The sequence below is a fragment of the Brachyistius frenatus genome, unplaced genomic scaffold (genome assembly GCF_029030835.1).
Source record: "Brachyistius frenatus isolate BFR_SWC_R1_liver_20210118 unplaced genomic scaffold, ASM2903083v1 Contig_313, whole genome shotgun sequence".
Lineage (NCBI taxonomy): Eukaryota > Metazoa > Chordata > Actinopteri > Embiotocidae > Brachyistius > Brachyistius frenatus.
The window spans coordinates 209,718-346,376 of record NW_027210912.1 but is presented as its reverse complement, the minus strand read 5'-3'; the positions used below and the strand labels follow the sequence as shown (position 1 = coordinate 346,376).

The window sequence follows — 136,659 nt, the reverse complement described above, 5'->3', positions numbered from 1 at the left end:
TGACCTTAATTTATTGTCGAAACTATTTGTCTTGTAAAAGATTAATAAAACGTGCAGCCACGTCAGCAGTAAGATAACGTTTCCTGACAGTTTGCTCTGGAATATCCTCCTGAATAAATCCATGGTCCGTCTGTACTGAGCCATGTCTCAGTTAATCAATCAAAATTATTATCTGTAATCAGGTCATTAATGAGAAATGTCTTGTTGAAAAGAGATATGACGTTCAATGGTGGCGTGTTCAGAGTCGGTGGGTAGTTGGTGGTTTATGAGAACATGTGGACCTGAGATTGTTAAAATTAATCCGCCTCGCAGCTTATGAGAAAAACGTCTGTAGGACTTGTTATTATAAATCCTAGAAACAGTTGAGGTGTTTGAAGACCAGTAAGGTGAGATAAGGTGTGATAATAGCAAGCAAGCAGCAGCTGAAGCAGCTCAGTGGAACCCCAACAAAACAAAAACGATTAAAACATTTTTAGTTTGAAAAAACACAATTAAAGTTCAAACGCCAAACAGTCTTAAAATCCTTTAAAAGTTAGTTATTAGTCAAATATTACAGAGCTACACAGGTAAATACAGGTAGATACAGATATACGTAGGTATACACAGGTAGATACAGGTAGACACAAGTTGACTCAGGTAAATACAGGGAGACATGTACATACAGGTAGATACATGTACATACATGTACATACAGGTAGATACATGTAGATACATGTAGATACAGGTAGACACAGGGAGATACAGGTAGACACAAGTTGACTCAGGTAAATACAGGTAGACAGGGAGACATGTACATACAGGTAGATACATGTACATACAGGTAGACACAGGTAGACACAGGTAGACACAGGGAGATACATGTAGATACATGTAGATACAGGTAGACACAGGGAGATACAGGTAGACACAGGTAGACACAAGTCGACTCAGGTAAATACAGGTAGACAGGGAGACATGTACATACAGGTAGACACATGTACATACAGGTAGATACAGGTAGACACAGGTAGACACAGGGAGATACAGGTAGATACATGTACATACATGTAGATACAGGTAGACACAGGGAGATACAGGTAGATACATGTACATACAGGTAGACACAAGTCGACTAAGGTAAATGCAGGGAGACATGTACATACAGGTAGATACATGTAGATACTTGTAGATACATGTAGATACAGGTAGACACAGGTACAGTAGGGCGGCACGGTGGTGCAGTGGTTAGCACTGTCGCCTCACAGCAAAAAGGTTCTGGGTTCGAATCCGGTCCTGGGCCTTTCTGTGCGGAGTTTGCATGTTCTCCCTGTGCTTGCGTGGGTTCTCTCCGGGTTCTCCGGCTTCCTCCCATCATCCAAAAAACATGCACTTCAGGTCAGGTAATCCCCTCGGGGGATTAATAAAGTGTATAAAATCAAATAAAAATCCAAAAAAAAAAATAAAAATGACAGGTCATCATTGTAAATGAGAATTGGTTCTCAATTGATTCTACCTGGTTAAATAAAGGTCATATATACAGGTAAATAAAGGTAGACACAGGTACATACAGGTAGATAAAGGTACATACAGGTAGACACAGGTACATACAGGTAAATAAAGGTAGACACAGGTACATACAGGTAGACACAGGTACATACAGGTAAATAAAGGTAGACACAGGTACATACAGGTAGACACAGGTACATACAGGTAAATAAAGGTAGACACAGGTACATACAGGTAAATAAAGGTAGACACAGGTAGATAAAGGTAGACACAGGTACATACAGGTAGATAAAGGTAGACACAGGTACATACAGGTGGACACAGTTAGACACAGGTAGATACAGGTGGACACAGGTACATACAGGTAAATAAAGGTAGACACAGGTACATACAGGTAGATAAAGGTAGACACAGGTACATACAGGTGGACACAGGTGGACACAGTTAGACACAGGTAGATACAGGTGGACACAGGTACATACAGGTAGACACAGGTAGATTCAGGTACGTACAGGTAGATACAGGTCGTGTAATGTTCAGCTGTCAGTCTGTGTGAACCATCAACCATCAGTGATGTCATCAACCATCAGTGATGTCATCATTGGTTTGTGAACGTTATGAATCCTCCAGTTCAGATTCTGTCCGTCACCATCTTTGCTAGTTCGGAGCGGTTTGGAGCAGGAAGTGACCATATTTGGACAAGCTGGGGGAGGAGCCAGCGGTGGATCCGACCGATCTGATCGGAAACCTGACGATACTACGTCCCGCCCACCGATAGCTGTAACCTGACTGCACCACAGGCCTGTCAATCAAACAGACACGCCCCCAGAAACAGGTCTTCTTGAATCTTCTTTTCTAATGAATGAGGGATTATTTTCAGATGGACCTCCAGAAAACTAAGAAGAAGGAGTGACTTTAGCTAACAACACCGAGAGAACTGATGGACACATTTTATTCACTTTGGATTTGATGAGAGAAGTTGAATGGGAGTCTATGGAGCCGGAGGCTTTTTGGAGCCGACCTCTAGTGGCACTCGCTGGTATTGCAGCTGAAGACACTTCTGGATCAGAACCATTTTACAGACCTGAAGCTACGAACTCTTTTATATCCAGTCTGTAGTTTTATATCCAGTCTGTAGTTTTATGTCCAGTCTGTAGTTTTATGTCCAGTCTGTAGTTTTATATTCAGTCTGTGGTTTTATATCCAGTCTGTAGTTTTATGTCCAGTCTGTAGTTTTATATCCAATCTGTAGTTTTATATCCAGTCTGTGGTTTTATATCCAGTCTGTGGTTTTATATCCAGTCTGTAGTTTTATATCCAGCCTGTAGTTTTATATCCAGTCTGTGGTTTTATATCCAGTCTGTAGTTTTATATCCAGCCTGTAGTTTTATATCCAGTCTGTGGTTTTATATCCAGTCTGTGGTTTTATATCCAGTCTGTAGTTTTATATCCAATCTGTAGTTTTATATCCAGTCTGTGGTTTTATATCCAGTCTGTAGTTTTATATCCAGTCTGTGGTTTTATATCCAGTCTGTGGTTTTATGTCCAGTCTGTAGTTTTATATCCAGTCTGTGGTTTTATGTCCAGTCTGTAGTTTTATATCCAGTCTGTGGTTTTATATCCAGTCTGTGGTTTTATATCCAGTCTGTAGTTTTATATCCAATCTGTAGTTTTATATCCAGTCTGTGGTTTTATATCCAGTCTGTAGTTTTATATCCAGTCTGTGGTTTTATATCCAGTCTGTGGTTTTATGTCCAGTCTGTAGTTTTATATCCAGTCTGTGGTTTTATGTCCAGTCTGTAGTTTTATATCCAGTCTGTGGTTTTATATCCAGTCTGTGGTTTTATATCCAGTCTGTAGTTTTATATCCAATCTGTGGTTTTATATCCAGTCTGTAGTTTTATATCCAGTCTGTAGTTTTATATCCAGCCTGTAGTTTTATATCCAGTCTGTAGTTTTATATCCAGTCTGTAGTTTTATATTCAGTCTGTAGTTTTATATTCAGTCTGTATATAATTTGTGAAGATATCTCTATCTGACGCTCTCTGACAAAATTGAAAGCAGTAATACTTGGAGCACTCTCCTTCTCCTTCTCCTTCTCCTTCTCCTTCTCCTTCTCCTCCTTCTCCTTCTCCTTCTCCTTCTCCTTCTCCTTCTCCTTCTCCTTCTCCTTCTCCTTCTCCTTCTCCTTCTCCTTCTCCTTCTCCTTCTAATCCTGGCATCGGGTTGCTCTGCATTCCTCGTCCGAGCCTTGCTCAGATATCTCCGTCAGCTTATTTACAGAACGAGCCTCCACACCTGCCAGCGGATCCTACAGGCGTGTTGTTGTGGGCGTGATGATAAATCTGCTCATTGTTGTTGCTGTGAAGAAGCCCCCCTTCCCCCTCCCCTCCCCCTCCCCCCTCCCCGCTCCGCCTGACACCAGTCACATTGTTACTCAGAGGAGAAAGAAGAAGAAGAAGAAGAAGGCCATTGTGAAGATGGCTCTCTCGTTGTGATGCAGCAGGGAGCAGCTGTTTATTGATGACTTATTGTCCTTGTTCTGGTTTTATGAGTGTTCAGGGAGCTGAACCTGTTTGAAATAGAAAACTGTAACTCAACATCACTGACTGCAACCTGATGCTCTTTGTTTCACGAAACTGCAGTAACCTTAAGTGACCGTCCACAAACCTCTTCACTGAACATTTGATGAATGGTTCTTGAAATATAGAAACATGGAGGCAGATTCAGTGGGTTCGTGTCATCGACAGGTTAAACTTTAGAGAGTGTTTGTCAGACATTAGTCAGACATCAGGAATCTGAGATAAGTGAAGAAATACATAAATGTGACATCAATACTGTGTTTTGTGGAAATTTAAACAGCTATACAATCTTAGTGTTTTTCTAGCAAAGTACGGTTGACTTGTTTCTACCTACCTCTGATTCATAGTGGCAAATTTACATTTTTTGATTTAAATTTTCAAAATGAAATGAGATAGAAATCAGAACTTCAACAGGTCGGCTCCAGTGAAATGTGAGGAACTACAGGATGTGTCTCCTTTTAACCCAGAAACCCCTGCATTTGTTTTCACCTGATCCAATAAAATAAAATAAACCAGTGAACTCCAGAGTTTCCCTGAATTCTCCAGATGTGCTCAATGTGAACGCACCGAGGTTTATGGAGACGGTCCTGACTCAGTGTCTTATTAATGTCTCACAGCAGTCTGTGAGGAAATTATTGAAACTCCTTATGACCTTTATTTTGGAGGGATGGGAAGTCAAACTGCAAACTGTCAGAGGAAAACAGTCGAAAGACGTTTTGACTTGAGTTACAGTGCTGCTGCACATTCTTGCCTTATCTTAATGGTGTCTGATAGGATAGAGCCGAGTTTGGGGTGTGTGTGGTGTGTGTGTGTGTGTGTGTGTGTGTGTGTGTGTGTGTGTGTGTGTGTGTGTGTGTGTGTGTGTGTGTGTGTGTGTGTGTGTGTGTGTGTGTGTGTGTGTGTGTGTGTGTGTGTGTGTGTGTGTGTGTGTGTGTGTGTGTGTGTGTGTGTGTGTGTGTGTGTGTGTGTGTGTGTGTGTGTGTGTGTGTGTGTGTGTGTGTGTGTGTGTGTGTGTGTGTGTGTGTGTGTGTGTGTGTGTGTGTGTGTGTGTGTGTGTGTGTGTGTGTGTGTGTGTCTGATAAAGAGAGGTAGTCTGGGTATCATCCTGAGTGTTGATGACGTCAGGCTAAAGAAAGAGGTGGAAAACAGGCGGGATGTTGAGGGATGAGATGAGGATGGTGCAGGAGGTGGGGAGGGGGGGCTGAGGTGCTTCCTCAGTAGTTTGATTTATTCATTTATATTTCAGTGTGTTGATTTATTTCATTCTCTGCTTGTGTGTGTAGATCCAGATTTGCTCTAGGCACCGTGAACAGACCCGAACATGCCTACAGAAAATGTTTCAGCTTGAGTCAAACTTTGTTTGCAAAGCACATGAAGTTATTAAAGTGAGAGACTGAAGAGTTCAGAGTTCTATTTCAAACATTGGTCAAACACACAGCAGTCAAATGTGTGTGAATGAGGTGAAAATATGCAGAACACAACATGAATATGGATGTTCATTCTTTAATGAAACCACACTTTTGTTTTTCACCGTGTTTCGATCTGTTTGAACGAAGTCATGAAAATAATGGATCATAATTATTATGAATTAATGTGAAGATGTTTAGTTGCTGGAAAACAGTTTGTATCATTTTGATCAGTCTCATGGCCTGAACACAATCATATATGACCTTTATTTAACCAGGTAAAATCAATTGAGAACCAATTCTCATTTACAATGATGACCTGTCAACACAGTCCCCACAGTGACTTCCTAAATAATTTGAATTCTCATGAATAATAAAATATAAAAATTCTCTAGCTCCATTTACAGAGTTTAACAACAGTTTTAAAGGTTGAGGTTTGATGATAATCAGGTTGTAAACTTTCATTACAATAATTAACTACAGAAATATTTTAATCTTAAATAACTGAAATACTGAACATGTCAGCCCCCCAAAAGCCAAACATACTTCCTCCACTCCACCGACCACCCAGAATGCTAACAGGGCACTCGCATACCCACAACCCACCTGGGCTGTAAAAGCCTGTCACAGCCTGTTTATGACCTCCTGCTGCAGATCTGACGAACCAACAGAGTTTAGCCTGAAGGCAAACGCATGCCTGTGTGAGCTACCTCCTAAATCCCAGACATGTCTTCTGCTTCCAGAGGACACACACCTGCTGCACAGGGAGAAACCTGTAAATATCGGAAACCAGCCATCACACACAAAGTCCACATTTATAACACTGTGGACCAGTGGAAAGTTAAACTGGCTCTTCAGAACCACAGATATTGTTATTTTTATTTCGCACATTATTCTTCCACAACACAGCTGACAGATTGGACGGAGGTTTGGTGCATTTGGTTTAAAAGTAGCTTTACAATAAGTTGTTCTGACCCAGCTGTCTGATTGGTCAAATCATGATGACATCACATCCTGCTCATCATTAGAAATATCCCTCCACCTCCTCAAAGGGAAAATAGAATTAGAACTGAGTTTCATATAATATGTAATATAATGTAGTTTCTACTTGTTATAGATCTATTAAATGACCCATTTGGTGAAGTCGGGTCTCTTTTGGTCCTTTTTGGTCGCTCCGAGCACCCGTACCGTAACACCACGGATAGTCACGCACTTACAGTCCTAGCGGAGGCTAGCTGGACCGGTTTGGTTTGAACACATGACACGGAGCTAAAATGTTAAAAACACATGAGAACATGGATATCTTTGTTCATCAGATATCTTTGTTCATCAGATATCTTTGTTCCTCAGATATCTTTGTTCATCAGATATCTTTGTTCATCAGATATCTTTGTTCTTCAGATATCTTTGTTCATCAGATATCTTTGTTCATCAGATATCTTTGTTCATCAGATATCTTTGTTCATCAGATATCTTTGTTCATCAGATATCTTTGTCCATCAGATATCTTTGTTCATCAGATATCTTTGTTCATCAGATATCTTTGTTCATCGGATATCTTTGTTCATCAGATGTCTTTGTTCATCTGATATCTTTGTTCATCAGATATCTTTGTTCATCAGATATCTTTGTTCATCAGATGTCTTTGTTCATCTGATATCTTTGTTCATCGGATATATTTGTTCGTCAGATATCTTTGTTCATCAGATATCTTTGTTCATCAGATATCTTTGTCCATATTATCTTTGTTCCTCAGATATCTTTGTTCATCAGATATCTTTGTCCATCAGATATCTTTGTTCATCAGATATCTTTGTTCATCGGATATCTTTGTTCATCAGATATCTTTGTTCATCAGATGTCTTTGTTCATCTGATATCTTTGTTCATCAGATATCTTTGTTCATCAGATATCTTTGTTCATCAGATGTCTTTGTTCATCTGATATCTTTGTTCATCGGATATATTTGTTCGTCAGATATCTTTGTTCATCAGATATCTTTGTTCATCAGATATCTTTGTTCCTCAGATATCTTTGTTCATCAGATATCTTTGTTCATCAGATGTCTTTGTTCATCTGATATCTTTGTTCATCGGATATCTTTGTTCCTCAGATATCTTTGTTCATCAGATATCTTTGTTCATCAGATGTCTTTGTTCATCTGATATCTTTGTTCATCGGATATATTTGTTCATCAGATGTCTTTGTTCATCAGATGTCTTTGTTCACCGGATATCTTTGTTCATCAGATGTCTTTGTTCATCAGATGTCTTTGTTCATCAGATATCTTTGTTCACCGGATATCTTTGTTCATCAGATGTCTTTGTTCATCAGATGTCTTTGTTCATCAGATATCTTTGTTCACCGGATATCTTTGTTCATCAGATGTCTTTGTTCATCTGATATCTTTGTTCATCGGATGTCTTTGTTCATCAGATGTCTTTGTTCATCAGATATCTTTGTTCACCGGATATCTTTTTTCATCAGATGTCTTTGTTCATCAGATGTCTTTGTTCATCAGATATCTTTGTTCACCGGATATCTTTGTTCATCAGATATCTTTGTTTATCAGATATCTTTGTTTATCTGATATCTTTGTTTATCAGATATCTTTGTTCATCAGATATCTTTGTTCATCAGATATCTTAGTTCATCTGATATCTTTGTTCACCAGATATCTTTGTTCGTCAGATATCTTTGTTCATCAGATATCTTTGTTCACCAGATATCTTTGTTCATTGGATATCTTTGTTCACCAGATATCTTTGTTCATCAGATATCTTTGTTCACCAGATATCTTTGTTCATCGGGTATCTTTGTTCATCAGATATCTTTGTTCATCAGATATCTTTGTTCATCGGATATCTTTGTTCATCAGATATCTTTGTTCATCAGATATCTTTGTTCATCGGATATCTTTGTTCATCGGGTATCTTTGTTCATCAGATATCTTTGTTCATCAGATGTCTCTGTTCATCAGATATCTTTGTTCACCAGATATCTTTGTTCATTGGATATCTTTGTTCATCAGATGTCTCTGTTCATCAGATATCTTTGTTCACCAGATATCTTTGTCCATCAGATATCTTTGTTCCAACCAGACTGAACTAGCTGATCAGTTTAGTGTTTCTTTGTTCTGTATTTATTCAGTTGGAGACGAGAAATCCTCTCTGTTGCTAGGTGGTTGCTAGGTGGTTGCTCAGGGTCCGACTACTACGAGTCTAATGATTGGTTTCCAGTTCTTAGTCATAGCCCATGTGTTGCCATGGAAACGGAGATCACACCAACAAAAAGTTTTATATTTTGAGAGTGAATTGCTCCACAATATGAACACATGTAGATTACATGTTTTATTTAGATGGTAACTGGTTGTATGATCACAAAAGTGGAGCTCTCCAGCGTAACTACGTGTTTCACACATGTGTAAATATGATTGACTGTCTGAATGAATTCATGAGTGTTATTTATTATACAAACACCCTCCATTAGCCTCTGAATGAAGGCTGTGTCTTCAGCTGCTTTGAGCTTAATTTCATGGCGCCTGAGTCATCCGGAGAGGCAGCAGGGTGAACGACTCACCCACCTGAACACCTTCGGTCCTGAACACCTTCACCTTGTAACTGCCTGGAATGTGAAATTAATATGATGGGAAACAGCTGGAGGAGATTTTTAGACAGAAAAGAGGCTTTAGGATGAGTCGGGGTGGGGGTGGGGGAGGGGACAAGAGGGAGGGGGTGGGCTCTAATTATATGTTGTGGGGTTTAGTCAAGAGCACAGACTGGAAGTAGGTTGAGTCAGCCTGTACAGACAATTACAGGATAGAGTCTGTGTTTGTTTGGGCGGGACGAGGACAGCTGGACCGGGACAACACCAGCCCGGGTGGAGGGGGCTGGAGGGAGGAATGGAGGGATGGAGGGAGGATTGGAGGGATGGAGGGATGGAGGGAGGAATGGAGGGATGGAGGGAGGAATGGAGGGATGGAGGGATGGAGGGAGGATTGGAGGGATGGAGGGATGGAGGGATGGAGGGAGGAATGGAGGGATGGAGGGATGGAGGGAGGATTGGAGGGATGGAGGGAGGAATGGAGGGATGGAGGGACGGAGGGAGGATTGGAGGGAGGAGTGGAGGGATGGAGGGAAGAATGGAGGGATGGAGGGAGGATTGGAGGGAGGAGTGGAGGGATGGAGGGAGGATTGGAGGGATGGAGGAAGGAGTGGAGGGATGGAGGGAAGAATGGAGGGAAGAATGGAGGGAAGAATGGAGGGATGGAGGGAGGATTGGAGGGATGGAGGGAGGGATGGAGGGAGGGATGGAGGGAGGAATGGAGGGATGGAGGGAAGAATGGAGGGATGGAGGGAGGAATGGAGGGATGGAGGGACGAATGGAGGGATGGAGGGAGGGAGGGAGGGAGGGAGGAATGGAGGGATGGAGGGAGGAATGGGGGATGGAGGGAAGAGTGGAGGGATGGAGGGAGGAATGGAGGGATGGAGGGAAGAATGGAGGGATGGAGGGAGGAATGGAGGGATGGAGGGAAGAGTGGAGGGATGGAGGGAAGAGTGGAGGGATGGAGGGAAGAATGGAGGGATGGAGGGAGGAATGGAGGGATGGAGGGAAGAGTGGAGGGATGGAGGGAAGAATGGAGGGATGGAGGGAGGAATGGAGGGATGGAGGGAAGAGTGGAGGGATGGAGGGAAGAGTGGAGGGATGGAGGGAAGAGTGGAGGGATGGAGGGAAGAATGGAGGGATGGAGGGAAGAATGGAGGGATGGAGGGAGGATTGGAGGAATGGAGGGAGGAGTGGAGGGAGGAATGGAGGGATGGAGGGAAGAGTGGAGGGATGGAGGGAGGAGTGGAGGGATGGAGGGAGGAATGGAGGGAGGGATGGAGGGATGGAGGGAGGAATGGAGGGATGGAGGGAAGAATGGAGGGATGGAGGGAAGAATGGAGGGATGGAGGGAGGAATGGAGGGATGGAGGGAAGAGTGGAGGGATGGAGGGAAGAATGGAGGGATGGAGGGAGGAATGGAGGGATGGAGGGAGGAATGGAGGGATGGAGGGAAGAGTGGAGGGATGGAGGGAAGAACGGAGGGATGGACAGTGATCTTGTCACAATGGCAAGAAGTCAGATTACACAGCTGAATTGTCCGGCGTTTAATTAAATTCAACCTGCTCTGCTTCTTATTGTCTGCTGGTGATTCAGAGGAACCGACATGTGAGAACAACAAGAGAACGTAGAGGGAGAATCAGAAAAAGTGACGTCTGATGTTTTGTTTCCAAAGAAACAATCTGCTGTTCTGCTGCTTGAAACAACTCATCATGTAGTTCATTTTAAGGGCTTCCACATTCACATTCCTGGTTTATTGAAGTAAATACTTCTGTCACTGTCACTGAAAACAGATTCTGAATTCAGGTGAGAAAAGGTCATTTACAATGAACTATTCTATATATAAACTCATAATCAGTATGAGACCATCCAGGAACTTACTAGTATATTGAATGTTTCCATACTTCAATACTGTTGACAATAAACCTGATTATTTGTCAGATGTTCCACCAGGTGTTTTTAATTTTTTTTTATCTTTATACAACTTTTTGAGTCCTTTGTTGACTTAGTACCAACTTTTTTGAGAAGTGTTGCTGCCATTAAATTCAAAAAGAGCAGATATTTTTCATAAAACAATAATAATTCTCCATTTCAACATATGATATGTTGTCTTTAGTCTATGCAGTAAAATATGGCTTTACACATCGTTCTACTTTTTTGCAAATGGGGTTGTAAGTGTAAGTATACAATCTTTCTATAAAGTCACCATGCTGTTGATACACTGCATAAACATTTGTGCAGAATTAAAGAATTTCATATTTTTGCATAGAAGATTACAAAATGTAGTCACAGAAAGTAAACTTGGTATTTAACAGATTTTTCTGTTTCATATGTTGCTGAGAGCAGAAAGAATTACTGACCTATATTCTCTATTTGCTGTTGGGCTTAAGCACAAGCTTAGTTACATTCAGATTTCTGAAACCGTATTACGATGTATGCATTACTGAGATTCCTGGCTGAGTCACAGTTTGATCAGAATACCTTCTATTCTTTAATAATGAGAAACAAAAAGCATCAAAATTTCCTACTGGATAAATGTGTCAGTGAAGGGCACTTGAACAGACAACAACAACAGAAGCAACCATAAATGCTGTGGCCGCGTCATTTGATTGTGTAAATAAATGTTCACCTTTCTCCAACAGCTCTCGGACAGATAGTCCAACATGTCCAACTCATACTTTCCTTGTCTTTCACTCATGTTTTAGTCAGATGATCTGTTGATGTCAGGTTTTCTGCTGGCTGTGTTTCATGGTGGAAGCAGAGATGGATCACTGCCCAGGGGCCTCCAGCCAGGGGGGCCTCCTTCCTGACTAACCCGAGACCCCCCAGTCAAAAACAAAAATGTTTGCTCGGCTTCTTTGAGACAGGTTTGTTAAATACAAAAAAAGACAACTCCTGTTATATTGTTTCACTCGTGACATTTTAAATATTTAACGATACCAAAAATAACAAGAAGCATCATTTCCACCTGGGATATGAAATCTTTTCAATTTTATAAAAATATAAATAATTGTGTGAAACTTTCCCCACTATTTTGTCCAGGCGTTTGCCTCTAATTGCGAAAGCAACTGCTCAGAGCTGATAATCAAACTAAAAGTTAAAGTTTAGGTTAAGAAAACCCTCTAATCTTTAATTTAATAAACGTAACTAAGCCTCACTATATATGCGTTTATTTGAAAACATATCTATGGGCTTTCCTTAGCCATGCATGAAACAGTGAAAAAAAACAACTATTTCTGACACTTTACAAATGAAATTAAAGATCACTGCAGTGAGATATTACAGCATAACTATTTGACAACATTCGGGCTAATTTGTTGGCTTGTAAGACATTAAGCTCAATTACAACCTTGTTTCCAAAAAAGGTTGGACGCTGTGTAAAATGTAAATAAAACAGATTGTAATGATTTGGCTGCAACATGTTTCAAAAAAAGTTGTTCCAGGATCATGTTCACCACTGAGCTGCATCATCTCTTCTTTTAACAACACTCTGGAAACGTTGGGGAACTGAGGAGACCAGTTTCTAGAGTTTTGAAAGTGAAATGTGGTCCCATTCTTGCCTGATATGGGAGGATTTCAACTATTTAAGAGTTCAGGGTCTCCTTTGTTCTATTTTTCATGTCATGATGCTCCAGATGTTTTCAATGATTGACAGGTCTGGACTGCAGGAGGCCAGTTTATCAGCGGACTCTTCTACTAGAGAACCATGCTGTTGGAATACATGCAGAATATTGTTTTGTTTGCCCAGAAGAGGCGGCAGTGTTTCTGGATCATGTTTCTATCTGGTTTCTTCTTTGGAGAGTTTTAACCTGCATTTGTGGACGCAGCGATGAACTGTGTTCACAGACGATGGTTTTCACGAGTGTTCCTGAGCCCATGCAGTGATTTCCACTCCAGAATAGTGTGTTTTTAATGCAGTGCTGCCTGAGGGCCCGAAGATCACCACCATCCAATATTGGTTTCCAGCCTTGTCCCTTGTGTTCAGAGATTTCTCCAGATTCTCTGAATCTTTTAATGATATTATGAACCGTAGACGATGAAATCCAATAATTCTTTGTAGTTTTACGTTGAGGAACATTATTCTTAGATTGTTGAACTATTTTCCAACACAGTCTTTCAGAGTGGTGAACCTCTCCCCATCTTCACTGCTGAGAGACTCTGTCGCTCTGAAATCATCTTTTATACCCAACCATGCTACTGATCTGTTGCCATGGTAACCTCATTAGATGTGAGATGTTCCACCAGGTGTTTCTTTTAGTGTTACACAACTTTTTAAGTCTTTTTTAAAATGTGTTGCTGTTTTTGGTCTATTTTTAGTTCATTATCGGTTTACATGGTTTGCAAATCATTAAATTTGGTTTTTATTTACATTTCACACAGCCCCTCCAACTTTTTTGAAAACGGGGCTCTAGATTGCTTTGAAAATACCAAATATATGTGGGTAAAGCTGTTTACTCTCTATGCCTTCGTACTTGGTAGTTACTGTGCTGCAAGTTATCAGTGTTGCTCTCGAACCCTCTTAAGTCATCTACCTCTAGGCTGTGTGTGAACCACAGCAGCTCTTCTGACGCTATCACTGATTACGCAACTAACTGGCTTGAAACAGCCACTTATGAGATTATGAGGAGCTGCTGCTGGAGACAATGGACATGGATGTTAAGCTGTTCTAGCTCCCCTCAGGGTTTACGGTCCTGTAAAGGCCGTCTGCTACGAGATTTTTAAATAAAGTCTTACCTTCGATCATTTAATAAAACCACCTTCAGTTAATTTTACTCTGCAGCCAATGGTACATTGATAATATATTTTTCCAAAACGTATTTATTATTTATTTAGCATTTATTTAGATATTTTAAAAAAAAAGGGATTTTGTGGCCATATGTGCTGCAAAGACCTCTTTTTAACTCATGAAGATGAATGCTTACCTGCTCTTTTAAAGTTACTGATAATTTGCATAGCATTTTTTTTAAATTTATTCATATATATGTATAGCTAAAGCATACACAGTCAACCAATACATATGTAATAAACAAGGTTGTCTTCTTCAGTATCAAATCTCAGAACTTTTCAGTTTCCCTTTGGTCATGGTAAGACTTCGTATATTAAGCTGAACTCTCTGTGAGCTAAACCTTTAAGCATAGCAGTTCCTTTTAATTCAATTGATGTTACTCTGAAATTTTGCTTCTGTAAATGTGTTCATGCCCTGATCCACAAAGACTGCAGCTCTGAAAAACATTCGTACAAATAAGTTCCAAAGCAGCAGAACTCTGTAGAAAACAGCACAAATCCAACATAAAGCTTGTAATGCCACAGGTTATTTATGCCTATAATCACATGCAAGACATTTGTATTTCATAACTATTGTTTGCATGGCTGGTGACTCTAAATATGTGACTAGGAGGGATTTTCTCAATAGACAGTAAACACTAATTTATGTTAGCATAGACACAAAAACACAATGAGTGTGTCAGTGAGGTCAATGGGAAAAAGGACCATCGTATCATATCATCTTTATACCACAATATCCACTTCCTTGAGGAGGCTGCATTGTGATTCAGTTACAGCTTTAAGAGAATGAACAGTGGGAATTTAATTTCCTCTAAAAGGCCATGTTCATTTATTTTTAAGATCTGATGAGAATTTAGGACAGCCACTTTCTTTGTTGGGTGAATGTATTTTTGTGATACATTATTTTATGATTATAGTTATTTGCTGTTTTGAAACAGGGAAAGTCCTCTTTGGTTTTAAAATGGCTGAGCTCTTCCTTCTTGTGTTGAACCAAAGTGGGAAAACAGAGACCTTGTTTAACAAGGGAAGCAACCTGTTTCAGAGCCTCAGGCTGATACGGGGCATCCAAAACACGGTACTATCAGTGTTTCGGCAGGCCTGCTCCAATTCAACAACAGTGTGTAAAAAACAGCGGCCAATTATTAGGAACCACTGGTGTGTTATTGTTTTGGGGAGGGATTGATTTTGAAATCGAACTGAGATACTTTCTGAGGAAAATATTCTGGGAATGAACTTTTTCACTGATTCAAAACACTTACAATCAGCAAGTATGGTGTTGTTTGATGTTAATAAATGTATTTCACATTTTGGATAATTTTCTACTTTGATGTAACTTGGTACAACTGAAAATCTCAACCAGTTCCAGTGATTGTTACTATAATTACTTATGAGCCTTCCTACTGCCTCATCTCAGCCACACAGAGAAGTGGTCGTCCACAAACATGCACAATGCACTTCTGTTTTGCTTTTTCTTTGCTGTGCGTGTGATCAATAAGCCAAAGACTTTCATTTAAATTCTCTCTACATACTTTGGAGAAAATTCCCCTGCCAGGACTCCATCCTCCAGAGTTCCCTTCGGAGAGGATAAAAGCTCTGGATTTACCACTTCAAAGAACTTTTAATCTTATATTTGCCTTGGCAAGATCTCCAAACCACCCTGCAGGAAGTCTTCCAACCTCCACTATTGTTAAGGTGTGATTTTGCTCTCTGGAATTATATTCATCCAAAATGGTACTTGGCTGCATTTTTATTTGGAACATTAATTAATCAGGGGCCCTGCATTCCCCTGAGGAGGAAGGGAATGTTTTTCTCTTAAAATTCAAAGGTTGGAAGGGAGGAAAAATGTAATTTGATTGGCAGCAAGACATATCCGATTTCTCACAGTGAGAAAGAGGAGAGGACACATATGACTGCTTCCCTTAATGGTCTTAAGTGTAGCGTCAGATCAAAGCGGGACAGTCAGGTAGGGGACACTGACAGATTGTAGGAGTTATCTGGTATTTGAGTCAAAAAAGGCAAAACTATGTGAACACCAGTTCTTGGATTTTACTGAAGCAGCCAGTCATATCAATATAAATGCAGTTTTTGCTGGTGCATGTCTGCAAACTGGATCCATCCCAGCATTAGCCATTAAAAGTTCATAGAATTGTTCAAATAGTTGTGACTGTACAGTCTTTGACTTAGTCCCTAAAATGAATCATCGTTGAACAACAACCAGGCCTTATATTATCGGCTTATTGGCAAGCAAACCCACACTCTTGTATTTGAAGGTTCCTCTTGGTGGGGCAGACTGGTTAAACACATCAGCGTCAGTCCAAATCAAGACAAAGGTTTATGTGCAGGTTACGACGACCATGGGAAGCATGTTTCCTGTCTGTTGGGACTCACAAAATAAAAGCAGAAGGTAGGTGTCATCGCTGTAGAGTCATTAAGTCTGCAGAAAGAGTTTTAGGTCAACAAAACTTCGGTTGAGTCACAAGAGAAGGCTGATGCTTTAGAGAAACCGTCAACAAGGGTTTCTTTCCACTGAAATAAATATATATTTTCTTCCCTGTTTAACAGGAAAAGGAGACAAAGATGCGGTCCTGGACAGTGAGGTTGTCCTGACCAAAATGAAGCTCTTCAGCAACTTCAACGAAAGGTTCCTGATGGCCGACGACTCGGTGTCCACCATCTCCACGGTGTCGGTCTCTGACCGGGACATCTCGGACCCCACCAAAGACTCTGACGTGAGTTCCCACCTCGATGACAAATCTGGACCGCCTCGGATGGAGTCTGGCTCCGACTATCTGTCTGCTATTTTCTCAGAGCCTCAGCTCACGAGGTTGTACAAGTTTGAGTCGGAGGACTCTGGAGTGGAGCTGCCCAGTGGAGCCAACTCTCCGTCCACGCCGACGAGCTCCGAGCAGAGCTTTGTGGTCCACAGCAGAGAGTCCTCTTGTGACTCCTGCAACTCAAACTCAGTACCTACCGCTCTCGCTGACGGACTAGCTACTGGTGCACAGAGCTCTGACATCGAGCAGCAAAAGGACTCGGAGGAAAACGGTATGAAGACAACAGAGGATACTCAGGACAATGTGTTCATACGCAAACTCAGTTCCTCCGCTGCGACAGTAGAAGCACACGTGGGTGAGGACGTGGACCAGTGCAGAGCGTCAGAGACCAGGCCTACAGGAGACGAGGAGACATGTCAGCAGCTGGAGGAGACCAGTACTGTAACGGAAAGGACCTGTTCAGAGGGTATGAGGCCGAGGACACAGTTCTCCAGAGGAACCTGTGATGACATGACATGCAACGACTTTGAACCTGAGCCAATCAGGCGAAGTGTCACCAGTGACAGCCTGGAGGAGTACATGGACCAATGCTGCAGACTCAGTGAGGTAAGACAAACATCACGTCTCAACATCCATTGACCCATCGGTGCATTTTCAACACTGTATCAGGGTGCAGTTGTGCTGACTAAGCCAGCTAAGCCAGGTAGCCCAGGTAGCCCAGGTGTCCTTTTCTGTTGACCAATCCTCCTGGAGGTTCAGCAGTGTGTCCAGGCTGATGGGATGGAGCTCTTGAACACCCTGTGGCTCGTTCATTGGTCCACCCGAGGCGTTCCTTCTGGTCTAAATATGTTCACCCTAAAATTTAAACTAAAACATTTATGCATCCAATGTCACATGACTTTTTTGTGGCAGAGATGTGTTCAGATTGAATCTAAAGCATTAAAGCATTGCTTTAGATTCCGTGCACGGAGCAGCAGGAAGATAAAACCCTGATGAGTAACTGGTCCAAATCTCATCACTTGATCTTCATCAGTTCCTGAGTTCCAGGTGTGTGAGATGTTTCACACCTGAAACTTTATCAGAGAGCGAACATCAAAGTTTGTGAAGTTTCTGGGGAACAGAGAGAAGTTTCAGAGACCAATCAGGTGAGGAGCTACGGTTGTGTGTGCGTGCGCGTGCGTGTGCGTGTGCATGTGTGCGTGTGTGCAAACACGGCGCTGCAGCATGGACCTGCTCCATATGGAGATATGAAGCATTCATTCTCAGGTCATGTTTTAGGTGATCTGTGTATTTGGACATATCAAGTATATTTTAACATAAATGCATAAAATCAACAAAAATGTTCAGAAGGACTTAATTTTTGTTATTAAAGATCAGTGGCCAAGACAGTCAAAGGGATATCTTACAGTTAAAGGGACCACTCTGCTCCTCAGTGAACAAACTATGATGAAGAAACGGTTTCTTAATGATCTTCAACATATCCATAATCCTCTACAGTATGTTCTCTTCAACAAGAGAACATACTGTCTGGTCTTATCCCAAATATTAATAACAATGAGTAGCAGTAAGACTTTCTGACCAAACAACAACATGTCACTTATACAAATGAAGCTTCTTACATGTTTAAGTTACATGTTATTATAAGTGTATTTGTTTTTCCATGTAACAGTTCAGACGCTGATGGCAGTGCTGTGCTCATGTTGAGAACTGTGTTTGTGTCGTGTTGTGTTGGTCAGGACGGACGTGGATCCTCCACACTTCAGGGAAATCCCTTTTCTGTGAGCAACAAAGATATTTCACATCCTCTGTTATTATCTCTAATTTTAAACTCGTCCCAGCTTCTGTGTCATCAGGTAGTTGCATCACTGCAGCTGAAGATATCTGCAGTGTATTTATCGGTGTGATTACAACATCAGGTCGTGTTTTTACTGATCAAAATAATGTAAACAGCTCTAAAGGTGTACCTGTGCTTCGACCTCATGCCTCATTCATAAAGATCTGAAGAGCCGTGTTTCATTCATGTTACGGGAACTGTAATTTTCTTGTTCACATCCAGAATGTGAGAACACAGAGGGCTCCACAGGGAGAGCACCTGACAGCTGCAAAGTCATAATCAACTGTGATGTTCCTGAACACATCACAGACTGTCTTTCATTACCAGCAGCTATTAGAGGATCAGAGACAGTCTGAAGTTTAACATGTAAATGCCTTCTGTTGTTTCAACACACTGTGGAAATAATACTCAGAAAAGGATAAAGACATCTAAAAATAATCTTTATATCCTTATGAGTTAGCAGAAGTTTTTATTGACATTTTCCATCTTCTCATACAAAAGCTGATCTGCTACAGATACCAGTATAAATATTGTAGACTGTTAGCCATCCAAAAACAGCACACTGCTATATAATAGACATCATACAAGTAGCTCCGCCTCAGAGATCTGATTGGTCAACTGAACATCTGGAATAAATCATGATGACATCACACCCTGCTCATCACTAGAAATATCCCTCCACCTCCTCAATGGGAAAATAGAATTAGAATAGAATTCCATATAATATGTAATATAATGTAGTTTCTACTTGTTATAATTCTATTAAATGACCCATTTGGTGAAGTCGGGTCTCTTTTGGTCCTTTTTGGTCGCTCCAAGCACCCGTACCGTAACACCACGGATAGTCACGCACGTACAGTCCTAGAGGAGGCTAGCTGGACCGGTTTGGTTTGAACACATGACACGGAGCTAAAATGTTAAAAACACATGAGAACATGGATATCTTTGTTCTTCAGATATCTTTGTTCACCAGATATCTTTGTTCATCAGATATCTTTGTTCATCAGATATCTTTGTTCATCACATATCTTTGTTCATCAGATATCTTTGTTCATCACATATCTTTGTTCATCAGATATCTTTGTTTATCTGATATCTTTGTTTATCAGATATCTTTGTTCCTCAGATATCTTTGTTTATCTGATATCTTTGTTTATCTGATATCTTTGTTTATCTGATATCTTTGTTTATCAGATATCTTTGTTCATCAGATATCTTTGTTCATCAGATATCTTAGTTCATCAGATATATTTGTTCATCAGATATCTTTGTTCATCAGATATCTTTGTTCATCTGATATCTTTGTTCATCAGATATCTTTGTTTATCTGATATCTTTGTTCCTCAGATATCTTTGTTCATCTGATATCTTTGTTCATCTGATATCTTTGTTCATCAGATATCTTTGTTCATCTGATATCTTTGTTTATCTGATATCTTTGTTTATCAGATATCTTTGTTCCTCAGATATCTTTGTTCATCTGATATCTTTGTTTATCTGATATCTTAGTTCATCAGATATCTTTGTTCATCAGATATCTTTGTTCATCTGATATCTTTGTTCATCTGATATCTTTGTTCATCAGATATCTTTGTTCATCTGATATCTTTGTTTATCTGATATCTTTGTTTATCAGATATCTTTGTTCCTCAGATATCTTTGTTCATCTGATATCTTTGTTTATCTGATATCTTTGTTCCTCAGATATCTTTGTTCCTCAGATATCTTTGTTCATCAGATATCTTTGTTCCTCAGATATCTTTGTTCCTCAGATATCTTTGTTCATCTGATATCTTTGTTCATCTGATATCTTTGTTTATCAGATATCTTTGTTCCTCAGATATCTTTGTTCATCTGATATCTTTGTTCATCTGATATCTTTGTTTATCTGATATCTTTGTTCATCTGATATCTTTGTTCCTCAGATATCTTTGTTTATCTGATATCTTTGTTTATCAGATATCTTTGTTCATCAGATATCTTAGTTCATCAGATATCTTTGTTCATCAGATATCTTTGTTCATCAGATATCTTAGTTCATCAGATATCTTTGTTCATTAGATATCTTTGTTCATTAGATATCTTAGTTCATCAGATATCTTAGTTCATCAGATATCTTTGTTCATCAGATATCTTTGTTCATTAGATATCTTAGTTCATCAGATATCTTTGTTCATCAGATATCTTTGTTCCTCAGATATCTTTATTCATCAGATATCTTTGTTCATCAGATATCTTAGTTCATCAGATATCTTTGTTCCAACCAGACTAAGCTAGCTGATCAGTTTAGTGTTTCTATGTTCTGTATTTATTCAGTTAGAGACTAGAAATCCTCTCTGTTGCTAGGTGGTTGCTAGGGGTCCGACTACTTCCTGGAGTAGGAAACATTACACACATTACATGAGAGTCTACTGATGCCATTAATTGTTTTCCAGTTGTTGGTCATACCCCATGTGTTGCCATGGAAACGGAGATCACGCTAACAAAAAGTTATATATATAAGTATATTTTGAGAGTGTATTGCTCCACAATATGAACACATTTACATTACATATTTTATTTAGTTGGTAACTGTTTGTATAATCACAGTATTACACTCAACTTGACCTGCTAACAGACTTATTTTTACCAGGTATCATGTTTACAATGATTAACTATAATGTTTTCTATGATGAACTATTAACTAAATACAAAGTACAGTGGAGGCTGATGGGAAAATCACTTATTTTGCAGGTATTTGGTCATAAATTAAATTACTGGATTAAAGAAATTCTGACTTCCTAAAAAGTCAGAAACTACAATTAATCTACAAACTTTATAGCCTGTTCATCCATGTTCAGAAATCACTGACGTCAACAGGGTCCACCTCTGAGGAACAGAAACCTCACTGCTGATTGCTGAGATAAATGAGCGGAGACTAAAATGGAGCACCGACCAATTACATTGCTCATAAATGAAATGATTCATACACATGTCAAATGTTCATGTCTAGTGAATTTGACAAAAATGTTACTTCTGGTTATAAATGGCAGAACCAAGTGAAACAGGGTGTGAAGACATCGTGCTGAGATATGAATGAAAACATGAATTACTTTTGTGTTTTTTATTTTTACATTTGTATTTGTAGTTTGGGCTGAGCTGTATGTTTCCGTATTCAGACTCTTCAGGCTTCTGTTACAGCGACACGTATTCTCCCATCTCTTCTTATTTAAAATACTGTGCAGCTCAAAGGCCCTTTTGAAGACAAGGCATTATTATTTCTGGCACATCAATCAAACCCCACCATGAGAGCCTAATCTCACTGAGACGGAGGCAGTAAGGTGGGGGTGGAGGGCATGCGTTACAGTTAGCGGCAGCATTTTCATCAACCTGCATGTCATGCAACACTTGTTCATCTGTGCTGAGGGAGCTGAGATTTTCTCGGTGATACTGTCTTTGAGCAGCAGTCCCTCTCAGCCGGCCCCCCCCTGATCTCCAGCCCAGCGCCCGCCGGCCGACCTGGACGTATCAAATAGGTGTCAAATATCTCCACTGACTCACATCTTTACCCACATAAAGGCTCTTTGATCGGCACCAGGGCCCCTGTGAGGGGATGGCATGTGCCAGTGGATTTTAGGGGCCCAGCATGATGGACTCTGGCGATACAGTGGTGACATGCTGTACGTGTGTGTGGCCCCCACCACCACCATTATCATCATCATCATCACTTGTCACCACAGCTCATAATGTAATTATTTTCCTGCTAAATGGGACTCTCATCCGCAGCAGAGAGATAATTGACTTTTCTTGCCTCAGATATGTGTTTTCTCGCCGGCCTGTTCTCACCTCATCGGTTCCTGTCTGTCAATAAATAGAACAACAAATCTCAGCAAGTCTCCAGCTCTACAAGTTAGAGGCACTATTGAGTGCATAGCTGTCATACCTCCACCATCAGGCAGGAACAGGGATCATATGGATCTGTTTATCTGCCGGTCTGAGCTCATACTCGGTGTACAGTTTCAAAGCATACTGACCTCATCAGTGCGAGTGTGAAATGTAATTAAAAAAGAAGCCTGGATGCTTCTGGTTAACTTGGATTCCTCATCTGCACAACAGAAGGTAGAACAGCACACATGTTCTCCCGCCAGCTGTTTTCACTGATGATATGAAGGGCTTCATGTCGTAGTAGAGACCGTGTTTACCAGGTTATTAAACTGAAACCTAAACGGAACTACAATTTCAGAAATGGTGAATCAAAAAGAATTTGATAAATACTTTTGATAGTTTTGATGCGAAGACTTGGCCAACCTGTTGTACCAATAGGGTATCGTTTAATTAAGTAATGTTATGTTTTTGCCAGTTGTGTCCCACTATTTCAGGGCATTTTTATGTGTTCAAATTCAAAAAGGCAAGAAACCAATCATCAACCATCATCCATCAGTGATGTCACCATCCATCAGTGATGTCATCATCCATCAGTGATGTCATCAACCATCAGTGATGTCATCGTTGGTTTGTGAACGTTATGAATCCTTCAGTTCAGATTCTGTCCGTCACCATCTTGTTAGTTCGGAGCGGTTTGGAGCAGGAAGTGACCATATTTGGACGAGCTGGGGGAGGAGCCAGCGGTGGATCTGACCGATCTGATCGGAAACCTGACGATACTACGTCCCGCCCACCGATAGCTGTAACCTGACTGCACCACAGGCCTGTCAATCAAACAGACACGCCCCCAAAAACAGGTCTTCTTGAATCTTCTTTTCTAATGAATGAGGGATTATTTTCAGATGGACCTCCAGAAAACTAATAAGAAGGAGTGACTTTAGCTAACAACACCGAGATAACTGATGGACACATTTTATTCACTTTGGATTTGATGAGAGAAGTTGAATGGGAGTCTATGGAGCCGGAGGCTTTTTGGAGCCGACCTCTAGTGGCACTCGCTGGTATTGAAGCTTAAAGCACTTCTGGATCAGAACCATTTTACAGACCTGAAGCTACGAACTCTTTTATATCAAGTCTGCAGTTTTATATCCAGTCTGTAGTTTTATATCCAGTCTGTAGTTTTATATCCAGTCTGTGGTTTAATATCCAGTATGTAGTTTAATATCCAGTATGTAGTTTTATATCCAGTCTGTGGTTTTATATCCAGTCTGTGGTTTTATATCCAGTCTGTAGTTTTATATCCAGTCTGTGGTTTTATATCCAGTCTGTAGTTTTATATCCAGTCTGTGGTTTTATAACCAGTCTGTAGTTTTATATCCAGTGTGTAGTTTTATATCCAGTCTGTGGTTTTATATCCAGTCTGTGGTTTTATAACCAGTCTGTAGTTTTATATCCAGTGTGTAGTTTTATATCCAGTCTGTGGTTTTATATCCAGTCTGTGGTTTTATATCCAGTCTGCGGTTTAATATCCAGTATGTAGTTTAATATCCAGTATGTAGTTTAATATCCAGTCTGTGGTTTTATATCCAGTCTGTGGTTTTACATCCAGTCTGTGGTTTTACATCCAGTCTGTAGTTTTACATCCAGTATGTAGTTTAATATCCAGTATGTAGTTTTATATCGAGTCTGTAGTTTTATAACCAGTCTGTGGTTTTATATCCAGTCTGTAGTTTTATAACCAGTCTGTAGTTTAATATCCAGTCTGTAGTTTTATATCGAGTCTGTAGTTTTATAACCAGTCTGTGGTTTTATATCCAGTCTGTAGTTTTATATCCAGTCTGTGGTTTTATATCCAGTCTGTAGTTTTATAACCAGTCTGTAGTTTTATATCCAGTCTGTGGTTTATATCCAGTCTGTAGTTTTATATCCAGTCTGTAGTTTATATCCAGTTTGTAGTTTAATATCCAGTCTGTAGTTTTATATCCAGTATGTAGTTTATATCCAGTCTGTGGTTTTATATCCAGTCTGTGGTTTTATATCCAGTCTGTAGTTTTATATCCAGTCTGTGGTTTTATAACCAGTCTGTAGTTTTATATCCAGTCTGTAGTTTTATATCCAGTCTGTGGTTTTATATCCAGTCTGTAGTTTTATAACCAGTCTGTAGTTTTATATCCAGTCTGTGGTTTATATCCAGTCTGTAGTTTTATATCCAGTATGTAGTTTAATATCCAGTATGTAGTTTAATATCCAGTATGTAGTTTTATATCCAGTCTGTGGTTTTATATCCAGTCTGTGGTTTTATATCCAGTCTGTGGTTTTATATCCAGTCTGTGGTTTTATAACCAGTCTGTAGTTTTATATCCAGTGTGTAGTTTTATATCCAGTCTGTGGTTTTATATCCAGTCTGTAGTTTTATAACCAGTCTGTAGTTTTATATCCAGTATGTAGTTTTATATCCAGTCTGTGGTTTTATATCCAGTCTGTGGTTTTATATCCAGTCTGTGGTTTTATATCCAGTCTGTAGTTTAATATCCAGTCTGTAGTTTTATATCCAGTCTGTGGTTTTATATCCAGTCTGTGGTTTTATATCCAGTCTGTAGTTTTATATCCAGTCTGTAGTTTTATATCCAGTCTGTAGTTTAATATCCAGTCTGTAGTTTTATATCCAGTCTGTAGTTTTATAACCAGTTTGTGGTTTTATATCCAGTCTGTAGTTTTATAACCAGTCTGTAGTTTAATATCCAGTCTGTAGTTTTATATCCAGTCTGTAGTTTTATATCCAGTCTGTGGTTTTATATCCAGTCTGTAGTTTTATATCCAGTCTGTGGTTTTATATCCAGTCTGTAGTTTTATAACCAGTCTGTAGTTTTATATCCAGTCTGTGGTTTATATCCAGTCTGTAGTTTTATAACCAGTCTGTAGTTGTATAACCAGTCTGTGGTTTTATATCCAGTCTGTAGTTTTATATCCAGTCTGCAGTTTAAAAAAAATGTACCTCACAGTAACAAACAACAACTGTTACCATGGTAACTGTACTGTAGCCTCAGAACGTTAGAAATCAAAAACTTGACTAAAATACTTTGTTTTCATCAAAAGAATAAGATTAAAAATAAATCTGGTCCGTAAACGAGGACCAGCACGTCTTCAGCTCCTGTAAACTGCAGGGAAGTGAAGCAGAAACTGTGTGTGTGTGTTGAAAAGAAGAAAGCAGCATACGTGATCCGCTCGTACCTTCCTCCTGAAAGCCAAAAAGATATTCACACACATCTGGTGTTTCATTCCTTTCCAACACGGTCATTTTTAGGAAAGTATTTGGGATGCCGTGCAGATCATGGAAACATCTTCAAGTGTGTGTGTGAGGAGATTTTAGTTTCTACAGTGATCCTGGATGTTGTTTTCTTATTGTATTATTTTGAATGTGAAAAAAGACAAAAAAAGAAATCATGATATTATGGCAACAGCAAAAGAACTCTCCACAGAGATTTCTCAGTTTGACAGTAATATGTAAAGATGAAGGAGATGCTATAAAAGAAGCTATAATGAAGGACTGTGGTTCCATCCCACTTCTGTACGTTGTGGTGTTAAGAGGCTGTAATATTGCGGACTGTTTAACGGACTGCTTGGTCACAGCAGTATGTTTCTTGTACGTGTAAATGTGATAATAAGACTGTGGTTCTTCAGGGACCTTTTATGAGCTTTTTATTCACAGTAAATCTTTAAAGGGCTTTAAGGAGGCCACAGTCACTCACTTAGTCTAGATTTATCAGCCATTGTTTGCTCCAACCCTCAATTATAGTCCAGACATCTGGGTAGTGAGCGCAATTATGACTTTGCAGATCCAAGTGGCCCAATTGAGTTCAGACAGTCGACATGGAGCTGAGTTGGTTTGGGCTTTTACCTTCAGGACTCCTGGATGTCTCCTTGTGAAGTTATTTCCAGGAATTTCCAACAGGAAAAATATCCTGAAGCTGACTCAGAACTCAGAACTCGGAACTCACACAAGAAGCTTGTCAGACTGGTTCTGAGACCACCAGTGACCACTCACATGGTCGCCTCTTCTTTGGCTCAGAGTCCAAGAAGGGCTGGACCAGATTAACTGGTAGGGATGTGACCAAATAATATAATGACCTTTGCTGTGTTGGGGACGTGTTAGTATTACCATAGGAGCAGGTTAGATCAAATGTTTATATCAATGCCTTCGTTGAGACTTTGAGTATTCATTGTAAGTATGTTGTCTCCAAGGTGGAGGTATGGGGTCAGGGTCAGGTAACCCAATACCTCAAACACCTTTAGGGAATTTATTCAAATTTGGTGCAAACGTTCATTTGGATTCAAGGATGAAGTGATGAAACGCCTTGAAGGAACCACAATGGAAATGAATAAAAGTGAACAATTTCTGAACAATTGTACATAGATCCTATACACTGTATTTATTTTTTCTTCTTATTGTTGAATAAATAACCAGTTTTTTCATTTTGAAATCATGATCATTAGGCTTCTGTCTCAGATGTCAGCATATAAATGATCTTCAGATGATAATTTAACAGATAAAACCTTTTCCGCCTCTTTTCCACTTGCAAGGCTTCATTTTCTTTCTCCTCAGACGAGTGGGACAAACAGAATTCCTGATCTGACTCACGGGATGAGAGGGAACTCAGAGGAAGTGCAGCAGGGCGTGTGTGTGTGTGTGTGTGTGTGTGTGTGTGTGTGTGTGTGTGTGTGTGTGTGTGTGTGTGTGTGTGTGTGTGTGTTTGTACTTTCTAAATGGGCCTGTGCACGTAAAAAGAGGCTTCCTCCATCCCACTCCCTCTGCTGGGCTGTGGATTGGTCGTTCGTCTCGGAGAGATCATGGATAAAATCAGTGCCGACCCTGATAATGTGACTGCACCCCCCCCCCCCCCCCCGCCCTTATCATGGACCACTCCTGAGGAAGTGAGGGTCATATCCTGGAAGGAATACCCTTCCTTATCTCAATCAGGGACCGCTAAACTACGTAGAAGAAGTCTCGTTTGAGTCAGAAAAGATGTTCTGGGGTGTCGACAGATGAGGAAACCTGTTAAATGTGACATTCATCAGTACTTTGTACACACACACACACACACACACACACACACACACACACACACACACACACACACACACACACACACACACACACACACACACACACACACACACACACACACACACACAATACAAACACAAACATACACACGGCTTTCTCTGATGTTCGTTATGTCTGATCGTAACTTGTTTAGACATCATTTTCAATAAAACTATCTCGGGGATCTCCATGATTATGATATAAACAGGTTCTGATTGGGTTCCTCTAATAAAGAAATAAATTAACATGGCTGACCTACGTGACCGTTGGCTCTCATGCTGTTGGTTGTTCAGGAGGACCGGCTGTCAATCTCTCCTAAAAACTAATGAAATGTTACTTTTTACAATTAAAGAGCTGCAATCATTTGGGGCAGAAGGACGAGGGATGCGCATTTCAAGCAAAACTACTATTTGAAATTCGCTTATAATTATTTGATTTTGAATCGAATATTGGCCCTCGTCCCAATCCACACACATGAATATAAAGAGATAGGCCGGTTTCTCTGTGCTTCACTCTATGAAGTGTGTTTAGCGGTGGAAGGCTTGTTCGCCAGCTTTACCTGCATGGTTTGCACCGCACCTCCTCTTTATGTATGTTTTGTAGGAGAACTTTCTGATGGCTTTAGTTGTCCATGTTCATACCAGGACATCTAACACCAGGATAGTTTTACCTGCAAAGCTCCGATCCCTGAAAACAGCGTGTTCTTCTTCTCCTTATATTACTTAACTGCAGCTGGCAGGCTTTTTGGCGCACTACCGCCACCTTCTGACGGGAGTAACGCATTACAACCAGGCACCTGCAAAAACAGGAAATAAGAAAGAACGAAAGTCATATGTACTAATTGATTTTAGCAGGAACCACTACATCTGACAGATCACCAATGTATGAAACTGGCTAACCAGCCAGCAGACACTAAACTTTAATGCATTCATCTTTGGTCATTTATTTCCATCTGGTGAATCTAAGTCCAACATTTACTCTCTTCTAGCTCTGATTTTGGTCTCCACCGACTCTTTAGCTGCTAAATCCTCCACTATTTTCATCAGCTACTCTCTGTGTCTTACGGAGTTGAAGAGGACCGCAGAATAGATTAACACCAGTGAGTTTAATACTATATGACCTATTTCACATTGTAGTCAGTCGTTTGACTTATTCATAGAAATATTAATGATGTCACCTTCAATATGTAGCTCAAAATTTCAAGACCTTTGAAAGCAAAAATGAACCATTTAGCTGTAATTCAAACTATACCTAGAAACATTGGCATTCCTTCCAGTACCATGTGGGAACTGGTTCATGGTCAAGACCCTGAGTGATTGTCCATCAGAGGAAATGAGTGATGTCAGTGCTGCAGGCTGTGAGGCCATTGTTTAACCAGCGTTTCCATCACAGCTCCCATTTGTGTGACCGGAGATTCAGTGTCAGCTGCATGGGAAAGGTGGAGGAGGGGGAGAAGGGGGAGGGGGGGGAGACCCCCGCCTCACCGCACATCCTGCTTTTGTTGCAACATTTTAGGAAAGTGGATGATTGAATAAATATTTGCTCAAAATGTCCTTTTTCTCATTTTGCTGAAAAAACGTGGTTGTCAGTACGTCCACATCCACTTGAGGAGAGACATAAACACGACAACGCTTTGAGCCTTTTCATCATTAGTGATGCTGTAAAGCACATTTAAACTAAAGTGAATATAGATCTGCAATGTCCATCTCAAAGCTCAAATCGAATTTGTAATTATTGATAAAAGTTACAAATTTGTCTCTGAAATGAACTTAAATTTAAAATATCTTTTAGAAACTGTAAAATAGGAAGTTACTTTTAAACATTTAAACTGTACAAACATTAAACTATGTGGACCACTTTATCTACTCTACATCTTTAAAGTTTAGCTTCTTCAACCTTTGTTTGTTTAAGGCTGGTCAAACAATAATATTTTTCAGCAACACTCCTCATATCTACGTACGTATTTCTGTCGCTGACCTCAGACCAGCTGCCTGCAAGAGATGTAACATCTAGTTTAAAGTCATTTTAATGGAGTAAAGATGCAACTGGTCTAATTTACAGTGCTGGTTTACAAGTACTTTCAGAATTTATGCTGAAGTTTGCACACTGTAAAAACTTCACAGAAATTATAGTCAGTGCAAACTTTGAGAAATAACTGAGACTCCTGAAGATGCTCTATGATATCTGCCACCAAGGCATAAAATAAATTAAAACTAAAACTGATAAATAATGTTTCAAAGCACTGCAGAGGAAGCATAAACTTGTCCGACTTGTTTATGAAGTTCTGTAGTGCTATATCCTTGTAACGAGCTGGTTGACGTTTGCAGTGGATGTTTAGTTCCCCGATTGCCACGAGGCCCAGAGAGTCTTGAAAAGAACAAAATCTGATAAGCGTCACAAGACTAAGTCACTGGTTTGCCAAATGCACATCTGGTTAACTTTTTCACCTCCAACAGTGAGCAGATAAAGATCAGCACACAGCATGGGAAGCATCTCCGACTGTCTGCAGGGGATCACACCCAAACATCGTTTCCCCCTCGTTTTCAGACCCCTAAACCTTTACATTTTAGCATTTGCTCATTCACTTTCATACAGGAATTAAAAATAAATATTTTAACACGTGGAAGTTTATATTTTGTAGGTGTATTAATGAAATGTTGGGTCAGTGCCTGCCTGCTCGGCTCTGTGCTCTTTCTCAGCCACCCGAAGGCAGCTTCATAGCTCTGTATTACATACGTTTCTCCTGCCTTTGAGTTGCCACTCATTCTTCCTGCCCGACTGGACCTCCTTTATTTTAGTCTCATGGAGATTTTGTTTCTTGGTGATCTGAGAAGCTTTTCCATACTGACGATACAGTGATGTAGAGGGTGAATGAGTCTCAATGTCTGGCAGCTCCGTGCACAAGCAAATACATTGATATGAAGCTCATTTAAAACACTGGATTATACTGCAAATATAATGATGAAATGTGTTTCATTTTTGTATTTGGTCATTTATAGACGAAGTAAGTTAATACTGAACATATCAGTTAAATATTAACTGACAACTGACGTTTTTTCATCAAAATGTCTAATGTCAGTGGGCATTATGAACTTGCAGTCACTACAGCATCATTATACTTGTTATGGTTATGTTTAGACTACATTAGGGAGGAATTTCAGTCTGTTTTAATCCAAAAAGTCCTCACTGATTTGAAACACTGTTGTCCTTCTATAACCATAAGAAAAGTGCTTTGCTGTCTCTACTGCAGACAGGAAACCGGACCTGAACCATAAAGGTTCTGGTGAACCTGGCAACTGTGGTGTAGGTCATAAATATAGCCTCATTAATTCAAAGCCAGTGATTGGGTTTGTTCCCACAATGTCGGGAAAACATTTAGAAATGTACTGAACGTCAGTAATGCCAAAATAACACTTTGCCTCCAAATCCCATTTAATTAATAGAATTCAAAGAGCAACAACACAACTTATTTTGAGTTTCTTGATAAATCTGCACACCTTCTGTTACAGGCGCAGCAACTGAACTCCAACCCTCTGGGTTCAGGCCTGGGCTACCTGGAGCACATTTGCCAGCTCATCGAGAAGATAGGCCAGCTGCAGGAGACCAACCTCCGGCTTCAGAAACAGATCTGCAGTCTGCAGAAGGACGGCAGGATGACAAACACCAAAGAGGTGTGTGGATATTCTTTATTGTTCTCTCAGGCTGTAGCTCTGATGGAGGCAAGTAGTAGTACTGCCAACCATGAACCACACCGGATTATTTCTGCTCATCTCAGTTTGGTCGAGAGACTTTAGTGAGGCCTGTGTGAACAATGCTGTAGCCTCCATTCTCTGCTAGAGACCACCCCAGAAACTAAAGAGATTCTAACTACTCTGTTTTTAATCTCCTGTCTTTTGTGAGTTAAAGGGCTGACTTTAAATTTCTGTAGAGGACCTTTAAACCACAATTATTTCAATGAAGAGAGACTCAATCTGAGACGATGAATACAAAAGAAATGGCAACAAAGTACTGGCAACAAAGTAACGGCAAGAAACTAACGGCAACAAAGTAACGGCAACAAAGTAACGGCAAGAAACTAACGGCAACAAAGTAACGGCAACAAAGTAAGGGCAACAAAGTAACTGCAACAAAGTAATGGCAACAAAGTAACGGCAACAAAGTAACGGCAACAAAGTAACGGCAACAAAGTAAGGGCAACAAAGTAATGGCAACAAAGTAACGGCAAGAAACTAACGGCAACAAAGGAAGGGCAACAAAGTAACGGCAACAAAGTAACGGCAACAAAGTAATGGCAACAAAATAAGGGCAACAAAGTAACGGCACCAAAGTAACGACAAGAAACTAATGGCAACGACAAGAAACTAATGGCAACAAAGTAACAGCAACAAAGTAACGGCCGTGTGGGAGGGCTGTTGCAGATTGTCGTTGTCTGTCAGTGTAGTAATTGGTATCGTTGAACTGTACGTTGAACACTCTGCTCTAACTAGTACGACCTAAAGGAACTATAAAATGACTTATTATAGCGCTGATCAGGTGTATTTCGACCTTTCACCACAAACGTTTCCACGTCGAGTAACGTTTTCTCGTAGCTCTCAGACTTTCTGAGTGGGAAATTCCCAGTTCGACAGGCGTTCAGGTGATTTCTACCACTCCGAGGTGGGAATCTTCCCTATGTCCCAGTTGCTTATGAACACACCTTAAACCATCCCCACCTGAGCAACAGCTGGAAGAAAAAACATCCTTTTAACAGAAAGAAACCTTCGACAGGAGCAGACTCAGAGGTTGAGAACATCTTCCTCGACCGGTTGGAAGGACTGGAGAGCAGAGAGAGAAAAGAACAGCGTAGAGAAACACTGTTAAGACTGTTAACTTTGGGTGTGTTGGTGATGCCGGTAACAGACATGGATGTGGTGGGAATGCATAGAAAGACTGGAGGCGAACGGGGTGTAAGAGGGTCACAGTGGATCGTCCTGATGTGACAGCAAGAGAAGGGAACACATTTCAATTTTCACAGCAACGCTGTGATTGGCTGATTGAGATTGTGATGAAATTTGGTTGGTTTACTGATATTGCCCATAGTCAGGTGATGAGAGGGAGCAGGAGAGAGAGTGAGAGGGAATTTTGGAAGATAGTTTCCCTAATTAAACTTATCCTGAGTTTAATGAAAAAGTCTTTGATAGAGAATAAGATGGACTTATTGAAAATGCTGCGGCTCCATCAAAGTTCTGCATGAAAGTACAAATGAAACGGTACATTTTGATCTGAAGGGTTGACCCTGATTTTATTGTAAAGGGACAGACGGTGTGAATCAAAAATGGTTGATAGCTAACAGAAAATGTCCAGTGTCAACCTTCACCATCTTATTCTGGTTATTCTCCTTCAGTAGGTAGCAGGTCAAATATAAAACTTACCACTTTCATGTAAGAAGTGATCTATATTAACTGGACCAATGCCTCACAGCTGCACTAATATTTATAATGAAAGGGCAATGACTTTCTACAGCAGTAGATGTTCATGACATTTATGACATGCCGTGCGAATGCTAAAGAAAATATTGTAATATGAAGGTGTTTGTGTCATTTTCCTGCCTTCTTTCTTTTTTAGGACTTCTTCCAGCAGCACTGCAGCTGTGGTGCAGCCAGCTTAGCCTTCCAGGACATTCAGAAACGATATGCCAGAAGTGAGTTTCTGTCATCAAGTGGAACCCTCTCTGATCTGTCCACCATTCAGGAGGTCACCCGGCATCCGCTTATATCAACCAGAAGAGGTAATACAGGTGCATTTTCATCATGTTTATAATGACACAAATGTTCAGTCTTTCATTGAAGGCAATCATAGTGTTGGATTCATGCTGAGTGGAAAAGATGGATGGAGTATTGTGTATCTGAGGGAGTAGAGACCAACCAACAACAGCAATGTAGATCGAGCTGTGTGACTACACGCTTGTCCAGATGCAGCTTCGGGCAGGACGGTGAAGTGTTTGGGAGTCTAGACCTTCATAAATCTGGAAGATAGGATATTCATTCTTCAGTGGATGTTGGCTGTGAGAATATGATATGCAGCGAGAGCCCTGGAGGTTAATGAAACCACCCCTAATGAACTTTAAACATTTAATTACCAGAAGGGTCAGCCCTTAATAAGCTGCTCCAAAGGGATATGTCAACAAACATGCACAACCACGTATTCATGTTTTAATTTCAGTGTTTATCTGACACGTTCCTGGACTGGGATGTGTCAGACGAAACACATCCATATTATTAAAACGCTTAAGCAGGATTTAGGATTCCCAACTTGACCCAGGAGCAACCCCGCATGTTTTCCAGCCTGGTTGTTTACCTTGTCATCGGATCCAAGCTCCAGGTGATGTTAGTCATTCGGGAACGCCGTCATCTCCCCAAATGTTATCATTACTGTTGTGTTTTTGGAGCGGCTCACGTTGCTGGAGGAGCTGGTGGTCCTGTGGGGAAGATGAAATTATAACTGGAGCAGGACACGGCCGGAATTCCTGGCATCCTGCTCATGATGGGAATACATAATGTCCCGTGGACTCTGGAATGCTTCGCTCGTTCCTGTGATGAAGAGGAAACTGGATCTGGAGAAGAGGTTGAGAAGTCAGGAGAAATGGGAGGCCCGGATTAGGTGCGGTAAATAGGTGTGGATAAATGTTGTTCTACGGACTTACTATGGAATTTGAGGGTAAGAGTGGGGAGGGGGGGGAGGGGGGGAGGGGGTACTGTTGGATGTTGGATTGTTGATTTTACTGGGGAAACACAATGCAAAAGCCTAAACAGAATTCTTCCAAAATTGTGTTCATTGACTTTCATGTACTTCAACACAAAACCATGAGAAACAGCTGCATCCCCACTTTGATGGTTTCCTCCTCCAGCAGAGTGCAACGGTCAGTAGAGCCCCTGTGAAGAGGGGAGGTGTGTTTACTTTGTGGGGTGTTCGGGAAAAACAGGAGAAAAAACAGGCCTGAGCTGACTTCCATCACCATTTGTCATAACAGTCATCACTCCCCTTCCAACGTGCAAGCAAAGGCTTCCAACGCATGAACAAACACTTCCCCCCCACAAAGAAACAGCATTATTTAAGACATGTAAGCTGTTGTAAGTGCTGGACTAAAACTTGTTTTTAGTGATACTCATACTTCCCCTGTGGTAGAGTTAAAAGAGAGGCTTATGATTCCAAAGTCTCCCTAAAGACATTACTGGTAGATGTAGATTAGTTTTAAAGACCTGTGCGACTTTGACAAATAGCGAGTTAACATTCAATTCAATTCAATTCAACTTTATTTATATAGCGCCAAATCACAGCACAGGTTATTTCATGGCACTTAACACATTAAAGTCTTTACAGCAAGACTTTACAATATTATACAGAGAAACCAACAATTCAACAATTCAACAATTCAATAATTCAACAATTCCCACATAAACTAGGAGGGAAAAAACTCCTCTTTAAGGGAGAAAAACCTCCAACAGAGGGAAGAAAAACTCCCTTTAACAGGAAGAAACCTCCAACAGAACCAGGATCAGAGGTGGGCGGAGCTTCTGTTAACAGAACCAAGGTCAGAGGTGGGCGGAGCATCTGTTAACAGAACCAGGATCAGAGGTGGGCGGAGCTTCTGTTAACAGAACCAAGGTCAGAGGTGGGCGGAGCATCTGTTAACAGAACCAGGCTCAGAGGTGGGCGGAGCATCTGTTAACAGAACCAAGCTCAGAGGTGGGCGGAGCATCTGCGTCGACCGGTTGGGGTGAGAGGAGAGCAGAGAGAGAAAAGGACAGCGTGGAGATACAAGAGAAGATGAACAAGATATCTTGGTGAATAGGGATAGTTTTGCGTTTCATCCACAGACTGGATATAAAACTACAGACTGGATATAAAACCACAGACTGGATATAAAACTACAGACTGGATATAAAACCACAGACTGGATATAAAAGTGTTTGTAGCTTCAGGTCTGTAAAATGGTTCTGATCCAGAAGTGTCTTCAGCTGCAATACCAGCGAGTGCCACTAGAGGTCGGCTCCAAAAAGCCTCCGGCTCCATAGACTCCCATTCAACTTCTCTCATCAAATCCAAAGTGAATAAAATGTGTCCATCAGTTATCTCGGTGTTGTTAGCTAAAGTCACTCCTTCTTATTAGTTTTCTGGAGGTCCATCTGAAAATAATCCCTCATTCATTAGAAAAGAAGATTCAAGAAGACCTGTTTTGGGGGCGTGTCTGTTTGATTGACAGGCCTGTGGTGCAGTCAGGTTACAGCTATCGGTGGGCGGGACGTAGTATCGTCAGGTTTCCAATCAGATCGGTCAGATCCACCGCTGGCTCCTCCCCCAGCTCGTCCAAATATGGTCACTTCCTGCTCCAAACCGCTCCGAACTATCAAGATGATGACGGACAGAATCTGAACTGGAGGATTCATAACGTTCACAAACCAATGATGACATCACTGATGGTTGATGACATCACTGATGGTTGATGGTTGGTTTCACCACTAAAGCTGAGGCCAATCTGACGCATCCTTGTACCTCCTCTACCTGCCGTCCACACCCTCTTTGTGAGGTGGTCAAGTTTTCTACCCTTTCTATTATGGGAATTATCGCAGGTTTTAACACAACACAAGCGTAACATTTCACCAATAAAAGGACGTGAACACAAACAAAGAGTTGACTACAGAACAGTCTTGAGAAAGTAATAGACCTCCCATGCACACTGTAACTGCTCCTGGTTTGTGATTTATGTTTCAGGCGTGAGCAGTGAGGGTTTGACACCCATCCCTGTGTGGAGGAGAAGCCTGAACCGAAGGAGTTACACTGAGGGGGAGGTCTGCTTCCTGGGGGACAGCACTGAAGGGCTGTCCATCCCACAGCGCCGGGTGAGTTGTGCACAAGTATGACTGCAAGAATCAATCAACATGGTTGCATTCACTTTGGAAATTATGACCTACGAGTAAGGAGCGATAAGCATGTCTGCAGGGGGACCCTTGCCCCCTCCCCCTCCCCCATCACCATGGCCAACACACTCTGGATCACTTAAGATGTCAACCTCCTCTGTTTTCTATCTTTATGGCAAACAGGCACAGCAGATCTGTCACTGATGACATGATGAATACGATGCTTTCTTCAGGCCTGGAGGAGTGATTCTCCTTCTGCAAGGGCCCCATCTGTTGGGAGCGGACAGTAATTAAAGCAACATGGAGGATACAAACACAATACGCCTTGTTTTAGTTTAGTCACCCGGCTGCTGCTTTCCAGACGGAAAAATTCATCTTAAGTCAAGATCCACTCCACTTTCCCATAAGTTTGACGTCCATCTGACCTCAGTCACATCATAACAAGACCAAGGAGACAGGGTTATGGATCCCCTTTATCTATAATTATTTTGTTAATGTACAATTATAAAGTAAAAACTCAACTTTTCCTCTGAAGTCTTTCTGAAGGATTTTGAAGAACCCAACATTTATACAATTTGCAGTCTGTTAATCTATTTGAAGTAAAACATGGAAATGTGACTTCAAGAAAACCCAACAAGAAATCTATAAGATAATAATTGTAATATTGTGATACTTTTGTCCACACTAAGGGTTTTCAGACACTGACTCACCAACATGAAGGTCTTTAGGTGCTGTTGGACTGTGATTTATGCTTTCTGTAGTATCTGCAACCTTTGGCTCTAGAAAGTTGTCTTCAGCCTTGAGAAGAGATTTATGATTCACGTTTTTACCACTCATCCCTCTTCTCATCATTTACAAGCAGAAGACCAGAAGACCTCATGAACTAACAGAACTCTAGTTTCTACAGTCAGAAGCTGAACTGACTCCCAAACACACACAGATAAAATACACAAACTGAATACACTGGACCACAGATCCCACACAAATATGTGTAACTGTCCAAATACCGTACATTTGATAGATTGGGAATCCGACTGCACAAACAGTCCAATGGTCTAATTAGAGGAAAAGGAAAATGTGTTTTATTATCTGTCTCTGCAGAACTGTATAAGCTACTGGCAGAGCTTCACATTGTTGCTCTTTTGGCGGTTTGTTGCAGCTAAGTGATTTTGTATTAAACTTTCTTGGTTTTTATGTGCGTTGTTTTTTTATGTGTGTCTTTCAGTTCAGTGAAAACTACACCTGGAGCCGCATCAAAGATCTGGTGAAGAAGACTAAGATGAGGAATCCGACCAGGCTGGGGATGACCTCCATGTCGCTGAAGATGTCCTGTCCACAGCTCTACAGGTGAGGAGGACACTTTGAGCTGTGTATTCTCTACACACTGCACACTGACCACAGCGTTGCCTGTTTGGCTCAATCATTTGGCAGGTGAAGAGGGAGCCTGTTGCATTAGCTCCGCCCACCATCTCTGGTGCAACAACCACTGCTGGCTGATGGGAAACATGTCACGAACGGTGCTCCACTTGGGATTTTTCTCAGGAATGTGGCCACACACACACACATTGTTAAATTCATAATGCTGAAAATGTGAAGGATTACATCAGTGGGCCAAAGATTAATCACCGTTCAGGTACCTTATTGAGACCGAATTCCTGTTAGATTACTGTTAGACCAGTTTGGCCCTCATTATTTCCAAATTCATTGTTATTTTAATGAAACCTTTATAGCATCAACTGGGATTCTGACTGGAAGTCCTGGAAATTCACGACATACTGTACGCTCACATCAGTTCTGCCTTACATGACAGCATTTTCACTTTGTCCTGCAAAATACATGATAATAATATATTATGATGTATAATTTGTGTATCGCCAAGCACACAGTCTGGTGTCATTTCTGCATGATGTCATTTTGCAGCACTGGCATTATTTTATCATATCACCTGAGAGGTTTATTGCAGCTCCTTCACTCCTCGTTTGTCAAAGTTCACAGGATGCACGACACACGAGGAACGGAAACAAGGTTTTCCAGCACGACTGACATGTGAGGGTTAGACCTCAGTGTTGACTTACAACTCAGCAAAGACTGGTGACTCACTGGGAGAATAGATACTCAGTTCCTGTTGACTGAGTGAGTGCAGGTGGGGCAGACAAGGAAACAAGGAGCCGGTAAGGAGGCGGAGCTCAAAGAGAAACAGAGTGTAGCGACCTCTAGTGGCTGGACAAGGAAAGACATGACGAGAAATGCCGCGTTCAAATGGAACTCGTCAGCTCGTGATTACAACATGGGAAGTCATGTGCAACATGTGCTTGCCATTCAAACACGTGGTTCAAAAACACTGTTGCTGGGCAACAGCAATATAGACACCATCTCGAAGCCACTGAGGCTAACAGTTTATCGAGCTAACAGGAAAGACAAAGACACGGATGGAAAAGATGAAGCCGTTGGGAAGATCAATGTTTCCCTCAGATGTAGGCTGTTTTCTAAGTTATGAAGACAAACTCTACATGACTAAAATTACAATATATCACCTGAACATCCAAACAAATATGAACTTCCACGACCTCTGACCTTTCTGGAAACATCAGCAAACACGTCACAACTTGTGAACTCGAGGCTTGCAGAAAATTCAGAGTTCTGACATGGTGAATACCACAAGAGGGCGCCGTTCATATGGACTCTTCTCATGAACACAGTAAACAGTAGAGATTGATGTTTCTGGAAACCTTTTAGAAGTTTAAAATAATTATATTTTTGTAGATAAAATTGCATTAATCAAATGTGTTCTGCAGTTTCCTTTAGCTTTTTTGGAGTATTTTAGCCTCTCAGCACATTAAAATATCCTTCATGGTTTTAGTACTTTATCAAACCACAGTGTTTATTCAGCCTCCGTGAAGACTTTATAAAACAACGCAAGAGAAAAGTAGTCGAAAAACACATTTTCTCATGTTTTAACAAATTTGTATTAAGAGACGTCGAGATTCATCCTAAAATCTGTTTTCGAACGGTCTGATGAAGCCCTTGGTTTAGTGTATTTTGGTTGTGGTTTTGTACTTTTGGATTGAAATGGTACCAGCTCAACACCAGTGAAAAGGATCTGTTCTCGTTTCCCTCGTTTGCTGAAGAAAACCTTATAAGAATCGAAGGAATGCAAGTTATCTGACAGCATTGAATAAAAGCCAGCATGAGGGGAGGAAAGGCATTTTTGGAGTGGAAAAGTGGTGACAGCTTCAGTGACTTTTGGGCAAGAAGCAGAGAGTGGCAGGTTCCTGGCAGGGGGAGATGAAAGGAGCTATTAGCTTCATTTTTTTCTCTGAGAGAGGGGGGGGTCTGAGTGTGGATGAACAGTGGCTTGTCTTTATCTGAGAGCTTGTACAGTGTAGGAATCTGGTGGGAGCTGGAGCGCTGCCGGCTCTTCAGCTTCTCCCTCTGTCCCGACTGGAGCTTGGCACCAACCCAGACGGACAGAGGAGGGGTTGGGGAGTCAGACCTGAAGTATGCCTGATGCAGTGGGAGAATTCCCTCCATGGATTTAAGCTGAGGTCTGGTGAGATATGGCTGCTGTCCAGGATTAATTCAAAAGAACACTGTCCTCCTGCTGATTTCAGCACACCAGCCCAGCTGTCCACCGTAAACACTGTAAACTTCTCAGGACTAACTTCCTGTTCTTCTTTACAGGCCTGATCTGGGACCAGTAGAACCTGCTGGCAGGAACAGGAACTCCATGATTGCCTTGGATTGCCAGAGCAAGTTGGACTTCAGTTGGCTTCAATAAACATCCAGGTAGCACTCACCATGTTTTATCCTTCCTCACCAATACCACTAAAGATCAATACACCAATGAGCCAAGACATGTTGACCACTCAGAGATGAAGTTATAGTTATAGAGTCAAAAGGCGCTTTTAGTAGTTAATGTGTGGGATGTGGTGAAATGATCAGATGTAAAGACCGGAGTGACTTTGACAAGTTTCAGACTAATAGAGCCAAACGACTGGGTTGGAACATCTCCAAAATAAGCTTGTGGGGTTCTCCTGGTCCGTAGTGATGTGATCCCCAAAACAGAAGCTCTAGTAAGAACCACAGACTGGATATAAAAGTTTTCATAGCTTCAAGTCTATAAAATGGTTCTGATCCAGAAGAGTCTTCAGCTGCAATACCAGCGAGTGCCACTAGAGGTCGGCTCCAAAAAGCCTCCGGCTCCATAGACTCCCATTCAACTTCTCTCATCAAATCCAAAGTGAATAAAATGGTCTGACCTGTTTGGGCTCAAACACCCAACTTAGGGTCTGATTTACTAAAAGGTCTACACGTGTAAAATCACGTACAAACTCCACATCACACGCAAATGAATGTCCAGCTGATCTACTGATGACGTGCAGCGAGGATTGACTCTTTCAAATGTGCAGTTTAACTCACGTCTATTTTGCATGTTTGTCTGCATGCATATGTAATATTGGGTGTTTCTACTTGAACGTGCAAAATACTGAGAGGGGAAATACAAATAGATAAATTAATCAGCTGTGATGATATTTACTAAACCTGAAGGTAGAAACAGGAGAAGTGATTGTTGTGTATTTTAGTCCGACTGAAGACAACTTATGAATCAGATGAACATCAGGAGAGACGGCTGCTCTTATTGTGGTGAGAAGGAGACGCAGGAAACCAGAGAACATGTAGAGAACCAGGTTAAACATTTCTGATGTCAGAGGCAGAAATTATTCAGACATATTGTTTGTCTAGCGATGATATTTCTGAGTTATTGAATGAACTAAATGATGATTGACAGCCATTCTTCCGACTCAGCATTTTGCTGCCTCTGGGTGGTTCCAGCGTATCTCTGCTTGGATCTCCCTCCAGTCCTGTTATTCAGGTGTCACATCCTGAATGAGTCCTGCAGAATTCACAGGTAGCTTCATCAGGTTCACGAGACCTCCAGGAACTCAATGAAACATCAGCTGCTCATCACAGAAAGATCTGGACCTGCCTATTGCTGTCTGTTAGAGGATCTCATCCACCTTCCTCCTCTTTTATTTGATCACATTTTATTATAAGCCGTTTATTTTGTTTTTTTGCCTAATATCTTGCCATCTTCTCATGATTTCATCTATTTGTCTTTTTGTTTTTCCCACGGCATTGACTTCCTCGCTGATAATCTCCCATGTAGAGTTTTGTTCTTGTTATATTTATATTGTGCAAAATAAATGTGCAAACCTTAGTGAGCTCTTAGTAAATCACCTGCAAAATGGGTGCAAAATATGTGCAAACCTTTGAAATAAAGACGCAATTCAGTACCTTTATTAGAGCTCTTAGTAAATCAGGCCCTTACAGGTCTTTCAGGATCTTCTGTGAATGTCTCGGTGCCAGATACCACAGGGCACCTTCAGAGGTCTTCCAGAGGTGATGCCTCAGCAGTTTGGAGCTGTTTTGGCCCCATGAAGGGAAAACAACATATTAGGCAGTGGTAGACATAATGTTTGAGCTTGTCTGTGCATATGAACCCACGCTGCTAGATCACATGTATCTGATACAGGACTTTAAACTCTGTTACATCTTTGTTTCTGGTCAGATCAGACCTGGATGGTGTGATACAGGGAAGAGGAAACCATGAAGTTACACAGAGATGATTGAAGATTTGAACGGAAACGGGGAAGAAGAGGAATAATGGAAAAAACAATAATAAAGTGACCGCATCAAAGGAGTGAAGGGGAGAGTGAGGGATGCTGACAGGACAATGAGATACTTGTTAACTGGATACTGCAGAGTACAAGAAAAATACAAGTGATGTTGATGAGGCTCCTACAACACTGACATAATTGCTTTCTACATTCTCTGTTGATACTATTTACAGTAAATATACTGTAGTTTTTAGGATGCTGCAAAATCTCAAGTGAAATATACAAATATTTCATAACTTTTTATTTTATTTTGCATGATGTTGTAAATATGTTGTAGACAAGTGTTGGGCTGCTTTTTACAGTGTGTGTGTGTGTGTGTGTGTGTGTGTGTGTGTGTGTGTGTGTGTGTGTGTGTGTGTGTGTGTGTGTGTGTGTGTGTGTGTGTGTGTGTGTGTGTGTGTGTGATGTAGTATAACCAGAGAGAGTGGGAGAGTCATACATCATGGTAACATATGAGCCACATGTAACACATCAGCCTCACCTCATTTTATGTAATTTCAAATACCATAACTCCACAGATTAAAGTCTGTTCCATCAAACATCACTCTCTGGATATGATACTGTATAAATGGTATGTTTAATGACATGCAGCGCTTGTGTTAAGCGCTGTGGATTACGTTCTGTGCTGGTTTTATGTCATGAAAATGAAAAAGTGTTAATTTGTTGTTGACTTCACATTTGATATGGTTCAAATAATGTGCTTAAATTGTTTAAAACCCATTTTGTAAGGTAGAATCAAGATTTTGACCACTTTACTAGGAATATTTGCCACTTTTTTTTTTTATATAAATGACGTCAACTGAAGTTACAAATTCCTTAATAAATTCTTTGTATCTGTAGCTGTAGCTGTAAACTTGTTGTTCTTCAAGCACCTGCTCCACCATTCATCTTGTAAACTGACACAGTTGGTGGCTGAAAGAACTTCCGGCTAACTGAGCTGTCTGGGTCACCAGGGGGCGCTCTAGATCCTGCACCAAAACCCCCCTTCTGCCAGGTGTCTGTGTGTGTAAACCAGGAGGCGGGGCTTTGTGTGTGTCAACCAGGAGGGGGGCTCTGTGTGTAGCTGCCTGATGTGTGCAAACAGCTAGTGTCTGTTAGAAGCCTTCATCAACACGGAAAATGACACATTTACTCGGATGATACTCATCTAAAGTAGATTATCTACAGTTTCAGCCGAGTACTCGTCTGAGTTTTCCTCAGTTCCACTCTAAGTTTCTGTTCCACTGCTGGTCAGACAGAAAGAAGCAGGAGTCACCGTGTGATGACGTCATGATGGTGAGGTGAACCTGAAAGACGCTGTCGACAGTTGTCCAATCACATTAGTCACAAGTTGAAGGACTTCATTGACTCTCATTGGTTGTAGAAGTCGATTATTTACACAGAAATGAACTGAATACATCTGTAAATAGTTTTTATTGAATGATTACAGACTGGCAGACAACCAGGTGGCTTTTACCAGCAAACGATTATTACATCATTCATTTATGTTTTACATGTTAAAGGAGTATTTTTCTCTCTCAACGTATTAACAAACCGCCACTGGTCAGGATACTGAAGATAAACTGGAAAATACTAAATCAGCTGCAGAGAGGAACAATTGTTTTCATCCAGTCATAATTAGAATTCATGTCGATAAATAATTTACGTAAATAATATGGATAATAAATATGAAGACAGGAGGGTGAACTTGAGCTCTAAGAATAAACAGCTTCATGTTACAGAGGATAATTTTCTGACCACAGGATGAAAATCAGAATTTTCACACATTTCAGCACCATCAGGTTGGTTCATAAAGATTTATATGACATTTGTGCTGTTTAATTTTAATGAAGATATATTGTTTAAGAGAAGCAGAGTGGGAGAGCATGGAACAGTTACTTCGATTACATCGGATAGATTAACACAAACCACCCCCCAGAAAAGCTTCATATCCTTCATATCCAGTCCCAATACATATGCTTGTATCAAATAAATCAAATATCTCATCAAATAAAGTATGAAAAGACTAGTTTAATATCAAAGGAAGAGCTCAAAAAGAAAGTAAAGAGAGTCCGGAGGTGCTTGAACTGCTTCTGCTCTTATGCTTTTCGAAATCGTCTTGCTCTTTTTTTTAGCGCCTCCTCCTCATTTACTTCCTTTTCAAGCTCTTCCACCTTTTTCTTTCCTATTGAGCTCTTATAAGGTAAAATAACTGCTGGAGGCAAAAGAAGAACAGAAGGAGGCAAAGGAGGGCCGGGAGGAGAAGAATAAAGACCTCGAGGAAGCACATCAAAAACTTGAGAAGTATAGACACCTGGAGGAACTAAAGAGAGAAACTAAGTAGACTGTCTTTTGTTTTATCTCCTCACGTTGATGTTGACAGCTTGTCAACTCTTTCAACACATTGTTTGGCCATTTTGGATAAAATGGCTCCGAGGAAAATGAGACTGGTTCCCTCCATGAATTCATCTCCATGGATCAATGACACCATCCGTTCTCTTAGCTGTAATTCCCGTAGAGTAGAGCAACGTTGGAAATCCACGTAGTTTCATATCCATTGTCAATAGTACAAAGACCTCATAGCCAATTATAACCACGTAGTTAAAGGTACAATAAAGGTACACACGATGGATCTGACTGATCTGATTGGAAACCTGACGATACTACGTCCCGCCCACCGATAGCTGTAACCTGACTGCACCACAGGCCTGTCAATCAAACAGACACGCCCCCCAAAACAGGTCTTCTTGAATCTTCTTTTCTAATGAATGAGGGATTATTTTCAGATGGACCTCCAGAAAACTAATAAGAAGGAGTGACTTTAGCTAACAACACCGAGAGAACTGATGGACACATTTTATTCACTTTGGATTTGATGAGAGAAGTTGAATGGGAGTCTATGGAGCCGGAGGCTTTTTGGAGCTGACCTCTAGTGGCACTCGCTGGTATTGCAGCTGAAGACACTTCTGGATCAGAACCATTTTACAGACCTGAAGCTACGAACACTTTTATGTCCAGTCTGTAGTTTTATATCCAGTTTGTAGTTTTATATCCAGTCTGTAATTTTATACCCAGTCTGTAGTTTTATATCTAGTCTGTAGTTTTATATCCAGTCTGTGGTTTTATATCCAGTCTGTAGTTTTATATCCAGTCTGTAGTTTTATATCCAGTCTGTAATTTTATATCCAGTCTGTGGTTTTATATCCAGTCTGTAATGTTATATCCAGTCTGTAGTTTTATATCCAGTCTGTAGTTTTATAACCAGTCTGTAGTTTTACATCCAGTCTGTGGTTTTATATCCAGTTTGTAGTTTTATATCCAGTCTGTAGTTTTATATCCAGTCTGTGGTTTTATAACCAGTCTGTAGTTTTATATCCAGTTTGTAGTTTTATATCCAGTCTGTAGTTTTATATCCAGTCTGTAGTTAAATATCCAGTCTGTGGTCTGTGCCCACTGCAGCCTGTATTTCTGCTCCTTGCCGACAGGAGTTCAACCCAAAGTTTACTTCGGTTGTTTGCAGCTCATCCGACTCATGAATGAACGTGTTTTACTTTCTGAGAATCTTTTCTTCAAAGCACGTTTTCCTGACATCTCTGATCACGAAACACTTTTCTGACTGCAGAACTGCACATTACTGGAAATATTGTTTGATTTTGGAACCATTCACAGTAAACTGTAAAGACTTAACAAATGTAGGATATTGACAGTTTAAAGCAGGAAGAGAAGAAACGGTGTATTTTAAACTATGTAATAACTGTTTACATGCAGCTGATGATTGTGCTGTAGGTGAACAGATACAGAGGTGATTAAAACTCATCTGGGGATGTTGAAAGTCTTTCTGTGTTCTCACCAACAGACTCTGCAATTAATCAACTGAATTTAAGCCATCACACTTTATTGAGATATCACTGATTTCATCTGTTTAATTAAAATACATGAGAAACACCATCAGACCACGCTCTATTATATTCATTTTCACTGATTAAACAGCATCAATATAAATCAATCATTTGTATTAATTATGATGTACTGTATAGACTGTGTACAGTACATGAAATTTAATTAGGCATCCCCCTTGGGTCATATTATACTATGATGAAAGAAAGAAACAATTCCAGGCAGATAGATGGAAAAACAAAAGAAAAAGTTCATTTTAGTCAAAATGATGTGACTCATTTGCATTTTGTTTTCACATTGTACTTTGATATGGTTGACAGTGTGGCTCATACAATGTGATTCACTTGTTGCATTGATATTATTTGATATGTCAAAGTAAGAAACATCTTTTATAAAATCAATCAAATTAATGACAAATTTAATAACAGCATTGATTAGCACTTCCACTGATTTTAGAGATGCAAACCATAACGTTGGCTCCAAAGGACCAAATGTTCACTCAAAAACTGAGAAGGAGCGGTATTTCTTCTAGCTCTTCACATGGACGTCTTCCTCAGCAGGCCCTTGTGGAGGACTTTGTAGATGCTCTCCTTGTTGTTTAAAATATTGTACGTGGTCAAATCCACCAGCGCGTCGTAGTCCTCTTCAGAGTAGGTGAGGTTGCTGGTGGTGTACGGAGAGTCGCTGCTGCTCACGTCCACCTTCCCGGCTTTTATTTCCTCCTCAGTTTCACGTTTCACACCTGTAAATTCATATGATAATAATAATACGATTAGATGAAACAAAACACTTTTCAGCAGAAACATGAAAACAATAGGTGAGGCCATGTGAAAAGAAAAGAAGCATCAGAGAGACGGCTTTAGTCACAGCTGTTGTATCACCCTGCTGAGGACATCACACCTTTCCAAACAAAACTTCCTCCACCAACAAGACATAACTGCAGCGTCTGTGTTTTCAGCTTGAATGAGGAGTTCTTTTTTGTTGGTGGAGTGAATTTGTTTGGAGAGGTTTACTTTGCAGCAATGCGTGAAAACCACACATGAGAAGAACGAAACGAAGGATGAGTTGGAAATTGTTTTTTTTTAAAAGCTTTTGTAGCTCATGCAGCTCGGGATCTTTCTTGACCTCTACAACTCGTCCCTCCTCATCCACAGAGACTGTAACAGAAGATGAAAAAAACTCTTCTCTGGTGGAAATAAAAGTATAAAGTGTCCCACGTCCAGGTGCGCCAGCACGCCTCGCCGCCGCAGGTGTTGAGGTGTTGGAGTTGTACAACGAAAACAAGTAGCGCTCTTATTCAACTGACAAAACACTGCAACACATGATTAAAGTCGGCTGATCTGTGTCCACCAAAATACCAAACCCGTTGGATCACCGGCACCCGCCGGGTGGATGAAAATTGGGCCCTGACTTGTAGAAACTTGAAGCTTTTCCTGTTTTGTACTTTGTCCCGAGCAGGTTGTTTCCTCACTCGGCCAAGAGATGGACCTCCAGTCGCTGCTTCGTTCACGTCTGAAACAGGCCAACTGTCGGGATGTCGTGTCTGAAGGCTGCATCCTCACCTTGCTGTTAACCCACTGCCTTTGGTCAGGAAAGGTTTCTGTATTTTGTGTTATCTATACCGAAAATGTTTTTCAGAACCTTGTCAGAAACCTACGGAACATTCTTAAATTGTTTTCAGTAGCCGGATTTTCTTTTAATGCTCTCAGAATTTTCGGGTTTGATAACATACATTGTACAAATGTTTTGTGCCAACATTTTATACATGTTTAGAATGTTTTTAGACTGTTATCATAACTTTAAGAAGGTAAAACATTACTAGAGCATCATTTCTAACTACTGCAACAGACTCTTCACCTGCTTCAATCAAAAATCCATCAGTCGACTTCAAACTGTCCACAACTCAGCTGCCAGACTTTGAACTAAAACCAGGAAAAGGGACCACATTGCCCCGTTTCAGCCTCCTGAAGCTCCCAGTAGGTTTTAGAATTGAGTTTAAGATTTTACTGTTGACTTTAAAGACACTTTATGGCCTCTCCTTCCTATTCAGCTGACCTGATTGTCCCATACAAGTCTGCCCGTTAGTCTGAGATCCTCAGACAAAAAACCTTTATCTGTTCCGGAGACACGCCTTAAAACTAAAGTTGACGAAGCGTTTTCAGTCAGAGCCTCCAAGTTCTGGAACGAGCTGCCTGAGGAAATGAGAGTCAGTGACATCTTTTAAGTCTCTTCTTAAAACAGACTTTTATTGGACAACCTTTAGTTGACTTTAGTGGTCAATTCTTATTTCTTTTATACCCTGAATTTGTTTTTATGATTGTTTTACATGATCATTGTGTGGTTAAGACTTCTTAGAATTCACTTGTTGTTTTGTTTTAATGGCTTATTTTATGTGAAGCACTTTGTAACTGAAGTTTAGAAAAGTGCTATACAAATAAAGTTTATTGTTATTATTATTTTTTTCTAGCTGGCACAACATAGAAACCATTCATAAAGTACTATACCACAGCCAACCATAAATCCTCCTTTCATCAGGATTATAAAGTTCAGTTGTTGTTCACTCTTGACAGAAGTATTGATATATTTAATTTGTAATATTTGAGACTGTATTCTGTGCTGGTTATACTCACAGGTGTTCCTAATATTCTGTCAACCCAATGCGGGACAAAATATTAAGAACACCACTCAGTAAAACCCATCAGTGTTCAACAGCACCAAAGGCTCCAAAAGGGCTCAAATAAATCAGCTCCTCAAGACTGAACTTTACAACCCGGATGGAGTGAAGCTTTATCACCGGATGCATCACCTGTCGGTGGTTTTAATGACGTGATCAGTGCAGCATCTCTAATCTGAACTACTCGTCCACCAGTCGGCCTCATGCAGCCTTCGTTCTGGGCTCGTTTTCTCAAACACCCCAGTGCAAGCAGGTGAACTTTCTATACGGCAACTATAGAGGGATAAAATATGGTAACATATGATGACAAAAGGCAAAATTCAACCAGGGTAAGGATTAGTTTGAACGGTCACTGCATTATGAAATCAATCATTTGTTAAGAGGAGTGTCAAACAGGCAGATAAAGAAGGAAAAGGAGGAATCTTTAACTGGGGATTTCACCGTTGGATTGTTCTGTCTTTTTATTTTACTTTACTAACCAACAAAAGTCCACAGAGAATACAAACTGACCACAGTTTAAACAGGTTTTGACTGCGTAATGAGGTTAAAAACCCAGCGCAAACCTTTTGAAGGGGCTTACCGGGACGTTTGAAGTCTTTGTATGTGTCGTTCACAAGTGGGAAATGAATCACAATGGGGGCCTTGGGATTCTCCTCATCCTCTAAGATGTACATCTCTTTCTGAGGCTCCAGACTGGCAAAATTAGTGCTGGGGAAGGGGATGTCATGGTCTTTACAGTATGCAACGGTTTTCTCTAGGACCTGAAAGATGAAACAGAGAAATGTTAACGCCTCCACACACTTAAACAAGTGTTTTACAGAATCATATGGAATCGTGAAAAAATAAGTATATTCCATGAAAATTGTTGAATTTTGTTGACTTAATTGGACGAGCACACATTGGATCCTCTTGAATACAGTGTCTATAAATAAAGGTAATATATGGTATTATACAAGTAGCTCCGCCCCAAATCTGATTGGTCAACTGAACATCTGGAACAAATCATGATGACATCACATCCTGCTCATCATTAGAAATATCACTCCACCTCCTCAATGGGAAAATAGAATTAGAATAGAATTTCATATAATATGTAATATAATGTAGTTTCTACTTGTTATAGTTCTATTAAATGACCCATTTAGTGAAGTCGGGTCTCTTTTGGTCCTTTTTGATATCTGATGAACAAAGATATCTGATGAACAAAGATATCTGATGAACAAAGATATCCATGTTCTCATGTGTTTTTAACATTTTAGCTCCGTGTCATGTGTTCAAACCAAACCGGTCCAGTTAGCCTCCTCTAGGATTGTAAGTGCGTGACTATCCGTGGTGTTACGGTACGGGTGCTCGGAGCGATCTTTGTTCATCAGATATCTTTGTTCGTCAGATATCTTTGTTCGTCAGATATCTTTGTTCATCAGATATCTTTGTTCCATTCAGACTGAACTAGCTGATCAGTTTAGTGTTTCTATGGTCTGTATTTATTCAGTTGGTGACTAGAAATCCTCTCTGTTGCTAGGTGGTTGCTAGGGGTCCGACTACTTCCTGGAGTAGGAAACATTGCATGCGAGTCTACTGATTGTTTTCCAGTTGTTAGTCATACCCGTGTGTTGCCATGGAAACGGAGATCACACTAACAAAAAGTTGTTATTCAAATCAGAGCATTTTCATGTTATTAAATATGCCCGAAGATATCTTTAAAAATAATGAAACACATTCAGAATACTGTTTACTCTGCAAGAGCTGCTTATTTTATTCACCTTGAAGAAGTTCTGTGGGTTCCATGAGTAACTCAGAGATATGATCACATCCACGTCTCTCTCGGGACGCAGCACTGGTGGACAGCCCATGTTGATGTCCAGGCCGGAGTCCATCAGGCGCAGAGTGGCGTCGCTGGGTGTCAGTTTGTTTGGGAAGCCGTCTTGGTGTGTTTCTGAGGAGAAGATCACCAACACATGATGGGATGGATGGTGAGGATGCAACAATCATATTCTTCACATGTGTACTTTTTATCATTTTGATGCATTTTATGCATCTATATTTTAATATATATATATATATATATACATTAGTGTTGCATCTATTGGCTGTACTGCCCGATGAGGGATTCCTCCTCACTTGTTTGTTTTTCTGCATTTTTTTCCTTTTTCAGATTGACGGTGTGAAAAAGGACACAGAATGCTGCATTTTGGACACATCGTAAAGCAATTTTGTGATTTTCGATATTGTACCATGTAAACTAAATTTAATTGAGCTGATTTTTATTCGAATGCAGAAATAAAAAGTGACGCACAAATATTCAAACAGCTGCTCTTCCAGTGAAAACATCCGTACAGACTACAGAGGAGCAGAAACACTTCAGTGACACCAGCACTGCTGGTAAAATAACAGATCCTGTGTTATTTTATGGTTTCATGTAATAAATAGAAGTTATTAAATGTCTGCGGTGGAGTTACTCCTTCTCTTTGTTTTTCAGGAAAAGAAAAGTGTCCGTGTCAGCATGGGTTTCTGATCCTACCTTTCCAGCCATTGAAGTTGCTGTTTTCACTGTAGTTCCAGCGCAAGAAGAGACCGTGTATGAAATTGTAGATCTCAGCAATGACAGGACGATCCGTGAAGAAGTCAGTCAACAAAGCGTCACTTTTGGGCAGTGGGGTCAGGATCTGCATGTCCGCAGGCGAAGGTCCACAATCGACTTCTGCAGAGAAAGACGACATCTCAATGACACGTACTGAATTCACTAAATTCAGATTTTGTATGTCATTTGTTGGACTATAATAATTCTTTATTGCAAGAAAGCTTTTTTTATTTCTTGCCACTTTTTGTGTGAGAAAAAAATGAAACCATAATGGTTCAGAAGTTGTGTTTATGTATCTATTTTTTAAAATTGGATAAGCGGATGATTATGTTGTTTGTTATATTTGTTATATTTGTGGAATAAATGCCTTTTAACCCCATTAGTTGTAAAATGTTGCACCAGGTGTTTGTTTTTTTAGCGTTCCACAACTTTTCCAGTCTTTTGTTGACCCTGCACCAACCTTTTGGAGACATGTTGCTCGCACCAAATTCAAAAAGAGGAGATATTTTTAATAAAAAAAAGTTTCAACACTTATTTTGTTGTCTTTGGTCTGTTTTCAATTAAATATGTTTTTATGTGACTTGCAAATCATTGCATTTTGTTTTATTCACATTACACAGCGTCCCAACTTTTTCATGATATTTATGGGTACATGGCGAGCTTCTTTGAGCTCCGACATTATTCAACTCGTTCCTTTCATCTCGCTGTAGTACAGAAGTCTCATCGCTCTCATATCCATATACAGTCTAACTAGAGGCACCATCTTGTCACTACCAGCTTTACAACCACATCCAGGCAGAAGCTCACACAGGTCAATAAACTACTTATGAAGCGCTTCTGATGCCTGTTTCAAACAAATATTGCACCAATCACATCTCTGATGTCGTGCTGCCTGTAAGTACCAAACTTACAAATCACACGATCGGTGACAAAAATAAATATTCCTAAACAATTTTCTTGTAAGTAAATGATTGTTTTGACTTGAAACATGATGTATTGTTTAAATCTTAATGTGCATGGTCTAAATAAAGTATATGTACCGATCTCGCTGACATCCGGCTTCCAGGGAGCATGAAGACCTGTAACATGCTTCCACAGCTGGGCCACAGTCATCGAGAAGATGCTGCTCCAGATCCCTGACAAGGTTTACAGGACAATAACAAGATTTTAGGATCATACACTGGTTTTGTCCAACAGGATGTAAACATTTTCCAGAGAGAGAGTGGTCATGTTCTCACCGATCAGAAAAGGGATGCGGACTTCTGGGAGCTTCTTGATGATATGACCGAGGAAGAACTTATTTCCAAAGTCCTCGGTCCGGACATATGCCCCGTATTTTTGAAGGCCCACCTCATAGGGGGTAAACTCACACCACTCTGTCAGCAGAAGGAGAACACAGTCAATCATTCCATCACAGCTTTCATTTTTCAGGGATCGTTTATTGGGGGCGTGGCTTCTTGTGGCCATTTGGCATCAATAAGGATGTTTAATGATATTGTAGTTACATTTAAATAGATTCCACTTCACTTAACTTCTGGTTACTGTCGTACTATCAACAAACTATTTTACATTAATGCAAACTAATCTCAAAGATTTTCCTTGAAATAAATTAAATTAGTGACGTGTTTTCCATCACTCAGTAGACGGGAGGCGGAGCTAACGAAGCAGGAGCTCTTCAGCAGGCTTTTAAACTGCCAACTGACCGACATCACACGTTGCAACACGGTTTGGATCTGGAGGAAGTAAGGTCCAAAATCACAGCTCCAATTATTGCTTATTAGAACAGATCTTCCATGTTGTAACTTTAGAAAGAAAATGTTCAGAATATGATTGTAACACGATTCAAGCTGCACCGGAGTCAAGCTTAACGATTTCATTTAGAAGTCCAACTTTTTGGAGTGTAAATACCCTTTAAATTTAATCCTTAACTCATCATTTAACACGACAGTGTTGCAGTTTCTTACATCTTTGAAGAATCGCATAGTTGTAAACATCTGTACATTCATTCCTGTTGCAAAATATTGAATAGCTTTCAACTTACTGACATATTGGTTTAAAATAGTTCAGCTATCGATCTATATGATCTGTTTTTTATCCCCTCAGCACACAAAATATCACCACAAAGTAAAATTAATTCATGTGAAGTTTCAGCTATTAAAATGATGAAAACATAAAACTAATGAAACGTTCCCAGGATATTTACCAGCTTCAGTCTGACAGCCGTTTATCTCCTCCTTCACATTCACGGCCGTGTATATGGGGAACGGGTTCTGACCCTCACTCACTGCCATCTGCTGCTCAGACAGGGTACTGGTGACTTTCTGCAATTTGAAACACATAATGAATATTATTATCTGAAGGATTTCAGTTATTTTCTCCTGAATTTTCAGCTTTAAAGAAATTCTGTGAAAATCGGTGTTGAGCTGCTGACCTTCCCGAAGGCGAGCTGCTCAAAGATCAGGCCGAACATATCGACGAGAGACACCAAGTGACCCTCGTCCTCTTTCTGTGACATTTCTTGCTTGTAATAGAGCAGTTTGTCAGGGGACAGGAGGCTGAGCATGCTCTTGGTGAGCTGCTCCCTCGCTGCCGAGATGAAGGTGTTTATGTCCTGTTGTGACCAGCGGGCCTCCTGATACAGAGCCGTCATCGTCCTGTTCACAGCAGCAAGCAACACATTCATCTTCATTCATTTTGCAACGCAGAGAAGTGCTCCTCAAATGAAGGTGGAGGTGATTCAGACATGTGGAGCGTGATGTTGTTCTCACCAGGTGGATCCAGAGACACCGGTGATGTAAGTGGTAGCATCGAGGACCCCGATGTCCTTCAGGGCCCTCAGACTGCCCAGCAGGCCCGTCATGGCCCTGGATCCTCCTCCTGAAACCACCACGGCTATGTTTGGCACCTGGACACAGAAACCAGCGGGGGGGCACAAACCTTTTTAAACCTGTGGATGTGTTTGTTGGTGTATTCACACGCTGGTAACACATTGAGGACTTTCTTTCCTTGTTTATTAGGGCCCGAGCACCGAAGGTGCGAAAGTCCTATTGTTATTCATAAAATTATTATTCTTTTTATCCTGAAAGTTTAAATGCATTTTTGGAGGCTTTATCATGTTCAAAATCTCATGAAAGTTGATCCAAAAATCTCTCCTGGCGAATTTTTTTTTATTTTAGTGGAGTTGCGAGTGGGTGTGGCCAAATGGCTCGCTAGCGCCCCCTACACGGCGGCTACATTTACCTACAAGCACGAGGTTCGGTGAACGCGTGTATCACACAGAGATGAACAAAAAAGTTCCAATCCACCATTACGTCAACTCAACAAGAAGTCCTCCATTTTGAATTTAGTCGCCACTTTTGGCGATTCACACATGTTGGACCGACTTGAAATTGAGTCTGTGCACTCTTAACATGTTTGGAATTGAAAATTATCAAAATAATATGTTTTCGTCGATTGGTGTGCCCGTGGCGGCCAAAAAGTGACCCATAAGTCATAGCATGTCGTTCAAAAAATGACGAGTTTTGTTTTTAAGTCTTTTTTTAAATCTTTGGCTCACTGCAACCTATAACTCCACCGTCCATAAATATTCATTTAAATGGACCAAAATTGCCGTAGACATTCTTTGGATAGTAGATATATGTGTTTTCAAGGGGGTCTGCAGTGATATTAAATATCTTCCTGTAATGTGTTGTGAATGCAAAACTTTTTCAATTTCTCCAAACGTTTCAATTTCTTCAAAAGTTGAATCAGCATCAACAGGTGGAATCTGAACCTTTAATATCAACCTTGGTGAAGTAGAATCTTTTACCTGTTGAGTTAACCAGACTGTCGGCTGAGTCTCTGGAAGCTCTGAGTGAACTCTGTGAAACTCTTTCTCCTGCCGCAACACCTCTACCAGTGCTGAAGACAGTCCAGCAGTCTACGACGCTGGAAACCACCTCATGAAGACACGGGTTCGACCCCAGCTGCAAGCAGGAATATGTGGATCCTCGCATGCTGCACGTCTGCGACCCCGACCGCAACGTGCATGTCACTGCTTGCAGTTTTAATTACATCTATAATTTTTTTGTTTCAGTGTACTTCTCTTTCCTACCTGTATTCTTCAACTACAGTTCCCCACTGCTAGATTAATGAAGTCTTATCACATTTCTTTATCTTATAGTGACAATGGCCGTGGTTCGCACCAGGCTACCTACTTTGGGCTCTGAAGAAAATATTAGTGCCACAAAATTTAGGTGGCTCTTCTACTTAAAGCAATTTTTGGTTCACTCTAAAACAATTCTCAGTTTGGTAGTTTGAGCACCACAGAATTTCTGAAGTCTCACAGATTGCTTAACAAAACTAAAACATATTGGAGTGAAAGAAAGAAAAAAAAAACATGTTGTATCCTTAATTTATAGTTTCAAATAGTAACAATGTACCTTCCCAGATTCAAGTGGACAGCTGAGGCCTAAAATCTTCTCCAGAGCCGGTGCAACAATGACCGACCTCTTCTTCAGGTACTCTTTCTCTTGTGGAGGGATGTCACAGCCAAGGCGAACTGAAAGATCTTCCTCCTTGCTATATATTTACAAAGCAAAGGTATCATGGTAAAAAAATGTACACACATATACAGTACAGCTGCTCATAGTTCCTCAAACTTGTTAAGTAAGAATCAACTTACCTTTCACGTGTTTCCAGGTCTAAAGCCAGTTTCTCCTGTAATGGCAAAATGCCACATTATTATGCACTAATAGAAAACCTTCTAAAAATCATCCCTGCTTTCGTTGATGCGTCTCTGCAAGACACCTGTTCAGCAAGTAGATATTATTCTTTTTAAATTCCTATCATTATAATTCCACGTTCAGATGGAGATGTTGGCTCAGAGTGAATTCATGGAGGTTTAAAGAAGAACTGGATCCAGTCGCAAAGATGGAACTCGCTCACTTCAATAAAAAATGCTGACCTGGCGTTAGAGTCAAAAGGTTTCTATCTTTCGGGTGCATTAGTGATTCTCTCGGTGTCCTGCTCAGTCCGTAGACTTTACATTGTGATGATGTAATGAGCATATAGACAGAGCTGCCATGCAAGTTGTGACATCGGGAAAAACTTCACACTTTAGCATGTGGACGGGAGGAACCTGGTTTTGAACCACCGCATGTAGCAGCAGTCATACGAGGAAGACTTCTCAAAGTTAAAAGAGTAACATGCACAGAGACAGAAATGGTCAAAACCTCCAAATATTATAGAGAAACCAAACTTGACAAAAAATATGAAATTGAAATTGAAAGGTCAAATTTCACTCTTTGTATATTAAATTTTTAACCTGATTAAAAACAGAAAATGTGTTTTTACTTGCATGACATCATCTCAATGTAAAGTTTATGGGCTGAGTGGGAACGTGCAGACGGGCTCCAGTGGGAGAAAACACTAAAGCTTTTCCATCGAGTAAAAAAAAAAGTTATTTGAGTGATTAAAGCGTCATCTCGAGTGTTTGTAATATAGTACAGTAATTATTGTATATATGTCAGCTGGACAGTGACATATGCAATTTGTCAGGTTTTTCTAACAGTTAAATATAAACATGTCCACCTTGGGAGATACATGCATCATAAGACTGATGTCAGCCAGTATGTTTCTGGCTTTGAAAAATGATCCATAACTGAATCTTTTCCTGTCTTCAATCGTCACGAGTCCATCAGATTTACAATCTATTCCATTGTGACATTTTGATAAAGTTCACAGAAACATATAGACAACTGTAGCCTAATCTTTATACCTGCGATGAGTTCTTACCTCATCAACACCGAGGAAGACTGTGTGTGTGTTAATGGCTGATAGTGGCGGGAGCGAGATGGACGTTTCCATAGGAACAGCAGAGGAAGGTTCATCATCATGAGGCTAGCAGACACAAGAGAGAAATAACATGTCACGTTGGACTGGACTTTTAATGTGGTGGTAAAAATACGTTAAAATAGCTTCTATAAAGTGACTTAAAGTTGCTCTTCTCATCAGTTACCACTAAAACAGACCGACTGCTATTCCTGCAATTCATTCTTTTCTTCTTTGCATTTCCAAATAAATGAAGGGCCAAATACAGGCAGGCTCCAGAAATGTTCTGTGATTCTGCAGAAGGTCAAACTCACTGCCAGTCCGAGTTCTGTCTCCAAGTCTCTGTTGATGTAGAAACTCAGTTTCTGACTTTCCTGTGAATTTATCGTTTGGTTTTCCTGAAAGGCACCTCTCACTTTCAGCACCTTTCCCTCAATACCTGGTGGAAAAATAGAGATAATGTCACATGGCATTTATTGTTTAACAGAAAATATCTATTATTATAATGTGAATGTGTTTAAAAAGTAGACATTTCATATGACAGCTAAATAGAAGCTGTCGAGCACAGAGAGCTAACAACGTACAACCACTGCTCAGCTGCTCGTCAACGCTGATGTCCAAAACAGCTAACGGGGCGGCCTGGAGGACACCGAGAGAAAAAGACTTTCATTATGCTCAACCCACTGACATTAGAAAGGATTTCTCAAAATATGTCTGTCGTCCAGAAACCTTCAGCAGCAGAGCGCGGAAAGTAAAGCTGGGACTTTAATCGTGCTTTTTCATTTCTAAAGCAAATAATGTAAAGAGCGGGAACTTTCTGCCTCCTCCACTCCACAACTTCATCCACATCACTGGAGGTGTCATGGCGGCTGAGACTTACAGATTCCTGGAGGAAACTGGAACCAACCAAGGAACACACGATATGTTTTATTCTCTCTATGTGGATCAAAGGCCTGTTTCTCTCTGCTGCCCATTCTGTCTGATCACAGGGATGATGACTGACTTTCCCTCTCTGTCTGTCTGTCTGTCTGTCTGTCTGTCTGTCTGTCTGTCTGTGTGTGTGTGTGTGTGTGTGTGTGTGTGTGTGTGTGTGTGTGTGTGTGTGTGTGTGTGTGTGTGTGTGTGTGTGTGTGTGTGTGTGTGTGTGTACACTCTGGTGGTGATTGGCTTCATCAGCATAGTGTGACCTCAGAGAGCATGAACATAACGGACGTTCATGAAGTCCCTCCAGCAAATCGCTATCTTGATTTCAATAATTAACACAGATTCAAGCAGACTTCAAGCAATATTTGCAGGAGTTTGCATTTTTTTGTAATTCCCACAAAAAACTTCTTTAACAGAATCTGTGCTGAAAGTATTCACGACATAAAGTAAATCTTTTCAAACAAAACTGGCTTCATTAACAACAATAACTCCTCATTTCCAACCAGAAAATCAGAAAGAAACTGGAACCAGAGGAGAAACAGGAAGTGACGGGGTTTGTGGGAAATGTGTTCTTCACATTAAAATGATGTGATTAAATGTTTGTGATCAAAGGAAGTGATTCCATATTACTGGATGTTAAATGAGTTTTCTCCACACGTCCAGTTGTCAGAGACGTCTCTTTGTTTGTTTCATCCAGCAGGTCTATGTGTTGAATGAACATGAATTAAACAGCATCTAAAGCTCTTATTTTGACAGCTGATGTAGTCCTTGTTTCTATATTCCAGTCACAGACGCTCTGTTCTGGAAACATACGCAGCTTTTAGGACCTTTTAGGGTAGGTAGGTAGGTAGGTAGGTATTTTAGGAACTTTTAGGAACTTTTAGGAGCTTTTAAGAGCTTTGATCTCCACTGTTCTCTAAGTTCAATAAGTAAATAATAAAACATTAGAAATAAAATATTTCAGGGAAGTTATTACATTTCATTGTTCATCAGGTAGTGCTTAAAAAAACAATTTTTTTTCTTCCTCCACCTGCAATTCTTCATCAACAGTGTCTAAAGTGAGTAAAACATACGGTTTATAGCTGCTCATATCGATGCTGTGGATAAAACCTTACCATGAGGATGCCATTAGTCACATATTCATTGGGGGTTTCCTGGCTGCAAAAAGGGGAGAAAACATGCCATTCAAGCAGTATCGGTGGACAAGTTATGTGTCAATGGTAGATCCATCAGTACGGTGTGGTACTGTATGGTACATAAGTAATAGCAATAGACTCATACCTCTCGAGGAGCTCAAAGTCTACCTGAAGTTCATCCTTTCTCTGTAATACATTCAGCAAAAGAATATGAATATGTCAGGTACTTTAAATATGACACAACAAAGAGCAGGGACTTCTCATGCCCACGATATCCGATTCATTTCCTTCATGGTGTTTCACTCTCGCACCTTCAAACTGAAAGACAGATGGAGTTGTGAGATAACTAAACCCCAATAAAGAAAAACAGTTCATATGCGTTTCTGTCCAAACTCATAGAAGTCGCTGCAAAGAAGCTATAAATTCATGAATGCTTCACACAACTTGAATCCTGACATCACAGAAGATCAACACAAACCAGTAATTGTTGGCCTTATTGAGGTTTCACAATACTTTACCTCACAGTTTAAGGTGAAGACCTTCATCAGCTTCTCCCCCACAGTGAGGCTGCGGATGTCAAACAGAACTGTGGAAATCAGGTCATCTGAATTCAGACGGTCCTGATCCCACAGCTTGATCTCCAGAATATTCTAGGTAAACAAGAGAGGGACTCGTTGGCTGTTGGAAACTTTGTTGAGCCTACTGGTGATACCATTTCTAAAGAAAGAGTTAACATGCTCTCTAAGTTTCTCTTGCTGGTCTTTGCTTCTTTCCTCCCACCTCTGCAATTCAATTCATCTTCATGTATATAGCGCCAAACCACCAAATAAGTGATCACAGGGAACTTTTCTTACAACAGAAATATTAATAATTGTAATATCATAAAGAGGAACCCAACCCGCACGCACATGAGCGACGGTGGGAAGGAAACACAGGAGAAGAGTTAAACGCTTTTCCTCCCACTCAACCTTTGGAACCACAAGTCACCCTGCACTCTTATTTTGAAAGGCTGTGTTGAGAAATTATTTTATTATGAGCTCTAAAAATATGATGGACCTTTATAGTTCAGAAGAAGGAATTCACATTTTTAGTGTTGGATTTACAGGAAGCCAATGAAGAGGAACCAACGTGGGATGATAAATCCCATCAGTACTCTTGTTTTTCAGAGTTATTGTGACATTTTGATAATAATTAATGACAACAGTCCAGCGAGGTAACGAATGAATGAACTATCGTTTTTCAGCACCGCTCTAAAACAGGAATTTCCAAATTTTGACAATCTTGTGGAGGTGAAAGATGAATATTATGTGAGTTAAAGGACGTATTCTGATTAAAAATAACTCCCAGGTTCCTCACAGTCGTGCATCCGGTCTCTTTGGGTTAATATTGATAGTATTGGTCGAAGCTAACGACCATTAAGATCCTGTCTAGCCTGCTCTATCTAAATGTCAACGTGGTTTACAGACCTCAAAGTTTAGTTCGGACTGTAGTACCGAGCTCCCAGTGCCGGTCGCTGCTGCAGATTAGCTTCATCTTGCTTTTTTTGTGGATGTTTATCATAAAGTCGTGATGAGGAAGGATTTCATGAGGCACAGTTCTGCAATAGAAAATAGTCTGGCCTCGTGCACAATGGTTCACACGTTACTCCTGAACCCTTGTGACAAGTTGAAAAAAATGTACGTTGTTAAGAAGGAAGTAATGGACTCACTTTTAATTGGACGGGTACCCTGATGGTAAATGTTTCATTCCACTCTGGGTTCTTACTGTTGGACACAGTTTTTGTGCTGCAAATCTTCGCCGTCGCCGTGGGGAGCGACAACATGACAAAGCAGTCATTTTCAGAAACTGGAAAATGGGAAAAAAAATCAGCTTAGCATGCATTCATTATTATAGAGCCAATTTCCCTGTGTGTTGGGTAGAAACATTAAAATGGGAGATGGTATGATGCAGGCAAAAAAATATGAAACTGAAAACAGCAGAGGAACGAAGGAGAATCAGCGCGACCGTCAATCAAAGTCTCACTGAGGTGAAAACCTGAAGAATACAGCGGCGGTCGGCCATGTTTGTTGCTGGATAAGCTGCAACAGTTACACAGCGTATCAGGATGACGTCAAGTCAGATTATTGCCATTATCATATTATGATTTTTTTTTTCTATGTTATTAAAAATTAGACCAGTAAAATCTTGAATGATGAGAGGCTCGGTCATCACAAATTGCCTGAAGAACATTTAATGTTTTCGCCAACATTTCCTTGAAGATGAGGAAACATTGCAGAGCTTGGGCTCCGGTTGATGTTGGGTCGACGGGAAACTCATTTTAATTTCAGTTGAGGATTACAGGGAATCACAATTTAACGGACTGCTTCTCCCAAAACCAACAGCTGTGCCACTACAATAATAAATACAACAATACAAATAATAAAACAGGTTAATGTTTTTAAAACATGATTAGATATGATTCTAAAAAAGGTTTCCTTAATATCCTTCAAAGGCAGCGCTGCACTTACAGTAGTCCTCAGAGTGATGTAATAGTGCCTTCAGTATGGTGACATTCAGCGTCCAATAGGAGACAGCTTCTTTCTTCTGCAGAGACAAAACAGGAAACCCATGATGTTACTTATCTATTTTAACATAATGTTTCTTATACTTTACCATCCACACAGAGGGGCCATTATTACACTATTATCTCTATATATAGTCTCAAAAACAATCTGTTGACTTATAAATGTTTACCTGGATACTAGACACACGTGAAACATGCGACAACCAAACTGAAGTCAACATTGTATCATTGCATGTCTCAGTTGAAAGTTTCCTCACTATCCATGACATCAGTGACAGGACTCAACATGAGTTGGACTCTGTGTTGAAAGTGAGCTCAGAGGAAGTAGTTTATCCAGTTTTCCGTTTGTTCAGATTTAATCTGTGTATGTTCTTTGCTTGTGTCACTTTAATGTATATGTTTAAATAATGACTTTTTAAGCTCTTCACAAGTTATTGTTAGAGGTGAAACGGGTTATTAAATCCTTTACTTCTTTTACTAGTGTAAAAACACTATGTAAAAATAGCTGTATGGAAGGACAGTGAGAACAATGTATTCAAGAGTACAGAAAGAAAAGATGTCATTACACTAGTTAGTGTATTAATATGTAAACACCATGTTATTATTGAGTAGTTTAATCTAGAAAAAAAAAGTCATATTTTTAAGGCCATCGTTTTATAAGAAATTGGTCATGTAATTTATAGTTAATTGCATTGAAAGTACTCGTACAAGTATAAATACTTAAAAATTCCATTAGTTGTGTTTCATTTCTAATCTAAATGATTGTTTGTTATGAAGGTATTTTTGGGTCTTTTTTATGCAAGCAAAAACATTTTTTAAAAGCAAAAAAGTTTGTAAGTAAAAATATATAAACTAAGAATAAAATTATTGCATTGCAAACAAATTTGCTCCCAGTTTTGTTAGCTTTGGTAACAGAATTAAGAATTTTGCTCAAGTTCAAGTTTCAAGTTAAAAATCTACGAGTTGAGTTTGGATGTAGTGGGCGGGGCATACGGTACCGGGTGGAAGTACCGGCAGCCGACCAACGTATACTGCTAACGGGACCGGCAGTGACAACGTGAAATAAAACCCAAGTGAAAGCCGTGCTGTCATGTTTTAAAGCATTTAAAGACAGAAAAGAGTGATGTAACGTTGGCAGACCTCTAATGGAGCTCAACACAGTCCTCTGCTGTCGCAGGCAGCGAGTTGTGCGTCTGCAGTGATGCTGTGTGGATCTGAGTCAATCCACCAATAGAAACTAGGTCTCCAGCGTAAGCCCCGCCCACTACATCCAACTCACCTTGTAGGTATTTAACTTGAGAGCAAAGGTTTTCAATTTGCAGCCAAAAGGTATAGTTTCATAAGCAAAATTCTTAATTCTGTTACCAAAAGTAACAAAACTGAGAGCAAATTTGTTTGCAATGCAATAATTTTATCCTCAGTTTATATATATTTTACTTACAAACTCGATATTTTTTTTTTTATTGCATTGCAAGAAATTTGCTTATAAAACAATTTTCTTTGCTTGCATAATAAAGACCCCAAAATACCTTCATATTTGTCACGTCACAGTCTGCCGTGAAATGTTACCTGCTGTGGGACAGCTTTTAAAGGATCCTCCCTAAAAGGAAAATAAATAGAAATTATTTCAAAGGTAATAAAATGCATTTTAGCCTTAAAGAAATAAATAGAAGAAAACGTATAAAGCGAAACGTGAATCACTTACATTCCAAACAGCTCCTGAACTTTTTGTTTGACTGTAAAAGAAGAGGGCAGAAAATGTAATTTTTTTTTATTAGTACAATTTTAGATAAGTATTTTTTATTGCTGCACTTTTCTTTTAAGTGAAAAAACACAGTCAACTCAGCTTCTGTTTCTACGTTCAGTTTTTCACATTTAACGTACTGAATAATCCCGTGCTGCTTTTAACTTCTTAATAACATTTCAGTAAAAGAACCTCAGACTTTAGTTGTAGTTCTGCCCACATGAAGCATCACGAATGGATGACAAGTAATGAACATGGATTCATGTGATATTTCACCAGCTCCCATCACACATTAAGTAAACTGTTGTACATATAGTACAACCCCCTATCATCAGGTTTGGAGGCTGTCGGAGGCCAGAGAAGAGGAAGGGAAAAGGTTGGGAGGCTGTCGGAGGCCGAATGGGAGGTGTTCAAGATTGAGATCCAAGTCTGGCAGCGCCTAGCCGCCCTTTGAAGTCACATGATGTCACTACACCTCTGTAGACAGCAGCTTGAACAGTCTGGCTCCTGAAAGGATCGGAAGAGCTCCTTAGTTGGGTGAGGATAGAAATCAACCCGACCACATCTCAGAGTGTATTCATCCAGACAGGTGGAAAGAATGATACCATCTCCTTCTTTTGATGGGGAGCAGTCATTGCGAAGCCTCAGGAAGCTTTATGTCACTGTTCTCTTAAACAAACACCTGCTTTTTCTTTCTTGATTCATATCATTGAAGATCTGCATTGTAAACCCTGACAAGTTAACATAACTAAAAAATGAAGACAACTGATTTCCTCAACACTTTCAAGTTGTTGTCAACTTTTTTCAGAACTTAAATATTTTGATTGGAAGTTTTCAATCATATCTTCCATTGGATTAAGTTGAAAGAACTTAAAAAAAAAAATAAGTACACAAACACATTCTTATTTGTTAACTCAACTCATCATTCATTACGGTTTGTAGTCATTATTTAATGACACATAAGTTACACACTTTCATTTAATTTGACTCAAAATCATGCAACTCAAAACTTAAAGACTTTGCAGCAAACTCATTGCCTCCATTACATTAAGTACAGCTCACTTTAAAGCTGGAGTAAATGCTTTCTATTGTGCAGTATTTCCTTCTCTCCAAATTTAACAGTTTGCACTGTTAATGAGGAAAAACCCAGAAAAATAAACCGTTTTTGTGAGTACAAGTGAGATGATCCAAACATAGCATGCTCACAACGGAGCAAAGTACAGAGATTTATTGAAAACTGAAAGATGATGGGCAGGTGCTCGATGAGGGAGGAGAGGAGGTAGTTGGTGATTGAAGATGGACTGGAGCGGATGGTGGGGGAGTGAGTAGGCAGGCTGAAGCTCAGTTGAACTAGGACTGGAAACTGGCACTCACTGACTGGCTCACAAAGGAAGAAGAAACAAGGGCCTGACCAGGGGCGATGGTGGAGAACAGCTAACAGGATATAATCCAAAACCACGAGGAAGACGTTTAAGTAGTCGGTGGTCTCGAAGTGACCAGAATCGAGAACGACACATACAACATAAGAACTGTGAGCCGACAACAACAGGGGAGGTGGACAAACTGGGAAGCCCCAACAGGGCCATGATGTGTACCAACGTGTGGAAGATCCCACAAGCAAGAAGTCCCAGAAATGTCATGTGCTTGAAGGAGAACTGACACCACACAACTGATGCCCAGAACCCTGACTTGGAAAATATTCGGGCTGCAACTCAGCTTTGATCCATTGGCCAGAATAGATGGCGGCGCGATCGGGTCGTGCTGGCAGAGGTTTTGGACTTAGGTAAATGTGAGGTAGAAAGAACCAGCCTGCCAACATCCCAACGGCGGATACACTTCATCAGGCAGGAAGATGGAGCAGATATCATCAGGAAAGGAGTGAGCTGTCGTTACAGTGGAACTTGAGAGTCAACCTGGACCAACAGACGAAATTCCCATCTGACATGACTACAACCTCTCTGCAGTCAGACATTGTTCTGAGGTACACCTCCGGGAGGGCAGTGATGATGGTCAAGCTCACTGTTCTGTGGGAGGAAGGTCAGAACGCATCCTTCCAGCAGAAGAAGGACAAGTACAATCAGTTGTCTGTGGCCGGCACAAAAGCAGGCTGGAAGGCTTCTACTTGCCCAGAAGATGTCGGTTACAAAAACTTCATTGGAAAAGCCATTCATCGATCCTGATGGAACTTATCTGGACCAGGTAAAGTAGGCACTCAAAGATCTCGCCAAGGAGACAGAGCAAGGAAGCTGATGGATCTGACCCACAAGCAAAAACAATGCCAAGGAAGAAAGGTTCTTCAGGTCAGCTGTAGGGGGATGTCCCAACACCTCGAGATGTTCTGATCCGTGAAGTCTGGACTCCGCCTGGGGCGTCGTGTGCTGGCAAAAAAGTTCAACTGCAAGTGTTTCGTAAACTTTGTACAACTGTTTGGCCTGTAGTCTCTTGTACTGCTATCTGTTGCTTGGTTGCCTATCTGGTACTGGACACGGTTAATTGTTTTTTAAGCTGTGGGAACGTTGGTGCCAACTGCTCAGGTTGCTTTTGGTTTGGGTTCTTCTGAAATTGTGTGCTCTACCTCAGCGGTTTGACAGCTTTCTCTTTTTCTTTAGTATTCCAACCAGACGAACAAGACGACGTGTTGTAGACACACCTTTTCCTTTCTCTGCATGTGGTGGCATGATGTGGTAACTATGTGCTCTTTAAACTGGCGTGCTACTGTGTGATTTAAAAAAAATATATATTTAGGTGATGGCGCATGAGTGTGAGTGTATTTGATGGCAACTGCACACTCTGATGACAGGTGGGTATTGAGGTAGTCTGTTGAGTTTAACCTCGTTGCTGGTGATCTCGGCAAGTTGGCATTACCCAATTATTATTGTCTGTGCTTTCATGTTGTAAAAAATGGCTGGAACATATATTTATGTAGTGTCAATAAATAAATTGTCCATTGAGTCAAAATCCACATCTCCCCAATATCCTGTATTCTGTTACCACAACTTGTGGGGTGCCCAAAACCAGGTTCAAGTTTCCTGGCTTCGTTGTCCAACCTTGCTAAGCCTCATCACGTTGCTTTGGTTACACTTATATGTATATCCTTTTATCTCCTTTACACTGTTTCCCATTCATTCATTGACACACACATTCACATCGGCGGCTGAACCTGCCGGACACGGTGCTCGTCCGCCATCAGGAGCAACTCTGGGTTCAGTGCACGGCGAAACACTTCGACATGTGACAGGAGGAAGTGAGGATCGAACTATGTATGAACCTGCTTTATCTACCTGGATGAGCCACAGCTGCCCTCATAAAACCTCCTGTCATAACTGAACTCCCTGCAATTCTATGCATTCCACAAACCGTCTAATAGTTTAGAGTCAACAAAAACAGACAACCTTTTTTTTATTACATTAGATGAAAGTAAAATTGTCTGCTTCTACAAAGAGATTTAAAGAAGCCTACAAAAAGTCTGTGTATGATGTGATATGGCACCCTTCCAGCCAGTAAGGTTAATATAGTTTCATCAAATTGTTATTATCACTTTTAAAATGAGAAAATATGATTTTTACTTTTAAAATTTTAGACCTTTTAATGTTTCTTCAAATTAAACTTTACAGTATGAAAATTAACTAAACTTTTTACTGTATTTGCACTATTCAATGTTTGTTATAATATTATGTTATAGTTATAGTATAATGTTTGCTCATGAACACATCTTTAAGCATTAAGAAGAAAAGTAGAACATGACAACTAAATGTAATAATCAAAGATTGTGCATTATGCATCTCTATAAGATTTAAATGTCGTTTTTTTTCTGTTTGGTGATAAAAGTCAAGTTGTCAAGTTGAGTTGTTGGGTGAAGTTTGTTTGCTCTCTTTAATCAGTTGTTGAGTAAATATTACGACATGTTTTAGTTCTACAGGAATTCACGTTTAGTGCACCAATACTAAACAACAGTAGCAGTTTGTGTGTGAGTAAAAGCTGTGTGGCTGGAGCCCCATCAGCCATCACTTTGACCTACAGGTTTGGCCTGAAAGCCTCCGGTAGAGACGCATCATGCAGGCTTGTGATCTGTTCTACAGTCACACGGTGGCTGAACAGGTGGAACAGCTTACACTGAGCGCAGATCATCCCTCTGACAGTTTCATCACACAAACTGTCAGCATTCAAACACCGGAGTGCTCAAGTTTACTCTAGTCTGATGTCATTGAACATTAGAGTTGTGGTCTCCAGCGTGTGGTCTCACCTGTCCCTTACCTGTCCCTGTTAGTCTCCAAACCCGGCTGCTGCCGCTGGCTCCCATCTGCTTTCCAGGCGAAGCACAGTTCATATCAAACGAGCATACAGTTACCAAACCGGGTTGAGCGGGTGTTGTTAGATTAAGGCGGGTGTAACCAATCCGGATTGATGTGCATTCACAGCTGTTTTCAAAAGACCGCAAGGTCGATCTCAGAGTCACTGATGGTTAAATGGAGAAGACACGCACAGAATTCTTTCCTCTGAGTGAGCAGCAGCTTTTAATGGGGACATATAGAGATAAAATATGTCAAAAAAGGAAAAACTAATGTGATCATTAAAGAGTGTGAAAAGGGATGGCAGATATTAGCAGACCAACTGAATGCTTATCCTAAAAATAAATATTTTAATTGAAACTGTCATAATAATATCCTTGGAGTTATTTATTTACTCAAATTATTATTTGTTTGAATTACAAATCCCTCTCTTTTATATATTTTACATATCTATAACTAGTCTATCTGTGTAAATATATTTGTATGTTGAGAAAGATGGATGGAGTGAGGGAGGGAGGAGGGAGGGATGACTGATGGAGGGAAGGAGGGATGGAGAGAGGGAGGGAAGGAGGGATGGTTATTACGTGGTGCTGAAAGAAAATATATCTGAAACAGGACCTTGAAGCTGGACAGGCTGAGTCCCCGTCTGCCAACGTGTGATTTTCACCGGCATCATTCTCTGCTGCACTATGTCTTCTTTTTTTTGTTTTACCCTTTTTAAAACAGAATGCCCAAACTTTGAAAATCAACTGGAGCTGGTATGGAAAAACTCATTATCTGAACAATGACACTGCAGGATGTGGACTCCATCGCATTGGCAAGCCCCTACGATGGTCTTTCCCAGACCCCAATGTTTGTCCACAGGGTGGCAGCTCCATGTTGTTTCTTCGGGCCCCACGGGACGCTGGCGAGCTCCCCTCCCGGGTCTGGCTCCATGAGGGGCCCCCGGTGTCCCTGTTCTGGACGAGGTAGCTGAAGTCCGTGGGCTGCTGTTCATCGGAGGTAAGTTGACTGACTGTGGTCTGGTCTCTCCTCTGGGACCAATATGTCTAGGAGACTCCACCGGGGGCTGATACCCCGGAAAACATTGCTCCCAGGTCTGACAAAGCTCAGTTCATGTGATGGTGGTGAGTGTTTCCATGGTTACATCTGTTACAAGACTTTTGGAGTTCTTCTGTGTTAACATCAGCAGCAACACCGGCTCTGATTGAAGTGGCTTTGTCTCTGGAGAACAGTACCAGTTCTTCACATCGTGATGCTGAGACCTGCAGGGGGGCGGGGCTAGTGTTGAGTAGCTGCTCAATAGTGGACAACAATATTCTGGAGTTTCCAACATTCGGTGTAATAATCTTAGAACAGTAATCCTTTCTTTCCAGACGTGTTGCTCTGTTATAGGAAGTCATGGCCTCCTTGTAAATATCAGTGAACTGAGTCCAGTTTTCTTTCACTTTCTTCTCTCGATCTCTTTCACTCTGTTATTGTTGAACAACGGGGAGATTCGACTAGTCGACTTCTTTCTGACCTGAAAGGGAGAAACGGTATTTAGAACAGACGACAGAGTTATTGAAGTGTTCAAACATGTAATTTAAAGAGCACTCATGATTATATGGTTCAAGTGATCTCATCATCTCAGAGAATTTAGCTTCAGCACTTTCATCAAGGAGTGTCTTTTGAACCAGAATTTCCCTTTTAGTCGTTGGCATGGTTACAATCACATCATAAAGTCTACAGTGATGGTCAGATATACTGAAACCTGATCCATGTGTAACCCTCTTGTTATCACCAAGTCCAGGTTGTTACCCTGCTGGTGGGCGGCTTCCTTTACATGTTGGGTCACTTCAAAGCTGTCCAGTAAATTCATCAGCTCTCTAGCTTTGTATTCGTTCTCGTTATTAACATGAATATTCAAGTCTCCGTTCAGAATGAACCTGTCATATCTGGTGATTCCTGGTGAGATAACGAGTACTGAGTACGTTGGTGGCCGATAAACTGTGATGATCAGTACTGTTGATTTACCTTTCAGCTCAAGAGCAACATATTCAAATGATGTAAAATCACGATGTCACTGCACACAAACGGTGTGGAGAAGATCACTGCGATCCTCCTCCTCTCTTGTTTTGTCTAACTGACTGATAAAATGTATGGTTAGGAGGGCAAGCCTCTATCAGAGTTGCTTCACCAATAGTGTTGTTGGGCCACGTTTCGACTAGGAACAGAAAGTGCAAACTCTTATCAATTATGAGATCATTAATCAGAAAATATTTATTGGTCAAGGATCTGACATTAAAAAGAGCCCATTTCAACTGCAGGGAATCTATGACTGGAGAGGAGGCTGCTTGTGGCTGAACATTGACAATTTAGAGATGACTGAACCTTTCTCGACCTCACCTCCAGTTGGAGCCAGTCGTTCTGCTGAACCCTGTAATCTCCCTGCCAAGTCTGCCTGTTAGCCGTTAGCTGCCTGTCACCTCCGGCCTCCTTAGTTCGGCTCACTCACCCGTGATCCAACTGACTTCCGGTCCGAGACCCCTCTGTACGCCTCCAGAGACTCTTTCGAGGGCTCTTCTACCCTCTCTGGGTTCAGTCCGGCATCTCCACCTCAACTGTTCCATCATTTAAAACTGTACAATAAACCTTGTTCTTCTACCGCAGCCTGAGTTCTGCTCCTGGGTTCAGATCAAGCCAAAAACCTTGACATGCACAAACTGTAAAAAGTCTTGAATGCAAAAAAACAACAACTGCAGAATGAATCACATTTGCAGTATAAACTGAGAGCTGCATATTTGTTAACATTGTGTTAAACCAGGGGTGTCAAACTCAATTGCACAGAGGGCCAAAACTCAAAGCAAACTTCAGGTCGCGGGCCGAACAGGATAAACATTTATTGAACACACTGAAACTACATGTTTGAACATAAATATGAATAAAACACACAGGAATATTATTTCAGAATAAATAAACTTAAACTTTAAATAAAATGAAGTACTGTATTTTGCTCTCCATAAAATATATCCTGTCAAAATTATACAAGTTAGAAATATGAACATGCTGCAAAAAACCTGAAAAAATAAAAATAAAAATAGTGCTTTTAAGTAAAATAAATCAAAAGATTTGTCTTTGCTCTTATGCCATTTTGTCAGAGCAGGATGTTTGGCATCTTTTTTTGGCAATAAGATGGTTTCGGTTTGGTGTGAGTTCCTGTTGTGGAGATCCTCAGGATGGACTGCAGATGTTCGTTGGTGAGACGACTCCTGTGTGCTGTTTTGTTCATCTTCATCACTGAGAACAGCTTCTCACACAGATATGTGCTCCCAAACATGCACAAGGTTTGAGCAGCATGCAGACGGAGCTGGGGCTTTGTTTCAGGAATGGAGCGAGTAAACTGTGCGCGTCCTGCGGTGTCCTACTTTGTCTTTAGTGTCTCATTACACTGCAGCTCAATCAGCTCCATCTGAATCTGTACAGGAGCAGTTTCCACGTCGACGGCAAACGGGTTGCGAAGCAGCTCCAACTTCTTTTTTCGTGCTTCAAAGTCACCGTTGCGTCGTGCGGATTCAACGCGTAGTGGCTCAGTTTGTCAGCAAAGTGCGTATTTGGGAACACTGTTGCGCCGACTTGGTTCAACATTACTTGGCAACAGGGGAAGTGAGGCAAGTTGGACTGGTGCATTTGTGTCTCCCATAAGAGCAGCTTCACTTTAAATGCCTTCACCGCATTCATCGTACGTGTCAGTGATGATGCGTTCACGTCCCTGGAGATGAAGCTTCAAGACGTTGAGATGAGCTGTTCTGTCAGCCAGAAACGCCAGCTCACATTTCCACTTTTCATCCCGCAAAACTGTGGAGTCTTTTCCTTTACTGTCCATGAACTGACAGATTTCCTTGATGAGCTCAAAAACTCGATTGAGAACTTCCCCCGACTCAGCCAGCGCACCTCTATGATGAGGAACGTCGGCGAACTCGGAATCTATTTCCCGCATAAAGACTGAAATTGCGGTGATTTAAACCTTCAGCTCGGATCAAGTTTACGGTTTGCGTTACAGTGTTCATTACATGCTCCATTTTGAGGACTTTACCACGCAGCATGTCCTGGTGTATGATGCAGTGATACGCTGTTAACTCACCAATCCAGTTCTCCTCCTGCAGCTTTGCTCGCATCCTTCCACCAGTCCGATGTTTTCACTGCACATCGCCGGTGCTCCGTCTGTTGGAAGTCCAGTAAGTTTGTCCCAGGACAGTTTCATGTCAGTTATGCTTTGACATACGTTTTCAAAAATGTCTTTTCCTGTCGTTGTTCCGTGCATCGATTTAATGTCCAATATTTCCTCTGTAACACACAAACTGGAGTCCACTCCACGGATGAAGATGGCCAGCTGTGCAGTGTCCGTCATGTCGGTACTTTCATCAACAGCAAGAGGAAATGCAGTAAAGTCTTTGCTTCTCTCACTCAACTGTGTTTTTAAATCAGTGGCCGTCTCTCAAATCCGATCAGCAACCGTATTTCTCCTCAGGCTTACATTTGCAAACATCTGCTTTTGTTCTGGACACAAGACATCGCACACCTCCATCATGCATCCCTTCACAAACTCTCCCTCGGTCAGTGGACGGGCTGATTTGTCAGATCTCCTCTGCCACAATAAAACTTGCTTTCACAGCAGCTTCACTTTGGGATTTTGCTGTGGTGAAAAACGTCTGCTGAACTCTCAGAGTCTTCTTGAACTCTTCTCCTCTCTGTATCTTCTCCTCTGCATTCAGGTTTTGCAGCTCCAGATGTTTTGTCTCGTCGTGCCGTCGTAGATTAAATTCCTTCATTACAGCCACGTTAGATCCACAAATGAGACACACAGGTTTACCGGCAGTGTCAGTAAACATGTACTCAGCCTCCCGTCGGTTTTGAAAAGCTCTGTTTTCAGAATCAACTTGTCTCTCCTCCGTTGTGAGGAGCATCGCAGTAACTTTTCAACAGGGTTGCAGCCAGTTGGAGCGCAACAGAAGCTGACTTGATTGACGTGGGAAAGTTCCCGGGTATCCGAGCGTCCGTAAAGGCAACTGAAGCACTGCATTATGGGATCTGTAGTTTGTGTATTATCAGCGCTTCATATCGCCGGGCCATAATAATAGATCTATATTAAATGATCTCGCGGGCCGGATATAATTGCACGCTGGGCCGGATGTGGCCCGCGGGCCTTGAGCTTGACATATATGTGTTAAACAGTTCTTCTGGGTTGTAGGATGTGGTGGGCACTGATGGGTCCTCTCTGCTTTAAGTGTTCACTTGGGCACCACCTGCTGGCACAAAGAATTCACTGCAGGAGAGTTTATTCCTAATGAAGAAACGTGTTAATAATGTTGAGTGTGTTTGTTGTTGTGTTTGAAAATGGAAAGTGAGTTCAGCCCCTGGAATGATCAGAATCAGAGCAGATTCATTATTGATCGGGATGATTCTAGAGCACGGGTGGGCAATTAATTTTTACCGGGGGCCACATGAGCAACCCGAGCACTGCTGGAGGGCCACATCGACAATATTTCAATTAAATTTTGCTCAATATTATTTTTGATATACCGTAAGATAAAAAATAATAATAATAATAATAATTTCATTTTACCTAACTTAACTTTATACAAAAGCAGATTGCTTTTGATGGTTTTATTTAAACTCTTAATCCTTAAATATTTATATTAGGCTATGTGAAATTGAAATAAGAAAACAAAAACAATCATTGAATCACTGCAATTTATTTTTAACTTGTTCACACTTTAACTTTGTTCCACAAACAAGGAAAAACAACAAACAACTTAACAAGTTTATAGAAATACTGCAATACAACAAACAATAACTTGTTATGTTTTCCACCTCATTTGACCTCTTCAGTGTGAATAATCCAGTCTGTTCTGGGCTTGAACAAGGGCATTGAAATCTGTCTGAATGTCTGAGGTGGCTGTGCGAAGGACAGCTGAGAGGTGCTCATCAGTGATAGAGGATCTGTGTTTGGATTTGTTGAACTTCATCACAGAAAATGTCTGTTCACATACATAGGTGGATCCAAAGAGGACCAGAATCCTCTGAGCATGCCTCCTCAGGTGTGGAAAGTTCTCCTCTCTGAGGGAGGAGTAAAAGTCCAGCAGTGAGACTGACCTGAAGTGCTCTGCCAGAAGTAGGTCAGACTGCAGGTCAATGAGCTCCATCTGAACATCGCTTGGTGCATTGTCCACACTGCAGTTGAAGGGAGAAGAAACCATGTGCATTTCACTCTCAAGAGTTTTGAAATCTTGAAATCGCCTCGAAAACTCTCCATGCAGTGCTTCTAACTTGCTTGAGTACTTGTGGAGGTGATCGGCTGATCTTGTGGCTTCCTTTAGTGTTGGCAAGTGGGTCAGCATGTTGTCCTTCACTTGGCTTGAGAGAAGCTGCAACTTTCTCATGAAAGCCGTCACTGCACTGTACATCTCATGCACAAAAAGGCCCTTGCGCTGCAGTTTGACATTCAGTTCGTTCATGAGTGCAGTCACATCCACAGCGAATCCGAGGTCTGCCACCCAGTCTTCATCTGAAAGTTCTGGGATGTCATGTCCTTTCTTCCCACAGAAATTCTGAATCTGGTCTCTCAGGTCCCAGACACTTTTCAGTACTTTGCCCAGGCTGAGCCACCTGACGTTGCTGTGGTAGCTTATGTCACCATGTTCACTCTCATTTTCCTCCAAAAGTGCAACAAATTGTCTATGATTTAACGCTCTCGCTCTGATAAAGTTAACTGTTTTACTTACAGCATCAACAACATGGTTCATTTTTAACACTGTCTTACACAACACTTCCTGATGTATAATACAATGCAAAAATGTCCATTTCTGCACAGGGTTCATTTCTGTCACTTTATCCTGCATCCTCTTTAAAAGTCCAACATTTTTCCCCGTCAGATTTGGACAACCATCTGTTGTCACACCTGCCAGCTTGTCCCATTTCAGTCCTAACATGTCCAAACACGCATTTACCTCTGTGAACAAGTCATTACCTGTGGTTGTCCCTTTAATTGACTGCATGGCTGCCAGCTCCTCCGTGATTTGAAAGTCTGCAGTTATCCCACGTAAGAAGATGAGCAGCTGGGCGGTGTCACGTACATCGCAGCTCTCATCCAAAGCCAGCGAAAAACAGTCAAAGTCGGCCGCTCTGTTCTTCAGCTGAAGCTCCAAGTTTCCAGCGATGGTCTCAACCCGCCTCGTTACAGTGCGTCGGGAGAGTGACACCTTCTCAAATGCGCCCCTCTTCTCCGGGCAGATCAGCGCAACAGAGTCCAATAAGCACTCCTTAATAAACTCCGTCAGAAAACGCCTTACTTTTTCTGGCGATTTTGTGAGAAATGACGAAACTTGTCCTGACGGCTGCATCTCTGGGGGTGTGAAATTTGGCAAAAAGTCCTTGTTGGGTTTGCAGTTTTACCATCAACGCATCAGCCTCCCTTGCGCGCTCTTCATCAGACAGATTCCGGTATTTATCCTCGTGCTTCGTCGTGTAGTGGCGATTCAAATTATATTCTTTAAACACAGCAACCTGCGTACCACAAATTAAGCACACGGCTTTACCTTTCATTTCTGTAAAGAAATACTTGGCAGTCCACGTCTTGTTGAAAACACGGCATTCGTCATCAACTTTTCTTTTTTTAGCGTGAGCTGACATCTCGGGGGTAACCGGGCATCACTGGTCGCTGTGCACCTTCACTCACAGGTTACACACGGACATACGTCCATAAATAACACTTTTCAAAATAAAAGCAGCACAGTTGTATTGCACGCACGACATAGATGTTTTTTAAAATTTATTTTGTAATTTGTGATTGCCGCTGTTCACATTCACTCACAATCACGCACGCGCATACGTCCACACGGAAGTAATACAAATAACGCTTTTCAAAACAAAAGCAGCACCGTTGTATTGCACACTCGACATAGATACTTTTTTAAATTTATTTTGTAATTTATGATTGGCCTCACGCGGGCCGGACAGGGACGCACAAAGGGCCGGATGTGGCCCGCGGGCCGCAAAATGCCCAGGTCTGTTCTAGAGCATCTAAATGTGATGGTTACTTCAGTGTCCTCTGTGAATGTAAATACTACAGTGAAACTTTACTGTATGTGGTCCAACATCTGCATGTCAGAAGAATTTACTGAGCAATGATAAGGTTTTTAATATTGTATGGTAATTAAACACACTTGCTTGTAAATATTTTTGTGTAACTGAAGATAAGTCAGTAACACTGTGAAGGTCCTCATGCTCACTTACTTCTTCCATGTGGCTGGAATAAGCGTCTTCCCTTGATTTCTGACATACAACAAGTTATTCAGAACGTGGGCTTCAGGCTGGAAACGTCCTGTTTGAATTTCCTACGGCCCGCTGCCTGCTGTGTAAGTGGTGTAGTAAATAACACTAAGGGTTAAATCTCTGAGCTACTTTAAGATTTCTGCATCATAGCATCAAACCCACTCCTGTTTTATGTTGGTTACTAACGCTCTCCTCTCGTTTCGGGTGTGTTGACCTTCTCTTGTGTTTAATTACTCATCTGTTGCTGCGTTCAAACGGAACTCATGAGCTCATGGTTACACCCGCAAGTCGTATGCGCGGTACGCTTGGCATTCGAAAGGTTAAGTCGTAAAAGATGAGGCTGTTGGGAAGATCAACGTTTTCCTCAGACGTAGGCTATTATATCAGTTATGGAAACAAACTCTCCATGCCTACAATTACAATATTAGCCTTGATTGTATCATAAACAGGCCCATCCTGTTTCACTCTGTTCATCTTGTACTTTGCTGCCTGAAACTGATATCATAAAAGGGATGCATGGGATTAGTTTATTCCATGTACTAATATATCTACTGACATCAAGAGTTATTTATAGCCATTAATTGACCAAATCTGATGTGCCCCAAGTGATTTTTCTCTCTGGCCCTGTTTACTGAGTGTGAATACCCCCAAAGAACAACATCGTCTCCTAACATTCGGCAATTCACACACTCAACTTTCCTACTGACAATACTGATAGCACCACTTATTGTGTTTTTGTATTAAAATCAATTTTCGTTGAAAAAAATAGTTAATAATTTGTCTTCAGCACACTCTGTCCTGATTTGTCATGAGATATAAACAGAAAAACTACAGAAAACTGGGAGCTACATTTGTCACTCATGCCTATCATGCTTCTAAATCTACGTCTAAATATACTGTACTCAAATATAGTACTGGGCAATCCCATTCCTTGGCCACAGTCACACAAACCCCAACTCTACTGTCAAGCAGATAGAAGATTGTTAACATTAATTTCTGAGGGTGAGAATTTCCATTTTAATTTGCAAACTGTAATCACGAGATTTCATACCGTTCCTGTTCATTGTTTCTAACATTGCATCACTGAGCACTTGTGGCTCTAGATGAGATATACCTCAAGGATCTGTTGTATTATCCTCAATAATATCATCAATAACTATGAGCTGTTATGTTTCAATAACATTTATTTCATCGATTTACTTAAGATATATGAATTTCACGTTTAGATGGTGCTGAATCTATATTTTGTGTTCTCAGTTTTTTTAATTTAGTCCTACATGAATCATTTATCAATCTTTATTTGTATTCGGGAAAAACTACATGTGGAACTGTCAAATAAAACTTATAGCTCTGCAAAACTGGTTTAGCGGCATTTTATTTATGACTGCGTGATCTCAGGTTTTCTGCCACAATATATTAATGAAAAGAAAGTTTGACATTATACTGCATATTTATGAGGTAATAATAATAATAATATATACAGTAATAGCAGGTGCAGCAAAATGTATGTGCCATGGGAGATCTTAACAAATATACACCACGTCCCCTGAGGTCAAACTGCATCTGTATGCAGTAAAAAAACAGAACCCTAACTTTCGAGTCAATATTATATTTTTGAAAATGTAAAATTTGCTGACTATGTTGGTGTCTATCAATTTGTTTATATAGAGTTCAGAGACTCATAATCAAATGCAACACAATTGTGTCCATCCTCTGCAGTGTTTCTATAAAATAATAAAATTGCCACAGCACCACATAATACTACAGTGCAACTTTTCCTCGGCACGATATGCAGAATTTCTTAGTGATAGAAATCATTTTGAACATCATCTTCCATCCTGGGCTAATGTGTTTGGTACATGCAAACTTTTTTATTTTGCTTATGTTTATAAGTTAACAGGCAGCACCAACAATGCATTCGACAAGTCCTGCAGGCTCCCGTCGTGGGCCTGGTTAGAAACAAGGACTGTGAGTTTGTACAACTCAGAGAAACTCTTGAGTATTTAGTCGTTCTCTTCATTTTTGAAAGGTTCCACGTTTCCCCTGCTGATGTACTTGATGCACTGGCGGTAAAAGCTTACAATACGTGTTTGACTCAGCTTAAAGGCCATGGACATGATGGCCATTCCAACAATAATAAAAAGTGAAGTAAGCATGAAGTACTTTGGGTGATTGGGTATTATGTCACCAAAACCAATGGTAGTGAGCGTGATGAAGCAGAAGTAGTAGGGATCAAAGCCCTTAAATTGTTTTTCCCAAAATGGGAGAATCCAACCGCCGAAGCAAATGTAGGCAAACACAATGAAAAGAATCAGGACAAAGGGTACATTCAGCATCTCCATCCCATCCCCTAACCCTGTGAAGTCCCACATGCCGATTATTATTTTGGATGATGGTGGCAGCTGGTCCAGCTCTGGGCAGGAGATGGACCTGAGCAGCGGGCCCTTTCTCAGTAAATTCTCCCGAGCCAGAATCTTCTCGAAAATCTCTTTGTTGTTTTGGAGCTGGATGGACTTGTGCCGTACATCCGCCTGGCTATGCAACACCTGCAGGATGTCGAGGGGTTCACGGATCACTACGTCGTGTCTGAAAACAAAGGTACCGTCCTCAAGGGTCTGTTGGCTCGAGTCCGCTGCCCTTTCCCGAGCCTTCCACGGCGACCAGCTACGGGAGCGGAAGGTTTTGAAGAGGGTGTGAATACGAATGTAGGTTCTGGACATGATCATAGCGAGGAAGTCCCCCACATCCAGGATGACCAACAGCGTGAGAGGGATGCCCACCATGGCATACAGGACACACACGATCTTACCAGACAGGGTGACCGGGTAGATCTCCCCATACCCTGCAACAACAACAGACACAATAGACACTTAAGTACTGTGAATCAACTGTGTGATTGGCTCAGCTAAAGTTCTTGTTTAGCAATCCCTAAATTACAAGTATTGATGAAATACAATACGGTAATAATATATAAATGATGTATAATGTGTAATGTATAAATGTGCTTGGTTTGCATGTTTGTGTATGAACAGATAAGTCTGTGTTTGTTGTCAAAGGTTTGGTAAATTTCACCAAAATATTGGAAAATACACTCGAAATCATCAAAATGACGTGTGGTTTTTGTTTTTGATTTTTACCACCAACATTTTGACTACTGTAAGCGTTTTAAGTTTAAACCGTTCATACCGTCATGCGAAGCAGCTGCATTTAGGCTTAATGCATTTTCAGCAATGGATAGTTGATCTTTTTTCTGGTAGATCTCTGAGCTGGCCATTTTAGAAGAAGTTCGCAAGTGTGGACACCCCTGGGCTACACGGATTTGCACAAAACTGGTTTCACACAATATAGGGGGAGGGTGATAATAGAATAAAATAGGTGTGGCTTATTACAAGAAATCTATATTTCACATTTCAAGCTTAAAGTGTGAACATATATGCAGTGTTTCATATTGAAACAAGGACAACGTGAGCAATATGTGAAATGCAGCTTTTTAAAATATACAGTCATTGCAAGGTTGTAATGCAAAATTCTAACTTTTTATTTAATTATAAAACTCACTTTCCAAATCTGGCAAAATTGACTTTTGTGAGAATCTTTATGCCTTGCTTTAAACTGACATCATGCTGGTTATGTAGATAATACCACTTTCCAACTAACAAGGCAACACACAAGACAATGTGCCTCAAGACCTTTAACAACCTCTAATAAGCTTTTTGCAATGATGTAAAAGGAATTCTCTTCTGAAAGTGCTTCCCTTGCCTTCTGAGAGTTGTGGGTTTCCTGTTGCCGTCAAGCCATTAGCCATTAGCTGGCATCCCTTAACCACTTATGGTGTATCTGAAAGTAACAGACTTAGTGATGAATCTTCACAAGCTTCTTGCACATCAAATCATTTCAAGTAAAAATGAAGCTCCAGATAGAAGGAGTGGTTTATTCAACAAATATTGTATATATTGTTTACTTCACAAATTGATCACTAATAAATAAAATAAATGAATAAAACACTAGCAATTGAAATGTGGACATCTAAGGTAGTTTATAGTCTGATTCAAGTATTTAATTGGGTATATCTAATAAGTTCTGGCAAAATAAAACAAGGGAGCATTTAAACCTTCATTCAGGAAACCTCTCTTTCCTTTTGACGAAAATTACTCTTATTTAAAATTTCCATCCGTAGTGAAAATGGGAAGGAGTTCACCACTCTTCGAAACACTGCGTGGGCAAATAGTGCAATAATCTAGTAATAATATTCCTCTGTGTAGAATTACAAAGAAGTTGAGGATTTCATAATCTACGGTTCATAATATCATTAAGATATTTAGAGAATCTGGAGAAATCTCTGTATGCCAGGGGCAATGCTGAAAATCAATAATGGACTGATATGTTATTTGGGCCCTCAGGCAGCACTATAATAAAAAACAGACATAATTCTGTCATGGAAATCACTGCATGGACTCAGAAACACTTTCAAAAACCATTGTCTGTGACCAACAGTTCATCACTACATCAACAAATGCAGGTTAAAACTCTTTTTGTTTTTGCAAAACAAAAAAACATATAAACACAATCCAAAAATGCTGCCAACTTCTGTGGGCTCAAGCTCATTTAAGATGGACTGAGGCGAAGTACAAAATTGTCCGATGATGTAACAAATCAAAATTTTAACTTATTTTTGGAAATCATGGACACCTTGTCCTCTGGGCTTAAGAGGAGAGGGACCATCCAGGTTGTTATGAGCACACAGTCCTAAAGCCAGCATCCGTGATGGTACAGGGGTGCATTAGTGCTCATAGCATGGCTATCTTTCACATCTGTGAAGGAACCATTTTTGCTGAACGATATATATTTTGTCACCACAACTTCGTTTAACAAAATCACCACACACATAATTTAAAGACAACGTGCTGTGCGACAGAATAGTGACAAAATTGTTTTCTTATTTTGTCTCAGCTTACAGCCTTCCTCTGGGTAGCAAACCATTGCCAACTGCCTGCCTGCACAGACAGAAGCTGCCCACACTGGTTGAATCTGGTTGTGGGTTGGCCAATTGCAGACACATTTAAGGGGAAATTTCATATATGTTGACTGTGTGTTCTGTGTTTTTTGCTTCATAGACAATCTGGACAATTGGGTAACATCAGACAAACAAAAAAATGTATCAATTGTGTAAGACTGTTATTCATAATTAAATTTGAGGGCCATGTAAATTATGGAAATTTACGTAAAACAACAAACCAGGAGGGCGCCGGGAGACGGCTTTAAAATACAGGAGAAACATGAGAAAAACAGGAGTATTGGCAGTTATGCAAAAATATGTTTGGTGGTAAATCTATAGGAAAAAGAAAAAAAAAATCTTAAAATATAATTGTGCTTAACAGGCTAAATGTCTTTTATTTTTTAAAATTTCCCAATCTCAATTTAACATTTATTTTGGTACGGCGCTAATTTCCTGACAAAACTGAGCAAGCAAACAACATCTTGTTTAATTCACTAACAAACACAGTTTTCTGTGCAAATACAAAACAAATCAATGCATTCCAGTCAGGACACTGCATCAGATTTAACTATTTATTAAAGACATCAGACATTTTTGTTTGACAGTCACTCTGCATATTGACCATTCGTGCGATCACAAAACCCCCGGCAGAGGCTGAAATTCCCCGTTTTTGAATGGATAGACACAATATAAACTAAGGAAACCTTTCTTAATGCGGGAAGAGGCTGCGGAGGTGAGGGAGATTTTCTGCGGTTTCATAGCGGGTCGTTGAAGGGCGGGCAGAATGAATGAACGGTGGCACGGTATTAAAGCGCACTATTTGAGAGGGGTGGACTGAAGCCTTTGTATGATTGGATGGGAAAGAGGGACGTGACAGACTCCATGTCTGCCTGAACTACAGCGGAGCTCCATTTTGTGTTGCAAAGGCAAAACATACCTATCAAACAATTGTAAAACATATGTTTAAGAAATCATGCCTCATAAACAAATACAGCATCTCTTACAGGCGCAAAGGAAAATATCCTACAAAGAAAATAAACATATTATGTGACTTTGGCACAACCTTTCCACCATGATTATGCTGTGGATTTTCTCCAGAGTAACTCGTAGGGATGAGACGAGTACTTGGCGGAAATGAGTATCCGGTACAGATAATGTACTCTTTACAATAATTAGTATCATCCGAGTAACTGTGTCAATATCCGTGTCGATGAAAATCCTCTGACTTTTAACAGAGCAGCGCTTCCTCTGCTGCAGCTCTGCTGAGACACGAACACACACTCGGTTAGTGTCCAGCGTCCACAGGAATTAACAACTGGAGACTCTCCTGGTTCATTTCTGGCATCGGCTCGTTTCAATCAGGTTTGTATCAAAGATCTTCAGCCGAGTTACTCTGAGAACTTTGTTCTTATGGACGAGTTGCAGGTTACAGCTGGTGACTCTGCTTCTGCCAGTTTGTTTCCCTGCCTGGAGGGTGTAACTGTTTACACCCTTTAAGGTTTGCTTCTAGCGACTGGTAGGATGAAATGAGGAAGTGGCCAAAAAACACAAACAGTGATATATTAAATCATTTTGTGCCATCCCTTGGAGTATATGGTGCAACTATGAAAAAGTACAAGAGCCTGAACCCTATGAATCTTTTAACAATGGTAAAGTGAGATATGCATTAGTCCACCAAGTGAATAATTGCACAGTACAGTCGGTACACCGGGCGGTTGTGACCAGCATGCGAGTGGGTAATGCTAACAGGCTACTTATGTGTCACAGAAGTGAGAGAAAGAGAGTCATGGAGAAACTGTAAATATCTAATCTAATCTCATAATCATCATCTCATCTCTGAAGTACATTGCATGGACTCAAACTCAGTGAACTGTGAAATATCCTCAACATCAAAATGTAATATTTTCAAATGAAATGACTTCATGAACAAAGACTGCATTGCATTTCTAAAAATATTAAAAGTTAAGGGAGAGCCTGTAACAGCTGTTGGAAACCTGCTTTACAAATATAGTCATTCCAGCCACGTTCCCATCCACCCGAGGAGCACAATGTATTCACCACCTGCCAGACGTTTTACATATTTTACAGTCTTCATTTCATTTGTCTTGTAAAAAGTAGATCCAAGCCGATGGGAATTTCTGCTCACCAGTTCACTCTGTCTTCCTAATGCAAGTACCAACAGGCAGCAATTTAACCATCAATTTCATCCACATTCATGTGGGACTGCTTGTGTCATTAATGTTAAAAAAACAACAACTCCTAGCTTGGTGCTAAAAGGAGAGACTGGAATTCCTCTCCTGGCAGGTCAAGTTTACATCCATGTTTGTCCAGAATCACATGAGTAGCTAACCCTGTAGGAATCATTATGTGTTCACATACTCGGCCAATATAGCGGATATTGATAGAATAGTTTGATAGAATGGTTGCAGCCATGACAGCAGACGTTGCTTCCAGTATAGATGTTGCTGCAAAGAAGCTACAAATTCTCAAGTGTGGATGCTTCAGACATCTTCAGCACATCATCGGTTCAGTATCTGACACAATATGAAATGTGATTACAATCTCCCCCACCGTTCCTGAGTTATGGCATCGCACTAACAAGAATGTGACAAACATGAGGCGACAGTGACCGAAATTCTTTGGCAACCAAAAGCGTTCCACCCTTGAGTTGAATGCCTGTTGTACATTTTCTAATAATTCAAGGTTGAAGGAGGTCTAAGGATGAATGGGGGTAAAACAGCCCTCATTCACCACACAGACACCAACATTTAGTTTCAGGAATATTTACATGAATTCAAACAGATCAAGAACACTGACAGTTTTTTTTTGGGTCACAGATGTGGAGCTGAACTCAGTTTGAGGCCATTTAAGTGTCTTTGCTGGAAGATTGGTGGGATGTTTCTCATTGTCTACACAACGTAGATCAGCTCCCAGACGGCGGGCCTGACGACAAGTGCATACATACGGTTGGTCTCTGATTTACTTTAGCTTCTATAAGTTCAGTACATGATATAAACCATGTCAACTTGAAATAAACAGTGAACGGGGTATCTGCCCCACAGCGTCGAACATGAAGAGGCTTCAGGCCTGTCGGTCTTTAGATATTCCAACAGCTGCTTTCTGATAATAAGACACAGCCAGACACACATGGTTAATGAGAGCCATGATCTTTTTTTTTTAGGATCTTAGCTCGTTAGTCTGCTATTTAGGAGGTAATTCAACAATTAGGTGTCTGTACTATCTGCACTTTCAGGACCAGAACAAAATCTTGTTTGGATTATGATAGATGATACCAATAAACTTTGATGACTCCTCCATCTTGACATCTAACGGCATATAATTCCCCTTTGACTCAAAATATTTTTCCCCAGAAGGCACTGCAAAATCTAACTCATACTTTCACAACATTTTCTGTAAATATGGGTCTCATGTATGTATCCCAATGTTTGTGGTGCTCTTTGTTGAAGCACCAACCTCAGGCTAATTGTCAGTTTGCACTGTTTGCTGGTCACAATGTTTCAGGCAGATTTCCTTCTATTCTATGAGGAGAAATTGAAACTAATGTGAAATTAATGTACATTCATGTTTCCACTGCATGGTGACATCAGTACCGGGAGCTGAGCATGTAGTCATTAGCACCAAAGTGAAACAAACCACACGTCAGTCAGGCCTTACAGGTGCTGGATGTTTGAGTGGTCATCTAGCCCGAGGGCTGTTTGTCAAAGTCACACTAGTAATTTAGCCAAGTTAGTCATATGCAAACATGTTTTCTGAAAACAAAATATAAAATACAAAAAAACATGCATTACTGATGTGCAAACTTCTACTAATCGGTCGGTCGGTCTACCGCTTTGGTTCACAAAATTTGCAGTGCAACCAATGTTGGGCATTTATCCCAGACACCATGTAAATGGAATTAGTATTTTAGAAAAACCTTGTTACTTTAAACAAACATATAAATATCTTTCCCAGTTGATTACAGAATTGGCAATTCTGTAATCAACTCTGTCGCTTTTAGCCCTTAAAACGAACTCAGAGTGATTAGTCAGCTTTTTTTGCACGTGAACATTCCAAACCAACTCAGACCTTTTTGAAGCAAACCGAACTGAGACCACGTCGGGAGCTGGTTGCGTAGAGCAATGATATTTGATTTAATTGGAAGACGAGCACCAATCAAAAACAAAGCTCAACATTTGAGCGCATGCTGCCAAAGGAATGGCGACAGAACGAATACTGTCTCCTACATTCACACGTTTTAGTGGAAATAATATATCCAGATGGAACCACATTCCCGATTGCCAACATTTTGAATGGCTGTATTCACTTTTAAAAAAATTTGTATTACATGTAACTAACTTAGTCCCCAACACTGCATGTGACTACAGTGATTGTGTGTTGGGCTCTGTGCACTTCCAAAACACAGATGACTTATAACTTAATACTGTGCCTGAATACGAAGGGAAATCAATAGTACTGCCATTAACAGATCACAGAACAGTAACATGCACAGGGGAAGCGTTAGCTTTCATGAGTAAGTAATCCTTTATGTCGCTTGATCAACTTCAATGCCTGAGCTACACACGTTTTTGTCACCGTGCACATTTGTGATGACAAAATGGACCTAAAACTTGAGCATAGACAGCACATCAAAGTTTGTGTAGAATTTTTGGGGAAAAGAAACAAGTCGCAGGGAGACAGATTTGGAGAGGAGGGGTAGTGAGGGGCGGCAATTATGTTGGGCAAGAAACTAGTGCATTTTGAATGTGCTGTGAGCAGCACGTTGTCATGTGGAGAACACAAGTGCCATTGTGCCACAGTTCAAATCATTGGTGCTGAATGGTTCGCCTCCGAATGTCACAGCAGAACTCGGTGTTGACAGTCTGACCCTGGGGGGAGAATTTATAGTCCACAACCCTGCACAATGCGAAGACTACTGATCTGCTTCTACAAAATGTTCTGAAGCATTACAAGAGTGTCCGTTGCCAATTTCCAGAGTCTGACAAAAAAATTCACAAATACCAGCAGTCACAAAAACACGTGTGCTCAGGTGCTGCTGTTGATCAAGTGGTGTAACTTGGACTACTTATCCAGGAAGGTTATTGCTTCCTCCTGCTCCATGTGCTTCACTGCGCCGTGCTCTGTTCACGCAAACTAATTTATCCCCTTCGATATATCCGGCCTGCTTTTAGACCAGTCGAGACCATTTTTTTAAAGAGGACGTATTCTCACCTTAAAATTTAGCCAATACTTTTTTCAACAACAATTTTCAGTAGGAGCACAGCAACATTATCATTTATCTGGAATCATGTTTCTGGCTATGTAATGAATATCCAGTACGTCTAGTGTTTATTCTCTTGAGAAAGAGCAAGATGTCTGGCTCTTCCGTTCGTTCCTGCCCCCCCGGTGGGCAGCGACAGCTTCATCAGAGGTTTTCCTCTGAAACAGTCACCTGCTGCTGCTTAAAAACATTGCCTACATGTCATGAACCCAATAACTGGCCTGAAACATGGTACAAGTCTCGTGGTGCTTCAGGCAACTGCGAGCAATGAGGATTTGTTTTTTGAGATTAAAGTGACAATGTTGTCGATCAATATAATATTATTGATTGGTACCACAGCACATTGAATTTTCCTCCATATCAAACCTCGTTTCCAAAAAAGTTGGGACAGAGTCAACAAAAAACTGGAAAAGTTGAGTCATGCCAAAAAAACACCTGGTGGAACATCTGACAACTAATGAGGTTACCATGGCAACAGATCAGTAACATGATTGGGTATAAAAAGATGATTTCAGAGAGGCAGAGTCTCTCAGCAGTGAAGATGGGGAGAGGTTCACCACTCTGAAAGACTGTGTTGGAAAATAGTTCAACAATCTAAGAATAATGTTCCTCAACGTAAAACTACAAAGAATTAGTGGATTTCATCATCTACGGTTCATAATACCATTAAAAGATTCAGAGAATCTGGAGAAATCTCTGAACACAAGGGACAAGGCTGGAAACCAATATTGGATGGTGGTGATCTTCGGGCCCTCAGGCAGCACTGCATTAAAAACACACTATTCTGGAGTGGAAATCACTGCATGGGCTCAGGAACACTTGTGAAAACCATCGTCTGTGAACACAGTTCATCGCTGCGTCCACAAATGCAGGTTAAAACTCTCCAAAGAAGAAACCAGATAGAAACATGATCCAGAAACACCGCCGCCTTCTCTGGACCGAGATCATTGAAGATGGACTGAGGTGAAGTGGACAACTGTCCTGAGGTCTGACGGGTCACAATCTGAGATTCTGTTTGGAAATCATGGACGCTGCATCCTCCAGGTTAAAGAGGAGAGGGACCATCCAGCTTGTTATCAGCTCAGTTCTAAAGCCAGCATCTGTGATGGTACAGGGATGCATTAGTGCACATGGCATGGGTAGCTTGAACATCTGGAAGGAAGCATTAATGCTGAATGATATATTCAGGTTTTGGAGCAACATATGCTGCCATCCAGACAACGTCTCTTTCAGGGAAGGTCTTGTTTATTTCAGCAGAACAACGTCCAACCACATTCTGCACGTATTCCAACAGCATGGCTCACTAGTAGAAGAGTCCGCTGATAAACTGGCCTCCTGCAGTCCAGACCTGTCAATCATTGGAAACATCTGGAGCATCAGGACATGAACAATACAACAAAGGAGACCCTGAACTGTTGAGCAGCTGAAATCCTCTATCAGGCAAGAATGGGACCACATTTCACTTTCAAAACTCCAGAAACTGGTCTCCTCAGTTCCCAAAGGTTTACAGAGTGTTGTTAAAAGAAGAGGTGATGCAGCTCAGTGGTGACCATGATCCTGGAACAACTTTATAGAGACGTGTTGCTGCATTAGATTCACAATGAGAAGATATTTTAAATAAAATAATACAATTTATTAGTTTCAACATTTGATATGTTTTCTTTGGTCTATTTAAATATGAGTTTATGTGATTTGCAAATCATTGCATTCTGTTTTTATTTACATTTTACACAGCGTCACAACTTTTTGGGAAACAGGGTTGTAGCTGGGTCTCAGTTCATCCTCCTCCGTGGGTCTACTGTCCATCTACTGAGGCAACTTGAGCAGGAGAAATTCGTTGGATATTTCATGAACCATTTTAGATATACAGTAATTGGAGAATTTCTAGTGATGCCCAGACTTACATGTCAACTCCTTTCACTCTGCCAATCAATTGTTTACTCTTTTTTTTAGGAAAGTAAACTACATTTCCGATGGTTGCCATGTGTAAACTGCGGTATTATTATGAACAAAACCAGTTTACTTGACAGGTGAACACCACACTGACTGCTGAGACTGAATCCTAGTAATACAGCGGAAGGACTTCTACTGCATGACAATGTCAACTCCAAGGCCAGAGCACGCAGTCATTAGCACCAAAGTGTCTCAAACCACAAGTGAGATGGACCACAACAGACAAGAGCAAGAGAAGAATGACGTCATCAATCGCTCAGTACCGCAGGATTATGTTTAAAAGCCTCACGAGTGCTGTGTTTGAGAGCAGGTTGGTCATCCGGCCTCGGGCTGACTCACAAAGCCACAAGTTTGTGTAAACACGTTTTTCTAAATACAAAAAAAACATGTATGACTGATTCCATGTTACAAATTCAATATGTCAAAGATACACAATAAACTATAAACATTTCCAACTTTCTCTGTGAAACACAATCAGTAAAAGTGTCTTCATCAGTCTGATAAAAAGAGCATGAAAGATGAACCGTAAGCTGCTTCTGGCCTCTCTTTTTTCATAATGTGTCTCAGTTCTAAATAACAAGTCGTAACAAGATTCTGATACTTGGTTGGTCAGTCTACCACTTTGCTCCTCACAGATTCAGAAACTGAAACAGAAGAGTGATATTTTGTCCAGACATTCATGATCCACGCAGAGTGAACACCACAGATGTTAATATGTTCAGTTTCAGACCAGTTTGCCGAGAGCTGAGATGACGGGATCAATGTTATGTAGCAAACAAACGAGGCGTACTGACATTAATTATATTTGATATGATAATTCAACACAGATCTTCAGTGCTGCTAACCGTGCTAAGAAATATCCTAAATGCAGTCGATATATGGTTATGTCTTATCTAAAAAGAGAAATAAACAGGCTACAACTTAAACTGCAGGCTTAATGGATAACCATTTTTTTTTTGGTCTATTAACTAATGGGTGCAGACGATGGAAACTTTACAATCATCAGTTACAGAAAAACAAAGAAGAATATTTAAAATTCTAGTGCAGAAAAATGTAGACAGTAAAGTAAAAAAACAGAAAGTAAATCACTATTTCATTCTGGTGCCCAAAATGGTATTAAAAAAACCTGGATTTAATTCTTACAAATTACATATTTGAGTACAAATTTGAGATATTTGTGCTTATAGTTCCATTTTATGCACCTTCATAGTTCTATTCCACTAAATCTCAGAAGCAAAAATACATTTTATGGACATGATTTGAAATAATATCATGTTTAATAAATGGCAGAACATTTCTCTACAGATTGTCGCAGTCATGCTCGAGAGGATCTGATCTGCCATCAAAAATAAAGGTACACATGCAAAATATAACAAAATGATAAAAGAATGGACTCTCATCCATAAAGGGTTTACAAACCTTTAAAACAATCTGTTTATCACACGTTTGGCCTCATTTTTCTAATAAATAAAAATAAATGTCTTAAAAAGGGGATTTATAATAATTGAACATTTCAGTGATACTGACAGTCAATTCATCCGTTTTTATTGTATAAATTGTAAGTTGTACTGACTTACCGACTGTTGTGAATACTGTGCAGCAGAAGAACATGGAGCCAAAAAAACTCCATCTCTCAGGTCTCTGGAGCCAAATGGACTTAAACTCCTCTTGCATCTTAGTCTTCACTTCCTCCACGATACTTCTATGCATGGAGCCATTATCTGGAAGTAAAGAGTAAATATTGAGTATACAGTTACAGTTATGGCTCTGGGAAATGAGCCTTTAAAAATGTACAGATCTGCATAGATGCGTTCAAATCGATTCATCAGCATTAGAATAAATGTAAAATATACCAAATAAACACATCATCAGCAAAGAAGTCCATAAATGTCACTAACACGGTTAATTCAGATAACACAGCAATAACAGATATTAGTAGTGACCCACTGGTGAGGTTCTGCACGGTGCTGACCATCTCATCCAGAAACACATGGTACTCCTGCTGGATGGTGGTGATGCTGGTTCCCCCTTCAATGTGCATGAAGACGAGCGCACCGAGCGCTGCGTATCCAACCAGAGACAGACACAGCAGGAGGTGCGGGAAGAGCCTCCACAGCCGCACGGCGCACTTCCTCGTCTCGTTTTTAGCGCTGATTCCTTTCTTCGTTGCCACCGACATCTTTGCTCTCCTCCACCGCAGCTCCTCCAGGATAGTAGCTGGGAGTCCGTCAGCATAGCTTTATGCCCCAGGAGTGTGTGTGTGTGTGTGTGTGTGTGTGTGTGTGTGTGTGTGTGTGTGTGTGTGTGTGTGTGTGTGTGTGTGTGTGTGTGTGCTGAGGCAGTGAACACACTACTTCATCCATCCACGGAGCCCCCGGGGAGACCGTGGATTAGGACTCTATATACTCTTCTCTCTGACTGCCGGGGCTCACGAGGGAGCAGTACAGCAGCTCAGACGGCCTTCACGTGCACACCACGGAAGTCAATAATCACACCGAGACTGACGTGCTTTTCGTCAGCAAAGAAAATAGCATTCATTTCATTTTCTAATAAAGAAGAATGAATCCGTGGGAATAAAACCCTTCATTGAAAATGTAGCAGTCAACACAATTTCTTATGTTTGTTTTTGTAAAAATGTTGTGATGCATAGACAGGTAATAAAAAAAGAAGTACAATAAAATGAAGAAATAAAAGCAGGAGCATTTTTATGTAGCTACTTTTAGCAACTTCACAGGTAGTCTACAGTAAATTATGATATTTATTTCGTCAAACACATTCATGAGCGTCTCCTGGTGGCATGTTGGTCGGCTTCAGGGCAAATGTGCTGCTTTCATTCAGTGTTTCTGCTACTTGAGGTTTAAATGATCAAAGTGAAGACACACATCAAAACTTATGTCTGGACATTAAATCATGTAACCATAACATTATTATGTTCAGTTATGGTCATTACTGGTTATATTTTTTAAATGTTTTTGCATTAGATCATATCCTGTGGAGCTTTAGGACAGCGTCTCATTAACAACGCTCCACTTCCAGCCTCTATAAGACATCCGACATCCTTCACATCATCATGTTGAGTCAGACCACGAAACCAAGCCTGAAGGAGAAATTCCCCAGTAATGCCAACAAATGAATATTTGACAAACAAAGTGTGACTCCCTCCACAGTCCTGTGGCTGACTTTACCTTTGGTCAGTTCCAAATTAAAAGTAGTGTCATGTTTAAAGTCTTAAGTTATTTCCAGAAAGAGGCCACAGTTGTTCTCTGACTGAGACACACAATTGGACTTCGCATGCTTCACTAAATATAGAAATCCCACGACACCTGTTGCCTGTGGAGCTGCATCGAGGGCAAGACCACGCTTTTTACATCAAAGGGGCAGAACTGCATTTACAGGAAGGAAGGCTTCCAAAAGAAACGAGATTATAGCTGATTTAAAACAGTGCTGCCAAATACATGTATATAAACTACTGTACTTAAAATCAATTTGAAGAACTTGTTTGAGTATTTTCATTTTATGCAACTTTATATTTCTCCAAAAGTTTCCACTAAAGTTTTGAAGGAAATCTTGTACTTATTTATTTTATACCTCTAGGTACTTCTCAGACTAAGGTTTTACATGAAAACGAGAGATGATCAGGTTATCAAATCCATTATTAAAAGATGAAATCAGTGATTTCCGTGTAGTTGGGGCTCTGCTGATGTGGTTCCACAAAGAAGACATTTGCCCTCTCTACAGCTCCGTTCGTTTGATTACCTGAAGTGGTCCAACATTATTGAGTTAAAAAGAAAAAAGATAAGAGAGAAATACTATATATAAAATAATAATTATATTGATAGAACTGTGTTTTTAATTATTTCTTGCCTCTTTAATAATCTTATGACCCCTCAGAATTTTTTTTTGTGACCCGTTGGTGGGGCCCAGGACCGAGGTTGATTAACAGCATTACCCCTTTGTGTTCATTGAAAATATTATCGAGTTGAAGTTACATTTACACAAAAACATTAAAAATGCCAACTTCATCGTGGCACAAAAAAAAAAGAAGAACAATACTTTTAGTAAAGTTTTATGGACTCACCAAGACAGTGTGTGGACACCGTTGTGAAGTGTGATTAAAAGGTGAGTAGAAATATCGAATGAGCTCATTCATTAACTTCAGGCCGTGTGAGAGTTCATGTGTGATTTGAATTATATTATTATAGAAGCTCATCTTATAACTTATTTAGTTTTACAATGTGTTAAAATCAAACTCAAGTCTATTGAAGTCTATTATTGGTTGTTAACTGAGTCTGTGTCATAATGACCATAACTGGTGTAAGACAGACAAACCGCTGCACAAGGGAGGCTTCTGTTTGTGAAATGCACCACTTCAACATCTCTCACGTCTGCTCAGCACCAGTAGAAGAAACATTTGGTTCGTTAGAATAAACAGCCATCAGAGAGTTGTGGTGCTCTGGGATCTGCTCATCATATTATTTAACAGCTGTAACATACCAGAACAAGGAGTCAGAGAAGTCTGACCCCAGACTGTGTGTCTTAGACAGAGCTTTTAAAGGCAAGCTCCGTCAACGGTGTTTGTGTTAATGTGACTTATTTCGAGGTAAACTTGGAGACCTCCCTGTGACGCTCCTATACGCTGCTGACTGTGTTTATACATGAGGCTCATCTTGAAAGAAGACGCTGCACAGCAGTTTCACCACGACGACATGTACCGACAGCCACGCGGTCACAGGGGAGGTTGAATCATCCAGACCGGGGTTGCTAATGAAAACTCAGGGAGAAACAGGGGGTCCTTATTGAAGCACAACGCAGTGAAGCCCAAGGCAGGTTCATAATTGTGTGTTAAAAGCATCGCTGCAGCAGCTAAGGGTGGAGGCTAAGATGTAGCAGCCGTGCACCTCCTCAAAAATGTAAACACGCGTCGGCAGTGAGCTTTGTAAGGAAGTGCAGACGCACACGAGTGCAAACCGGAAATGGGAATTGTTGAAGGTTGAAAAAAGGCTCAGAAATCTCCTTTTGAAAAACACACGTCTGACAAACGCATCTCCAAACATCCACCTCGAAAGCTTATTTCACCATCAGCAGCCCTCAGACAGTGAACGAAGGCAAACAGAGTGAAGCTTTATCTAAAAACACGTCTGGTATGTTTTCTACTTTATTTTTTCTTGGTTAACACATTTGTTCAAATGTTCAGTGATAACAATGTTTTTTTTCCACAAGCACATGGTTTAAATTACAGAACGACGGTTCATCTGTTTTAATACAGAAGTCCACAGTATTAACAAACAGTGCATTTATTAACATTGAACCAAAGCCAACATGTGGATGTGGAGCCGTGTGTTAATAAGACCACTGCTACAGTAGCATCGATGACCCAGACAGGAAGTGCTGTCCACCATCTCTTTCTCTCCATCTAATCTCTCTCCTGACAGAAGGTGGGTGAAAAAGAAATCTGTTTTAAATCACTTCATTTATTTATTTACTCTCATTTAGTGACTGAACATACTTTACAACCTCATTTCTGTGTCACTTTTTTTTTGACAACTAGGCAAACTTCACCTCATGCTTATCATATAGTGTTGCATAGTTTCATGCATTCTGTTGATGCTACTCAGCAGTGACGTTATTTTCTTTTTCGAAGGTTATATAATTATAATATTACAGTGACTGTATCTTGTCCAAAGATTCTCCAAAATAATGGAGGGAAGTTGCCTGAATTTGTAACATGAGATTCTTTTAGACTGCAGAAAAACTTCCAGCCCTTTTACCAGTTTATAACTGAAACTCTTCGGGTCCGTCTTTCCTTGTATTTTTTCCCCTTCTGTGTTTTCCTCATCCGACTGATCATCAACCCGGTATCGAGCCTCATCAGATCATTCTGTCAGCCTCCGCGCTGCAGCAGCGACGGCACCAAGAAGTTCAGTAAATTCTGATCTCAGCCAAATCTTCCGTCTCGTTTCATCCTGGTTTCCTCTGCTGAGTTATTGCCGGTACGTGTGCCAGTCGCCTGTTAGCCACCTGCTCCGTGTTCCTCGTTGATGATTGACACCTACATGCTCCACCTCATTCTTGTTGATTGTGGAGAATCAGCCCGACGTCCCTGCAGCAGCCGGTCTTGGTTCTCTGCTCCGTCTGGACTCGTTACAGACACAAACCTCTGAGCCTCAGCCTGCTCACCGGACCTTTCCACGCTCGCACAGACTCTCGCCTCAGAACCTCCAGTTCCATCCGAAGAATCCAGCCTGAACTCACCTCTATGGTTCCGCCATCATCCGCCTGCCTGCCCGCTCTCCAACTCACCTGACTTAAACTTCACTTATAATTGGACTCATCTCAACAACAAATCTAAATCTAAGTTAGTTATTAATCCACAATCCATGTCCTGCATTTGGGTCCAAACAAAACTACACTTTCCATAACAGAAACTTCCCGTGACTTCCGCTTTCCCACACTGTTGAAATCATCTTTCTCAATCCTGACCCGTGTTTTTCAGGCCAATCCGCTTTCAGTTAAATGTCCTTTAAATGTCATCGTGGTTCCGTCTTTCAAACCTCCTCATGCGTAACCTGCTATACCAATCCTCACCAGTCTCCACGCTTTTCAACTCCAAGAACTCGCTTCCATCACTAAGTCCGTCCAGTTCTGGACTCCGTCAATCTCTCAAGAACACATTGCATCTAAGAGGACATAAGAGGACAAGAAAGTTCGATCCAGGCGAGACTCCACCAGCTCTCCGATCACTCCAGTTCAGGCTGCACATCTCTCTCTGACAGCCGCCATCTCAGCGGCCGCCTCAGCCTCCACTTCTTTGCCGCAGTTTTCTCTGGTCTCCCAACAATCTCCCTCTCGTGGCTGCGTGTCCTCATATTGCACAAGCTGCCAACATTTCACCAAGACTTCGCTCTGAAATTCTGCAAGGTAAAGATATCAATCTAATAAGTTTATTACTTCCATCCCCCGAATGCGATAAAAAGGTAACAACTAGCGAGACCATAACAGCTGCGCTTGAATCCTACGATGCTCGTCTCACCAGAGACTCGACCACCGGTGAGTTTCTAGTAGCCTTTGGCATATATCAGGATGTCCTCTGCTCCGTTTATCCAGATAGAAGACGAGAACTTTACCTATACTGCTAGTCGGGGGTTACTTCATCTCACGTATTCTTGTCATGAGGTGGTGATATTTTAACGGACCCAAATGCAAACACAACAGCAGATTCACTTCAGAACCAGGACTCTTTATTCTCCCAGACCAGGGCCAAGCAGGCGATGAACACAGAATGTTTGAATTCCGAGGCGGCCAGGCGTCACCGGTCACTGAGTGGTCTCCTCTCTCTCTCTCACGCTTCCGGAGCCGAGGGAAAACTCGTCTACCACTCTTGACGGCAGGGAAGCCGACTCGTGCTTTGTTTTGATGGTGTGTCCGACCCTCGCCTGACAATAGGAGCACTTACAGATGACATGACGTTTATGCTGAGCATCGATGGGAAAAGGAAATGCTCCAAGTCCTTGTATTTCATCACTAGCTTGCCCATCACAAGGGCTTTTGGCATCCCCAAGACTACAGCCCACAGGATCGGACATAAGGCCAGCGGCAGTACTTAGGCTCCTGAAGAGGGTTGTCCGGTACCCTTCAACCCGACCAAATGAAGGAGGTGGATGCTGGATGTTGGCTAGCTGGCACTCCGGTATTCCACGTGGCAGTCGGCGCCATCTGCAACCATCATGGCAACTCTACCCACCAGAGGGACAATGCATCCCGGATGATCGTGGTTACACCCGTCTGACGCCCCCCATTTGTTTGATAACGCACTACGTCGCACCTGTCTGGTGCAACCACAAGCTGTCCAGAGCCAGGTGCATCACTGAGCGGTTGTTTGGAATGATGAAGACCTGTTGGTGCTTCATCTTCTTCAAGTCCCTGGAAGTGAGCTACACTTTTTCACCGGGTGTCGTCACCTACTGCAGCTTCCTTCACAACCTCCGCATACACAACGGAAACATTTATGGAGAAGTGTGATGAAGACAACACTGAAGCAGGAGATGATGAAAGTGACGGCCTGGACCCTGGAAACAAGGATGTTAACCAGCCGAGGGTGCCGGGGATCTCTTGGCTGCAGCACTATCTGGTCTGGCTGACTTTATTCCAGATCTTCAAGATGATGACTGCATCCAGAACTAGGATCCACAGTATCACCCCACTTCATTTCTTTATTCCAAAGCTTGAAGCCAATGTTCAGATGGTTATGGTTAACAGGAATTATGTATAAAAGATCTCATGATTACTCTTGACTTGTGTATATCACTTTGTCATTTGACAAAATGAAAGTTTCCGAGAGCTACTGGTGTTTAGTAACATCAGCACGTAGCTGAGCTCCACCCAAACCAGCTGAATCAACTTTTTTTATGCGAGAAAAAAAATCAATCAATCGTCAACGCACACATTTTGTATCACAACAGCTTAAATTCAACAGCATGTGCATGTTTGTTTCTGTTTGCTTTTCATTTGAAAAGTCCTGTAATTCATCACTGTAACTTTGATCTCTCACTCAGTGGCAGACACTCAACGCAAGCGTGAGACGTGCAGTGTTCCTTCTCTAAACTCTAAACTCTAATCATGGACGCTGAAATGACATCATGCCACGCAACAACAGGTAAGTGTGTTCCAGGCCCAAAGATCTACTCGCAGGTCACGAGCGATGGGTTGGAGACCCAGGAGCATAAAATGAAAATACTCCGAATTTTACTTCAGTGCAGTACTTTTTACTTTCCACCACTGTTTGCTTTAATATATTTTTTACTTGAGTCATTAAACGGTAATTATTGCTTTAAAGCAACAAAGAGTTCCCTGTAACTTTGAAAGTAATGATTGTTCAGAGGAAATTGTGTTTTGGATTTGAAAATAAAAGCAACAGCGCTAAAGGTGCTGGACTCATCCTGAGGGCAGATGCTTTGCTTCAAATGATCTAACGGTAATCTGTAGGTAAAGACTACTGTAGCATCATGAAGACAGTGTCAGATATAAATAATGAATTAAGGTACTGATGCTGTGCCAAGTTTGTAAATAAATTCGGAAGTAAAATTCCTGATCTTTAAAAATCCTCAACCAGTACAAGTCCACAGACAGATGACTGTGTTACAGTAACAAGAATACATGTAGCTCATTACTTCCATCAGTGAGGAATGTTTTGATAGTCAGACAGTATAATATTTAAAATACAGTTTCATTGGTGTCTTTTTGTGTTAGACTGGTGTTTAGCACAGCAAATAAAGGTTGGTAGTGCAGCAGTAATGCTTCTTCATATAAACAATTCTGAAAAAAATCAGCTAATACAATAGTTTTAGTGCCTCAGTTAGCAGAACAATCTCTTCTGTTAACACTGACGCGGCTCAGATCTACATGTTGGATATAAATCCATTGAGTGGACACGTTTTCAGAAGCGTCTTTAACAAATAAAGTTTGAGAAAAAAAATCAAATCACGTTCGAATGTAATTGAATCCGATGTGGACACAGAGGGCATCGGTAGCATATAAAGCTTCACATCATACCCTGAAACCATTAGCACAATCTAATTCCAAGTCTAGAGGCGGTTCCTTCCCTTCAATTAGTGATTATGTTCTCTATCCTGGACCGGCTGTTTGCTTCGGGACCACGGCCAAACTCAAATGTGTCTTAGTCATAAGCTCTGTTAATATTTTGCTTATGTCTCCAATCATCTCTTTGTATGTGTGACAGATTACTAAATGTGCTTAAACGGAACATAGTAGTCGGACATTTGGGGAAATATTGGTTGCTGTTATTTCTGCTCATCCTGTGCGGAGGTAAGCCTTCGCTGTGGTGTGTAAATGAAAGTGAAATGAAATCACTGCACTACGGTGGCCCAGAGAGCTCAACATACTGCACCTGGAGAAAACACATGCAAATAGATAAAACCAAACATACAAATTCAGAAAACACAAACAATTACAGAAATTAAATCAACTGAATTACCAATGTCTAGCATCAGTGTCACAACTCTGAGCTGAACCCGAGTCACCTTTTTTAAAGTAGTCCCCAACAAGTGTGCTATTTACTCGTTTTAGTGACATTTGTTTGACACTAAAGTGCCCGACTGACCGTTTTACTAAATTACTGCAAACTTTAAAAAAAAGAAAGTATTTACTTATCAACGTCTTTTTAAGGGGGTTACATCTTCAGTACGGGAACTAAGGGGCGCGCCACAGACACGGTGGGGAAGTCATCAAGTGTTGTTGACAATGTTGGTTTGGGGCTTTTACAAAATAATTATAGAAACATCAGCCTCATCCTGGGAATTGTTTAAATGTGTGTTTTTAGAGCACCGTAAAAGAAAGCAGCTGCACCTATAGGCTGCTAACATCCGATCCAAGCCAGAGGCCCCAAGAAGTCTGAGACCTCGAAGCATGCATCCATAGTGGGGTCAGGTTGCCAATAAAGATACCGCTGCACAGTCTTGATAAGGTTGAACATTTTAAACAAATGAACCGAATTATCTTTAATTTGTCACAGTTTCAACAGGAGGAATGACCCAAACGCACAACACAGAGGCAGGAGGGAGAAACACAGAGCACAATCCAGGCAGTTGCTTTTACACAAAGGGAAATTCAATAAACAAGACTTAAACATACGACTTTACACACAGGCTCGACACGGTTACAGTCCAGCAACTAGTAGTTTCAGAGTGGGACTATAAATAATGCTCGTTGGAGATGAACTGTGCCTCGCCAGCAAAGTGGGCGAGAGCAGCTGCGGGGGTGGAAACAAACACATGAAATCAAGTCGGACAGTTTTCAGCAGCCATCAGTCTGAAGAGGAAGTCATAGAGACACTCATATCCTGATTGTCTGATCCAAATCGAATATATCAGAACCAACCACATATTCAGTTTCCATTTGTTTAAATTAGAACCGAGGAGCTAATTAAAATACTGTACAAGTGGTCTGTGATCTCTGTTTATGTTTCAACCTTCATTTACATGAATTACGCAAATCAGCATCCTGTCAGTTTGCCGCTGTAAATAAGTCCGATGAGCAGACCAACGAGGGTGGATCGACGAGGTCTGAGGCGGCTCCTGTTTGCGTGACTGTTGTGCAGCACTGTGAAATGCATGGAGCAGCAGGAAGATAAAGCCTACAGAGTAAGTGTCACAAATGTTGCTTGGTTGAAGTCCGAACCCGAGTTGCGCCCATTTTTGTGACTGCTGGTCCATGTGTGGACGTGACCAGAGGGCACACATACAATTTTGTATTAAACTCTGGAAATCGTCAACGGAGACCCTTAAATGCTTCAGGAAGCCTACGCCGATGGCACTGTGGGCCTGGAGAGGTGTTTTAACTGACTTTGGCGTTTCGGAGCAGCGGATGTCACTGCGCGTCAGGTCAGGAGCAACCAGCTGGGTTTTCTTTGACATCTGCTGGATTGTGCACCTTCGTCCACCAGGGCCAGACTGTCAACACCAAGTTTGACTGGTATGTTCTAAGGCGCGGTCATTTTTAGTGTTCATTTGGCTCATAAAAGCTCTTTGCTGCCGCTCCTAATCGTTTTAATAGCAGGACAAACTGTTTCTTGTGAACAGCTCGCTGCTGAAATGGGTGAAAGGTGAAGAGATGTTCGACCCGTCCGCTATAATTCTCACAATTCTCAATGTGGAAGCATTGCAGACGGTGAGCGCCGATCTCCTTTTCTTAAAGTTAATGAATATTAAATGTGTTGCTATTATGTAACTGTGCAATAAACTGCTCCAGTGAAAAAGGGACAGGATACAGACATCCGGGAGTCTGTTGCTCTATCAAGAGGCAGTGAGGCTGTTTCTCTGTGGAAGCTCATTGTCTGCAGTGGTTCATGTCACCTTTTAATATTGGCTCACTTGTAACGAGATGTTTTTGGGAGGTCCCACATATTATCCGTGGAGAATGGAAAGTATGAGGTTCCAGCTCAAACTGCCACACTCATCTTTTAATACTGTTACCTGCTGTTTCCCTGGTGCAACAACCTCGGACATTTTTCATGAGCTGCAGGATCTGCTGCCGTCACTCCCTTCCCCCATCAACAGAATAATGATCTATGTGGGAACATATGATTCACTTCTCCAGCAGTCCCAGCTGACCAAAGCTGATTACAGACATCTTTTTAACTTAAAAAAAAAAAATTGGGAATAGTCTGTTTTTTATTTTCGGTCCCATTCCCACAGTAGGTTGCGGTGCAGGTCACTTCAGCAGAACCCTCCGTCTCATCACGTTGCTGCAGTCCGCCTGCAAAACTGCAAACCTGGCTTTTATTGACATTCTTAACCTGTTCTGGAATCATTTGCTACTTTTAAACAGGGATGGCATCCGCCTAAACAAACATAGAGCACACTGGTCCAATCCCAAACCGCACAATCATGGCCTCGTAAGTCTGTGGGGGCTTCGGGCTGTCCCAAAGTGAAATCATCAAGTCCGTGAGGGCACTGATGCAGACTCTATGCACCCTCTCTTTGAATCCGCATATCTGCAGACTTTCCTTAACAAATCATAAATATGCTGGAAATTATTTGCAGTACACTCACTTGTTGACACTAAAATGCTTGTCTCATAGTGGCATCCTCACAGAGCACCCCGAAAGGAGGTCACAAGCCATCAATCAAAACAGAAATGGGAAAACTTGAAGAAGTAATACTTGCCACCCCGCAGACCTTATGGCTGCTCCATCGACCCCCTGCCTGGCGCCCCCTATCTACGAGTTGGTTGTACAACCTGTCCAGACCTGAGTGGGAGGCAATGGAAAAGTACATCAATGATTCTTTGGCAGCTGGGATTATTTGTGCCGGTTTGTCACTGCTGGGAGCTGGTTTCATTTTAGTTGCGAAAAAGGACAAGAGTCTTCCTACATTGACTTCTGCGGACTAAATAACATCACTGTTAAAAATAAATACCCTTTACCACTAATCAATTCTGCCTTCGAACCCCTATCCGGAGCCACCATTTTTTCAAAGCTGGATCTAAGGAACGCATACCACCTTGTCCACATTCGCGAGGGCGACGAATGGAAGACAGCACGCCTCGGGACATTTTCAATTCTTGGTGATGCCCTTTGGGCTCTTTAATGCCCCCCGCTGTCTTCCAAACCCTCATGAATGACGTCCTCCATGATTTCCTCAACCGGTTTGTGTTCGTCTACCTCAACGACATGCTCATCTTTTCCCAGAACCCTCAGCAACACAAACAGCATGCCCACAAAGTCCTTTAGCACCTCTTGGAAAATGTTCTTTTTGTTGAATTCCACGTCTCCTTGGCCCAGTTCCTGGGATACATTATTGAAAGCGAACAGGTTAAGTGAGATCCGGGCAAGATGAAGGCTATTTCATCACCGAACTACCTCCCTCGGTCATCCTCCCTGTTGTTGACCGTTTTTCCAATGCTGCTCACTTAATCTTTAGGTGCCGCAGGTTTACCGCCCACATGGCATCCTCCATCGACATTGTGTCAGACCGTGGTCCCCAGTTCAGCCTTCCCTCTGGTTTCCATCCACAATCAAATGGCCAGACGGAGGGTTGATCAAGATAGTTGGGCTGCAAAGAATGCAGAAGTTGTATCCTTGTTGTGTCCTTTCTCGTCCCAGAAAATAAGGATGCATTTTTAGGTGGCATTTGAAGAAGCCTTTGAAATAGGACAGCCTATTTGCACCACTGCGACGCAATTGGTCTTCAGATGCAGTCTTCGAAGGATGCAGCACCTTATTTTGAACACAGTTACAGACAGGGAGAGACAGACAATCACAAGCAAAATAGTGAATGTTGAACACAGTGGAAAAACTGAGGGCGCAGGTTTGCGTACACCACCTGTACACATTGTTGTTGGAGGGTACTCACAAGACCCCGACTGGTCGTTGGTAATAAACTGGTGCAATTGTTTCAACACCACTGCTCTGTGACCCTGCGGACCCACCACCTGCAAGGAAGAGCATCGGGGTGTAGTACATTGCCAGCTAGGTGGCAGACCGGGCCAGGGCCCTGGACGAGCTGAACCCCGGTGACAAAGACGAGTTTTAGGGACATGAAAAGTCATCTCGCTAGCCAGGAAATAGCCGGGAATAGCTGGTACGGGAGGTGGAGTGATATCAGCTACATATAGTTGGGTAACCTCCTTGCACAGAACTGGCTCTGGAACCCTGGAGGGGTGCTTGACTCTGTCCTTTTCTGGAGTGTCCCAGGTTTAGAGCTGCTGGGTGGGTGTGGGGATACTCACAAGTCCCTGGGTGAGGGCTGGTGTATTGGAGGTTTCCTGGAGAATGAGAGGATCGCCTCCATGTGCCTGGAGGTTGCTAGGGGAAAGGTTCTGACTATTGCTTGTGCATAGGCATCAAATAGCAGCTCAGAGTATCCGGCCTTCCTGGAGTCGCTGGGAGGTGTCCTGGAAACGGGATATCAAAGCCTCCGTTGTGGACGTAGCAGGTCATCGGTGCCTGTCGTGGTGGCCACCCAAGAAACTGGTGGTCGACACTGTGGAACAAATTATCTGTAGATATCAGGGAAGCTAGCTCAGTTAATACTTTCAAAAGAAAGCTCAAAACATATCTCTTTACTTTAGCCTTTAACTAGCAAATCTTGAAGCTCTCTTTGCACCTGCCATGCTCATGAACTACAGCGCTTTTGAAATGCATATGGCGAATTTTACATTTTAACTATATATTTTGCTAAAATGTAAAAAGATATGTAAGTGAAAAGGGAACTTTAGTATGTACGAATGGGTTGGACCCGTGTGAGTTTTTAACCGAGGTTTAGCAGAAACCTGAAGGAACACCGACGACTCTACCTTAAAGAATTTACTGAGACCACAGCAGCAAAGCAGATTTAATCTCTCGTGTGTTACTGGGTAATATTATAGACTGTGTAAAGTAAAGTTCTAGAAAAGTGCACAAGACGTACAACTGCTACAACTGCTATTTCCACTAATTCATATCATAAACTGAATCTTGGAGAACAACCAAATCAAGCTTTTTATCTGTTTTTATGCATTTGATCTGTTTCATCTCATTTCTTTTTTATATTTTAAATGTTTTATTTAAACTATTTTATGTGAAACACTACATGTAATTATCTTGCTGTGAAGCACCTTGAGCTGCATTTATTTTATTATTATTATTATTATTGTTATTATTATTATTATTATTATTATTTTTATTATTACCAGGGGATGAGGGAAGCTGTCAAGCTAAAGAAGGAGGCCTTTCCGGTCTGGCTGACCCAGGGCTCTCGCAAAGCAGCAGCGGGGTGCCGGCAGGCCAGCAGGGTCCCGGACACAAACCATCCAGCACCTCCGACACTCCAGACTGTTTTAAGCAGGGAAGGAGAACTGCTGACTTGGACTGGGGATATCATGGGGTTGTGGAAAGAGAACTTTGAGGAACTCCTGAACCCAACCAACATGTCCCCTGGGAAGTAGGTAGTCTGAAGACTTGTCTTACTCATATGTATCTGAGGTAGTCAAGAAGCTCCTTGGGGTTAAGGTGCCAGGGGTAGATGAGATCCGCCATGAGATGCTGAAGGCTCTGGACATTGCTGGGTGGTCTTGGTTAACACACCTCTTCAATGTTGCATGGGGGGCAGGATCACTGCCTTTGAACTGGCAGACTGGCAGGTGGTTAAAAAAAGTGGGACTGGAGAGTTGCTCCAACTATCGGGGTATCACACTACTCAGCCTCCCTGACAAAGATTATGCCAAGGTGCTGGAAAGGACTCTGACCGGTTGTCGAACCTCGGATTCAGGAGGAGTACTGCTTATTCCGTCCAGGCAGTGCAGCAGTAGACCAGCTCTTTACCCTCGCAAGGTTACTCGAGGCCATATTTCCGGTGGGTGTTGGCCTCCCCCAGGGATGTGTAGTTTGGGGGTCTCGGGATCACTTCTCCGCTGTTTGTAGATGATGAGGCCCTGTTGGCCTCTTCAGACCTCCAGCATGCACTGAGGCGTTTTGCAGCCGAGTGTGAAGCGGCGGGGATGAGTGTCAGCACCTCCGTATCTGAGGCCATGGTGCTCTGCCGGAAACCGGTGGATTGTGAGTTCCGGGACCGGGTGCCTGCCCCAGGCGAAGGAGTTTAAGGTTCTCTGGGTCTTGTTTGGGAGATTGACAGACAGATCACGATGTGGCAGCAGTGAAACAGACGCTGCACCGGACCGTTTAGGTTTGAGGTCTCCGCGACCCTTGGGGTGTCCGCGGAGGTACTGCAGGGGTCCGTGAAATATTTGGTTGATTAGACAATTTTTCTTGTTTATTTTTTTCTACAAATTTAAATGTCTTTACATACACATTAACATGAAACCAACATATTGTAGTGAATAGATAAATGGAGGCAGAAGATGTTATCTTTCAGTCAGAAATGCACATTCAGTGACACACAGGAGCTCTGAAGGCGGACACCGGTTCACTCACAGCACGAGACTAGCCTGGACCTGTCCCTCCAAACCTCCTGCACTCCTTTAACATAAAACACAATTTTATACAATATATATAGAAGGGGTTCCCTGCTCCATCTCTCCATCAGTTTTGGGGTCCTTGGCCTGAAAAACGTTGAAGACCCCTGGTTTAGGTGAAGAGGGAGCGAAGTTGAACGGCGAAGCTTTCAATTTACTGGTCGATCTACGTTTCGACCCTTACCTATGGTCCTGAGCTCTGACTGAAAGAACGAGGTCACGGCTACAAGCGGCTGAAATGAGTTTCCTCTGTAGGGTGCTCTGGCTCAGCCTTAGAGATCGGGTAAGGAGCTCCGACATCTGGAGGGAGCTCAGCGTAAAGCTGCTACTACTTTGCGTTGATAGGAGTCATCTGAGGTGACTCGGGCATATGATAGGAATCCTCCTGGGCGCCTCCCTGTGGCATACCCAACTGGGAGGAGACCCAGAGGTAGACCCAGAACACGCTGGAGAGATTGTACAGCTCATCTGGCATGGGAACGCTTTGGGTTCCCTCGGGATGAGCTGGTAAATTTTGCCAGGGAGAGGGAAGTGTAGGCAAAGTTGCTTGACCTGCTGCCTGCACCCTGGAAGTAAATGGATGGATAGACCGCCACTGTATAGTGCATCCGGAAAGTATTCACAACGCTTCACTTTTTACACATTTTGTTATGTTACTGCTTTATTCCAAAATGGATTAAATACAATTTTTTCCTCAAAATTCTACACACAATATCCCATAATGACAAAGTGAAAAAAGTTTGTTTCAAATTTTTGCAAATCTATTAAAAATGAAGAACGAAAATATAACACGTACATAAGTATTCACAGCCTTTGCTCAATACTTTGTTGAAGCACCTTTGGCAGAAATTACAGCCTCAAGTCTTTTTGAGTATGATGCTATAAGCTTGGCTCCTATTCTTGGGCAGTTTCTCCTGTTCTTCTTTACAGGACCTCTGAAGCTCCATCAGGTTGGATGGGGAGCGTCGGTGCTCAGACATCTTCAGATCTCTCCAGAGATGTTCAATCGGGTTCAAGTCTGGGCTCTGCCTGGGCCTCTCAAAGACATTTACAGAGTTGTCCTGAAGACATTCCTTTGTTATCTTGGCTGTGTGCTTCGGGTCGTTGTCCTGTTAGAAGATGAACCTTCGCCCCAGTCTGAGGTCCAGAGCGCTCTGGAGAAGGTTTTCATCAAGGATGTCTCTGTACATCGCTGCATTCATCTTTCCCTCCATCCTGACTAGTCTCCCAGTTCCTGCTGCTGAAAAACATCCCCACAGCATGATGCTGCCGCCACCATGCTTCACCGTAGAGATGGTATTGGCCAGGTGATGAGCGCTGCCTGGTTTCCTCCAAACATGATGCTTGGCATTCAGGCCAAAGAGTTCAATCTTTGTTTCATCAGACCAGAGAATTTAGTTTCTCCTGGTCTGACAGTCCTTCAGGTGCCTTTTGGTAAACTCCAGGTGGGCTGTCATGAGCCTTTTACTGAGGAGTGTCTTCCGTCCGTCCACTCTACCATACAGGCCTGCTGGGTGGAGTGCTGCAGAGATGGTTGTCCTTCTGGAAGGTTCTCCTCTCTTCACAGAGCAACGCTGGAGCTCTGTCAGAGTGACCATCGGGTTCTTGGTCACCTCCCTGACTAAGGCCCTTCTCCCCCGATCGCTCAGTTTGGCCGGGCGGCCGACTCTAGGAAGAGTCCTGGTGGTTCAAACTTCTTCCATTTACAGATGATGGAGGCCACTGTGCTCATTGGGACCTTCAATGCTGCAGAAATGTTTCTGTACCCTTCCCCAGATCTGAGCCTCCATACAATCCTGTCTGAGGTCTACAGACGATTCTTTGGACTTCATGTCTTGGTTTGTGCTCTGACATGTCAACTGTGGGACCTTATATAGACGGTGTGTGTCTTTCCAAATCATGTCCAATCAACTGAATTTACCAGGTGGACTCCAATCAAGTTGTAGAAACATCTCAAGGATGATCAGTGGAAACAGGAAGCACCTGAGCTCAATGTTGGGTGTAATGGAAAAGGCTGTGAATACTGATGTACATGTGATTTTTTAATTTTTTTAATTTTTAATGGATTGGCAAAAATTTCAAAAAAAACTTTTTTCACATTGTCATTATGGGGTAGATTTTGAGGAAAATCTTTTCTTTAATCCATTTTGGAATAAGGCTGTAACAACAAAATGTGGAAAAGGTGAGGCGCTGTGAATACTTTCTGGATGGACTGTATGTCTTTAGGCTGTAGTAAAAATCTTCCCCTGGCCCTGTAAGTTACGGCAATCCTGATATGTACTGTACACGTTAGTATTCCACTTTAACCAGTGCTTTCCCATCAGGGAAAAACTTACTGGAAAACAATTACATATCCTCTGAAGTGTCTCAATTTGAAGACTAAGTTGACTTGACTCTAGAAGACAGACTGTCCGGAGCTAAAAAGCTGAGCAACAGAAGAACAGCTTAATCTCCTCTTCTCTGTCTTTCAATTACAAAATGAAATCTGGTAAGATTTTAGAAATCCTGCATTGAAAACAGGATCATCGATAGAGTTTAGGATCCTGACATCATCTCACAGAACATTAATACAGTTCAATTACAACAACTGTGCTGTATCGTTTCTTACATGAACATCTAAAAGGACTTATCATCGAGAAAGTCAGACTTGACAGAATTTGTTCTCTTAAATTTGCTGTAAATGGCAAGCTATGACACGAGAAGCTCCTCTGCCGGAGTTCAGTCTATTCAGATAATATTTAGTCTCACCTTTTCAAGGGTAGAGAAATGAGCTCGTGACCAGCGGGTCATCAGTTAAATTGGAAAAACCACCGCAGAGCAGAGTACCCCTCCCTCTGCATTGAGCTAGGCCCTTGACCTTAACTGTATCAATGAAGCTGTACTATGGCCAATAAGATAGACTACGGTTCAACGGAGCAGCCAGCAGGAGTGAATGAGTGTACTGTGTGAATGGGGAGTTCCTGACAAAGAGAGGTTACCTCTCAACCAGAATACCCAAAATAAATAATGTTTAAAAAAAAAAAATTAAAAAAAAACACGGGGAATGGACATTACATTTGTAATGTGGGAGACATCTTACTCTTGAAGCTCTCTTGCACTGCCTGCACTTGAACTACCACCCCTTTATAATGCATATTGCTTATTTTATATTTTAACTCTTAATTTGTATGCATTTTATCTGCTTTTATGCATCAAATTTCTTATCTATATTTTTTAAATATTCCTTTATATCTGTTTTTATGTGAAACACTGCATGCAATTTTCTTGCTCTGAAGCACCTTGAGCTGCATTTCTTGCATGAAAGGTGCTCTGCAAATAAAGTCGATTATTATTATTATTATTATCTTGTATCCAGTAAATATAGGCTACTTTTGAAATAATCCACATTAATAGATTTTGATTTTTTTTCAATGAGAAAGGATTAGAAATTACTTATAGCTTTTCCTGTTTAGAAAAATACATAAAGTATTTGTATTTATCTTTCACATTTATTTCTCCAGAAGCCCATAGTTACATCATTGTGAGTAAAATATATTTATGTAAATTAAGTCATAATCTATAAGTACAATGAGTGACAAAGACATGCCACGAGTTACTGTTGGAATATTAAAAACAGTTATAAAACTGAATAAAAAATGTTTTAAGATTACTGGAAAATATTCATAAAAAATAATTACACAGGACTTACATTGAGTTGGCGGCCCGTCTCGGGAGCACTCCACCTTCGCCTAAAATAAGATGTGACAGGCTCCAGCACCAGTACAAAGCGGGGCGTGTTGTAACTTTAAACTTAAAAATTGTGCGGGCTAATACACAAGTGTCTGGTTGGTATTATGTTAAAGAAAAGCTGAACTACTGCACGTTGCAAGCTTGATCAGAAATAGGGATTTGATGGCCGTACCCTTTGGCCAGGGTTCCTGTCAAAACCTGCAAGAGGAATGCCAGACCTTGAACTCTGGAAGCCAAGTACTACACATAGTATATCTAACATCCATCCAGACTGGAACAACTTTTGATCTCTTTCTGCCTTACTCAAAAACTAAAAAACGACAACAACAGGGGACTTTACAAATCCACGCATGGCCACCCAGGGAGGTCACCATTTAGCAGTCCCACATATATGGTGATACGGGAGAGCTGCGAGTACCTCGACTCTCCTATTAGGACGTTTTTCACTGAGACTCGTCTATTTCTTCTGATCTTCTTTGGCAAAGGCAGTAGAAATATAGTAGAAGCTGCAGAAGTGATTAAAAAAACAAAATGAATGTCCAGGGTGTCAGCTGGGATAGGCTCCGCCCCCGTGACCCTGTTCAGGATAAGGCGGGTATAGATAATGGATGCATGGATGTTTCTCAATGCCCATACAGAGGTTAAAACAAGCCAAACTGAATGCTTGTTAATCCTGGCTGTTATTTGTCAGCTCAGCACTGTGTTGTAGTACTTTCTCATTTCACATTGAGTACTCCTGGCTGGGCATCTACTCATCAGATGGTACAACTGTTCAGAATTATGGCCATCAGTGATAAATAGAACGGAACCTTGTGTAAACGTTGCACCTCAATGAGTCTGGCACCCCACCTGATCAGGATACAAATCACACTTTAATTCATTTGTGCATGTTTGTGCACAAAAAATAAATTTTTTAGCTCAAACCATTTTTGAGAAATTCTATATTAAGATTTTGTAGCACAGTGCAACATGTATTTCCAAAATCATCTCCTTTGTTTGTACAGCAGTTCTGCGCAGTTGTGCAAGAAAGATAAACATCCATGCTCCATTATTTTTTAAGTTAGTACATATTATTTAAATGACATGACGCTCATAACTTGAATTTCATTGAAACAAAAGAAAATATTTTGTTGGAATAAATGTGATAAAAAAAACCCACACAAAAAACCCCACTTCAGAATAATTTATTTGGTTGCCAGAGCTCGTGCTTAAAAAAACGTTTTTGTTTTTTTTAATGTTTTTTATTTTGCTTACACAATCATGCACAAAGGATGCACAAACAGATCATGTGGATTGGTGTCCTGCACAGATCTTCTGAGTTAAATTACATTTGAATGTTAGAACGTCTGCAGGCATGGAGATGTAGAGTATAACGTAGTGATAGCGTTGATAGTTTTTATGTGTATGTTGATGTAATCTATTTCTGTTTGTATTTAATAAAAATAGCATTAAAAGTAATTTCCTTCTTTGACATGTATTCTATATGTGCCTCCAGAGCACTACCTTTATAAAAGCTCCCTAAAAATGAATGAACGTTAACAACCCTATCTATAATGGTTGAAAGGTCAATTTAAACGATTACACCACCAATTTCCATAAATAAAGCACCAGATCATTGACGCACATATAAAAGCACCACTGCCAGAAGAAAACCATTGAGTAAACACAGAATAATGTTTCCTTCAAAGCATATAAGAAAAAAAACAAAACACTCAACTGTACATAAAGGCAATTTACAGTCGTCAGGGCTGCAGCGTTGTATGCGAGGCATATGCAGCTCTTTTAAATGAGCCCGACCCGCTCAGCCAGTCCTCCACCACTGCAGCAACCTATCTCCTCACATAGCTGTGGCCCTTTGACCGACCGAGGCTGCACTACCTTCAGAAGCCACATGGTGGCCCCACAGGCTCAACAGTCGCATCTCAAACAGAGCTGAGACCAAACTGCCCAGTGATGTGATTCCAGTGTCCCACAGGCTTGAGTCTAATGGCCCTGGCACCTGAACCCAGGCTTTACATGCAAATCTTTGACTGACAGTTATTCCAGCATCATAATTTCTAATGATGAATTGGCCTTTTGATTATGGACTGGAACAATAGCAAATCAGAATATAATTACATTAAAATTCAAACTAGATGTTCACTGATCACTTGGCAAGTTAGATGGGAAGAAATATTTAACGCTGTAGCGAAGCACCGGGTTTCTGCTTCAGGTGAGCAAATCTCTGAATTTATGTTGTTTTCAGGGAGTCTGAGTCTGTTTTAACTTTTAACTATATATCGGGACACATTTGAGGTCTCATGGAGTCAAGGCCACCACGACAGCTGACACTGATTTCATGTCCTCACTGATGGTTCTTCAAGCTTAAAAGAAAAAAAGTTATATCAATAAAAACAGTCAAAATTCAATCGTATTTCTCCACCCAGAATTATATGCCGGCCGTGTGACGAGGTCTCTGACCCAGAACTTAAGGAGATAACTTTTCAATATTATAAAAACACAAGTGGACATTTATGTGAATAAATATAATGGAAAAAAAAGCCAATTAATGACATGATTTTAGTTCTTAATGAAATTTATTAACAACATAAACGTGTACTCACATAATTAAAAAAAAAAAAATTCTTGCTGGGGATACTATGGTACTATGTTTATAACAATGTGACTGTTATAAACATTAGAGGTACATCACTGCTGACAGACTGACGTATCACTCATCAAATCAAACCAATTAAATATCTTATAACATTTTGCCATATTGTCAGAATAAATATTCATGCAAAGACCACTACTGTCACTACTGCTAAACGTTGTGGTTTTATGGGTTATATTTTGCTCCTACTAACTACATACTGTATACACAATAAAGGAACCTATTATTATGGAGATGGGGCTGTAAGTAACAATTATTCACTGACCTATAGATTATGTATTTATTAATTTTGTAGACAATAAAATGTCAGAAAAAAAAGCAAAAATTCCCAACCAAAGGAAAACATTGTTAAATGTGACTGATGTGATTCTTCCCTCACTTTCAAAAACCTAAAAGTGAAACGGTTTGATAACCTATTGTGGAAATTGTTGCTGATTATGTTTTTATGCATCAACTTATTGATCATGAATATTTTCTGGTCAGAATTAAACATGTTAAAATCAGTCTATTGGGAAATGGAAGAGAAAGTTCTTTATACAGAACCACAATATAAATAAGAGAATGCTGAAACCAAAGAGTGATTTATATTTCAGTAATATATAAAAGTAGTCAAAGACAAACCCACATTGGTCAATAAAGTTTATTGTACCATTGTGGATTGTAAGTTAAGAAAGGTTTTACCACGATGCATCACAGCTAACACTGATATATGGACGTTATGAGGATGAATGATGGCAAATTAGAATTGATTGCAACAGCTGCATAGAAAAGCAATTCTCGACTAGCTTGGTCTTTTTAGTTATTTAATTCATTAAAAATTAGATTAAAAAAAAAAAAAAAACCTCATTGAATCAAACAACCTCAGAATCATGACGGCAATAATTTCCAAAGATGCAAAGCAATGAAAATAAGCTGAAGCTTCAGAATACCAGTCGTTCAGGAATTCACCCACGTTAGACTGTTAATTAGGGATTCTGAAATAGTTGTTTGATAGAGTAGCTTTTAGATCAGGAGATAGTTATTTAGATCATAAGAACGACCGCCTTCATGAAGAGAAAGAACATGAGCTACCAGCTCTAAACTTTTGGGATCATACCTAAGTGCATAGTCTTAATGAGAAATATGTGTCAAGAGGTACTTAGATGTGATTTACACAATGGCTCAGCACATCTGCAAAAACACTTTTTTCTTTTCATACTGAAAGTTAATGAAGCTTCAAGGACATTTTTGATGAGGCAGAAGTGAAATGATAAGTGTGTTTTGATGAGATAAGACTGAATGACTTTTAAAATGTGTAAACACTTTTTCTTTCAGATAAAGGATGCGTTGCTTTAAAGGAAAACACATGTGATATACGTTTTACAGCCAGAGTCAAAGTTGTTGGCGACCGCTGATGCCGCTTGCCTTCACCTTTTCTTCACATTTGATTCCTTTTCAGCCCCGAAATCCTGCCGCACACACTTAAAGTCCTGATTGATGCGCCTCGCAAAGAAGTTGCTGCAATTGAAAAAGACAAAAACGGGACAAATGAAGGGCTAAATTCTTTTCATACCTCATTTAATCATCCAGGTATTCAGTGCTGCCTGAATGTGACTGCTCGGTTTTGTTCCGTGACGACGTGCTGCTGTATAGCTTCACCGATCGCCCTGCTTTGATGTTGAATGTGTGCAGGGAAATGATTGACCGATATAACGGGAGAAAGGTGGTCATGTTTGGAGCTCTGGTGATTGATGTGATGCTGCAGTGTCAGTATTTGTGCCTCCATCTCCTGATCTTGCACACACACTTCCACACTTGAGTGTACAACGTGCCACTGTGGCTGTTGAAGCTGTTTGCCTGTGGCTCTGTTTATGTTGCATGGTCTCTGGCTTTCTGTCATTCATTATATTGGCCCAGTTGCAGCTGTGCTAGCTGTAGCCATGCAGCACCTCCCTACTTAAAGACGAGCAGCGAGCAGTAGATGTTCGGGGAGCTTCCTGTATGCAGACAGGACCTTGTTTCTCAGAACAGCAGAGGGCTCTCAACCACTGTGGATGCTTCCTCCATTCATCTGTCTTTTCTTCTGACTGTTTTCATACATCATGTGCTGTCACCACTTAACTGAATCCTCCTCTTTCAGTACGTCCTATCTTTTCTCCCTCCGGCTGAATGATGCCCTTTGAGCTTTGCTTCTTTTATGCATGTCGTCAACTCTGTGTTTTAGAAATTACATGCCTTTACAATTAAATTGTTTTCTGAGTTCGGTTCACTCGATCATGTTCACAGCCATTCTATTTCTAATGAACGATGCACCGCATTTATAAACTGCAGCAGTCAGCAGGATGAGGTTGAGTTGGTCTACAAACCACACAGCTGTCATACCAGAGGCTGGCAGGCACGTTCACACTCCTGTCTTTAAGTTCAGACAACAGAAGCCCTTCACGTAAAGTTCAGAGGTTTCAATTCAATGGAAGTAAAAACTTTGAATCTGAAGTCACTGTGGACGTATTCTGTATCGACGACAATCTTTGCCCAACATCGATTAATTAAGCTTCTAAACACAACTGTAAAAAGCAGAGAAATGCTAATGTCAGTCAGGTGGATATTGTAGAACAAGTCTGTTTCCTCCAGCGTACAGCAGAGCACAGTTTAAAGGTTGTACACTCTGTACCGAGCCATGCATGTGTTGTTGCTGGTTGCAGGCCGCTAGCTTCAGTTCCCACGTTGTTTAATTAGCTGATGTACTCGTGGCCATTAGTGTGTTGGTTTGAAATGAGGTGCATTGTTGCTATCTTGAGTGGAAAGTGATTGATTGATGAGCATCAGCCTGGTCTTAAACGTGAAAGTGTGCCCGTCCACGCCTAGTTTCAACACCAACTCACCCGTGGGTGCTCACAAGTGCTTTCTCTACAAACAACACGAGGTGGACGGGAGGACACCGACGGCGTTGGTCTGAAACCAGCAAAGACACTCGCTTGGTGTTTAGCAGTGAGAGGAAGACAGAGAACTAATTACAAAGGCTTTGAACCAGGCGCTCCACTGGGGACCATCGTTATCATCCAACACACCAGCAACAGGGGATTTAGACCAGCCTGAAATACTTTATATGGATATATAGTTATGATTTCCCCTTGTGGAATCAGGAAAGTATATCTATCTATTATCTATCTATCTATCTATCTATCTATCTATCTATCTATCTATCTATCTATCTATCTATCTATCTATCTATCTATCTATCTATCTATCTATCTATCTATCTATCTATCTATCTATCTATCTATCTATCTATCTATCTATCTATCTATCTATCTATCTATCTATCTATCTATCTATCTATCTATCTATCTATCTATCTATCTATCTATCTATCTATCTATCTATCTATCTATCTATCTATCTATCTATCTATCTATCTATCTATCTATCTATCTATCTATCTATCTATCTATCTACCTACCTACCTACCTACCTACCTACCTACCTACCTACCTACCTACCTACCTACCTACCTACCTACCTACCTACCTACCTACCTATCTATCTATCTATCTATCTATCTATCTATCTATCTATCTATCTATCTATCTATCTATCTATCTATCTATCTATCTATCTATCTATCTATCTATCTATCTATCTATCTATCTATCTATCTATCTATCTATCTATCTATCTAGTATCTATTATCTATCTATCTTGCGCTTTCATTGTAAAAATAAAACTCAGTTTGTGTTGACATCCATTTTTTTATTTATTTGTGTCGTGTTAGTTTAAAACATTTATTCCCCACGTTGATATAAAACTTCATTCAGTTTGTTGTTTCCTTCGAACTGTATTTGCTGTTGTAGTTCAGTTGTTCGTGAAGCCACCAGGTCTTTGTGGCACATCTCATTGTCTTCATTGTTATTCTTTATCCAAGTTTAGTCCTAATTCTTAATATTGTAATTGTTGTCCTGTTGTAAATACATAAAATGTGTGCAATTTACTAAAAGCCAGTGGCTCATAGTGTCGTGTTAAAAGTAACATCAGTGGTTTCTAATCTTTGTGTACTCTCAGGTTGTCATGCCCTAGTTTTATAACAATATTACAGCATTAATGAATTAAAATATTTTGCCGTGAGCACATATGAAGTTTATTTGCTGCACAGCAACTAACGTGGACTAATCCAACAAATGCTCCATTTTCTCCTGTTTAATGAAAAGTATCAAATCTTTTTTTTAATATATGTAAAACTATTGTTGACCCTTTTTAATTACTCCATGACAGTAGGACCCAACGGGCTCAGAGCTCTGACGGGGTGGTAAAGTTACAAGTACTGAGTTAGACTAATGTTTTGTTGGGTTTTGAGCTGTTGACAATTTGAAAAAGAAATAACTCCTATCCTTTAATTATTAATACGTATAAGTATCTCTGTAGAACGGTCTCATTCGATGCTCTTCCTCTGTGAGCTTGTCTTGGGGACTGAGAGAGAAATCCTTTGAAACCCTGAGTGATGGAGAACAAGGCCTCCCAGCACCATCGAACAGGTCCTCCCTGCCAACACGCTGCTGAAGGCTCCTCCAGCGCTGCAGCAACAATCTGATGCATTTCTTTATCAGCCTTTACAGTTAAGATGAGGTTAAACAGAGCAGCGCAGCCTCACAGTCAAAACGGTCGTGTTTCCAAACACTCCCAAAAGATTTTTCACAATATAGAAAAAAGAAAAAAAAAAAAATCCATCTGTGTTGTGAGAAATGGTGGGCTGAGTGGGGAGAGAGGCTAAGATTAAAAAAACATGATTTATTTTCAAAGCTTTTATGATGCTTTCTATTGTTCCCCTCATGCTTCAGTCTGGATGCACACTGACAAAGGGGATGTAACTGTTGCAGACATACAAAGGAACTGCTCAAATTACACCTGTGACAATTACTACAGCAAGGCCCGCTGTCGGTGGGACAAAAGAGTGTTATCTAAAACTACTCACAGAGAATGTACAGAAAAAAATCAATTACTGCTGAGGCTTTGTTGCAGGTTTTAGGCTGTCTGGTACGTCAACAGCATATTAGTATAACAGCGCTGAGATATTTTCTGTCTTTAAAGTGCCAAAATTACACATAGTGCCATGAATACAAATAACCTCTGAGCTATACATTAGTCACTTTTCCAACTACATTCACAAGATGTCTTTATTCCACACCATCATATAATAAGATGACTTATTACTAAATGAATTGCGGCAACATTGCAAATATCAAACGGTTTTTCTTACAAGATTTAAACCTGCAAAACATGGACTGGAACATCGTTGAGCCGAGCTGCTGGCAGGAAGGCAGACGATGATGTCGCTCCACGCACCTTGAAAACCTGCTGTTTCACACAGATATTAAACAGACTCAACACATGCAAATGAGTGTAAGGAATGGTAGCAGTGAAGGAGAGAACCAGTCAATCATCTGGTTGACAGCCCGTTGTAGACAATGCCTGCAGAAAACAAACGACTGTGGAGTGAAAACAACACAATTAGCTACCTTCCATATCATCAGATATCAGCACACGTCCATATCAGAGGCTTCAGTAGTTCTCTACTGTCCAAACAGTCCATGAACCCAAACAGCCACTTTTCTCTCACCAAAACAAACAGTCCTGAATTCAGCTCTATTTTCAGCAGTTGGATCCATATTTGGTGCAATTGCTTCATTGTTGGTTTTTGACTTCATGAAAATGAATTAAAAAAAACTCCAGCTTCATCTTATCTGTCACCGTTTTTCTTTTTTTCTTTTCAATGTAGATATATTCATTCAGCTGCAAAATGCCACCTCCTCTCAGTTAACCTAGCTGTGCCCCGTCTGTTGCACATTAGCTGAGAAGATTATGTTGAAGCCCTCAGTACCCATTAACAATAGAGTTGTCACTGGCCTGAGAACACAGGGTCCCAACACCACAAACCAACACACACAATTAATCCCAATTATTAGCTCAGTTGTCAAAACTGCTCAAAGTTAAAGCCCAACGTGTAAACTTCAACAGCTCCGATGAAGCTTAATTGGTCGGGAGGTTTGTTTTCACAACACCATCCGTAACTGGAAGCTCTCAGTATTTATAAGGCACCAAGGATTTTCAACCAAAGGGGGGAAAAAAGCAGGATAAAAATTCCACACTTGCAGTGAAAACAGCGCTCAACCATTTTTGAGCTCAGCTGCCAGCGTAGCTCTCTGTCATAGACGGAAACAAGCTCTTTATTTGGAGGGTTCAAGAACAGCTTGCTCCCTCACTGAGGAACATAATCACCACATTTGTAAACGTAAAGCAGAGCTTTGAATATAACCATTCATCCTGAGTTCCCATGTTGTCGCTCAGACATCAGGGCTCTCCAAGGCCTGCACTCTCCCAGCAACCCACCTTGTATTAGACAAGCTAAAAGGCTTTGCCACAAAGTGCCGAGCAGCCCTGGGTCCTACTCACAGGACCACTGACAGACAACTTATAGCAATTACAGCAGGCTTTAATACAACTATAGGCAGAGCGTGGTTTGTCCTGTTTGTGTTACTGTTTAACTCTGTGTTCCACGGTCACATTGTGCTTTCACTGAAAAGCTGAACTGGTCTGGTGTTACCCAGAAGGGTCGCAGACCCAACGCCAAACACGCTTCACAGCTCCGTAGCACAAAGTCAGTGTAACGTCCGGCTGAGACGATAGACCGGGTCGTCGTCCGAAGAATTCAGAGCGAGCGAGTGGGCATGTCGGAGTCGTTTAATATCAGGTGACTGTGTGGAACCGGACTAATGCAAATATCTGGGTGGCGGTGAACAGGAAGAGTCATTTGCAGCAGCCAAAATGTAGAAATTGGACCGACAATGACGTTCCAGAAATGTTCACGTTTGGGGCCAGAACCAACATCAGAAACAGCAAGAGACTGAAAACATGAGTGTAAATAAAATACTGCTATTTCTGCAGCCTACTTTTGTGTCATGCACGCGATACCCAGGTGAGAAAGCAAACTGGTGATTTCTTGCAGGTGAGAACGCATCTGACACGGATGATTTCCTGTTGGGTGTATGTGATCGGCTCGGTCCGGAGAATCAGGGCTGTACCAGGAAACACCTATTTTAGAGGATGTTGGCATCTGAGCAGGACTCATGACAAAAGTAACTATTTCCTGTCTAGAAATAAGGAGAAAAATTACCCCCTTTCATTCTGTCCGACCATCCTAAACAGTTCTGGGTTTGATTTGATTTCCCAGGACACATTTATTTCCAACCAGACTTTGAATACTCTCAAAGGAAACCGCAATGTTAAAATAATGAAAACTGGTCACATTGCAGCACAAGTAAGAGTCCAGCCTTTCAGATGGTGATGAAGCCGGTTGTGTAAAAACGGTGACTGTAATGGTGAGGATACAATTCAAATTTATTTATATAGAGCTAAACCACAACATAAGTCATCCCCAGCCACTCTACATAGTAAAGACTCAGATTATTATAAAAAGACACACATGAAGAAATGTATATTCAAAATCAGAAAATTCCTGCCAGGCGGTCTGATGTGATTTTATTAAATTGATGACAGCTGCCACACATCAGCTGGATTCACCAACGTTTGGTCAAACACCGATGTGTCGTACTGCAGTGCAATTTGTGAGTATATTACATTATGGAGATTTAGATATTTAATTATCCGGTTTGAGTGGCTGGAACAGAATTTGAGGCATCAGTACGTTGAACTTCAGCTCCAACAGGATGAAGGCTACTTGGTTTGGGGGAAAAAAATAATTTCTGCATCTAATCTCTTACAGGTGCTGTTTGTATAATGTCATTATGTCATACATGAGCTGATTCCCCGTGAATAGTAATATCATTTTTAAACTTACAGAAGAGCTATCAGCTGTAATAGAATATAATGAATATACAGTGGATTGCTTTGTCTTCATCCTAAAAAAAAGATTCAATACTACTGACCCTGAATTTGAAAATCATTTGAAGGGTTCAACATTGTGTTTAAGTTTAAGTTAAGTCAACTTGAGAACGGCCAACAGTATGATTAAACTAATTACTTCAATATAAAGGGTCTTCTGGAGTTCCGCAAAGCTACGTGTTGGGCCCACTTTTGATTTTTTTTTTTTAAGCTTTCCAAAACATCAACTTTTATTTGATGATAACTCGATTTTTTTGTGTACTGCATCAACAAGTGGGAAAAAAATTAAGAACAGTATATTTGTTTAAACTTGAACAATCTTCACCTGTTGATTGATTATACTTAATGAATTGATAAAGCAGATAAAGTATTTTTTTTTAGCTCACATATACATCATGTCGAAGCATAGACCAGGTAGGGGTCTCTAAGGTGAATAATTGGAGTTGAATTTAATCTAATAAGTAATATAATGTAGTTTCTACTTGTTATAGTTCTATTAAATGACCCATTTGGTGAAGTCGGGTCTCTTTTGGTCCTTTTTGGTCGCTCCGAGCACCCGTACCGTAACACCACGGATAGTCACGCACTTACAATCCTAGAGGAGGCTAGCTGGACCGGTTTGGTTTGAACACATGACACGGAGCTAAAATGTTAAAAACACATGAGTCCATGGATATCTTTGTTCATCAGATATCTTTGTTCATCAGATATCTTTGTTCATCAGATATCTTTGTTCATCAGATATCTTTGTTCACCAGATATCTTTATTCATCAGATATCTTTGTTCATCAGATATCTTTGTTCATCAGATATTTTTGTTCATTGATATCTTAGTTCATCAGATATCTCTGTTCATCAGATATCTTTGTTCCTCAGATATCTTTGTTCATCAGATATCTTAGTTCATCAGATATATTAGTTCATCAGATATCTTTGTTCATCAGATATCTTTGTTCATCAGATATCTTTGTTTTTCAGATATCTTTGTTCATCAGATATTTTTGTTCATTGATATCTTTGTTCATCAGATATCTTTGTTCCTCAGATATCTTTGTTCATCAGATATCTTAGTTCATCAGATATATTAGTTCATCAGATATCTTTGTTCATCAGATATCTTTGTTCATCAGATATCTTTGTTCCTCAGATATCTTTGTTCCAACCAGACTGAACTAGCTGATCAGTTTAGTGTTTCTATGGTCTGTATTTATTCAGTTGGAGACTAGAAATCCTCTCTGTTGCTAGGTGGTTGCTAAGGGTCCGACTACTTCCTGGAATAGGAAACATTACATACGTTACATAAGAGTCTACTGATGCGACTGATTGTTTTCCAGCTGTTAGTCATAGCCCATATGTTGCCCTGGAAACGGAGATCAGGCTAACAAAAAGTTGGATATTTAGAGAGGGAATTGCTCCACAATATGAGCACATTTAGATTATATATTTTAAAACTAAAAACTAAAACTTTAGTTGGTAACTTTTTGTATAATTGTAATATTACATAATTAATATCTCTTAATAATAGAACATCTAGAACAGCCTGGTAAGTTCTAAGAAATGACACCAATTTACTGTAAAGATAGTGATGCTGGTCTCTTACTGTGAGGAAGTATAGAGGAAATAAAGGAAATATAACAATAGGAAATGTAACTTTAAAAATGACCTAAAGATTAGAATTTGACATGTCTGCAACAACAGCAGAGGTCTCTGCAGAGCCCGTGTGTTTTTCTTGGTATGGTGGTGTGATCATGTATAACAGCATGTTTTGGAAGCTGTGCCATGTTTCTATTGTAGTGCAGTGATATTGTGTGCAGACACATCCAGTGATCAATACTTCAGTATTGTATGTTCACCTTCACTCACCTGCTATCAATCTAATCTGATGCACCTTTATCATACGTCCCGCCCACCGATAGCTGTAACCTGACTGCACCACAATCCTGTCCCAAAAACAGGTCTTCTTGAATCTTCTTTTCTAATGAATGAGGGATTATTTTCAGATGGACCTCCAGAAAACTAAGAAGAAGGAGTGACTTTAGCTAACAACACTGAGATAACTGATGGACACATTTTATTCACTTTGGATTTGATGAGAGAAGTTGAATGGGAGTCTATGGAGCCGGAGGCTTTTTGGAGCCGACCTCTAGTGGCACTCGCTGGTATTGCAGCTGAAGACTCTTCTGGATCAGAACCATTTTACAGACCTGAAGCTATGAACTCTTTTATAAACAGTCTGTAGTTTTATATCCAGTCTGTGGTTTTATATCCAGTCTGTAGTTTTATATCCAGTCTGTAGTTTTATATCTAGTCTGTGGTTTTATATCCAGTCTGTAGTTTTATATCCAGTCTGTGGTTTTATATCCAGTCTGTGGTTTTATATCCAGTCTGTAGTTTTATATCCAGTCTGTGGTTTTATATCCAGTCTGTAGTTTTATATCCAGTCTGTGGTTTTATATCCAGTCTGTAGTTTTATATCCAGTCTGTAGTTTACAGACAAAGTGTAAAAGCTATTTGGAATGATTTGGTTTTCTGCCTTTGATCTTCATCTAAGTCACAAATACAGACAAACATAATGTGCCCAACCTTATCTAACTCATCTAATTTAAGTAACTTATTTAATTTATCTAATTTGCTGAAATTATCTAATTTATCAAAATTATGAAGTTATCAAATTAATCAAATTAATCTAATTTATCTAATTCCCGTTCAAACCTCCTTTGCCAGTAAAACGTAAGAACCGTGTCTCTGAACTGCTCCAGCTCAGATTCTCCAGCTTTCTGTTGGAAACAGTTCTCAAAGGAACATTTCACCATATTCCACCTTTGGGATAATAATAATAATAATAATAATAATAATAATAATGTTTTAATGTTGGTATGCAGTGACGCTTTTACTCCTCACATGGTGATGTTTGTTTTTCCCAAACAGTTTAACCTGAGTTTCATCAGTTCCCCACGTTGTTAGTGTGTCGAGGTGTTCTGTGTCTGTGGCAAAGGTCCGTTTGTGTGACTGCAGCCTGATGAATATCTCTGGAAAGAGTTCAAACGTAATCTCATTGAGATTACTTCAGCGTGAAAGTAATCTCTTTCTAATCTCTTTGTAATCCTTGTCACCTCAAAATAAATCAACATTTCCTACTTTTCTGGCCACTTTGTATGAGCCTCCATCCTTCTGCATATTGTCCATACATCAAGGTCTTTAAAGTCCTAAATTACAAAAATGATCTTTTCATACTGCGGTCAAAAAGCAACTAATTCCCCAGTGTGGCGGTTTATCCAGCGCCTCCCTGCACTTCCCCTACATGTGACTAAATGTATCATCACCAATCACATCACCCACATTTATATTTTACAAAACCAAAAACTCTACAGTTTCTCCAAAGACAGATGATTTAAGAAAACACAATGGACAAGATCATGCAAACCAAGTGTAGCTGTTGGACACCACCGGTCAACCCTTCCAGCACACCTCCCGTCAGACTGAGCAACATAACGGTCACCAAATACAATGCTTTTCCTTTATTTTACTCATAATTTCATGAAGTATTCAAATTGGAAGACGTTCTTTGGAGCCCCCAAAAGGCTTCTGTTTGGTTATAATGGTCAATTTAATTTTCTGGAGTTATATATTGTTATTAGCATCCAGATCTGCTCTGATCCAGGATACTCAAACTGTTACCTGCAAATGAAAATGCTCAGTATCACATTAGTGGAGACTGAAATATAAATTTGTGTGTTGTTTCTGGTATTTGTACAATTCACATTTGTTCATTATTTTACAAGGAAAGTGCAATTAGGAATGTTTTCTCACATTTTTCTGATTTACCCATTGAAATTCCTTTAATAGTTAAATTGGTGTTCTAAAAAGATATGACCTGCGTCTGTAAAGTATTCATGCAGTATTTCTGTCCACTGAGTATGTGATATTTCTGGGGTTGTCCTGAACACATTGGTCTTTTCTCTTCCTCAGCTATTGTATGCAGCAGAGAGGCCAAGACGCTGCGTCCTCAATCTATTTCCCAGGCTGCTGCTCTGCACCACAGCTTGCGAAGCCCACGTCCCCTTTAGTCGCTCCCTTTTTAGCCTCCTTTTTACCTTCCTCAAACAATGGATCCTGCCCCACTTCAAGCAGCAGCCCCCCAAACACTGCGTGAATAAAGTTAGTCCAACATGCAGCCCTTAAACCCACCCTGAGACTGCTGCCGGGCAGCCACACTCGCAGAATTGTTTGTTAATAGTCCAATTAGATAATTGCCATCTTTCACTCCTTTTCCTCTCTGTTTCCCATAAAGGCATGAATGGCACTCAGGGAGGGGGGCAGCTTGAAGAGGGCTTCTGGCCAGCTAAGGTGACAAGAAGGGCCAGAGAATGTTCCTTGCACTGGGCCACTGGTTTGAATTGAATCATTGTGGCCTAATCAATGGTCTTATTGGATTACTGGCCACTGCTGTGTTCAGAGATATTGTTGCACTGACAATGAAAATAGCCAAGAGTTGGTGATTGGGTGGGTGGGTAGTGGGCTGGAGGGCGAGCGGTGGAGAGCGGTAGGGGCCATTGCAGGGGTAAGCATGTGTGAGAGAGAGTGGAGGCAGCCGAAGCACTAATGACAAGTTTTGTTCCCCTTTTTTGTCTTTTTCCAACGCGCAGGTTAAGATTATGGGAGCTGAAGATGGCTCCTGGAGCAGTCTGAATGCTGAATGCTGAAGGATGTGGCGTTCGGATCTCGCCGGGTCGCTCTGCGTAGCTCTCTGACTGAACGCGGGACGACAGGAAACTTGAACCCAACGGCGGTGGAAGAAGATCGGATCGGCACCGTAGATTCTGCTGGATGTGGATTTGTTGGTTCTCCTCTCCACGTATCTCTCTCTCTCCCTCTCTGGCTCTCCTCCAGTGTCTTTCGCCTACAATAGCGTAGCGGCGAGATCCTCACATTGCAGTAATCCGCTGATTGGTGAGAGAGCCGAAGGAAAGAAGGGGTTCAAAGTTCGCCGACATGCTGCGACAATCAGGTGTGCTGTGAAAAGTCGGAGGGAAAATGTCTGCAGACGGAAGAATGAAGCGCCCGGGAACTTTTTGGGGCTCTGCGAGAGTCGTACCTCTGTGATTGTGTGCGTTCAGAAAGGCTCGGTTGCGAGACGAGACCAATCATTTGTCTTGATTCCCTGGGCTGAGAGCAGGCAAACCGAGGGGGACGGGACCAGCAAACCCCTCCATCAAGACCTGATCTATTTCCCCAAACAATTTAGTGTATTCATGAGGTTACGCAAATGTGGAGGCAGCAAAATTACCGTAATCAATCGAAACAGCGAGTGCGCCTCCGTGGCTGATTATTTGGAGATCATCTATCAGCCTGATGTCTATGTAACGAGGAAAGGGGGGCATTGAATTACTGTTGAGTTTCACTGAGAAGTCCATGATCATTGGGCACGGGAGTTTGGTCAGTGATAATAGGGCTCCTCGGTCGGGCGACGGAAGTATTTCACCAAGCATTAGATATCTGACTCTGCACAGTTGAAAGGTGCTGTTTTGAAACTCAAACCCACTCTGTCCAGACCAGCTGCTGCGCCGCGTCCTCCGTAATCTACATTTTTGTTTTTCACCTGACAAAGGAAAAAAAGAAAGAGGTGGACAAGCCGCAGGTCTGAGAGGATAAACTGAGCATGGAGGTCAGGTACAACCAAGAGATGGAAGGGATGGTGCTGAAGAATGGACAAAAGGAGGGGAAGGATTCCCAGGGCAGCTTGTCCAAAAGCTTCCTGAAGGAGCAGCAGGACTCCTTTTCCCCTTCTGGAGCCGTGGACAGCTGCGAGAAGAGCCGAGGGAGCGCCGGCGACCCCGACTACTGCCGCAGGATCCTCGTCCGAGGTAAGCCTTCTGCCTGCCTTCCTTTTCTTTTCCTACTTTTTCTTCCCAATACTTCCGAGCTCGTACGGATTCATCGGAGGAAACATTTCCTGTTCGACATTTTAGAATCTTATAAATGAGACAATCTTAAAGTTGTGAAATGAACCTTTGTAATATCACACAGGTTGTTTATACGAACAGAGAATCTTTTTCTTTCAGGGCAATTTTGCTAAACATTAAATTTAACAGATAAAAATCAGTTATAATGAGTTGTTTTGTTCTGTTTGTTTGAATTGTACACTTACAGCAATACAGTAACAGAACTAAATTATCCACCATGAAAAAATTAAAAAGACCTTTCAGACTTAATGTTAAACTATTCAAAACATTTTAATGCTGATAATTAAAATGACTAAATGACTTATATTATGCAGTGTAAATCTTAATATGTGTTTGGTAATGCCTACAGGGTTTACACTTTCAGGGTGATAAATATTACAATCATTCATATTTAAATACAGAAAACAGTTTGTTTTTAGAAATATTTAATGTCAACAAATCATACGTGGTGATGTGTATGAGAGGGAATTGCTCAGATAATAACTTACGTAATTTCCTTAATGAAGTGTTGGCCCAACACGAAGTGTGTATGAAAACAAACTATAAATATGGTGAAACCGAGGATTAGTCACGCAGGGTATGATGAGACACCGAGGCCTAAAATCTAGAAAAAAGTTGCCCCTTCAAATTCTTTATTGGACGTCAATTTTTTTTTTTTTTACATCCCACATATTTGTGATTTTTTTTTTTTTTTTTTTTTTTTTTAAATAATGAAATAATAATGAATTAAATTCCTGCAGCACAGCAGGGACTTTTAGCATTTACAACAGAATAATTTGACACAATTCTCAATTTAAACCTAAATCTTAAAAAAAGAAAACTGGAAGGAATGAGATTTATTATTCTAACAGACATTTTAATGTCAACACACTGATGTAATTTGTGTTTTGTGCTGGATTACATTAATATGGAAAAGGAACCACAACATATTCAGGCACTTTTATTTAATGTTTATTTAATAATCTTTTCTTTTTTTTTAGGTGCACACATTTTAACATATTGTTTAAATTTATGTCAAAATAACAAAATTGCTGAATTTTCAGTTTTCTGTTCCTGGTATTTAATCTGGACTGATATTTTCCAATTTAATAATCTACAGTGTTGTGAACTCATTAATGTATTAAATGATTTAAACAGGATTTGGCTCCATGTACATCATGTTACACTTAAATGGAACTCATCATTATTAATTCTCAAAATCTCCACTGTGTTACGTATACTATTACTACTATTACTACTACTACTACTACTACTACTACTACTACCACCAATAATAATAATAATAATAATAATAATAATAATAATAATAATAATAATAATAATACAAAACCTGTTCACACCTAGATGACTTTGTTTGTGAGTATTTCATTTGAAGTGCTCCTCGTCTCAGATGCTAAAGGCTCCATCCGGGAGATCATTCTGCCGAAGGGTTTGGATTTGGACCGGCCCAAGCGAACCCGCACCTCCTTCACGGCCGAGCAGCTGTACCGGTTGGAGATGGAGTTTCAGAGGTGCCAGTATGTGGTCGGGAGGGAGCGGACAGAACTGGCCCGGCAGCTCAACCTGTCTGAAACTCAGGTATGCGATTCTTCCCATCAGCTCCTATCACAATTAAAAAGGAATTCATTTGTTGTGAAGTGGAAGATATTTTTCTGCAGACGGAGAAAAGTGAAATAGAAATAAAGTGATACATTTTTTAGTCTTTTACCAAATATGACTTTGTATTTGGACTTCAGATGATCATGGACGATCTATTCAGACTTTCTTTGTCACAGGAAGAAAATGAATTTACCTGCATAATCTAATTAATTAATTTAATTTGTGGGCACATAAATAATTATGTATGATTCAGTTTAATAAGCAGCTGTATATTTGAAAGGTGCAATCAATCTCTGCCTGTGTAATTTAAAGAGATACTCACATATGTAATTACATTTCTAATCAAAGAAATATGAATTTTGTTTCATAGCTGATTCTGACTAACAAATAAAGCCCTGTTTTACAAACATTATGCAGAACAAACCTGTGAAGGAATCATTAAAAAAAAAAAAAAAAAAAACCAGGCTCACGATGATTTGAGTGCTGCATTGATAAATTTGAATCCCAATTTTTTGGTTCAATTTTATTCCCCCCTTTTAAAGTAAATGAAATGAGCTGGGGTGTTTGAGATGTGATGCGGTGGCGGTCCAGGTGCTGTGTTGGTTCTGGTCTGAGCTGCCTGCACACGTCCTCGTCATGTCATATGTTTGGTGTCAGCAGCGGGTCACACAGTGTCCGCGACGGTGACCTGCGTTTGACACCAGATTCCTCAGCTCGTCGCCCGGCCGCTCGGCTCTTTAAGCCTCGCTGCATCTTTCAGCTATTGTTGCGTTTATCTTTGCTTTTTAAAATGATGCCATCGCCGCCCTCGGCTCGGTCTTTGGTGTGAATGTCTCGGCTCGGTCTTTGGTGTGAATGTCTCGGCTCGGTCTTTGGTGTGAATGTCTCGGCTCGGTCTTTGGTGTGAATGTCTCCTGGCTTTCAGTTGGGCTGAAGCAGCCTGACCTTGAGAGGAAGTCTGCAAGAGGTCAACCTTTTCCTCACAAAATGACATCACACTCTTCCTTTCAATAACACCTATGGAAATCTCACTCTCCTGTTTGCTTTAACGTTTAGAATTTTAAATGTTTTAAGGTTCAGTTTTATATTTTTTTCATGCAAAGTCTGAACGAATTAACAGTCCTAAAGGGTTATTTTGCTCAGACAAAGGTTATGTTACGTTAATCTGAGCCACTTTCCACCCGAAGCAGGACAAAGCCAGGATGTTCTTCCACCGTCTGCTCATGAGACGCCTTTTAATGACTGCGTGGTGACATTAACATTTTGTTCTCTGGCCCTCAGAGCTTCTTGCATTAAGGAACAACAGCCTTTTGCATGCGCTCACCTAATCATCTTTGTTTGAGCGGCCAGCTTCATCTGGTGGTCTGATAATGTCGCCTCTAAAACCAACCACATGTTCCTTCTGAGCGGTTTTTATGTTGGACGGAGCGGAAAGGCTTCTTCTCTTTAATGTGAAATGGATGTTAACAGCCTGCAAAGAGTTAAACCACCTACTGAAGTAAAAATGGGAAAAGAATATTCAAATGTGATTGGCCCAGCAGCAGGACTAGGCTGCAGGCTGGCTGCTGATTGGTACGTGTACATTTTGTTCCAAGTGAAAACAGTCAGGTGTTTTATTGGAGACTTACAGGTACAATTATAGAAAAACCTGTATTTGTTTTTGGGTTTTGAAATGTATTAAAATCTGTGTGAAACTGAACTCTGAATATTTTAAAATGGACATGCTGAACCTGATTTAATAAGCATAAGCTTAGTGCACATAGTTAAATCAGTTGTATCACTAAGACTGCATTATTATTATTATTATTATTATTATTTAGTTCTTATGTATGGGAACATGATTATTAAGGTTTCATACTTCAGAACCAGCTGAATGTTCAATTTACTGTGCACACAGGAGGTTTGGACATTTTTACATTTTCAGTTCATCAATTGTAGATATTTTCTCAAAACCAGATCTGGCAGCATTTTTCTTTTTCTTTTTTTAAGAATCAAATTGTACATTTTTGATTTCTTAATCTTTCTGAGATTCTCTAACTGTGGACGTTGAACCTTCATTTTCAGACTCAGTGGTGCTAAATTAAAAGAAGGTGCAAGTTATTGAAGTCAGAGTTAATGGTGGCCATTTTGAATGTGGAGGTACAGAGACTGGAAATTTGCAGTGACTCAAACCTCCTAAAAGTCTGTTTAGTAAGTTTAGTAAATAAATAATTTCTATACCACAACTATGAAGCATAATAACTACAATCAACAAGCAATAAAACACACCGTTATTTTGCCAGTTTTACGTTAACAGAACCTCTGGTAGTAAAGCAGCCGTTTACATGAGAACGGAAATCTGTGAGCAAGTTTTGATTGAATTAACTTCCTGTCGGTCGTCACGGTCGGCGCTCACCTCCACGACGAAACACAATCACTGCATCTTCTGATCACTTACAGCCGACAGCCATTATCTGGTGTGAGTGTGTGTGTGTGTGTGTGTGTGTGTGTGTGTGTGTGTGTGTGTGTGTGTGTGTGTGTGTGTGTGTGTGTGTGTGTGTGTGTGTGTGTGTGTGTGATTTGCCAACGAGAGCGATCATCCTAATCTTTAAAGTCACACTATTGTACAGTTCATGGTGCAATTACTAATTACTAATAAGTAGTGATATTATCCGATTATGACTCCACGATGGTCACAGGCCTTTTAACAAAGTGAATTATAGCAGACTTCTTCCTGTTATACCGCTGTGCTATATTTAGATGTATTTCTCTATCTGTGGCCCGTCCCATGAAGCAAATGTGTAATCATACAGAAAATATTTCTATTTTCCTCAAGCTTCTGTGATCTGTGTTCCTGTCCAGGTGAAAGTCTGGTTCCAGAACCGGCGCACCAAGCAGAAGAAGGACCAGGGGAAGGACTCGGAGCTGCGTTCAGTGGTTTCGGAGACGGCGGCGACCTGCAGCGTCCTCAGACTGCTGGAGCAGGGCCGGCTGCTGACGCCTCCGGGCCTGCCGGGCCTTCTCCCCCACTGCGGCAGCGGCAGCCTGGGCCCCGCCCTGCGCCCGCCCTCCATAGCCATGGCCAGCAATGGCAGCAGCAGCAGCAGCAGCAGCAGCGGCAGCAGCGGCACGGCGGGCGGCAGCCCTCCGCTGCCCGCCGTCACCAGCTCAGGGACCGTGGCGGGCCTGCAGAGCTCCACAGCGGCTCACGGCCTCTTCAGCTTCCCCATGCCCTCCTTACTCAGTGGCGTGGCCACCCGCATCTCCTCCAACCCGCTCTCTATGGCCGGCTCACTGGCTGGAAACCTGCAGGAACTTTCCGCGCGCTACCTGAGCTCCTCTGCCTTCGAGCCTTATTCACGGACCAATGGCAAAGAATCCATGGACAAGAAGATCCTGGAATGATGCTTTGTTTTTACACAGAAGGATTCCTGTTTCCTCCGGACACCGTTCGGTTGTTTTCTCCGTGGTTACCGTCTCCGTTTGGTTCTTTCATCTGTCTGTGTCACATTCTGTAGCAGTTTATGTATTCCAGTTGCACATCTGGCGCCTTGTACAAGCAGGAAAACAAAGACCCACACAAGCTCAGCTAACAAAGACGAGGGTGGCAGCGGAGAGATTTTGCACAAAATGTTCACCCAGGATTTGAACAGGTAGAATTCGAGCGACGTGCTCTAGCACTGTGCTGTGGGCTCTTTAGTGGAGTTCTATTAATTGAGTCGCATTAATCCAAAATAACTATATAAGCAGGCACCCAGAGAATTCAGCTCCCACATACCAGAAGAGCTCAATCACTGCAGGAGAGGTGGTACACAGTGTACAGCGAGAGGCACGGGGACGGTGACAGGATTTGTAAAGTGACGGTACCTTTCTGAACTGTGTTTTATGATTTGATTGTGTTGGGTAGATGCATGTCACCACAGTGAGTAGAAGTAGAGAAAGAAAGCGAGATGTCAAACACCTGAGCAGCGTTTTGTGAGATCCAATTAGAGCGTTTTAAAATGCAGCGTTACGAATGAGCGAGCGTAGCTCGTTTCTCCACGCGAAGGAAAAAAGTGCCTCTGTTTGAAGGTCACTGCAAGGCCAGTGTCAGCGCCACAGCCAACACATTCAACGTGTGAATGCTATCTGCTTATGCAGATGCCTCACAAAGATTCGGCGTACAAAAAGATCTTTTGTAAATTGATTTCTATTAAGTTTGGACCGAACCAAAACATAACCCAGACGAGCTGCTGTCTCAGTCCGATAGTTGAAATGTTCCGTGTTGTTTTCTCTATGGTTTGGTGAAGATTTGGACATTTTACTACAAAAGTCTTCACTTTGTGGCATTTTCGTAGCTGACGTTTTTCTGTTCCTTATTTTTAGTCTGTGATTTTAATATCACTGTGAGCTCCCAGAGTTTTGGTGTACAGTTTCTATTCTGTGCAAAGAGGAGCTGAGCGCAGGCACGAGCTGCTGAGAGGGAGAAAGGCTTTTCAGCATTAGTAAGCTGCTTGTTTTGTTGAGCACTACAAGGTAACAGGTCTTTCAATCAATAAGACGATATAATAACCGTTCTTGTGCAAAAATTTTCAGAATTCACAGCCTTCAGAAAAGAGTTTGGCAGATTGATGCATGTGGAGCCCGAATGGAATTATTGTAGTATAAAAGTACTAGAAATGACAAATGTACCTTAAAATTGTTATTTTATTGTAAATTATTCAATTCTGTAATTAATAGATTATTAGTATATCTGGAAAATAATGAATGAATGAATGTATTAGAGGGGTTGAGGAATCAATCAAATTCTCTTTGGTGCTGTCGTTGTGAAATATCTTGAAATTTGTGAAACGTGTGGTACAAATGTGCATATATATTATGTATATGGCTGCAGACAAAGACAAGTGTGTTTTCATTTTTCTTTCATACATGTTGCTATGAATCAAGTTATGATAAATTCCATGACTGTTATACCTCATACACCAGCCTGATGTGTATGCTCTTAATTTGATTTCAACTCATTCTTTGACTGAAGTGAAACGACCTGGAACTTGTGCTTAAAAGTTGAACTTATAATATTAACAGGTGAACTAAGAGGTGTAGAAAAGCAGCGATTCGAGCACCAGCAGTCATGACATTGTGATCAGTGAGAAATCCGGAGGAGATTCAATTACGACTGCAAGTAATTATTTTCATCATCATTTATTCTCTCATAAAATACACAGATGTTACAGAAACTGTGAAAATGCCGGTACCAATTTTAACAGCTAAAATGTTCTAAACAACACATTTTTACAAATGTAAAACCACAGAAAAACATCCAATCCTCACATTGGAGAAGTTGGATTTAGATCATTATTGGCATTTGTTCTCAAAGAAAAATAAGAATGAATGAATTATCAAAATAGTGAATTATCAGCAAGCTCATTTGTTTCAGTTAGAAATGTAATATTTGTCTGAAATGTCGTGGCTACTGGTTTACAACGAGAGGAAAATCAAATTCACTGGTAAAGGTGTAATTCTAATGGGAATGGGAAAACCTCCATTTAGATTTTTATAAATCCCCCTGATATTTCTAGTTTCGTTTTGATTTCCTGACTTAAATCTTTCACTCCAGTTATCATTCTCTCGTTAATTATTTCCCTCAGTTACTGTATAAACTCAACAATAAGCTTTAGGAGCAGCAGCAAGTCTCACGGGATTTGTTTTAATTTTTTTTGTCCTGGTTTTGCTTTCATGCAGGTTGCCTCAACCACCTAATTGGTCGAGGTTGTTGCCATCTGATGAGAGACCTGCAGAAACTACCAGTCTATTTTTTATATTATTAGTTTATATTCGACTAAAAATACAGTAGAATTAAATTGAATTCATCGAGAGTTAGAAAGTAGGTGGAGTCAAGTTTTTTCCCCCCTCTCAGCTGGCATTTGACACAGTTTCAGATTTCTTGATTTCTTGATTTCTTGATTTCTTGATTTCTTGATTTCTTGATTTGTATGTGAGGTGGGGTTCTTTAGGCACACTTCATCTGTACACTGTCTGGGAGTGAGCTGAGAAGCTGTAACAGGGCGGTTCCCCCTGAGCTGCCAGGATGGGTGCTGGAGGGAGTCCTCAGGGTTGTGGGTGAGTTGTGCCGCGGGACAGTTTTGCTGATTCCAGGAACAAAAACACAGCACCTCTCCTAGACCTTAAATAGACCAGCAGCCATCACTTTCAAAAAACAAAACAAAGATTTGAGAACATTTTTGAGTATCCAACAGCAACCATTCAGCAGTGTGCCAAGGTAAACAGCATTATGGTGCATTTACCGAACTGATGCAACTTAACTACAGCTTTCAGGTATTTCAACTTGAATATTTCAAATGCATTTAATTTTAAGCTTAATTTCCAGGACATCTCAAAAGAAGTTAATTATAATTGACGACACTGACCAGCTAAAGCATTAAAATGCTGCTAATAATATAATATAATATAATATAATATAATATAATATAATATAATATAATATAATATAATATAATATAATATAATATAATATAATACATTCTCATATATCATATAATATCATATAATATATAACCCTGTTTTCCAAAAAGTTGGGACGCTGTGTAAAATGTAAATAAAAATAGAATCCAATGATTTTAAAATGATGTAAACCCATATTTAAATTAAAATAGACTGAAGATAACATTGCATTTTGAAACATATACATACATTTTGAATTTGATGGCAGCAACACATTTCAAAACAGTTAGGACAGAGGCAACAAAAGACTGGGGAAGTTGTGTAAAGATAAAAACAAAAACCTGGTGGAACATCTCACAACTATTCAGGTTACCATGGCAACAGATCAGTAACATGATCGGGTATAAAATGATCATTGCAAAGAGGCAGATTCTCTCAGCAGTGAAGATGAGGAGAAGTTCACCACTCTGTGAAATACTGTGCGGGAAAATAAGTGAAACAATTAAGAATAATGTCAATCAAAGTAAAATTGCAAAGAATTTGGGGATTTCATTATTTACGGTTCGGCAGCTCTGCATTAAAACCACACTATTCTGGAGTGGAAATCACTGCATGGGCTCAGGAACACTTGTGAAAACCATCGTCTGTGAACACAGTTCATCGCTGCGTCCACAAATGATGTTAAAACTCTCCAAAGAAGAAACCAGATAGAAACATGATCCAGAAACACCGCCGCCTTCTCTGGACCGAGATCATTGAAGATGGACTGAGGTGAAATGGACGACTGTCCTGAGGTCTGATGGATCACAATCTGAGATTCTGTTTGGAAATCATGGACGCTGCATCCTCCAGGTTAAAGAGGAGAGGGACCATCCAGCTTGTTATCAGCTCAGTTCTAAAGCCAGCATCTGTGATGGTACAGGGATGCATTAGTGCACATGGCATGGGTAGCTTGAACATCTGGAAGGAAGCATTAATGCTGAATGATATATTCAGGTTTTGGAGCAACATATGCTGCCATCCAGACAACGTCTCTTTCAGGGAAGGTCTTGTTTATTTCAGCAGAACAACGTCCAACCACATTCTGCACGTATTCCAACAGCATGGTTCTCTAGTAGAAGAGTCCGCTGATAAACTGACCTCCTGCAGTCCAGACCTGTCAATCATTGAAAACATCTGGAGCATCAGGACATGAACAATACAACAAAGGAGACCCTGAACTGTTGAGCAGCTGAAATCCTCTATCAGGCAAGAATGGGACCACATTCCACTTTCTAAACTCCAGAAACTGGTCTCCTCAGTTCCCAAAGGTTTACAGAGTGTTGTTAGAAGAAGAGGTGATGCATTTACATATACATAAATATAGGTTTACTTGATTTTCAAATCATCGCATCCTGTTTTTTTTTTTTATTGTTAACACTTGCCTACCACTGCAACCGTACCATCTTTGAAAAAATGTACCAACAAGTCTTATCTTGTTTCTAATATTCCACTCTGAGTTCAGTCCCGCTTCTTCTGGCAGAGTATTCACTGTCGAAATGCAGTGGCTGTCCAGTAACAGAGAAAACTGAAGCTCTTTTGTGAGCAGAGCCAAAGAAATCAATCCTCCCCACTGTGTCTTGGGAATCTCCCGGGAGGAAAGAAAAAAGTTCACATCTATGCTTCCTACCCCCTCTCCACCCCACACAGACACCCCCACCCATTCTCTCCCTTCACCCACAGTCCAATTAGAAGAAGGTCGAGGAGGTTTTTGTAAGTGTTTTTGTGTGTGTGTGTGTGTGTGTGTGTGTGTGTGTGTGTGTGTGTGTGTGTGTGTGTGTGTGTGTGTGTGTGTGTGTGTGTGTGTGTGTGTGTGTGTGTGTGTGTGTGTGTGTGTGTGTGTGTGTGTGTGTGTGTGTGTGTGTGTGTGTGTGTGTCAGCGCTGAGCTGCTCTCGCTGCAGACCACCAACACATTTTCCCCCATCACATGGTCCCGTCTTTAAACTCAGGTTAGGAGGTGAAAGAAAGGGTACATCCTGTGTTGTATTTAGTATCTGTCCTCTCTGTGCCGTGCAGTGGACGCGGGATTAAAGAACTAACAAGTCCAACTAAAGAAGTCTATCAAACTGATCCAGCAACTTTAAGGTCTGCCGTGCAGCAAATCTACAGGATTCCCTTTGAGGCATCTGCAGCCGAAAAAAGCTGCTCTGCTTAGTCACAGAATAATTAATGGCAGTAAGTATTGAAAGGAGTGAAGGGAGCAGAGAGCCCCTGAAAGCAAAGGTTCCACGTGGTTATTCTGTTACACACTTTGCATAAAGCCGTGAAATACCTGTAATTGTCAGACTTATTTAAATACTACAATATTTCACTGCAGCTGCAACGTCTTTGCTGCCATTTACTCTGCAGATATTTCACTGACATTTGAACATTTGAACAAATTCAAACGAGCAGAACAGAATCATAGAAATATTATTATCACCACCAGGCCTAGCAAGTAGTGCTCACATGGAAAATGAGTTTCATTATTTATCCTTGTCTCTAATCTGGTTGATTATTAATTTATGGAGCACATCGTCTTTAAAGCTGAACGTGCCCTTTTTTTTTAAATTTTTTTAAAGAAATTCAATGACTAACATAAAAGATGGCTGCCTTTGGTGAGAATTTCTACCCTTCAAGTTATAACTACGGAGCATGTTGGCCTCTTTTCTTTCAGCTCACTGTTTTGATTTTTCATCCTTCAGCTTCACTGTTTTGGTTCAGTCTCTCAGCTCTCATCAGCATGGTTTCCAGCAGCAGCAGACACTTGCTTTCAGTGAAAAGGCCTTGATAAAGCCACTGTACTCTACCTGCTAAGCACCAAACCACAGACAGACTCAGTTAACAGCTCGGTGGTAAACATGGAGGAGCATTTAGCCGCTGAAGAGAAAGATGTTTCCTGAGTTGGTGGCGACCGAAACAGAGCAAAAACCAGAGCGAACGTTCATCACTTGGACACAAATTTGACTAATATTGCTTTGTGCCTGCTGGCAGAGGAAACGGATGACGTTTTAGCAGCAACAGCTTTTTAAGGAGATAGGATGCCAATATTACAGCATTTCCTGCTGCCCTTAAGTGGACAAAACAGATTTAATTTTCAAACCAAGAAATGTCGTTGGAAAGAATAATGCCAACAATCTGAAAATTCCAATAAACCAGAGAAAATGATTCCCGTCGGATTAATCTCATATTCAATGAATTTACACAGAAAGACCATGTCAATGTATTTGAGAATTAATATAATAATTCTCCACAAATATATCTTCAAGCAAAAATATATATTGTTGTATACAAAAAAAAATCCCCATACAAAAAGATGTGGATTTGTATTTGTGTCTCTGATGAACACACAGAAATCATAGATTATAGAAATCAAGAACATATTTACTGAAAAGTATTTGTAACTTTCTTTAAAAAATAATTTGGATGTTATTGCAATACATATACAAATTGTTGAATATTGCATTACAAACTGCTTTTAATTTGTGAACGTCACTGGATTTATTTGTGGTTTTTTGAGACCCCTTAAGGCTTAATTCTGAAATTGTGTTTTGTCAACCTGTAGTGTCTCCTTCCTTTTCAGCCAATCACATGGTGATTGTTTATTGTGTGTATGATAAAAGCCGTGTCCTGATTCAGGCGCTCCACTTTGTAGACTGTGAAGGTCAAACCAAATATAGATGGTCTGGTCTTTGGGAGATTTCCTGTCACCAGCTGTTCCCACACTTACTGATGAGTCATGAAGTGCCGCTCCTGTTGTGCACCAATCTGAAGAGTTGCAGACTGGG

The 136,659-nt window shown here is 40.8% G+C and overlaps 5 protein-coding genes and 1 pseudogene across 7 annotated transcripts; 2 read left to right on the top strand and 4 right to left on the bottom strand.

Moving 5' to 3' along the window:
- Positions 1-16,426: 16,426 nt before the first annotated feature.
- LOC138635516 (uncharacterized) lies at positions 16,427-42,850 on the top strand. 3 transcript variants are annotated; one of them, XM_069723023.1, is made up of 7 exons: positions 16,427-17,240; positions 30,946-31,107; positions 33,041-33,203; positions 36,188-36,315; positions 37,559-37,680; positions 40,015-40,119; positions 41,908-42,850. In XM_069723023.1, the coding sequence occupies exons 1-6, from the start codon at positions 16,473-16,475 to the stop codon at positions 40,109-40,111; spliced, it is 1,440 nt and encodes a 479-aa protein (XP_069579124.1). In that variant the 5' UTR covers positions 16,427-16,472; the 3' UTR covers positions 40,112-40,119; positions 41,908-42,850. The 3 variants fall into 3 exon arrangements, with proteins under 3 accessions (XP_069579124.1, XP_069579123.1, XP_069579125.1); XM_069723022.1 differs by having other exon boundaries at positions 41,903-42,850; XM_069723024.1 differs by lacking the exons at positions 40,015-40,119; positions 41,908-42,850 and adding an exon at positions 37,765-39,624.
- Positions 42,851-45,879: 3,029 nt separating this feature from the next.
- Positions 45,880-67,644, bottom strand: pla2g4f.2 (phospholipase A2, group IVF, tandem duplicate 2). The gene is made up of 22 exons (XM_069723015.1): positions 67,575-67,644; positions 63,282-63,312; positions 63,146-63,176; positions 61,521-61,596; positions 60,722-60,858; positions 59,492-59,663; positions 59,159-59,234; positions 58,993-59,035; positions 57,538-57,592; positions 57,268-57,392; positions 56,918-57,022; positions 55,806-55,840; positions 55,564-55,702; positions 53,911-54,047; positions 53,574-53,796; positions 53,346-53,463; positions 52,381-52,518; positions 52,183-52,278; positions 51,083-51,262; positions 50,325-50,497; positions 49,142-49,322; positions 45,880-46,629 (listed from the first exon to the last, which is right to left on the bottom strand). The coding sequence occupies exons 1-22, from the start codon at positions 67,618-67,620 to the stop codon at positions 46,424-46,426; spliced, it is 2,523 nt and encodes an 840-aa protein (XP_069579116.1). The 5' UTR covers positions 67,621-67,644; the 3' UTR covers positions 45,880-46,423.
- A 3,088-nt stretch (positions 67,645-70,732) lies between these two features.
- On the bottom strand, positions 70,733-72,555 carry LOC138635509 (general transcription factor II-I repeat domain-containing protein 2-like; annotated as a pseudogene).
- Positions 72,556-73,324: 769 nt separating this feature from the next.
- Positions 73,325-74,991, bottom strand: LOC138635508 (general transcription factor II-I repeat domain-containing protein 2A-like). Its single transcript, XM_069723014.1, has one exon. The coding sequence runs from the start codon at positions 74,989-74,991 to the stop codon at positions 73,477-73,479; it is 1,515 nt and encodes a 504-aa protein (XP_069579115.1). The 3' UTR covers positions 73,325-73,476.
- A 2,216-nt stretch (positions 74,992-77,207) lies between these two features.
- kcnk18 (potassium channel, subfamily K, member 18) lies at positions 77,208-90,392 on the bottom strand. The gene is made up of 3 exons (XM_069723020.1): positions 90,097-90,392; positions 89,727-89,870; positions 77,208-78,764 (listed from the first exon to the last, which is right to left on the bottom strand). The coding sequence occupies exons 1-3, from the start codon at positions 90,326-90,328 to the stop codon at positions 77,926-77,928; spliced, it is 1,215 nt and encodes a 404-aa protein (XP_069579121.1). The 5' UTR covers positions 90,329-90,392; the 3' UTR covers positions 77,208-77,925.
- A 33,070-nt stretch (positions 90,393-123,462) lies between these two features.
- On the top strand, positions 123,463-131,370 carry vax1 (ventral anterior homeobox 1). The gene is made up of 3 exons (XM_069723025.1): positions 123,463-124,734; positions 126,224-126,411; positions 129,274-131,370. Exons 1-3 carry the CDS (start codon positions 124,530-124,532, stop codon positions 129,814-129,816), a joined length of 936 nt encoding a protein of 311 aa, XP_069579126.1. The 5' UTR covers positions 123,463-124,529; the 3' UTR covers positions 129,817-131,370.
- The last annotated feature ends 5,289 nt before the right edge of the window (positions 131,371-136,659 follow it).

What these genes read in the sequence shown, in the direction of transcription:
- LOC138635516 (XM_069723023.1), top strand. Translation starts at nt 16,473, where the DNA reads ATGAAGCTCTTCAGCAACTTCAACGAAAGGTTCCTGATGGCCGACGAC. An exon ending in AATGCTGCAGACTCAGTGAG is followed by an intron (nt 17,241 to 30,945) that starts GTAAGACAAACA and finishes CTTCTGTTACAG; the next exon opens with GCGCAGCAACTGAACTCCAA. An exon ending in TGTCCATCCCACAGCGCCGG is followed by an intron (nt 36,316 to 37,558) that starts GTGAGTTGTGCA and finishes TGTGTCTTTCAG; the next exon opens with TTCAGTGAAAACTACACCTG.
- pla2g4f.2 (XM_069723015.1), bottom strand. Translation starts at nt 67,620, where the DNA reads ATGGGAGCCAGCGGCAGCAGCCGGGTTTGGAGACTAACAGGGACAG. An exon ending in AATAAGGCCAACAATTACTG is followed by an intron (nt 59,235 to 59,491) that starts GTTTGTGTTGAT and finishes TTTAAAGTACCT; the next exon opens with GACATATTCATATTCTTTTG. An exon ending in GCCGGATGTCAGCGAGATCG is followed by an intron (nt 51,263 to 52,182) that starts GTACATATACTT and finishes CTTTCTCTGCAG; the next exon opens with AAGTCGATTGTGGACCTTCG.
- LOC138635508 (XM_069723014.1), bottom strand. Translation starts at nt 74,991, where the DNA reads ATGCAGCCGTCAGGACAAGTTTCGTCATTTCTCACAAAATCGCCAGAA.
- kcnk18 (XM_069723020.1), bottom strand. Translation starts at nt 90,328, where the DNA reads ATGTCGGTGGCAACGAAGAAAGGAATCAGCGCTAAAAACGAGACGAGG. An exon ending in CACCGTGCAGAACCTCACCA is followed by an intron (nt 89,871 to 90,096) that starts GTGGGTCACTAC and finishes CTTTACTTCCAG; the next exon opens with ATAATGGCTCCATGCATAGA. An exon ending in CACAGTATTCACAACAGTCG is followed by an intron (nt 78,765 to 89,726) that starts GTAAGTCAGTAC and finishes TTGTTGTTGCAG; the next exon opens with GGTATGGGGAGATCTACCCG.
- vax1 (XM_069723025.1), top strand. Translation starts at nt 124,530, where the DNA reads ATGGAGGTCAGGTACAACCAAGAGATGGAAGGGATGGTGCTGAAGAAT. An exon ending in CCGCAGGATCCTCGTCCGAG is followed by an intron (nt 124,735 to 126,223) that starts GTAAGCCTTCTG and finishes TCCTCGTCTCAG; the next exon opens with ATGCTAAAGGCTCCATCCGG. An exon ending in TCAACCTGTCTGAAACTCAG is followed by an intron (nt 126,412 to 129,273) that starts GTATGCGATTCT and finishes GTTCCTGTCCAG; the next exon opens with GTGAAAGTCTGGTTCCAGAA.